Here is a 131,048-nt window from a genome sequence, read left to right as displayed (position 1 = left end):
CGGAATCCCTCGCCATTTACCTAACATTATCTCTCAATTGGGTCAGGACTTAGGCTAGAAAAGAAAAATGTTATTTTCTAGGCCCCTCAGACCCCAGTGTCCTAAATGTACATCAGAAAGTGCATGAGGTCAGGACTTGCAATTTTTACTATATATACACTTCTGTGCTGCTTGAATATTTTCTGTAATGATTCTGTGTATTGCTTTTTTGATTGAAAGAAATAAAAAGAAAACAACACAAAAAATGCAATCTGTACTTTATACCAGAGCCTCATGATCTCTGATGAAAAAGCAAAACAACATTTGTTCTGGACAATTCAATAAATGTCTGGCCTGTAGCAAGACACTCTCCCTTAAATGGGAAGCTCTGCCTCTCAGAGAGTTGAAAAAAGGATTTGAAGAGCTCTGTGAAAGGCCCTTTTACAAGCCGTGAATGCAATTAGTGGCTTTGTAAAACCTGCCTGAGAAAACAGTTTCATAATAGGAGTAGAAGGCCGGCCATATGCTGGGAGTCTGTTAGGAATTTGGGGTGTGCTGTTATATCCAGGACTACATGAGGGCTGGGACCCTGAGCCCTAGGAAAGATAAGTGCTTGCCTCCATCAGCAAGGTGGGGAGTGGATATGAACCCAGGGCTGACCTCAAGCCTGTGCTCTGAAGGAAACCAAATATTGCTCCCAAAATATACTTTGTGACATACTTTGAGATGGCCGTTGAGGGAGCCTGCAAACATAAGTAGCCTTGCAAAGCTGTCTTTTGTGGGAAGATGTGTATTTTAGAGAATCTGCATGATGCAGCCAGGCGTCCTCTGAGGCCTCCTTCGCCCAGATCCAGGAAAGATTAACTGACAGTCTGATACCTGTAAAGATCTGAAAGAAATATTTGCTGTCAGGTCTGCCTGAGGGCTGCATGAACAAATTTCGATTACCCCTATATGTTTTTTTATAATCTTCTCCCTTAACTAACTATTTGACCTTTTGAGTTGTTTCCAAGAAATGGTGGATATTCTGCAAGACAGAGGAGTTGTGGCTCTGAAGATCTCAGGGCAGAATTCCTTATGCCACGCCTCACCATCTCCCTTGGGCCCCAAAGCATGTGGCCCCTCCTTAAAAAGCCTATGATCTCCTCTAGTTGGAGAGAGACAGATTCGAGGCAGCTTCTCCTATTCTCCCTGCAAGACATCTTTTGTGTTACAAATTCCTTTCTTCCTCGGCAATCCTCATTGTCTCAATAATTGAATCTTTGTGCAATGAGTAACTGGACCTAAGCTGAAACCCACTTGCAGTTTCAATAACATGTGTGAGGTTTCTTCTGCATAACAAGATCACCTTTGCTAGCCAGTCCCCTTGTCCCCCTCACTTTTGCCACCATAAACTGTTTCGCCACTGATCCAATCCCCCATTCTTTCTGTAACCTCAATATGGTATAAAAGCATCATCCATTTGGCTATTTCTTTGAGGACTCCCATGCACATTAATAAATTTGTATGCCTTTTCTCCCATTAATCGGCTTTTTGTCAGCTGATTTTCAATGAACCTTCAGAGGGCAAAGAAGAAGTTTTCCCTTGGCCCTTACAGCCCTTTTCACTATATTGGAATTCCTCTCAATCATGAAGATGACTTTCTGGCTTTCCAGCCCTCCAAAGCTCTTTTGCCTACATCTTCTCATTTGACCCTCAAAAAGAGCTCTGTGCAGTAGGTAGGGACCAGCAGTCAGGGGCTTGGCAAGAGAAGGAGAAACCATTGCTCCAATGGTTTAATTGAAAGTCGTTTAATGACAGGACTATGTGAGAGGGTGGTGAGGCTCCAGGAATCAGCAGCATTCAGTCTGGAGTATGAAAAAGACTCTCTTCTTGACCACACTTTAGTCAGGATCCTCTAGCCCTCTTCTCTGCTAAGCTTTGACCTTGGCTCCTGTCCTGACTTCAGTTTCCCTAGCTCAGTCTTAGCAAGAATCCCAGTAAGTTAGTTTAGTGAGAACCCCCAACCTGTACTTGGTATCTGATCACCCTTGATATCTGATTGAGTTCATCATTCTCTACCTTTGATATGTAAGTCCTTGGGTTGCCATCAGTAAGAATCCTATTAAGTAGGTTTAGCAAGAACACCCAGCATTGATATCTCCTCTTAGTAATTTTCTATCCACTGACCCCAACACTGCTCCTTGGCTATAAATCCTCACTAATCCTTGCTGTACTTGAAATTGAGTGTAATCTCTCTTCCTCAACTCCTATTGCAATAGTCTTAAATAAGGTCTCCCTTGCCATTTTAACAAGTGTCAGAATAATTTTTTTTAATTTCAGAATATTATGGGGGTACAATCGTTAAGGTTACATACATTGCCCTTGTCTCCCCTCCCCCTTGAGGCAGAGCTTTAAGAGTGTCCATCCCCCAGAGGGTGTGCTGGGGGATGGACACTCACTATGTGTGTATATACCCATCCCCTCCTCTCCCCTCCCCCTGCCCCACACCCAACAGATGTTTGCTTTTCTTTTTTTCTTAACATTTTGGTTACATTTCATGTCTTTGCCTCTCCCTAGCAAGAGTTAGAGGTATGCCCTTCCCCTCTACAATGCTCACCACATCCCTCAGATGTGGGACTACCCCTCCAATCCCTGAAACCCTGGTGAACACCACCACCCTTTGAGCACCATAACGTTAATCAGTCAGTACCAATTTGATGACAAGTATACATGGAACCCATTAATTATTCTGATTTTACGACACCTCACTTTGGATAATGGGCTTAAGCTCAATCCAGGATAATATAAGCGGTGCTGGCTCACTGTTGTTTCTTAGAATTGAGTAATATTCCATTGTAAACATATACCAAATTTTAATAATCCACTCACGAATTGACGGACACTTGGGTTGTTTCCACGTCCTTGCTTTAGTAAATTGTGCTGCCATAAACATTCAGGTGCAGATGTCTTTGTAATAGAAGGTCTTATATTCTTTTGGGTAGATGCTTAATAATGCTATTGCTGGATCGAATGATATTTCTATTTTAAGCTCTTTGAGGTATCTTCAAATTCTTTTCCACAAAGGTTGCACTAATTTGCAGTCCCACCAGCAGTGTAAGAGTGTTCCTGTCTCTCCACATCCTCGCCAGCATTTGTTGTTTTGGGATTTCTTGATACAGGCCATTCTCACTGGGGTTAGATGATATTTCATTGTGGTTTTCATTTGCATTTCTCTAATGATTAGCAATGTTGAGCATTTTTTAATATGTTTGCTGGCCATTATTCTGTCTTCTTTAGAAAAGTTTCTGTTTGTTTCCATTGCCTATTTCTTAATGGGGTTGTTTGGTTTTTTTCTTGTTAATTCTTTTGAGCTCTAGATAGATTCTTGTTATCAGACCTTTATTGAAAGTGTAGAGATCAAATATTTTCTCCCATTCTGTAGGTTATCTATTTGCTCTAATGATAGTTTCCTTGGCTGTACAAATGCAATATCTTTTACTGTATAGCCGCAAAGAAAATTCAATATCTAGGAATATATTTAACAAAAGATATGAAAGACTTATACAAGGAGAACTATGAAACACTAAAAAAAGAAATTGTAGAAGATGTAAACAGATGGAAAAATCTACCTTGTTCATGGATTGGTAGAATCAATATCGTTAAAATGTCAATATTACCTAAAGTCATCTACAGAATTAATGCAATCCCCATCAAAGTACCACGATCATTCTTTACAGATCTAGAAAAAATAATTCTACACTTTGTATGGAACCAGAAAAAACCTCGTATAGCCAAAGCAATCTTAAGCAAAAAGAACAAACCGGGAAGCATTAGTCTTCCTGACTTCAAGCTGTACTTGATAAAGCACTAATAATTAAATTAGCCTCGTACTGGCACAAAAACAGAAACATCAATATTTGGAATAGGACTGAGATTCCAGAGATGAAACCATCTGCATATGGTGACCTAATCTTTGATAAAGCAGACAAAAATATACCGTAGGGAAAAGAATCTCTCTTCAATAAATGGTGCTGGGAAAACTGGATAGCTACATGCAGAAGAATGAATCTGGATCCCTACCTCTCACCTCTCACAAAAATCCACTCAAGATGGATAACCTAAGGCATGAAACCTTAAGAATCCTAGAAGAAGAGGTTGGGAAAACCCTCTCAGACATTGGCCTAGGCAAAGAATTCTTGAAGAAGACCCCCAAAGCAATCACCACAGCAACAAAAATAAACAAATGGGACCTGATCAAATTAGAATAATTTTTTCTTTAACAAGAGGCAAGGAGAGAAAGCCGTGTTCCCAGAAGCTGGCAAGGGCTGTCCCTGGGAGAGTGGCCACATACATTTAAGGGCTGTTGAGGTTCAGAAACTGACATCCCCAAATATGGCATTTTGACATGTTGAACTTAAGAAGCCTCAGCATCCCTCTGACCTTCCCCCCACCAACAACACTCTCTCTTCCAAAGTATAGGATGAAGTTGTTCTCTGATGTTCCTTTATCTGCCTAAAATCCAGATGCACCAAGGAGAATAGGTGTTATTTTCTTCCCTTCCCTGTTATCTCATTATTTATTGCAGAGAAGAGGAATAAGAATGAACACACCTGAACAGACCCTTTCACAAAGTAATGTCTGTCTCTCAGACTCATCTGAATTCCAAAGAGAACTATTTACAAGTTAATGTCTGTTCCCCAATCCATTCATTGTCCCTAGTAATCATTTATTGCCCCTCGACAAAATTCCTCTTCTCCTCCCATTCTTTCTATAATGTCAAGATGGTATATAAACTTCTGTACCCCATTGAGGGGTTGGGTCTTCATTCTGAAGACTCTAGTGTACATAAAATAAATCTGTGTGCTTTCTCTCCAATTAATCTGCCTGTTGTGAGTTGATTTTTTAGTGAAACTTTAGAGGGAAAAAGGACAGCTTTCACTTGGCACCTACACTTTTGGTGCAGTGAGCAGGGTCACCAAACCCACTCTGCTCTTCTGGAAGTGGCAGTGAAGGAAACCTGTAACAGGAGGAATGGCCTAGAAAAGGGAAAAAAATGTTTCCTGTCTCTCTAATACCTCCCCCACTTCTTTTGGGAATTAAAAAACTTGGCTCCCTGCCCCAGGCCAGTGGTCAGGAGGGGCAGGGGAGTGTCCTTTGTTCTTTTACCACACCAGCTGGCTCAAGGGCATTGTCCAGTCAGAGGTCACGAGATTATCTTAGCAGAAGATATCATCAACTACAGTTGAACAGCAATAGCCTGAAGCTGAAAACTTCTGCTTCAAAAGCTCTGTGTTCCCGCTCAGAGGCAGGACATTGGTATTTTAAGATGGGAATCTGCCAACCTCCTCTTTTGTGACAAATTAATAAACTTCTCTTTCCTTCTCCTCAAACCACTTGTCCTTGTTCTTCTGATGCAGCCCTGGGGACAAGCGCCGAGCTCTCAGTAACAAACCCAGGCCATCAGCAGCTGCATAAGGACAAGCATTTCTTCCAGCCGGGCTCCCAGCCTCTCTCTCTGTGCAATCAATCTGGTCAAGAGAAAAATCACTGTCTCTTTTTCCTCTGCAAGGTTTTCATTCATGGGAGAAAAGAATTTGTGTGACTAGTCTTGGTGTAGTGATTCTGGAGTGCTTTTTGGTACTTTGTGGTATGAACGTTCATGTTGTTTGATCTCTTTCCCCCCCAGAAATAATCTTTGCCTTGTATTTGTTTTTCTGTGTTGTCCTGTCTTATTTTATGTCCTTAAGAGCTTGACTTGTGACAAAGTGGAAGCCCTCTCTTCTGGTCTCCGCCATCGGTGGAAGGGGAGTGTGACTTTCAGGTCACATCAGGTGACCAGTCTGAAAATGACTGGAAACACAAGACTTTTTGTTCTGAGTATTTCAAGCTCTTGGGAGAGTTTGTCTTAATGAGAAGTCCCATCCATCAGGGGCTTTTGCCTTCTTAGCCCTTGTAGCCTGGCTAGTGCTGGGAAAGTCTAATCCCAAGCAGGCCTATCCCCTGTAACAGATTACCAGGTCTGTGACTGGAGGCCCCGCACGGATTCGTTAACCATCTGCGGCCACAGAGTCTTTTGCTACCTTACCTTATTCCTGGAGTGATTTTTTGGGGGAGGGGGGAGATTTTGGGAATTGTTTCTTCTGTGCATCTCCAGGAAACACCTCTTTTTGTAAACCTGGAAAATTACAAACTGGGCTTTCCATGAAGAGGCCATTGGATTGAGTCACTATTGGATTAAGTACACCATCGGAAATTCAACCACCAGAAAGAAGATGGAGCCTTTAAACTCCTAAATTAAAAAAATATATATATTTTGGAGCTCTCTCATTCTAAACAATTGATGAGGAGACCAAACTAAAAGAAAGACACACGATAGTGTCGTGGATAGCCATAAAAATTCTCTTAACTAAATTATTAAAGAGCAAGAATCTGACCTAAAACAAAGTTAAAATCTTTTATAACCTATGGTTTAAGGTCAACTTAATTAAAAACTGATAGTCAAGATATATATATGTTTTTTTTTTAAGGCCTTTCTACTTTTTCTCTTTTGTATCCTATTTTTAAATTTTTCTTTAGTTGACTGAAATCCTTTTGTCAATTATGTGCTTGGTCCCTCTGATTTTTTGCAAATTGTTCTCCCAGTTACGTCTACTCTTCCCTATTCTTTCCTCCTCTTTGCCGTTTTTGGCACCGCATGAAAGGATCTAGGGGGGCAGCTAATGACTCAGACCCATTAAGGAACACAGACATAGGCACCGCCCACCCCTTTTTAGGGTCTTCTGTCTTCCTGTGGAGTCTAGAGAGTCACGGACAGATTTTTCTCAGGTCTGGAACTCTGTTCTCTTTTGTATTGCATCACCAGATCTCTTTGGTGCTGGGGGTACCAGAGATCACTTCCTATCGTAAGGGAACACTTGAACTTTGCATCTGTGATGGCTGCTGAATTGCTGGTGAGAGATACAGATTTAGTGGTGGCTGACAAAATTTGTTTACAGTAAATTGGCATGCTACGGGGCACCATTCATTTCCTTTCACATTTAGCTAAGAAAGGCACAGTTTAAACACTTAAAGAAACATCTTTATAGCAAAGTGCGCTGTGGAAGCATTGCATGGCCCAGGCCCATGGCATTTTCCCTTTTCTGGGGCCTGGGATTCAGTGTAAAGGTAAAAATCCATGATGTTTGAAGGTCCACAGGCTCTGCCTTCCAACTGCACCTGCTTTTCAAATATTTTAATTATTAGATCCTAAAAACTACAAATGGTTTGCTATCCCTGTTTCTTAATGGATTCTGCCTGGAGCTCAGTTAGAAAACAGAGCTACCTATCTAAGTGAGATTGGTCTCCTTATAAAATCCTACGGTAAATTCCTATGATTTTGTGTCACCCTAACCATCCATTTTAGATCATTTTCTAACATCTAAACTCCTTCTTGAAAAAAGCTTAAATTCTCTCTCTCTCTCCATGTGTTGAGATGTAAATTTCCTACCCTATTTTCTCTAAAACTCAATAAGGGATTTGGCCATGTGAAACAGATAAACTTTAATCTTTTCCATTTATAAAGGCATACTTTGAATCCAACTGTTCTTTTAAAGTAGTGAGTTTTATCAGTCTCCTGGCTAAAGTGAAAACTTCCATTTTGCCCTCTGAAGCTTTGCTGAATATTCAACTCACAAAAGGCAGATTAATTGGAGAAAAGACATACAAAATTATAAAATGTATTAACACGTACATGAGAGAACCACACCCCCCCCCCCCCAGTGGGATACAGACACTTGCTTACCTACCATCTTGAGGTTACAGAGAGAATGGGCTCAGAGCATGCCTAAAAACAGGTTATGGTGGTAAATGAGGTTATAGTGGCAAGACAGGTTATGGGAGAAAGAGAATATAACCAGCTCTATGATCCTTATATATATTTTTATAATCTTCTCCCTTAACTAAATCCCTTTGTGATTCTAACAGCAAGAGTAGGGTGGCTAGCAAAGGTAGTTCTGTAATGTAAATAAAACCCCTTACAGGTAGGTAGCAGCCACCAGAGAGAATGATGCTAAATGTTTCTTTCAGGCCTTTAAAAGTGTCATCAGTTAATCTGTTCTGTATCCAGATAAGGGAAGGCCTGGCTGCATCATGCAGATTCTCTACAGATGCAAATTTCTCCCACAAAACACAGTTTCTGTTTTCTGGCTCTCTGACAGCTATCAAAAAATATGTCAAAGAAATATACGACAGCTTTTGGAGTAATACGCTTTGATTTCCTTCACACCCATAGTTGCTCAAACACAGAGGAGTGTATCTACCATCAAAACTGTGGCCCAGCAAGGGGATCAGCAATGAAAGAAATACTCTGACCTCTGCCTTCACCTGGGCAGGATTTTGTGATTGTCTTGACGATGGGAAGCAGCAGAGTAGCAGCGTGTGACTTCTGACAAAGATTCTTTGCTTGGCCAACCTTTAGTCAGGCTTCTGAATCTTCCCCTTAGTTCATGTGTGCACTTCATTGTAAACCCAGTTTTAGCAAAAGAACGCTGTTAAGTCCATTTAGCCAGGATCCACCTCCCTCCTTGATGTGTGATCATCCTCGGCAACTGATCAGGTGTCTCATCCTCCATCATCCCCTCGGTGATGTCTGATCACCCTGGCCTGTCATTAGCAAGAATCCTGTTAGGTTGGTTCAGCCAGAGTTGCCCTTACTCTTGATGCTTCCTGTTGGTAATTTTCCATCCACTGACCCTCAGCCTGCTCCTGGGCTATAAATTCCCACGTTCCTATGCTGTATTTAGAATTGAGCCTGATCTCTCCCCTACTGCAAGACCTCCATGCAACGGTCCCTATACTTATCGCAGTGGTCCTGAATAAAGTCTTCCTTACCGTGCTTTAACAAGTATCACTGAATAATTTTTTTCCTTAACACTTCTGAGGCTAGTTCATAAATCGCAATTCTGCTCTTGGCCAAATCCGACCAGAAGCCAGAGCTAAGGCAGATGGGGAGAAACTATGTATAAATTTTCATCTTCTGGGTAGAGAAGGTAGAAAATTGATGTGGGAGGGATGAGGCAAAATGAAAATAATCCCTCTAGGAAATATCATTATACTCATTTAACCAATGAGGAATCTGAGATTAGCTGAGACTACAACTCAAAATCATACAGCTGGGTTATGGGATTGCTCATGCTTGAACCTTTGTCTTTTGATTCCTAGCCCTGAGCTGTTCCATCACACTCATACTCATCACATTCAAATCCAGGGATTTGGTATAAATCAACAGAAATTATTTATTTTCTAGGGGTTGACTGGGTTCAGTCAGGCAGTTCTCATTTGGGGTCTCTCACATGGTTGTAGCAGACAGTGGCTGGCACTGAGTCACCTGAAGACGTGCCACTCACAGGTCTGGGGCTGGGCAGGAAGACTCAGATGGCTGGGGGCTACATCTGGGGCTCCCCATGCATCTCTGATTATCTCTATCTCTTCATGCTCTCTCCATGTGTCTCAGCTTCCGTACGCTTCGGGATGGGTGGACTTCTTATGTAGTGGCTCATGATTCCGAAGGCACATATTCCAAGACAGAGCACACCTGGCAGAATCATGATTTACAGCCTTCAAAGTGTAGGGATCCAGGGAAAGCTTCCCATTTGTCCTCTGAAGGTTTGTTGAAAGGTCAACTCAAAAAAGGCAAATTAATTGGAGAAAAGGCACACAAACTTATTTTACTTGTACATGGGAGCCTTCACAATGAAGACCCAACCCCTCAGTGGGGAAAGGAAGCTTATAAACCATCTTGATGTTACAGAAAGAATGGGGGCTTAGATCCTGGCAAAATGGGTTATGGGAAGGGAGAGAAGAAGAATTCTGTAATAAATGATAATGAGGGAAAATGAGTAGATTGGGGAACAGACATTAACTCATAAATAGTTCTCTTTGAAATTTCGATGAGTCTAAGAGACAAAGATGACCTTATGAAAGAGTCTGTTCAGGTGTAGTTACATTCTTGGTCTTTTAAGGAAGGAAAGAAAAAACAATTATTCTTCTTGGTGGCTCTGGATCTTAGGTAGAAAAGATCTGTGCTCTGGGAGAGACAAAGGTGTGGGGTGTGGGGGAGGGGAAGGTCAGAGAGACCTTGAGGCTTTCTCTTCAGTTCAGCTTGTCAACTTGCCATATTTTGGGGTTTCAGTTTTGCATCCCAATATTCCCCTGTCTGAAACATCCCTAGAAGTTTCACACACTAAAAGCTGAGTTGGGGGCTATGGAGAAAACAATTGAGTTAAAAGCTGAGTGCCAAAGAATCTCATTATACCAGTTTCCCATTTCTGGAAATAGGCCATTACCATTAAACAGAAGAAAAACAAAGGCTAATGTTTGGAACTATAAACCAGTCTATAAGCCAGTTTCCCTAGAGTCTAAAGGGCAGTCAGTTGAGGCATCTAGATGTTAGGCTTGTCATCATAGTTAGCACTGTTACTGAAAGTTTAGGACTTGTCCCTGAGGTCTCATCAAAAGAGAAAGGACAAGTGGTTTGAGGAAAAGGAAAGAAAAGTTTATTAATTTGCTGGCAAATGAAAAGAATGATAGACTCTCATCTCGAAGGGCCAGTGTCCTATCTATAAACAGAAATATGGAGTTTTAAAAGCGCGTTTTCAGCTTTGGGCTATTGCTATTTAACTATAGCATCTCCTGTGAAGACAATTCGTGGTGATCTCTGCCCAGACAATTCTGCCGAGCCATCTCCTATGGTACAAAAAAAAGAACATTTCCCTGCCCCTCAGATTACTGGCCTCGTCAGGAATGCAGGTTTTAATTCCCAAAAAGGGCGAGGGGGCTTTAAAGAGACAGCTCATAAAACATTTTGCCCTTTCTCAGGCTCTGCTCTAGCATCATCTGTTAAAGTGGAAGTAGGCAGTGGCAACCGAATAAGTTTCTCTTGCCTGTAGTTTGCATGTCACAAGATATGAGCTTCAGCTTGCAGGGCCTCAGAAAAAAAGATAGTGGTAATTTTATTGAGTCCCAGTTAGAAAAATGGAAGAAAAGTTAGAAAATGTTAGTTTGGAGACTTGTAGTCAGAAAAGAACTGATTCAGGATTCAGCCTAAATTTTAGGCAAATAACAAAGACTCAAAAACAATGTTCAAGACTAGAATCTAATAACAGTGTACTATAATTTTATTCCAAAACATATTTAATAATTTTTCTCTCTCCCATTTCCCATCTCTACAAAGGATAGATCATCATACAACCAATTTATTTGCAAAGTGAATTTTAGTCTTACTATACTTGGCCTGATTATTTGCATACAATGCAGTAAGAACGGTGATTGGCCATATAGGCTCTTTTTAAAATTGGCCTTGCTGGAACTTTTTTCTAAGGAATCTCAGATTAGGGTTTTAAAAGCCATGAGACTAGAAAGCCAAGCCAAACTTTGATATAACCGAATAAATTGGGTGAGCTCCTCTTTTCTCAAGGTCCCAAAATAACTTGAGGTTCTTGAGCCTGTCAAAAAGTGACATTTTTTTTTACTTACCATAGGTCAGGAACCCTGTGAATAAACCACATAGACATAGTACCAAGCCAGTCCTTTCAAGGGGCTTTTCATAGGCTCTATAAAGTTAATCTTAATTCCGCAAAGCAGTCTGGGCATATATGAAAATATGCCATTCCAGTCAAAGCCTTAGTAAAATAACTAATGTCTCCAATTGTGTCCTGTTTTAAAAGAAAACAAATTCTTATTGAACCTATGCAAATAAAAATATTGCCATTAATTAAGAATTCTCACCAATAATTTCCAAATTCTGGAGAAATCTGGTAGAAAGAAAGATAAATGTTTCAATTGTTTACAAAAGTATACTTTACTCAATAATTAAAAGCTATAAGTAGCCTCAAAAGAAAAACGTTTTCTCCACTCCAGAAAACAACACAAAAAGAATCAGCAATGTCATAAAAATTATCTTAGTCCTCTATTCAGTCTCATGTAATTAATTCTTGTTCTACTTAATGTTGGGTTAGCAATCCTGAAGAATGTATCAGCTTTTGAAATTAGAGACCTGGAGATTTTTACCTAGTCCAATGGTACAGTCTCCAAAGCTATCAGAAACTTGTATTCAGAAGTACTTATCAGAGTACTATCCATGAATTTCTTTGAAGAAGCAAATTTTGAAATGTAGCTAATTATAAACCACTTTTTGAGAAGAATAAAAGTAAGATAGTAATTGTCCGTAGATAACAAAATGCTTAGAATAACCATGGTTAAAGACACTATTGACAGAGGCCGGGCGTGGTGGCTCACACCTGTAATCCTAGCACTCTGGGAGGCTGAGGTGGGTGGATTGCTCGAGCTCGAAACCAGCCTCAGCAAGAGCGAGACCCCTGTCTCTACTAAAAATAGAAAGAAATTAATTGGCCAAGTAATATATATAGAAAATATTAGCTGGGCATGGTGGCACATGCCTGTAATCCCAGCTACTTGGGAAGCTGAAGCAGTAGGATTGCATGAGCCCAGGAGTTTGAGGTTGCTGTGAGCTAGGCGAAAATTTGGTTGTTTTGTGGCATACAACAATTTACATAATCAAAATTATTACTGATAACATATGCTAGGGCATATCAGAATTTTAGGAATCTCATACAATTTTAGAACATATATTAATAACATACTTATACAAATATAACCCAAAGAAAATTAAACACAATTTTATATTGACAATACTTCCTGTATGATTTTAACACACCAAATAAACCTAATATGTATCTCTCAGATTTCTAGGGGCCCTAATATTCAAAAGTTAATTTGAGGTCAAAAAGACTGAATTTAGAATTTGAAATTTTGGTTTTGGAAAGTTTGTCAAATATCAAAGGTTTAAAATACTTGCTCAAATAGGATCATAAGTCACTGTAAAATAGTAGTCATTCATCTAGCCAAAGTAATAATTCAAAGATTTCAAAAACCAAAAACTTTGACTCTTTGATAGAGAGGAAACTCAGTTTCCCAAACAATCAAAAGACCTAATAAAGACACTGTGAGACAAACTGAATCAGTCTCTTTTCTTTCCTTTCTTGTTTTTTTAAAATTTCCTCAAGTATAAACAAAAATCTTTTACTATCTCATTAACACTACATGTAAATCTTGTTTAAAAGAGAAAAATCAAATTGTACATTTGCATCAGTATATTATTAATGCTAAAACTAATTTTAATAAAACTTTTAAAGAAATCCATCCAATCTTAATCAGTTTTGACCTCAGGGAAAGATTTTTATAAACCTTTTATAACATCTTACAGTTTCCCCATTTTCCAACTTCTTATATCCTTTTAGCTTTATTATTTCTTTATTCTTTTAATGTAAAACAACTTTTAAAAACTTCTAAACAAGGCAAAGTTACTTTCCCTTTAACAAAAACCACATTCCCCTTCTTATAACCTTTTTTTTTAACCAAAAACATATCCCACTTTCCTTATACATATTGCATATAGAATTGTTTCTCTGATATAGTTTTAATTACATATATTAATTATAATGTAAACTTTTAGTAACCCTAATTTTCAGTGAAAAACCTAGGAAGTAAGCAATTTTAATTATGTACCAGATGCAATGTTCAGGACAAAGGACAGAGCTCTGAAGACTATGCCTGGAGGATCTAACCCCTCCCAGCATGGTCAAGAGGCACAGCTGTGTGCCTGCGCCTGTTCCTACGAGGAACGAGCCTGGGTGCATCCCCAGGCCTCACCATGGGCATTTGTCTAGCCTTCAGAAGCTAACGGCTAAATCTAAAACCAGTTGCACAGACAAATTAAGCAAGCATCAAAAATATAACAGAAGCAACACTCTTATGACTTGAAATATTTAGTAGAGACTGTATAAACCTGTCTGACCAACAGACCCAGGCAAAAATGTCTAAATAAAATTCTGAAGATGTTCCTATTTTATTTTAAAACTATCTTGGCCAGGCGCAGTGGTTCACACCTGTAATCCTAGCACTCTGGGAGGCCGAGGCGGGTGGATGGCTCCAGGTCAGGAGTTCGAAACCAGCCTGAGCAACAAAGAGACCCCGTCTCTATTAAAAACACAAAGAAATTATCTGGGCAAGTAAAAATATATAGAAAAAATTAGCTGGGCATGGTGGCATGTGCCTGTAGTTCCAGCTACTCAGGAGGCTGAGGCAGAATGATCACTTGAGCCCAGGAGTTTGAGGTTGGTGTGAGTTAGGCTGATGCCACGGCACTCTAGCCCAGGCAACAGAGCAAGACTCTGCCTCAAAAAAAAAAACAAAAACTATCTTTATTTACCAAAGATTACTAAAATCACGTGAGCTTGACAAGCATTTGGGCTAGATATTTACTTTATGATTATTCATTTGTTTATAAGTCAATTTGATACCCATATAGACAGTGTACAGACAGACATACACATATGTACACATAAAAATACAGACAGGCTGGGTATGGCGGCTCATACATGTAATTGCAGCATTCTGGGAGGCCAAGACAGGAGGATCGCTTGAGGACGGGAGTTTAAGACCAGCCTGGGCAACATAGCATGACCCCATCTGTACAAAAGGAATAAAAATTTTAGCTGGGCATTGTGGTGCACAGTTAAGGCAGGAAGATCGGTTGCTCCAACCTAGGCAACAGAGCAGGACTCTGTCTCTAAAAAAACAAAAAAACACAGTTACAGACACAAAAAATTTATAGTTTTGATTTTCAAATTTTAGCTATGAGACCAATAAAACTCACTCGTTTAAAAGGACCATTTGGATTCAAACTGTGCCTTTGTAAATGGAAACGCCCTGGTGAAGCCCTTACCAAGTTTTAGAGAAAACAAGAGTAGCAATTTGACATCTCAAACCACAAAAAGAGAGAGCATTTAAGCTTCTTTAAGAAGGGGTTTGGCGCATTAGAGGAAGGTGAAAAATGGATGTAAAAGTAACACAAAACCATAGGAATTTACCATAGGATTTTATAAGGAGACCAATGTCATTTAGATAGGGAGCTTTTAATTTAGTCTCTGTTTTCCAACTGGACCATTCCGCTCAGGACAGAGCTCATTAAGAAATAGGGACAACAAAGCATTTGTAGTTTTGAGGGTCTAATAATTTAAATATTTGAAAAGTAGGTGCAGTTAAAAGACAGAGCATTTAGACCTTTAAAAATCACGGATTTCACTCTTATACTGCATCCCAGGTCCCCAAAAAGAGAGAAACATCATGCGACGGGGCTGTGTGATGCTTCCACAGCGCACTTGGCTATAAAGACATTTCTCTAGGTGTTTGGAGCATGCCTTTCTTATCTAAACATGCAAAGAAATGAGTAGCCTCCGGAGCACTAACCATTCATTGTAAGCAACTGCTGTCAGCCACCGTCGCAACTGCAGCTCCTGCCGTGCTCACCAGGTATCACACGCACCAAGGTCAGGTTCCCTCTGAGTATACAGTAACCTCTGGCACCCCGCAAACCCAAAGAGATCAGGTAATGCCATACAAAAGAGAGCAGACCTTTAGACCTGAGAGGAATCTATCCATTTACAACTCTTGAGGTTCCATGAGGAAAAACAGAGAAACAGAGGTCCCTCCCAAAAAGGAGCATCTGTGGCACCTTTTATGTTTTCCTTAAGAGATCCCAGGCTGTTCAAAGTATTTTTTGGTCTCATCAAGTGGCATCGGGGGTGGAAAGAGGAAGGGAGGAGAAAGAGAAGTAAGTGGAGAAACAGGGGGAGCACATATGGTTAGTTCGGAAGAGAAGAGAGTTCAGTTGACTGAGAAATTTTTACAGAGAACAGAGGCCTTAAAACTATATATATATATATATGTATACACACACACACACATATGTATATACACACACACTATGTATATATGTATATGTGGCTTAAATATCAGTTTTAATTAAGTCAACTTTTGACTATAGAACTATTAAGAAAATCCTTTTAAATCTCTTATTATCAGATTGTAGCCAGGATAAACACCTGATATTTCTGACTTTTAAATCTTTATGGCTTTTTGTGTTTTATTTTGTTTTGTTTTGCTTTACCTTACCAAAGTTACCCTCCCAAGTGAAATCAGTACACCTTAGCCAAGATTATGACTTTACCAAGGATGCATGAGGCATCTCCAAAGAGGTTAACGGGTATTCCAGAAAGTCAAAAGTCAAACCAAAAGGGGCTGGTTCTCAGACTTGGAATCAAACCCAAGTTGCGGTGGTGAAAGTGCAGAACTTTATTGGACTACGAGGTGGAGCAGCCTTCATCATTGAACCCACAGGGATCCAGAGCAGGCAGTTTGACCATACAAAGGACTGTAACTTTGCTTTAGGTCAGATTCTTGTGCTTTAATTTAGTTAAGAGAGTTAGTTAAGGCTAGCCATGACACTAGTATGTGTCTGTCTTTTAATTTGATTCTCCCATTAATTGTTTAGAATAAGAGATCTCTAGAATCATTTTGGTTGTTTTAAATTTAGGAGTCTAATTTAAAGGATCTTTTTCTGGTCCTGGAATATGCAATGGTGTACTTATTCCAATAGTGACTCAATCCAATAGATTCTTCATGGAAAGCCCAGTTTGTAATTTTTCAGGTTGAGAAACAGAGGTGTTTCCTGGAGACGCAAGGGAGAAACAATCCCAAAGCTCTCCCCACCAAAAAGAAATTCACTTTCATGAATAGGCTAATATAGCCAAAGACTCTGGTGGCCACAGGAGGTTAAGGATGGTGTTTGCCTCCAGCAACCCACAAATTGGAGGCAGTAGGGGAGCTGCCACAGACCCATTAATCTGGGACACCAGTTAGGCCCTCCTGGGGTGAAACTTTCCCAGCACTAACCCCAGGCAACAAGGGCTGAGATGACAAAAGCTGCTTATGGATGGAACATTTTATTAAGACAAACTCTCTCCAGAGCTTCACACACTCAAAACAAAGTCTTGGGTTCCCAGCCATTTTCAGTCTGGCCACCCCACGTAACCTGAGAATCATGTCCCCAGGATGATAGAGACCTAGAGTGAGGCCTTCTACTTCATCACAAGTCAAGCTCTCAAGGACACAAAACAAGAAAGAACAACACAGAAAGACAAAGACAAAGGCAAAGATTATTTCTGGAAGGAGATAGATCAAACAATATAAATATTCATACCACAAAGTACCAAAAAGCACACCAGAAGAAGCTACTCCAAGACTAGTCACACAAATCAGTTTTTCCCATGAATGAAAACCTTGCAGAGGAAAAGGGGACAGTGATTTTTCTCTTGGCCACATTGCACAGAGAGAGAGGCCAGGAGCCAGGCTGGAAGAAATTCTTATCCTTATGTGGCTGCTGATGGTCTGGGTTCCCTTCACTGCCACTTCCAGACGAGCAACATGGCTTTGGTGACCCTGTTCACTGCTCCAAAACCGCAGGTGCCAAAGGAAAGCTTTCCCTTTGCTCTCTGAAGTTTTGCTGAAATATCAACTCACAAAAGGCAGATTAATTGGAGAAAAAACATACAAATGTATTTAGCATGTACATAGGAGTCTTCCTAATGAAGATCCAAAGACACAGGGGAATTGTCCATTTTTGTGTTTAGGTTAAACAAAGTATGGGCAGTTGTGTAGAAGTATTATTGGACAAAAAGCGAATGCTCTAATGTTAACACACTGAGGAATGGAAGTGCCCATCAAGGCCTGTGCGTCTAGATGCCTTCCGTTAGGTGTGGGGCAGGACACAGTCTGGAACTGGGAGCCTCATGACTTACAGTCAAACAAGGCAGGGCAGATCATTTCTGTGTGGCCCGTTGTTACCCAGAAAGGTGAAGGGAAAGTTAGGGTGATATTTGTATGTTTTATGGCTGGTTTGGGGGAAAAGGAGTTCTGGTGTCTATGACCTGCCTTGGGGAAGAGGGAGCCTAGTTTCTATGGCTAGCCTTGGGGGGAATGGGACTGAGAGACAAGAGGGCAGCAGAAGGTCACAGAAGAACTTTTCCTTTTGATGCTGCTTCTGAGGCCTTCATTGGGGGTACTGTTTTCTGAGTGCCTACGTATATGTTTAGATAGCTAGAAGACAGGTCTTGAAATGTTCCCATCACATAGAAATGATAAATACTGCAGGTATTTATCAAGTGATGGACACCCTAAATACCCTGACTTGATCATTACACAGTCTGTATATATAACAAAATATCACATGCAACTCCATAAATATGTACAAATAAAATTGTATCAATAAAACATTTTTAAAACAAAACAAAATTACACAGCAATGATAACTAATACAATGAAAAAGTATAAAAAAAGAAGTATAAAAATATGAATAAAAATAAAAAATTAAAAATAAAAAAAACAAAGCAAAAGAAATTCTCTGTGTATTTCAGATGTATGCAAATCTTTGAATTAACATATGTGCAAAGGATTTTATCTGCCTGGCCATATAAAAGGGTGAGATTTCTATTTGTCTTTGCAAACTGTTTTATGGATTGCCAGTGATGTACATCACAGTCTGGTTCAATGCTTCTTCAATAATAAAACAGTTTCGTTGTTTTCCTAGGTTTGTGGAGAGGATTCACCGGGTTGGCAGGAGATCTTATTTTTAATTACTTCTCCAATCATGTCTTCTGTTTCTTTGCATTTTTCCAACAGCAATAAACACTAGGAGAACTAACCTTCATTCGATGAATATTTACTGAGCTCCTACTCTGTTCTAGGTGTTGTGCTAAAATGACAGAGGCCTGAGGACATTGGCACCCCAGCCTAGTGAATAAAGCCATAGTGCTATGACTGCATCCCCCTTCCAGGAGGCTTAGAAAGACTCCTGAGGCTGTATTCAGGATTTAAGAGACTGGCCAGGCCGGATGGCTCACACCTGTAATCCTAGCACTCTGGGAGGCCAAGGCGGGCGGATCGCTCGAGGCCAGGAGTTTGAAACCAGCCTGAGCAAGAGCGAGACCCCATCTCTACTAAAAACACAAATAAATCAATTGGCCAACTAAAAATATATAGAAAATTTAGCCGGGCATGGTGGCACATGCCTGTAGTCCCAGATAATCAGGAGGCTGAGGCAGAAGGATCACTTGAGCCCAGGAGTTTGAGGTTGCTGTGAGCTAGGCTGACGCCACGGCACTCTAGCCTGGGCAACACAGTGAGACTCTGTCTCAAAAAAAAAAAAATTTAAGAGACTTGCACAACCACATATTTAGCAAACCTACTGGTTGGCTGACATAAGCAACTGCAGAGTGTAGTGGCTAGTCTTGCAAATGATGATAAATTCTATGACAGTAAAGATACAAGACCAAGCCTGGCAGATTAATGCATTAGCTTGAGTCATATCAGTCACCACTTTTGCAGGTCAAATACATTTGAATATCAACAATATTATAAGGTCAAGCTAAAAGACATCTGTTGGTTTTGCTTTCCAGCCTTAGTTCACCCTTCTTATTCACCCTTTTTCTGGTCCAAGAACCTACTTTTCCCCACTCTCAGACCATGTAGCTTGAGTGGGGCTCTCACTAGAAGCAGCCCTAGGAGTCAGCACATGACTTTGGTCTGGGCAAAGAGGGCCACCACCACACTCAACCAACTAACCACAGTGATTTGTTCAAGGATGAGTACATGACTCAGCCTGGGCCAACAGAAGTGGCACCAACAAAACCTATGTGTTGGCATTATGGTCAAGCTCAAAGTAAAATGGCAGTCTTTCCCATGGCATGGGAAGATCCTGGCTGAGAATGAGGCCAGTTTGGATTGGAGAGAACCAAGAGATGGAGAGAGACAAACCCTGACACCAGCATCCAGCACCTAGATGCATCTGTGACTGAAATCCCCCCATCTCTCTCTCCGCTCTCTCTCTCTCACATATATGTACATCTGTACATACATACATATATATGTACACACACATACATTTTTAAAAAACGGTTTGAATCAATTTCCAGTACTTGTAACTGAAAGAGCTCTAATTTATACTTAAGGAAGGTTTCCCTGGAGAAGTGATCTTTGAGCTGAAGGGACTGGTTTGGGGCCAGGAGAGGGGGTGTGGGTGGGGGCAAAGAGAGCCCTGGGGAGGGAGGGAGAAATTGGCTACCCATGCGTGCTGGGCCTAAAGTCTTCACCAAATGACTACACAAGTGCAATGAAGTTGCTCTGCCCCTCCGGCTGTTGAATGAACCAAACAAAAAGACCTGTCCTCTCTTGAATGTCAGCTTTACTGGGAACTGAGCTAATGTATTATTGATGAGCCATAAATAATGGGGCAAGCGTGATTTCCTATTCAGTCCTGAAGTACAAAAGTATAATGCTGACATTTTAATGAGGTTTTTATGGTCCAGGCTCACTGTGTACACTCTTGAAATGTGGGCTGGCTTTCTCAGGAAAGCAATTTTTTCTTTACTTTTCTTATTTTCCTCCTCCATTTGTCAGTATCCTTTTGAATATTTATATGAATTATTACAGTTAAAACAGATCAAATAAAAGAGAGCAAATAAAACCCTATCTGAAAGGCAATGTTGCTAATGCTCCCATGGCCTTATCTTCACTGGATGGAGAAAAGGAGGGTCAGGTGCACCCCAACCTCCCAGAGACTCCTCACATTTCTGGCATTTGGTATACAGAAGAATGTTGCCAACAGACAACCCTGGATTCAAGCCCTAATTCAACCTGGCTTAAACGGCAATGAAGGTATGCACTGGCTCACGTAAGGAGAGTCCAGAGCTCATGCATGCTTCGGGCTGGATTCATTCATGGCTCAGACTCTGTCTGTCCACAGATCCCATGGTTCTGCCCTCCCTGGAGCTGGAAAACCTCAGGCCAGTGGCAAGGTGGCTACCATAGTTCTGTGGCCTCACATCCATAACTGACGCCAAAAGAACAGAGAATGTGGCACTCGCTTCAAATGTTGACACTCCCCCATCAAAAGGTAGAGTCTAAGTCCCTCTTTTTGGACATGGGTGGACATTAGTAACTGCATCAACTAATAGGATCGGTTGAAGTGATGCTGCCTGGCTTCCAAGGCTAGGTCACAAAAGGAAATACAGCTTAAGCCCGGCTCTCTTCTGGACACCTGCCCTTGGAACTCAGGAATCGTGTTGTGAGGAAGTCCAGGCCACATACTATTATATTGGCCAAGAGTTGTTCAGGTCCCCAGTTGACATCATCAACCTCAAGATGATGCTGTGGGAGGCCAGAATATGTCACCCAAAATATAACTGCAGAGAGAAATAGCTCTGAAAATCTATCCTTTTGTAAAAGAAACTTACATCTAACTACTTTGGTAAGGTAAACAGCAGATGCAAACAGAGGTTTTTCTCTGAGACCTCTTTATCTGCCTACAGATGGGTAAAGTTCTGATACCTCCCCAGACAGAGATGACCACACACAGTCACCTATTCTTTTGATTGCCGCTACCTGAGAGACCTTATCTGCATAGCAAGACAAACTTTGCTTGCAGTGCAGTTTTCCCCACATCATCCCATAGTTGGTAACCACCACCCTCTAGAAGCCTTTAATTCACTATTTCTTTATGTAACTAAAAATGCTATTTTGCCTCCTCAACCTCATTGAGTTATTGGGGACTCACTTTCCTGTGCATGAAAATAAATTGGTATGTTTTTCTCCTGTTAATCTGTCTATTGCCCATTAATTTCTGCAGACTTAAAGACTCAAACCTTCCGAGGATGAAGGGAAAAATTCCCTTCGACCTCTACAATGTCTTCAGATGATTCCAACTCCCAGCTGTCAGGTCTTCCAACAGAGCCCCCAGACATTATGGAGCAGAAACAAGCTATCTCTTCTATAGTGTCTGAATTCCTATCCCAGAGAAACCATAGGACACAGTGAATGATTGTAGTCATTTCAAGTCACTACATTCTGGGATAATTTGTTATGGAGCAATAGATAATAAGCACAACATAATTTTTAAAAATTCTACAAGATAAAAGCCAATCTAAATTATATACAGTCAAATGACAAGCTTGGGGGAAAAAATTGCAATAGTCGTCACAGAACAAAAGACAAATTTCCCTAATATATAAAGAGTTCCAACAACTCAGTGAGAAAAAGACCAAGAACCAAATGGAAAAAATGAGTCAGGGGACAGCTTCACAGAAAAGGAAACATGAACGTCTCCTAAACAAATGAAAACATGCTCACCTTCGCTCATCATTAGAGAAATACATAGTAATACCACACTGAAATACTATTTTTTTACCTATTGGATTAGCAAAACTATAAAAGTTTTATAATGTGCTCTGTTAATGAGGCTATAAGGATACAAGCATTGTCATGCTTTACAGATAGGAGTAGAAATTAATGCAACACTCATGGAAACAATTTGGCAATAGTTATCAATATTACAAAGGCAGAGATTTGGGGACTTAGCAATTCAACTCTGGAAACTTTTTCTACAGATATATTCATGTGTGTATGAATGGATGTATGTGTAATTTTGCAGAAATGATGTATAAATTTATATAAATAATTACAACATTGTTTATAATAGCAAAAGATCAGGAACAACCTGAATATCCAATATGGGACTGGTTAAATAAATTATGGAATATTATGCAGCAATAAAAAAGAATGAAGAGGTACTTCATGTACAGATATGGTATGATCATCCAGATATATTTTTAAGTAAGGAGAAAAGTGTCAGAAGAGTAAGCAATTTGGGCTTTTAAACAAGAAGTAAACTTACAAATACAAGCATAAACCTAATTACTTGGATATCTATAATGTATCCCTAGAAAAACAGATAAGAAGCTGGCAACATGAGTTACCTCTGTGAAAGGGAAGCTAGTGGCTAAAGGTAAAGGCAGGAGGGGGAGATGTTTGGCTTCTTTAATTTTGGTGGGGTGTTTTTTGTTTTGTTTTTTAGAGAGAGGGTCTTACTCTGTCACCCATACTGGAGTGCAGTGGCACAATCAAAGCTCACTGCAGCCTCAAGCTCCTGGGCTCAAGCAATCCTTTTGCCTAAGCCTCACAAGTAACTGGGACTGCAGGCATGCCCTACCATGCCTGGCTGCTTTTTTTTTGGAGATGGAGTCTTGCTATGTTGCCCAAGCTGGCCTCAAACTCCTGGCCTCAAGTAATCCTCCTGCCTCAGCCTCCCAAAGTGCTAGGATTACAGGTGTGAGCCACTATACCTGGTCTACTTCTTGAATGTTGAACTCTATGAATATATTACCCATATTCTAAGAATATGTACAAATTAAAATTTGGAAATCACTTAGCACAACTCATTAATGACTTAATTCTACAAATATTTCTGAAGTCCCAGAATGTACTAGGCAGTGTGCAAGGTGATGTGTATATAGTGGTGAACTAGCCAGCTTTTACTGAACTTACATAGTTCAGGGAGACAGATGTCAAAGAGGTAAACCCAGCAGCTATGGTCTTAATATGTCCCTCTATAATTCATATGTTGAAATCAAAGCCCCAACATGATGGTATTTGGAAGAGGCACCTTTTTGGATATGATTAGATCATGAAGACAGAGCCCTCCTGAATGGAATTAGTGCCCCTGTAAAAGAAGCCCAAGGGAGCTCATGCACCCCTTCCACCATGTGAAAGTACAGCAAGAGGGCACCATCCATGAACCAGAAGGCGAGCCCTCGCCAGACACCAAATGTGCTGGTGCCTTGACTTGGGACGTCCCAGCCTCCTGATCAATGAGAAATAAATTTATGTTGTTTGTAAGCCACCCAGTCTAAGACGTTTTGCTATAGCAGCCCGGATGGACTAAGACAGCCAGGAAGAGAAGGATGGAAGAGAACTCGGCACTGAGAAACAGCATAATGGGCTGGGACCTGATTGAGAAGAAAGCCAGGAGAAACCCCTCTGAGGAAGGGATCCTTTGGCTGAGTGGGAATTAGGCAAGTTTGTGGCTATTTATTGCTGCAGCAGAACCTGCAGTCTCAAAACTTAAAGGCTTAGAACAACACCATTTAGTTATGTCTCACAAATTTGGTGTCAGAAATTCAGATGAAACTCAACTGGGCAGTTGAAGCAGTCATAAACCCAACTAGATTCCACGGGAGGGGACAAAGACCCCATGTCTCCATGGGAGCAGTGTCACAGGATTTGCACCCACCACACCAGGCTAAAGGGAGGTGAGGGAGCACAGTGAAGTGGGGTGAGCAGGAGAGTAGTGAGGGGCCAGCAGTCAGGTCCCGCAGGAGCCTAAAAGCATGTTAAGGATTTTGAGTTTTATTTTCTGTTTAATGTGAAGCCACCAAGAAGTATTAAGCAAGGAAATTAATAGTTCTCCCTGTATTACCAAAGCTTATAGCTTATAGCTTCCATGCCTGTTATCACATTCATCTCATTGCATTCATTTGGTGGAGGCTAGGACACCTTTGTGTTCTGCCTCTTGTAAACTCTAAGTGAAATAAATGTGGAACACATAATTAAATTGACTAGATAACTGATTATCTAAAACAGCTATAATTGTAGGGCTGTGTCAGTTCATCCATCAGATACTCAAACTTTAATGTGCCTATGAATCTCCTGAAAGGTCTTATTAAAATGCTGATTCTGATGCAATAGGTCTGGGATAGTCTGAAACTCTGTATTCCTAACAAGCTCCTGGCCATGGTTTACACTTTGAGTAGTGAGTGTTTAGAAATCACTATATGTGACTTGCAGCATGTTTTCAGCTGCAAGGAAGAGGTAACAGATTGCAGTCACCAAACAACCAGAGGTGAAATGACGTAATGTAGACCAGGGTCTTCTTCCTGTCTCCCTCTTCTCCTGTCCTCGGCATCATCTTAACATGAGGGCCCCTCATGTTAAGGCAGGAGGTCAGGGGCCCAGGCTGGGTGTCATGTTTACAACCCCTAAACATCAGGGTCAAGGACAGAAAGTTTCCTCAATGAATAAATTCCAACAACAACAAAAAGAGATGGAGGGGGAATCTATTCATTAAAAGAGACCTAAAAGACATATCAATCTATCCCAATGTGTGAATTTTATTTGGATTCTGATTCAAATTGGCAAACTCTTAAAATACTTTACGTATTTATGAGATAATCGAGTACTGGATATTTGAAGATTTAAGAAAGTATTGTAATTGTAAAGGTACTGGTATTGTGGTTATTTTTTTAAACAAAGAATCCTTATCTTGTGGAAGTACATTCTGAAATATTTATGGATGAAATGATGTCTGGGATTTTCTTCAAAATAATACAGGGAGTGAGGAAAAGGTGCCGACGAAATGAGATTGGCAATGACCGGATCATGGCTGCAGCTGAGCGTTGAAGGTCCATGTACCCTTCTTTCTACCTTAGTTTGAAACTTACAGTAATAGAAAATGCAAACCAAACTACAAACCAGCGGGGCTCGGGCGAGCGAACGCGGAGGAGGCTCCAGCCTCCACGCTGGGAGCCCCGCCCCCGTCCTCCGCTCCCGCGGGTGTCCCGCGGCTGTCGTCTCCCTCTTTCTCGTTGCCCCTCGGGAGTCCACCAGCCTCGCATGTCGTAAGTTGCTCCCTCTATTCCTCTCTCAGCCCCGCAGACTGCTCCGAGCCCCAGAGAAGTCTCCCGCGGTTCCCGGCCCAGCCGCGGCCGCCCGGCTCCCCCCACGTCCCGCGGGACTTCGGTGGCCTCCGCAGCCCGGCCCGGGAGCGCGTCCGCGTCGTCATGGCGACGCTCGGAGCCTGTGCGGCGCTGGCGGAATCCCGCCCGGGAACCATCCCCACAGTGAGCGGCCTCGGTCCGGGCGCGGGGGGTGGCCCGGGGCCCGCGAGGGGCGTCCCCCGAGCTTCCGAGGCAGCCTGAGCCCCGGGCGGGGGTCCGGCCGCAAGTCAGCCTTGGGCCGGCGTCGGAGAGGTGGGGCCCGAAGGGTTGAGGGAGGATGGGGCGATGCGTGGGTCTGGGGGCGACCCCTACCCCTAGCAGGGGGCGGAGTGCAAGGCTGCCGAGGCGAGGTGTCTGGGGGGGGGGAGCGGGCCTGCCCGGAGAGCGCAGGGCGGGCGAGGGGCCCCCAGGGCCCCTGGCCTGCCCGGAGAGCGCAGGGCGGGCGAGGGGCCCCCAGGGCCTGGCCGGGGAGACGAGGTCACGTGGCGGCGGTCGGCGGGCTGGGGCGGCGTGGAAATGGCTTAGCTCGGGTACCTGCCTGAGTGCCGGCAGGGGGTTGAGGAATTTGAGTGACCGGAAGAAGAGGCTGGAGGTGAGCCGGCAGTGTCGAGGGGCTGGAGGCGACACGGAAGCAGGTGGCCCGGAGGCGGTGCTGGGGGGTGGGGGGCATTCTTCAGCGTGCTCGTGAGCAGGGATGTGAAGGACAGGAGAACGTTCTTTCAGAAAGTCAGTATTAAGCGCCCCCTTCGCTGTATTCACTGTGTGTTGCTTGAGGCTGTAGACTCTCGGGAGTCTAAAGCTATGGGCCTCCTCCACAAAAAAACAAAAACACAAGCACATAAAGATCCCCGCATTTTACATTCCGCGTCAGGGGCTTGACAGAGCAACCCTCCTGTCTGTGTGAGGGACCCAGCTTAAGAAATTTAGTTGTGGAAGATATAAGGAAATGTTACAGGGCAATAAATTATCAGTGTCAAATACGTAGTAAAAACAGTGATTGCTAAAGGATGTTAAAGGGTGTTGGATCAGAGTAGACTTCATGAAGAAAGTGGAACTTAAAACAAGTGTGTTAAGGGAAAGTCAGACACGGGGTTCGAGGAGCATTGAGAACTTCAGAGCCCCTAGGAATGCCCCCAGGGCTATGCACCTGGCTGACTAGGCTTTCCCTCCTCATCACCCACTGTTAGCAGAGGGCCTAGGAAGGTGACCCATAAATGCCAGGGCCCTATAAACAGTGTCTCTGAATGTTAAAGGGTTCCATGGTCACATGCTCTAAGAAACTGACTTAGAGAAATCTCAGAAAGAAGAGTCCTATTTAATGTTTACTTCAATATTTTCCACATTTATTTGATGGTGAGAGCCTTTATTACCCCCTTCACATGGCCCTACAGTGAGCTCAAGAAGCATCTCAGGAGTACATTTTGAGGAAAGCTCTTGAGGAAAATGAGGGACCACAGGAGGGTTTGGAGCAATGGCACAATATTGGGTTGTGATGTGTGTTGTAAGAAGATTAATGGGACAGCCACGTGTGTGGGAATGGAGTGGCTGGCAGAGATGGGGGGCAGGGGGTGCCTGAGCCACAGTAAACCAGTGACAAGGTACATTTGTCAGGGAATGAGAAACAAATGTACATGGTTTCTCATGGATGATTATCCTGCTACTCTTTTCTCCCCAGGAAATGACCTTTGGCTTTAAAAAGAAGACTCCATTTTTCATGATAAAATGGCAGTGGTGAAAGCCCCCAGCAGAGAACTAAATAGTGCCAAAGAATCCTTTAATAGTCCAGCGCCCCTCATTTCAAAAAGCCTGGTGGAGGAGCCTAAGAAAAGAACAGAAGTACCTAATCACCTCCTAGAATCGAGTAAGTGGCTAGAAGACAGATTTGCTTTATAACTCATATCTTCCCAGGGGAGCCAAAGTCCAGAAAGCATAATGGAATTTTTGGTGCTGATTTATCTGTATCATTTTATAGGCTTATCATAGTTTTTATGACTAAGAACAATGGTTCTATTTAGATCCATCCGCTTACCTGATAGATTTTTGTGGTGTAAATTAGTCAACAAGTTCTGTTGCTTCTACTTCCTCAAATATCTCTCCTATCTGTCCCTACTGCCTTGTTTCTCATCTTCAGTGGGTTACTGGAACTCTTACAGTGTTCTCCTCCCTGGCCCACACTCTTGTCCTGTCAATTTTCTTTCTAGAATCCAGGTTGGCACTTGTCCCTACTCTGCTTGAATACTACCAACCATTCCCCTTACATACAGAATAAAGTCACAGTTCCTTTGCTTGGCATTGGCCCCCCTCACTGTTCCATTTTAACCTGCCCACCCAGCGCCATCCCCATGCTGTGCCCCAGTCATCCCCGGTCCAGCCACACCAGGTTACTCCCTGCTCCATCAGACCACTGCCTGGCACAAAGCACTTCTCCTCGTGTCCCTGCTCCTGCCTAAGTAAAGAGCTGCAGAAAGTTTTATAGAACTGGACGCTTTTGTGAGCTCAGGTGTTCTAATTTTGTTCTCAAAACTGAAAAATAAATTCATATTACACACATTACTTACTGTCCAGAGTGATAATTATTCAGGGCTTTAACATTACTCTATATCACATTGTAATTCTATTCAGAGGAAATCAAACAATAAAAGCTAAGTACACAGTAATAAAATTAAACATTTGGTGTTTGATTACTTTGACCTGGGTATTCATCACATAATGAGTAAGCTCAGTGCTAGAGCAGAGGCAGGCCGTGTACGCTTCATGAGTTGGTATTTTATAACAAAGATGTGTTCAAAATGTGTGAAGAGCAATTTCTTTTACTAGGTAATAGACAATATATATGAATTTGTATTGTGATGGTAGTATCTCGCAAGCGATATTTAAAAATAGGGAGAAGGAGTACAGTTTATTTGGAACAGATAATTAATCTTGTTGACAGCTGTATCCAGTGTCTGCAACCTTCATATGCTTAAAATGCCCCAAATTAAAGAGAACCTATGTTAATTGGATCTTCTTTAATTTAATATTTTCTTTGATGTCTCATGATACACTTATCTACATTATTTTTATAGGGGTTTATGCAAAACTACTGAATAATAAGGTGATACAGGCAAGACCTGGCATATTACATTTTGGAGGCTATCAAGTAGAAAAACAACACCAACAGATTCTGGTAGGTACTTTTTAAGTGGGGTAATTAATCATAATAACAAAATGACATGAATGTTCTCCATTTCTATTACTCATTCATCTAAAGACAGCATAATCGGCCAAACTGCCGGTGTAATTGGACCAGAAAAATAGTTCTATGATGAGAAACTTTAAAGTTGCATCAGTGTCCTTGGACAAATTGCTTCCAAAGGCTCCTCACTGCACTCTTTCCAAACAGGTGTCATTGCTGAGCAACTCTTAGGGGCCAGGTCCTGTGTTTTGTGTTTTACGTGATTTAATTTAGTCCTTATACTAGCTCTGGATGTTGCATTATTGCTCTTGTTACATAGATGAAGAAACCGAGATTCCAAAAGGTTAATAATTTGTTCAGGGACACAGAGATGCTAAGTGATGGAGACAGAAAGTGGCTGTTAGGTTGCCGGCCTCCAGACCACTCTTGCTGCACGCTCACAGCACCAGGGAGTGGGGCGTCTCTCTCCTAGGAGGGTCTAGCTGGGGCTTCATTTTACCTGCTTGAGTCAGACACCCAGGCCTAATCAGTGGCTCTGGCCAGAGAGAACTTGTGTAGGTCTGAGTAGACAGGGGCCAGCTCCACTGGGCCTCAGTGAAGCTCTGTGGTAAACTGAAGTTGCTGTAGGCTTTGGCCACTTGGCCAGAAGAGACAGATGAAGGGCTGAACTGCCAAGTGGCCAAAGCCTATAGCGCCTGCAGTTTGCCACATAGCTACACTGAGGCCCTGTCCCCGCCACCACAGACTCTCTCCTTATAGATGTACCGCATTCTTAGAAGCCATGTCTTAAAGTGAATCATTTTAAGAAAGATTTCCAATTATCGCGTTAGATTGTTCAGCATGAGAAGAAACACTGGAGGAAACTGACAAATGGTAAAGCTATTGGGAAGTAAAATGAGGTTTCTATCAGGCAGTCCCTAACAAACAGAGGAGACCACAGTTTCCAAGGGTCCTTATACATTGACGTGGGGACAGAGAATAGACCAGGAGGGGAACCTGCTATATGCCGAGCATTTCCTCTTAGGGTAAGAGTTAGGATTTAAAACTGTGATTAGGAACTTCACCCATCAACCTCCGGGATCACATTTCTTAGGACACAGCATCAAAGACCAAAGTTAATGATTAATTTTGAAGCCTGCTTTTCCTGGTTGTAAGGTTTGCTATCTAGGTTATGGTAGGCTATATGTAAAATATTAATAATTATGATTTATAATTACTCATTGTGTATAAACTAAATATATATCAAACACTAAAATAGAATTTTATTACTTGCTGCTTATGATTCTCTTTTTTTACATCTTTATTGAGATATATTAATAACTCACATAACAAATTGACCCATTTATAGCATACATAAAACTAGATAATTTTTAGTATATTCTCAGAGTTATGCAACCATTGCCACAATCAAAATTTAGAAGATTTTTATCACCCCAAAGAGAAACCCCACACTTGTTGTAAGTCACTACTCATTTTCCAATCCCCCAATTTCCCCACCCCCACCTTAGGCAAACACTCATCTTTTTTCTGTCTCTATAGATTTACCTCTTCTGGACATTTCATATAAATGGAATCGTGCAATATGTGCTCTTTGTGACTGACTTCTTTCACTTAGCACAATGTTTTCTAGGCTCATCAAAGTTATAGCATGTATTGGTACTTCATCCCTTTTAATGGCTGAATAATATTCCATTGTATGGATTGTGTGAACATACTTTCAGTTCTCTTGGATATATACCAAGGAGTAGAATTGTTGTGTTATATTAGTTTTCTCTGGCAGCTGTAACAAATTACCATAAATTTAGGGTATTGAAAAACCGGAAATGCATTCTTTCCCAGTTCTGGAGGTTGGAGTCCTAAATCAAGGTACCAGCAGAGCTGCACTTCCTCCAAGGCTCTTGGGGAGAATCTTCCAGTTTCTGATTGCTCCAGGTTATTCCTGGGCTTGTGGCTGCATAACTCCAGTCTCTACCTCTCACGTCACTTGGCCTTCTCCTCTGTTTCCTTGGGTCTTTTCCTCTTTTGTTTTTAAAAGGACACTTACTAGATTTAGGCCCCAATTGGGTAATCCAGGATGATCTCATCTCAAGATCCTTAAATTAATAACATTTGCAAAGACCTCTTTTCCATTAAGGTCACATTCCCAGGATTCAGGGATTAGAATGTATACATATATTTTTGAGGCCACTATTCAATGCGCTAGTTTTATTTGCTTTTATTTATGAGCTTACTGGCCTTTTGCATGTCTTCTTTAGAGAAATGTCTATTCAAATCCCTTTTCCATTTTATAATTCAGAAATTTGTCTTTTTATTGCTGAGTTTTAAGAGTTCCTTATGTGTTTTGGATACAGATAACCTATAAGTATTTTTTCCTTTCTGTCACTTCTAACTCTCTTTATAGTGTCTTTTGCAGCACGAGAGTTTTTTAAAAATTTTAATCATGTTCAGTTTATCTATTTTTTCTCTTATTGCTTATGCTTTTGGTGTCACATCTAGGAAACCACTGACAAATCCAAAGTCATAAAGATTTCCTATGTTTTCTTCTAGGAGTTTTATAGTTTTAGCTCTTATATTTATAAGGTCTATAGTTATATTAGGTCTATAGTTCATTTTGAATTAATTTTTGTGAATTGTGTGAGGTAGGGATTCAACTTGAATTCTTTGGATGTTCCAGTATTATTTGTTGAAAAGACTGTTCGTTCACCCATTGAATGGTCTGGGCTCTCTTGTTGAAAATCTATAGACTGTAAATGTAAGCGTTTATTTATGGACTCTCAATTCTATTTCACTGATCTACGTATATGTTTAAACTTAAGGCAGTACCCATACTTGATTACTGTAGCTTGTGTTACGTTTTGAAATCAGAAAGTGTTGAGTCTTCCAGTTTTGTTCCTTTTTAAGGTTGTTTTGACTATTCTGGGTTCCTTGCAATTCCATTTGAGTTTTAGGATCAGCTTGTAGAATTTTGACAGGAAATGCATTGAATATGCATAGATAAATTTGGTGAATATTGCAATCTTAACAATGTTAAGTCACAATTCTTTTTTATAATAGACGTTTTATAACTGTTGTCACAGGTAGCATTTTCTACCTGTGTGCCTTCAAGAGAGGAGGTCTCACCTTTCTTAACATAGACTTTCCTCAGAATTACATAAGTCTTTTTCTTTCTTTCTTTCTTTTTTTTTTTTTTTTTAGTCTATGGTATTTTGTTACACATAAGTCTCAATTAGCTTGCCAAGATTCCCTTAGTTTCAAGAAACATTGGCGTTCTTTACAGGATGGCAGTTAGTAGAGTTCATAATTATCTGGTAATTTTAAAAGTTACTATGCTAAAAAATTAACAACAACATAACTCTTTTGGGTTACACATAGCTTTTTTAAACTAGCATTTTTTGTGTGCTTTTTTTGCTTAGTATAATGTCACTGGTTTCAGTAATGTTACTAAATTTAAAATTATTTTGCCCTCTTCAAATAATTGTAATCATATTGACTATACATTTTTATGTCTATTGCTCCAATATCATTTTTGCATATTATTTTATTATCACCAATGAAGTTGTACTGTCTGGTGTATGCTGTCACGTTTTTAATAGCATTAAGGATTTTCTTCTGTTTAACTCCATTCACAGTTAGTGAGAGTATCTGTTATGTGCCAAACAAACATTACGTCAAAGCATTATGGGAAATGCTAAGGTGAACAAAATCAAGAAGTTTTCCAAGAAGTAGAAGATATTAAAAAATCACCACCTAGCATGCTGGGAGGCCAAGGGGGGAGGATCATTTGAGCTCAGGAGTTCGAGACCAGCTTGAGCAAAAGTGAGACTCTGTATCTATTAAAACAATACAAAGAAATTAGCAGACAACAAAAAATATCTAAAAAAAAAATAAGCCGGGCATGGTGGTGCATGCCTGTAGTCCCAGCTACTCGGGAGGCTGAGGCAGGAAGATCGCTTGAGCGCAGGAGTTTGAGGTTGCTGTGAGCTAGGTTGACACCACAGCACTCTCAGCACGCCCAGGCAACAGAGTGAGACTCTGTCTCAAAAAAAAAAAAAAGTCACCAAATAACTCAAACATGATACCAGGCAAGCAAGGTGGCATGAAGTAAAAAGAAAATGCTCTATGGAGAGGCAGCATCTCACCCTTGGAGGAGGGTATAACAAGGGCTTTTGGAGAGGAAGCCATGTGGGATCACTCAACAGCAAAACGGAAGTGAGGGGGAGACGTTCAGAGCACAGAGAAAGATGTGAGAGAAGTTCAGGCTGAGCGAGCATGTGGCATATTTGGAGGCCCATGAACAATCTGGTTTACCTGGGCCATTAGGGCTTTGGAGGGAGGGCGTGGTGGAGAAGGTGGACATGTGGGTTGGGAAGAAAATACCGACATAAGGAGCATATGTATAAGTCAGAAAGCAGCAGGAAGTTAATGAAGTGTTTTTGAGCAGGGGAATGATGTGCTTGAGGAAGACCAGTTTAGTGGAATTTTAGAGGATAGATGTGGTTCTCAACCTTTCTTTAATTATTGTTCCCTGTGGAGGCATTAATGAGAGAAACTAAATACTAAAGAATAAGATTTTGTCAGATAGGGTTGAGCTCCAGAAGGTTGCAAGACATTGTAATATCTGAGATTATTTTGCCCTCCCTAGAATCAATTTGCACTTCCCTTGTGTGCGATATTACCCCCACTGAGAATGCAGGGTGGCAAGGGAGTATGGTTTCATTATTGAAAAAGATAGGAAGCCTCCACTCTGCACCATTCTGTTGGAGAACAGAGGCTGTGTGTCTTTTGTAGTGCTGCCCCCAGCACTCGGGGACATGGGAGTGAATGGTGCTGAACTCACTTTATTAGAAGAAATTGACTTGGCAGAGACGCACTAATTCCAAGTAAATACAGTTTAAAGCCTAAATAATCATCTCACTCCTATCAGACATTAAAACAAACAGAAATAGATAAAAGTACAAAATGATTTCATCTCAATAACATTCTGGGCGATCTTGGGAGCGCCAGCCTCCTGTTTCTACCAGTGAAGTTAAGCGGAAGCCGGAGGCAATTACCTTGATATTCTTGCCAAACTAGGGGGGAAATCCAACGATTACTTTTATCTTGGTTTTGTTACAGGAAACTATGAAAATTGCCAAAGAATGGAATGATTGAATGTGTGTTTAAAACTGCAATAAATTGTTCATTAACATTTGAAATCGATCCAGATCTGGTTAAAGGATATGAAACATTTTATTTGCATTCATACTGAAATCAGTGCAACAATTTACTTTAAAATTTGAAATAATGGTCCCCAGTTTTCTCAAAACCAAGACCCCCTTAAATTCTTTTTTCCATTTGTGCAACGTGATTTTTTCTGGGAAATTACATTTATTAAGTAAATAATCCATCAGTTTTTTCACGAGACAACTGGTGTTGCTGTTGCCAGCCCAAAACAAAATTGTTAGCCTTTGAAGTATCAACTTAAATAAATGAACAGTTCCTTCCAGCTTTCGAAGATAATAACATTTTGCAATTCTCTATTACAGCCTTTGGAGACACCCCCGCCCCTCTGCCCAGGATCTTGCTTCTCAAAATTAGGGCCGTGAATCCCAACAGCTTCTCCTGGGTGTGTGGGTAGGGGAAATTGCAGCCACAGTAGAAATATAGCACATCTTTTCTAGTGCATCAATTTTACTCTCATATTTTGGAGAAATGCTAGCATGGGGCAACATTTCAGAGTAAAATACATGACCAAAATGCATTTTAAGGTAAAACACTTCAAAAAACTTGTAAGCCTGCTTGAATTTTGTCTCCAGATCCCTTGTGTTAAGTATTAACCTTCTTTGAGAAGCTGTGCTCCGATCTCGGAGGCTGAAATGTTGTGTTTGACGGCCAACTCCCCTTCTCCAAGCCAAGAATTCACTGGAGGGCAGGTTCTGCTCTTCTCTCTAAGGGAGAAGATAGACTCTCCCGAGGGGACACAGAAGGAGCTCCAAGCAGACACGGGAGAGTAGCGAAGAGAACTGCAAGATCTATGTGGGAAACCCCTTTAAGTCCTGAGTGATGGCTATTAAACCCATATAGCTACTTGATGTGTGACTGGTGGCCTTTTTTGGGGGGAGGGGAGATTTGGAGTGGGGAGAGCTTCTGAAAAACCACAGAAGGGGCTGAATTGCACGTTAGAGTCAAGATGGCGCCCTGTGGAGGCAGCACCAGGGGAACGGGTCCCCTGGCCTCCGGGCCAGGAGAAGGTGAGCTCCCATGAGAACAGAGGTCCTGGAGGGCCTGGGATATCTACTGACCCCAAAACTGGGACACGGTGTAGGATTTTAGGCAATTTTAGCTTGCCTCAAGGGCAACACTAGGTCACACATGCTTTGTTATGTTTTCAAATAAACTTTTAATATTAATTTAACATACACTTTCTAAGCACTTAATTCATTTTCTCAAGGTTTTTTATTCTTTGAATGATGATTAGTTTTCCCGGTTTTAGTTATAAATGGAAAGGCAGGAATGTCATTTTATCCATGAAAGGATATTATTTTTAACATTCTAAAAATAAAGCTGATCTGCTGATAAAGCACTTTAAAAAGATAGGAATGTGGCTTGGGCACTGAGGAACGCTGAGCTGTGAGACAGTGGGATGTAGTGGGAAGAGCCCTCGACTGGAGCAGGAAACCAGGTTCTAGGCCCAGCTCCGCCACTCAACCCCGTGCGCTGTGGGCAGAACCAAGTTCCTGTGTCTTCGTAAATAAGGGATGGTACCACATGGCCTCTTCAGTCCTCCTGGGGCTCAGATAGCACAGTCTTTGGTAGGACAAAGTGTATTTACTCTAAATGCTACTTTTTCTCTCCCAGCACCTGGTCAACATTTCTGATGAAGACACGCACGTTCATATTTTACCCCCACAAACCAAATACTTCCAGATCAATTATGAGAAAAAGGTAAGCACCTTTTGGTTACTTGTCCTCCCCACAGTGTTCTTTGCTAGGTTTTGGTTTTCTCTGCCTCAGGCCTGCATGGGCCAGGCGTGCAGTGTGTTGTCACCCACAGTGACAGGAGCCTGCTTGTCTTCTAGGAGCACCGCCTTGTCCCTGGCTTGTCCCTAATGGTCACCATTACATTTTCTCCAGACGAGTGGCGATACTATTATGACTGCATCCGCGTTCACTGTAAGGCAAGTTTCTCAAAATTGCTTTTTATTTTTTGGAGGATAGGTTGAACCTTATGTCCTCAAGGCAGGACCAGTTAGAGCTTTCTCAGCCCAGCACCTGGGTGTCCCCGGTAGCCAGTCTGACTGGCATACTGGCTCGCTGCCCAGTGACATGGGCTCCCTCTGGGAAAGTGTCAGGCTCTGAGGACCTGGACAGAGTCAAGAGACACTGTTTGCTGCAGATTTTTCACTGCTCTGCACTTTAAACTTCATTTATCATGTGGCACTGGTAGTTGATGAAGGCTTTTTCAAATCACTTTAACATACTCTTTAAGTGCTAGGTTGAAAAATTAACAACTGCTCGAGTTGTGATTATAAACACCAGCTACAGGAATGTCCACAGAGGTAGCCCTAAGGGCCCACAGGGAAGTGGGAGCCCTTTGAGTTCTTTATTTTATTTTTTTATTTCAGAATATTATTGGGTACAGACGTTTGGTTACATAAATCGCTCTTGTACTATTTGAGTCAAAGTTATAAGTGTGCTCATCCCCCAGATAGTGTGCATGGTACCCATTGGGTGTGAATTTACGTATCCCCTCCTCCCCCCACATGCTTAATTTCCAGTGAATGTTACTTCCGCATGTGCACACAAGTGTTGTTCAATTAATTCCAATTTAATGGTGAGTACATGTGATGTTTGTTTTTCCATTCTTTTGCTACTTCACTTAGAAGAATGGTCTCCAGTTCCATCTAGGTTAATACAAGAAGAACTCAAGCAAATCAGCAAGAAAAAAACATTAAAAAGTAGGCAAAAGACATGAACAGAAACCTTTGCGTTTTCCTGAGCCTTCGTTAGGCTAATTCACCCTTATGGCTAATTCACCTAATTCACCCTTTGGCCTTCAGCCAGAGTGGTCAATCCTTCTCTTAAAACTGTCACTTTCACCCCTCCTTTTGCTTTATAGTCCAAGCCTAATCTTGCAACTTGAGAAGCCCCTAGTTTAACTAAATTCTGGATGATTCAAAACTAAAATGGAAGAGTATGCTTTAGTAACAAATGTTTCCATTTTTTTTTTCCTTTTCAAGCAATGCTTTTGTTACTTACAATCTTACAATAAGGTGATTTAAAGGCATTTCACTTTGACTTTCCTTTTTTTAAAAAATAAAGTTATAAAAATTTGCAAACTTAGTTTTTATAAAGCAATAGGATAGTCTCATTGACTCACATCATCATGTTAGAGATGCGTTTCCACAGGGAGAGGGAAAGAACCTTAGACCCAAGGCACCTAAATGGTACTTTAGATCAAAAAACACATTTCCTTAAGAATGTGGCAAACCCTTATAATTTTTGGAGTTTCTATTTTAAAAACAAATCCTAAAAATGAAACCAGAATATTGCTTTCAGAAGGAAGATGTGCACTGAGCGGAAGAAAAATCCCTGGAACAGGCATTGTGTCAAGTGTCAGGGCATATTTCCTGCTACTTAATAGTAATGCTAATCAATAATAATACCTCACAGTTATGCAGAACTTGTAACTTTTTAAGGCCATCGTCTGCTTTAATTTTTAAAAACACCTATAAGGAAAGGCATAATTGTCTCCATCTTGCAAAAGGTTGAGAGGTTAAAGGTCTTGTTCAAGGTAAAAGTTATGTGAGACAAGAAGCAGGTTTCTGTACCCTCTTGCCAGTAAATTGTTTTCTATTCTGCACTGTTTGGTCAGGTGATTCTTCACTGGCTTCTGTTTTTCTTAGATCACTAAAGGTTGGGTTTCCTTATAAGTTTCTGAAATAGAAGCAGATTGATTACTGTCTTCATATCTATATGAGACATCATATTTTTTAACTTTCTTGGATAGTAGTGACCGTCATTTCAATAAAGGGTACTTAAAATTTTCTGCACTTTGTTTATGGCTAAGAAAACTCAGCATTTCTAATGTACTTAAGCACTGAAGTTTCTTAAGGAAATATTTTTAAACAATAGAAAACAAGATAAAAAATAAAGCATCTACAAGTTCATCTTTAAAAATTATAGTCTTCAGAATGTTAAACTTGACTTTTCCTCATTAATTTTAGGGAGATGACACTTTGCTTGTTCCTATCCATGCCTATCCTGTCATGAACAAACTGGACTTTCCCTCATTTATAAATCTGTCAAATGTTCTACTTGGTGAAAGGTGAGTTACCAAAATGAACCAGCAAAATGTTACAAGGTGTGACAAGTTAAGAGATACTCATGTAAAAACTTAGATTTGCGTTTGTCCTAATGGAAGCTCATCCCTCTGCTTGAAATAGACTGGACTTGTAGTTGCAAAAGGCAAAAAACCAAAAACACATAAAAAAATATCATAAGCAAGAAAGGGAATTTACTGGGTCATTGAACTGAAAGGTACAGGCCGAGTGGATCTTCAGGCACAGCTAAGCGTAGGGTTTAAGTCAGGTTGCAGGAGCCTGACTCTCTCCATATCTTGGTTCTTCTGCCCTGTGCTTCCCCTGCACGGGCAGAAGAACCAGAAGCTCTTCACCTGGCGGAAGAACCAGGTGCCAGAAGCTCCAGATGTGAGGCTGGCAAGAGGGGTGGTTGAGGGGCTGAAGAGATTGGGGTATTCAAGCAAAATCCCCAACATTGGGTCTTATCTGACCAACTTGGACCATGTGCCCATCCATTAACCATCTGTTTTCAGATGAAAGCAAGCAGAGACAACAGATATTCACTATAGATGCCAAATCTCAAATGCTCCTCTTCTTGTTTGGAAAATGGTTAATGATTCCATTTATAATTTGATATGTCTGATTCTTTCAGTAAATACTTATTAAATGCCTCCTCTCAGGCATAGTGCTGTATGTCCCTAGATGGATACTGAGCTGTCAGATATGGTATCCATGGGGAGTTGATTGGTTCCAGCACCCTTTGTGGATACCCAAATCCATAGACACTCATCACTTATATAAAATGGTATAGTATTTACATATAATCTGCGTACATCCTCCCATGTAACGTCTCTAGATTAACCTAGATCTTTAAAACATCTCTTGATTAAGCTAATACAATGTAACTGCTATGTAAATAGTTTTTGTACTGTATGATTTAGGGAATAATGACAAGGAAAAAAATCTGTACATGTTCAGTACAGTCACAGATATTTCCAAATATTTTCGATCCAAGGTTGGTTGAATTCATGGACATGGAACCTGTGAATACAGAGGGCTAACTGTATAATGGCCATGCCAGTTGTTAAAATATTCAAATACTGCTATACTAGTTGGAAAATACATACTTTCCTGAATCCCCCATCACTGCAGCCCCTCTGCCTGGCCCCTCCCCCCTTCCCAATCATTCAGCAACTAAGGAGTTAATTGGGGGTGGCAATTTGGGGGTGGAGGGAGACACCTGCAGGACCTAGCTCAGCCTTGTACAGTATCCACTCTGACTCACTGCTGCCTGTGGATTGGTTGACATTCTGAATAGCACCATGGTAAAAAGATGACTAGACAAATGCTCTGGTTCTGAAGGTCTCAGAAACTAATGGGGATAGGACCATATCATCAATTAATTATACCAGTTGCTGAGTGCAACTCATATAGGAGGTGACATCTGGGTTATCCTAAGAGGGCACCACGGGCTAGAGACATCAGGATAGCACTCTAGGTCAGGAAAGAGTTTCCAGAAAGGCATGGTGGCAGCAGTGTAGACTACATCGTGCAGGTGACAAAGGGCCACTGAAGGGCCTTAATCCAGCTGGTAACTGGAAAATGCTAAATGCTGGTGACACAGGACCAGAGGGAGGCAAAGGCAGGCCTGGAGGGTGAAAGCGAGGGCTGGTGAGCCTTCAGGAGCAGGCCGTGTGAGTTGCTAATGAGCAGGTGTGTTGAGTTAGAAAGAAGAGCAAGTGAACGATTTTGATGGTGGTGGAGGCTTATGGATAGTGTGCATGAGCTTCAGGGCCCTTCTGTCTTTGGGTGGAACTCAAAAATTTAGATCTGGAACAATCTCATTGGTCCAGCTGATGTGTGGCTCTCCTCACCACGCTGCCACCCCCACATCTTCCCAGTGAGCTCTCACTCGCCATCTGTTTACTTTTGCTTTAAGACAACTCTTGGCCAGGCCCGGTGGCTCACGCCTGTAATCCTAGCTCTCTGGGAGGCCGAGCCGGGAGGATCATTTGAGCTCAGGAGTTCAAGACCAGCCTGAGTGAGACCCCATCTCTACCAAAAATAGAAAAAATTAGCCGGACATGGTGGCACATGCCTGTAGTCCCAGCTACTTGGGAGGCTGAGGCAGAAGGATCACTTGAGCCCAGGAGTTTGAGGTTGCTGTGAGCTAGGCTGATGCCACAGCACTCTAGCCCAGGCAACAGAGTGAGACTCTGTCTCAAATAAATAAATAAATAAATAAATAAATAACTCTTGAAAAATTTAAAACAAATAATACTTATAAAAGAGTATATAATCATTTGTACAGTTTAACAAATAATAATAATGAATTCTTGTTTTAAGGTATAAAATATGACCAGTACCTTTACAGCCACTATTCTGAATCTTGTGATAATCATTCCCTAGACTTACTGGACATATACGTATCACCCCTAAATCATACATTGCTACCTTTGCCAGTTTTTGATCTTTACATAAATGGAATCATACTGTGTCTAAGTTCTTTGGTAATTGCCTTTTCCCCTCAGCATTATTTTTTGTGGTTGAGCCACGTTAGTGTATATTGCTGTAGTTCACTGTTGTATGGTATCCACTGCATGAATTTACCACAGGTTTTATCCACTCTACTGCTGGTGGACCTATGGGTTGTTTCCACTATTTTATTTTTTTTTTTTTGCTATGATAAACACTGCTTTTTTATATCCTGTGCAGTGTGGGTGGCTGCAGGGGCACATATTCTAGAGCTTTTCCAGGGTATATGCCTACAAGTGGAACTGCAGGTCACAACACAGGTTCAGTATTACTATGTACTGACAAGCTGTTTTCCAAAATGGTCATAGGCACGTACACACCCACCTGCAATGCAGGAGAATTTCCATTTCTCCTACAAAGGCATTATCAGACTTTTGCCTTTTTGGTGACTTATATGTTCTTGACCCCATGCTCTTCCATTCTCTATTTATTTTCCCCAAAGAATTCTGCCAGAACTTCACAGGGCTTCACAGGGCTTCCTCTTCCCTCTCACCAACCCTTCCTGTCGTTGCTCACTCCTTCTCATATTACAGGGACCCCAAGAATTGAAAAAGGAGAGTCCCTCCTTGCAGATCACAGCGACTCTATGCATCTGGAGGCCCAGCAGATATCTCCTTTAAGTGGGCAGATGTAGCAAATATTGTATCAAAAGCTAAGTGGCAGGAAACAACTAACTTCCTAGTTCATGAATTCTTTTTTATTTCCTTCTTTTTTCCCCTCCACAAATTACTTTTTATTTGGCTCATAGGATAGGTTTATGAGTTGAGAACAATGGTTTATGAAAAACTGTTGAATATAATATGCCTAATAATGCAGACATCTGTCTTGGATTCTTAAAACAAAAATCTACCAACCTCCCTGTAGACTTTCCCCAAGCTATGTTATGCATAGTGCTCTTCATTTGTAATCAGGATGAAAATTTCATCTAAACAGTTTATTTAACTGAGTCATTGTGTATAATGATGTGATATTTTAAAGAAACCTTTCAAAAGACAAGCACGCTACTTTTTTCTTCCCAACATTGTGGCAGCAGGCATTGCCTTCCCAATACTTTATACCCATTACATAATGGCTTTTGAGCAGCTTTTAACTACTCAAACTATCCTAGGCTACATCTAATCCAAAATGTGTGGTAACAGGACAGGGGCTGAGTGTTGGAAAAGGCTGCCACCTAAAATGTTTCCTATTAATCCTGGGTTACCTTGGGGGTTGGAGGTGTCATCTGGGTAGTTCTTTTTTTCACAGCATTCATTCATTCATTCAGCCAACTTTTACTGAATGCCTGCCATGTGCCTCACGCTGTGAGGTCCCGAACATGCAGAGATGGTCAAGACCTATGATTACACGGATAGTTCTCATTCCTGATCCAGTGTATGCCGAGGAAGAATGCCCAGTTGGGTTGAAATGAGTTGGGGGCAGGGGAGCTAAGACAAGACTTCCAGGAGGAGAACATGTCTGAACTGTTTGGAAATTTGGCCAGAAATTAGCCAGCAAAAGGAGGGCACAGAGTGGAAGAGAAGAGGGGCTGTCCCAGGCCGTGCAGTAGCATAGACAAAGGTAGAGGTGGGAAACAGTGCAGCTTGTTTGGGCCTGTCTAGAACATTCCTGTGAATGGACATGGGTGCACAGGCTGTGGCAGGGTAGTAGGGAGGGGGCTGAGCAAGAAGGTCCTCATAGACTTTGCTAGGAAGTATAGCTTTTACCCTGAAAGAGTGAAGTGGGGAAATGGAACAGCATAGCTCCAGTTTAGAAACCTCACTTAGGCTGCCATGTGCAGAGAATAGGAGGGGCCATGGCCAGGACTGCTGTGGTGAGCCAGGCACAAGACAGAAGAGGGCCCAGGACACTTGGAAAATAGGCAATGATAGCAAACACCCAAATATATTGTAGGGTCTTAGGTCACGTTCCTTAGAAGCCCAAGCAGAATTCATGGTACATGATTTATTAAGGAATAACTCGTAAAGCAATGAAGGCTAGGGATGGGGGTGCCCAGTGCCCCAGCTCAGGGCACTTCTCTGGAGAAGATCAAGGTGACAGGTAGCTGGTGAAGGAGAATGCCAACAGTACCCCTGCAAATCTACGACAAGCCGACTGGTCCTTGACTTACACGACCGGTCTGTCTGCGTCCATTGGGCTTCATCCACCTCTGGAATTGTGCTTTCCTGGAGTGATGGCAGATTCCATGAGCCCCTGTGCTTTCCTGGACTGATGGCAGATTCCATGAGCCCTTGAGTGGATGCCAGCTGTCACCTGGCAGAGGTGATAACCTCCTGGTGGCTGTGTCATTACTGGATAATGCAGGGCTAGCGTACACCAGTGAACCATCTCCGGGCTGCTTTCCCTCCCTAGGACAGACCAGGGCCCAGGAAGGAGACACGGGCAGCCTCCAGGGACTCCTAATCAGTGGCACACTAGGAGGTGGGTGGTCTGCTCCACATGCAGGCAATTGGGGGGAGGGGTCACCATCTGTAAAAAATGTTTAAACAATAAACTTCACCAAAAGTCAGTCTGCTTTTGTGTATCACCATGCACCAACAATTCTAAATATTACCAGTGATAAAATATTCCTCACTGGAAGGGTGGGCTTGCTCCCTGCCACTGCTCTGTTGCATGAGAAGCAATCGCCTTCAATTTCGAACTCGCCTGTGGTTTCCAAGCTTGCCACTCTCATTCTGTTCATATCATAGCCCATCCTCCCGTCCTTGTCTGCAGGGCCCATTGAGCCATCTGCCTTGCTCCTTCTCTGCCTTAGCTTGAGCCCCAACAGTACAGACAGGAGCACCCCCAACATGGCTTCCTTCATTTCTGCAGGGGCTGCCTGTCCCATCAGACCATGGGACCAGAAATGACGCACCTCTGCGTGCTGCCTCTCTGCATTTGTCCCAGCTACTTGGTGGCTTCTGAGCCCAACCTCCCAACCTCACGGATCTTTTCTCCCCACCCACCCCAATCGAGGGGCAGCTCCTAGGTCAGTGCCTCTCTCGGCTCAACCACTCACTTGTCACTGTGTCTTTAGGAGATGGGACGCCTGACCCTACTTGCAGGGCTCTTTTTCCTTCTAAGTTTTAGGTTTTATTTTTATTGTGGTAAAATACACAAAGCATAAAATTTATCATCCTGCCCATTTTTGTAACTATTTATCTTACCATAATAGGGCCTGGATTTTTTTTAAGACTGTATATTTTTAGAGCAGTTTTAAGTTCATAGCAAAATTGGGAGGAAGGTACAGAGATTGCCCAAATCCCCCTGCCCCCCTGCCCCCACACATGCAGAGCCTCCCCCCATTATCAACACCCCATACCAGACTGGTATATTTGTTACAATCATTGACCCCACATTGACAGAATTCTCACCCAAAGTGTATAGGTTAGAGTTCACTCTTGGCGCTGTATATCTTATGGGTTTGGACAAACGCATGACATGTACCCACCGTTATGGTATCTTACAGAGTATTTTCACTGCTCTAAAAATCCTGGGGGCTGTCAATTCATCCCCCTCCCCAACCCCCCACAACTCCTGGCAACCATGGATCTTTTTACTGTCTTCCTAGTTTTCCTATTTTCAGAATATCATATAGTTGGGATCATATAGTATTCAGTTTTTTTCAGACTGGGTTCTTTCACTTAGTAATACTCATTTAGATTTCCTCCATGTCTTTTTATGGCTTGATAGTTCATTTGTTTTCAGTGCTGAATAATATCTCATTATGTGATGTACCACAGTTTATTTATCCATCCTCCTACCAAAGGACATCTTGTTGGCTTACAAGTTTTGACAATTATGAATGAAGCTACATTAAATGTCCATGTGCAGGGTTTTGTATAGATATAAATTTTACAGGGTCTTGCTCTTGGTCAGGCTGGTCTTGAACTCCTGACCTCAAGCAATCTTCCCACGTCAGTCTTCCAGAGTGGTAGGATTTCAGGCGTGAGCCACTGCACCCAGCCAATTTCTGTCTTTTAATTGGTGCATTTAGACCACTGATGTTCCAAGTGATTATTGATATGGTTGGATTAATATCTACCATATTTGTTACTATTTTCTATTTGTTACCTTTATTCGTATTTTTTAGTTTTGTCTTACACTTTTTCTGCCTTTTGTGATTTTAATTGAGCATTTTATATGATTTCTTTTTCTCTTTTTCCTTAGCTTATCAGTTATAGTTCTTTGTTTGCTTTTTTTAAGTGGCTGCCTTAGAGTTTGCAATATACTTTTATAACTAATGCAAGCCACTGCCAAACAACATTATACTGCTTCATGGATAGTATGAGAACCTTATAATTGCAAAATAGTTCTAATTCCTCCCTCACATCTCATGTATAATTGCTGTTGTTCATTTCACTTATATCTAAAGCTACATAAGCATATATATACACACACACATGTACATATATGCACATATAAGATATATACATAAGAATACATAATTGAAATCATTGTTGCTATTATTTTGAACAAACTATTAGTTATTAGATCAATTAAAAAGAAAAATTAAAGATTATTTATTTTTCTTTCTTTTTTTTTGAAGCTATCAATCTTACTGGGAAAAGTTTTAATTTTACCTTCACTTAATCTTTCTTCATTGCTCTTCCTTTTTATGTGTAGATCTGAATTTCTGACCCATATTATTTTCCTTCTCTCTAAAGAACTTCTTTTAACATTTCTTGCAAGACAAGTCTAATTGCAACAAAATCCCTCAATTTTTGTTTGAGAAAGTTCTTATTTCTCCTTCTATTTTTTTTTTTTTTTTGAAACAGAGTCTTGCTTTGTTGTCCAGGCTACAGTGAGTGCCGTGGCATCAGCCTAGCTCACAGCAACCTCAAACTCCTGGGCTCAAGCAATCCTGCTGCCTCAACCTCCTGAGTAGCTGGGACTACAGGCATGTGCCACCATGCTCGGCTAATTTTTTCTATATATTAGTTGGCCAATTTCTTTCTATTTATAGTAGAGACAGGGTCTTGCTCTTGCTCAGGTTGTTTTCGAACTCCTGACCTTGAGCAATCCACCCGCCTCGGCCTCCCAGAGTGCTAGATTACAGGCATGAGCCACCGTGTCCGGCCTCTCCTTCACTTTTGAGGAATAATTTCTTAGGCCACAGAATTCTAAGTTGGTGTTTTCTGTTTCTAAATACATTAAATATTTCATTCCACTCTCTTCTTGCTTGCCTGGTTTCTAAGAAGTCAGATGCAGTTCTTATCTTTGTTCCTCTATAGATAAGGTGTTCTTTAACTCTGACTTCTTCCAGAAATTTTTTTCTTTGCCTTTGATTTTTTTTTTTTTTTTTTTTTTGAGACAGAGTTTTGTTCTGCTACCCTGGGTAGAGTGCAGAAGCATCGTCATAGCTCACTGCAACCTCAAACTCCTGGGCTCAAGCCATCTTCCTTTCTTGGCCTCTCAAGTAGCTGGAACTATATTTATAGGTGCATACCACAACACTCGGCTAACTTTTCTAATTTTGGAAGAGACGGGGTCCTGCTGTTGCTCAGGCTGGTCTCAAACTCCTGAGCTCAAGCAATCCTCCCATCTTCGCCTTCTAAAGTGCTAGGATTACAGGCATGAGCCACCGCATCCAGCTTCTTTGATTCTCTGTAGTTTGAAAATTATATGCCTAGGTGTAGGGTTTATGTTTGTTTGCTTTTTGCATTTATTATCCTGCATGGTGTTCTCTGAGCTTCCCAGATCTGTGGTTTGGTGTCTGACATGAATTTGAGGAAATTCTCAGTCATTGTTTCAAATGTTTCTTCTGTTCCTTTCTCTCTTTCTTCTTCATCTGATATTCCCATTGCACATACATTACACCTTTTATAATTTCCCCACAGTTATTGAATATTCTGTTCTGTTTTTGTTTTTCTGTCTTTTTCCTCTTTGCTTTTCAGTTTTAGAAGTTTCTATTGATATATCCTCAAGCTCAGAGATTTTTTTGTCCTCAGCCATGTCCAATGTATTAATAAGTCAATCTAATGCATTCTTCATTTCTGTTACAGTGCCTTTGATTGCTAGAAGTTCTTTTTGGTTCCTTTTTAGGACTTCCATCTCTCTGCTTATATTTCCCATCTGCTATTACATACTGTCTAACTTTATCCATACAACCCTTAGCATAATTTAGTTGTTTCAAATTCCCTGTCTCACAATTCCAACATCCCTGGCATGCCTGGTTCTGATGCTTGTTTTGTCTCTTTAAACTGTTTTTTTGTTTGTTTTTGTCTTTTAGTATGCCTTGTAATTTTGCCTTGATAGCCAGACATCACATACTGGGTAAAAGGAACTGCTATAAATAGAATTTTAGTAATGGTTGGTAAAGTGTTGGGGGGAGGCAGTCTATAGTCATATGATTAAGTCCCAGTCTTTTAGTAAGTTGAGTCTGTGCCTCTGGACTCTTAACTTCACAAGTACTTCTCAGTTGTTCCCCATCACCTTAGGTGAGACAGGGTGGCTATGGGGCTGGAGCTGGGTATCTCTCTTCTTCCACATGGAAGACTAGAGCTGCCTATAGCTGGTATTTCCCTTCCTGATTTTTTAATTAATGAGCTGTGATGAAAAAACACATAAAATAAAATTTCCCATCTTAGCCATTTTTAAGTGTATAGCTCAGTAGTGTTAAGTATATATACATTGTTGTTCAACCAATCTCCAGAATTTTTTTTATCTTATAAAACTAAAACTCTGTACCTATTAAACAAACTTCAACTTTCCCCTCCTCTCAGCCCCTGGCAATCACCATTTTACTTTCTGTTTCCTATGAATTCGACTACTCTAGAAACTGCATGTAAGTGGAATCATACAGCATTTGTCTTTTTCCGACTGGCTTATTTCACCTAGCATAATGTCCTCAAGGTTCGTCCATGTTATAGAATGCATCAGAATTTCCTTCCTTTTTTAGGCCGAATAATATTCTATTATATGTATATGCCATATTTGTTTATCCATCCATCTGTCAATAGATTTGACTTGCTTCTGCCTTTGGCTATTGTGAATAATTTTGCTATGAACATGGGTGTGCAAATATCTCTTCAGGACCCTGCTTTCAGTTCTTTTGGGTATATGCCAGAGTATAATTGCTGGATCATATGGTAATTCTATTTTCAATTTTGTGAGGAACTGCTATACTGTTTTCTATAGTGGCTGTACCATTTTACATTCCCATCAACAGTACACAAAAGTTCCAATTTCTCCACATCCTTGCCAATACTTGTTATTTTATGTCTGTTGTTTTTATTTTTATTTTTTTATTATTTTAGTTTAGTTTAGTTTTTGAGACAGAGTCTCACTCTGTTGCCCCAGCTAGAGTGCCGTGGCATCAGCCTAGCTCACAGCAACCTCAAACTCCTTGGCTCAAGCAATTCTCCTGCCTCAGTCTCCCGAGTAGCTGGGACTACAGGCATATGCCACTATGCCTGGCTAATTTTTTTCTATATTTTTAGCTGGCCAATTAATTTCTTTCTATTTTTAGTAGAGAGATGCTGTCTCGCTCTTGCTCAGGCTGGTTTTGAACTCCTGACTTTGAGCGATCCTCCCACTTTGGCCTCCCAGAATGCTAGGATTACAGGCATTAGCCACCACACCCGGCCTGTTGTTTTTATTTTTTGATAGTAGCCGTTCTGATTGGCTTGAGGTTAACTTGCAGTTTTGCTACTGGTTCGTTCTACTTTCATCATTAGTACTTCAGCCACAGTCTTTCCATTTGTATCTTATGAAAAGCCTAAAGCCTAAGATGGTCTCTAAGAAATTTTTAGATTGCCAGAAGGAAATAAAGAGAAGTGGTTCATCCATCCTCAAATCCAGTCCATTGCAGTCTTTTTTTAAATCCTCAACTTGTCACTGCTTCAGTATTAATTTATTCATTTATTTATCTAATCTGAATTTGACCTGCTGGCTCCCTGTGTATAGCCTCTGATTTAATTAAGCTGTGGTTAATTAAATTAATTAATTAATTAATTATGTGTGGTTTGGCCCACATAGTGGTGGTTCACACAGTTTTGGGTTTTTTGAAAACACTTGAATTAGCTGCCAACATTGGAAGATTAAGAGATTTCACATAAAAATTTGGATTTCCACTTCTCTTAAAAAAGAAAGAAGAAGAAGATCCAGCAGCACCGGGCCCATGTTCCTGCATGATAAGCTCAGCTGGGGCTGGGTAGAAGCTGCCTCTTTAGAAGTCAGTGCCCTTCCCAGCTTGCCACAGTCCCCACTGCTTCCTATTATTGCCTCACATTCATTTTGGTTACCCTCCTGGCCCAGGAGGACTTTTAATAAAGAAACTGAAAAGGAGATGAGGCAATACAGTGTCATGTTTAATGGCACGGACCCATAAAGCTCTGAAGACATTCTGCCTGGATTCCAGTCCAATATGTGTTTCATGATGGCTGTGTGACTCTGGAAAACGACAACCTCTCTGTGCCTCCCACAATTTTCATCTGTTCTGAGGCTTAAATGAGTTAAAATAGAACTTATTAACAGTAAGAGTTAAAAGTGTTTAATACTTAATAGTAGTAAGAACATTTCTTACCATATGTAGTGATTTGTCTTAGCTATTAGGGTTACAGGAATTTTTACTTACAGAGTGCACAAATGAGACCTGGCCAGTTTGGCTCCCACGTTAACAGAGGCAGGCAGCATACAGAGAAATCGCAGTGAGAGGCTCGAAGTGGGAGGGTTGGCCAGCCGACTCGAAGGGGGCTTCCAACACTGAGGGACTGGGCGATGGCAGAGGGGCCTGTGTGAAGCCCCCAAATAGACTGTCAGAGACTGTGCCCAAGCTGGAGAGAGTGGTCAGTGACCATTCCACAGAGGGGCCGGGCAGGACCTGAGGTGAGGGTGTGCCTGTGGGACCGGAGATGAGGACTTTCCTTCTTCTCTTGGCATTTTGCTGTGGTTTGAATGTGTTCCCCCAAAAGCATGTGTTGGAAACTTAATCCCCAATACAACAGTGTTGGAGGTGGGGCCTACTGAGAAGTGATTAGGCTATGAAGGCTTGGCTCTTATGAATGGATTAATACCCTTATCACGGGAGTGAGTTCTTTATAAAGGAAGTGGATTTCTTATAAGAGAACAAATTCAGCCCCCTTTCGTCTCTCTCACTCTCTCTTTGTCCTTCTCCCATGAGATAACACAAAAATAGGGCCCCTGCCTGATGCTGGCCCCTTGATCTTGGATTTCTCAGTCTCCAGAATTGTGAGAAATAAGTCTCTTTTCATTATAAATTACCCAGTTTGTCACGTTCCATTATAGCCGCATGAAACCAACTGTCATAATCCGTTTTGTGTTACTGTAACCAAATAGCTAAGGCCAGGTAAAATGTAAAAGAGGTTTATTTGTTCATGATTTTGGTAGCTGGATAGTCCGAGACTGGACGGCCCATCTGCTGAGGGTCTGGTGCTGCTTCAGCTTCTGATGGATGCAGAGGGGCGCAGGTGTGTGCACAGAGATCGAGCACAGGAAGGAACAACCTGCTCTCCTGGTAACTAAGCCAGTCCCGCGACGGCAAGAACTCCCTCATTAATCTATTCTTGAAGGATCCACTTCCATGAACCAAACGTCTCCCACTCAGCCCTGCTTCTCAACACTGCCACATTGGAGATCAAATTTCGATGAATTTTGGTGGGGACAAACCACATTCAATTCATAGCATGGACTAAGACACACACACAACTTTTTTTTAAGTTTTACTGGGATATAATTCACATATCATAAAATTTGCTAATTTAAAGTGTACAATTCAATGATTTTTAGTATATGCAACATCACCACAGTCAATTTTAGAGCATTTTTATAACCCCAAAAAGAAATGTCATACCTACTGCCCATCCCCACCCCCAAAATTTCCAGCCTCAAGCAAACTAATTTACTTTTTGTCTCTACAAATTTTCCTGTTCTGGACATTTGCTATACAATATGAGGTCTTGTGTGACTGATTTCTTTCACTTAGTATAATGTTTTAAAGGGTCATCCAACTTGTAGTTTATCCAATTTGTATTATTACTTCATTCCTTTTCACTGATGAATAATATTTCATGGTGTAGATTTATCACATTTTTTCATCCACTCATTAATTGGTGGATATATGGGTTGTTTCCACTTTGGGGCTGTTATGAATGATGCTCTGTGAACATTTGTGTATATGTTTTTATGTAGATGTATATTTTCATTTCTCTTGGGTATATATCCAGGAGAGGAATTTGTAGGTCACGTGGTAACTCTTTGACATTTTGAAGAACTGCCAGACTGTTTTCCAAAGTGGCTGTACCATTTACATTCCCACAAGCAATGTATGAGGGTTCCAATGGCATTTACACTTTTAAATGAATATAGTAGCCATTTTTATAGCAAAAGAAGAAGTACTATGCATTATAAGGAAGCACAAAGCTGATGGAAGTCCTGAGATCAAGCTTTTGGCTAAAAAAAAAAAAAAGAAAAAAAAAAAAAAACAAAGCTGATGGAAGAGCACAAATTGATGTTTTCCCTTTGTGCATGGAATCAATTTAGACAGAATTGTCAGAAGTTGTAGGTTTGTGTTTCATGCCACTAATTTTGCTTTCTTACTTTGGGGTTGCTTCTGGGGAGAAGCACTTGTAATCTGGGGACTGGATAGCACCTCAGCATACCTTCTACAAAGTCATGAAGTGGACTTGTGTATATTCATCAACTACATATTCAGTGGCTGGATTTGGTGGTTGTAGGTTTTCCTTACTGAGATAAAATTCCATGTGGATGCTTGCTAACTACCTATGAACAACTTTGGTGGCTTAAGATCTGGTGAAAAATATTTTGACAGCTTCTCTAAATAAAGATTTGCATCCTAGGTTCTGTCTAGCCTCTCAGCATCGTGAGGTGCAAAGGATTTTGGTTCTCTTTCTTTTCTATTGAAAAGAAACTGTATTTCTTTTCTTTCAATTGGTTGAAACTGTGCTGTATGACTAGATAAACCTCACCATCATGGCTTGTTAAATTTTGTCATCATTCAGTATCTTAGAGAGTATTATAGGTAAAACACACTCTCATCTTTATACATACAAGTAAATATTAACAAACTTACATTAGATGTGGAAATTTTATATCTTTCCATTCACATGGTTCTAAAAAGATTAATTTTTTTTTTTTTGAGGCAGAGTCTCACTCTGTTGCCCTGGCTAGAGTGCCATGGCATCAGCCTAGTTCACAGCAACCTCATACTCTTGGGCTCGAGCGATCCTTCTGCCTCAGCCTCCTGAGTAGCTGGGACTACAGGCATGCGCCACCATGCCCGACTAATTTTTTCTATATATTTTTTTAGTTGGCCAATTAATTTATTTCTATTTTTAGTAGAGATGGGATCTCGCTCTTGCTCAGGCTGGTTTTGAACTCCTGACCTCCAGCGATCCACCTGCCTCAGCCTAAAGATTAATGTTAATTCATCATGCCCTGTGGTTCCTGCAACAATGTCTTCCTGGCACCAAATATTAGTAACTAGTTGAAATTTGGAGCAAATCCAGTCAGTTGAACAGTTGTTCTTTTACCAACTGATCTTCCTTGCACCAAACTGACTCTATTGACCAGTTGGTTAGTGTGCTATACACAAACTTACCTAAAAGTCACCTGGGGAAGTGGTGGGAAATCCAGGAGAGGATCCATTCTGGATCTTGTCCCATGGGACAAGGCAGCCATGGGCTCCCAAAGCAGGTGGACCACATACTCATCTCAGGGCTGCAGAGGCTCTGTAGACCACCGGGCCACATCAACAACACTAACAGAAAAGGTCCCTGGCTACTGCATTCCAATGCCAGGGTATTTTAGTTTCTTGAAATTTTAAGTCTTAAGTTTAGAAATTTACCAAAGGATGCAGGATGCTTTTCCTTAGGCAGTGAACCTCATGGTTCCCTTTAGAAAGTGTGGGACCAACCAAGGTCCAAATGTGAAGAAATTCTCTCACTGCCCCTGGAGTTTAATTCCTCTGGGACACATGGGAATGTGCTTTCTTAAACAAGCACTAAGAAGGAAGATTGATGGTGAGAATTTGCCCCAGCATAGACTACAACCAAAACCAGTCTTGAATTGTGCCGAGAGAGTGCCTCTATGAGAGGGAGCTGAGAACCAGCTGTAACTGGGTTAGAATGAAGGCGTCAGGGGAGACTATCAAACCAATGCTCAGAAGGTTTTTTTTGAAGTCCTCTCTACTTGAGAAAAAAAGTTTACATTTTCAGCTTATCAAGGGAAACATGCTGCTTACTCATTTTATGTGTCCCAAACTCACAGTTGATATGAAGGAGCAGCAGCACTTCATGAAGGCATTCTGACAAGGGTGACTTGAGCTCATTGGCACTCCTGTGTTTTACTTCAGCCCATACCTGGGTATAGGGAACAATAGTGAGCTTAAAATAATATTTCAAATTGACATTTGGACAGAACTATTGCTTGTCACTTAACAACAGCCTGAATTTTTACTATGTGAAAAAATTTCTCAGACTTTGTGGTTAAATTATTTGATTCAGTATCCTTTCGCTGATCTAGGATCAATCTAGTTACCTGTCTTGACCCTTTTGTGAATTTTAGCAGGAAAAGAAAATCATCTAACCCCTAAACTATGGGGATCTGTATGATAATAATGAAAGGGCATAAATACTTCTCCTTTCATTTAGCAGAAATAGGTGCTGACTTGAGATAGTCAACAAAGGAAACTTTCAATAGAAGACTGGAGCTAATTTTTTAAGTTTTTTTTTTAACCAAATATTAAATTCTAGACTTTTGGCTCCTGGAGAAAGCAATGGAAAGACTGAAAAATCAAAAACAGAAAAATATTGACTTTATGAAAGCCTAGTTTGGCAATTCTAATACTCTGTTTTCCTCCCTTAGACTTTACGCACATTGTTCAACTGGTTTGCATGGGGCCAAATAAGGGAGTGGTACACACTTATGATCAGCATCTGGAGCAAATTAATGCACATACCAGGGGCAGGAATTAAAAGGTGGAGCATTTTTCTTGTTTAGAGTCTTCTAGTCTCTATAAACTCTTGGAATGATGCATACATTGAACAGCATATACATATTGTGGCTTAACATGAAACTACCAAGCTAGTATCATGTACTAAGCAGTAAGAAACTTTGAACTACTGTTGGAGAAAGTATTCACGGATGAATTCCCAATCCTAATATTGAAGAATATAACATAATGAGTTTTAGTGTCTACCCAAAGCACGTTCCTAGAAGGAGCAAAGGCAAAAATTGTGGATGGTTTTTGGCCCTGGAGAGACACTCTTAAATTGAGAGTGATTTCTGGGTGCCCCCACCTCCTTGCTTAGTTTATATAGCTGTCAAATCCCACACTCAGCACTGCACAGGCAGCCACATCTGGTCACCACTGCTACTGCAGCATCATAGATTTGTGGTAGCTACACACACACGTGCACACATAGGCACACATCCACTTTCAGTGTGGCATCTAGAATGTGATTATTTAATACCTGCCAAAATACTTAGAATAGAGTAACTACCAGCCAGTCAACTGAATTGTGACTATAATTTCTTTTTTAAAAAAAAACCAAGAAGTTTATTTAAACAACAAGACACTTGACTTGAAGGGAAAACTATCTAGGATTCATTTTTTTTTTTAGAGTAATTTATTCCTACTTAAAGACAGATTGCCCTACATATAACAGCTATGTACAAAAAGGTTATAAAATTGTCCTTGGTTTTATAATGATAAATGAAAAACATTAAAATTCTCCCATTTGAACAAGGTATGCAAGGATTTTTATGTTGTTGTTTTTTTAAAAACAATGAGAGCAAAATAACTTACTGGAATATAAAGATAAGAGCTGAATGAGCATGCCACTAATGGAGAAAGGGAGTATTTTCACAGAACCAGTATTTTTCTCCCATCCCATCTCTACTTGATGTCAATCAAAACATACCATTGGCCATTGAGTTTAAAAAAATGCAATATGCTTGTGCACATACACCAGTTACTTTATGTACAATAAAAGAATGGGAAAGGGGAAAATGAAAGAATAGAGAAAACTATACTGTAGTACTTAGGATGTGGTGGAACCAAATTGCAGTTTTCTAATTGATAATGTAATCTTGGTCTGTAACAACAGAGTTCTGGAGTATAGTAGAAGGTTCCCTTTTTAGTAGACACCTCCTGTCTGCTGTTGGAACACATCAATTGTATCTTCATCCTCCATTTCCAACTGTGCAGGTGTGTCTGTTTCATTGATTGGCTGCCCAGCAAATCAGAATATGATCTGCCTCATTGACAAACCCTGTGGTTCACAATAGGCTTTCATTAGTTTACTAAGTGGTGTGTGCCTCTTAATCTTAAACTGCACCACAGAGCCATCCTGTCCCGCCACCTTCAAATTAATATGATCGTTGTTCTCAGTCTTGACTCCTTCCTTAGGCTTTTCTCGGCCGAGGCAAGCGCCAGAGTCTCCTCAGCTGCCGCTTCACAAAAGAGGTACCAGGTCTGCACTGAACAAGCACGCAAGCACCACCAGGAGCAGCCTAATTTCTTAAATAGTTGTTTTCTATTAAATATGCCCCAAATTTTTCACCCCAATTTCTTATATACTGCAATTTCAAAATCACAAATATTTGAATTTAAGTTGCTTTGTTTTAAGAAAAAAAAAAGTCCTTCGTTACTCTGCCACCAAGTGAGCTTTTTGTTTTAATCATTGCTGCTGGCTAAGCCACAAGGACTGGTAAACTGGCTGCTGGTGTCCTGTTGGTGTCCTATTGGCTGTGCAGGCCACATTTCTATGGATTATTGAGTTCTGAGGAAGTGTAGTTTGAATATAGTCAGCATGTGGTTTCTTCTACCCCCCCCCCCAAACAAAGAGGCTATCAGTAGTTTTTAAGGTATTCTCTTATCTTTTCCCAATAAATACTGTATTTTTCTCAACAAAAAAGGAAATTAATCTGCAGGAGGCTTTTCATCTCCCATCATGCCCACGTGGCGTCTTCCCTTCCCTTGGATGTGGCTCTTGTTCCTGCTGCCAGCTTGCCCTGTCCCTGGTCTCCAGCCACAGGCCCTGGTCCCACCCCCAGGTGCCACCCTGAATTGCTTTCCTTACTCCACGTTACCCCACGTTATCTGCCACTCTGGTGAGTTGTAAAGTGCTATTTCCTGTCAAATTTATTAGTTATATTAATTCTTTAGGTGAAGTTAATATTTATTTGGGGTTCTGTTTCGTTTCATTTTGAGACAGGGTTTCTCTCTGTCACCCAAGCTAAAGGGCAGTGGCATCATCGTAGCTCACTACAACTTCAAACTCCTGGCCTCAAGCGATCCTTCTGCTTCCAGAGCAGCTGGGGCTACAGGCGCGCACACCACCATGCCTGGATACTTTTTCTGTTTTTGGTAGATATGAGATCTCGCTCTTGCTCAGGCTGGTCTCGAACTCCTGAGCTCAAGCGATCCTCCCACCTCAGCCTCCCAGAGTGCTAGGATCACAGCCATGAGCCATAGCACCCAGCCAATATTTAGTTTTTGAAAAGCATTTCATACTGTACAGTTTCACCCACATGAAGTACCTAGAGTTGTCGAATTCATAGAGACAGAAAGTAGAATGGCAGTTGCTAGGGGGTGCAGGGAGATGGGATAAGGAGTTCATGTTAAATGGATGCAGAGTTTCAGTTTGGCAAGGGAAAAAAGTTCCATGGATGGATGGTGATGGTTGCACAAAAATGTGCCTGTACTTACTGCCACTGAACTGTGCACCTGGAATGGTTAAAGTGGTAAATTTTTTGTCATTTATATTTTACCAATATTTTTTTAAATAGTGTTTTTGAAATATGAATAGGGTACATGTTATCTTTACAGATGACAGATATGTCACCGGGTCACCACTAACTTTTTCTGAAGTCAGTTCCTTTTGAGCCCCTAGAGGAATCTTTAAGTTCTTTTACCAAGTTTGGAGAGGTGATCTCATTTAGTTCAGTTTGTTCCCGAGTGTTTTCACCAGAATTCCTCCTTTTCCTAAAGTGCTAGGGTGGGGGCGGGGGGGGAAGGGTTAGGGGCAGTTTTACCAATAGGAAGGACTAAGGTTGAAGAAGGAATTGAACTAAGGACGGGGAAGGGTCAGGCCACCAAGAGAAAAACCGTGAAGCCTCGCTGACTCTTTGGTTCCTTTTGCCTCTAATATTGGTCTAAGCTTAGTCTAAAGTGAGGGTGCTATTTAATTCTCTAGGTGTAAAACAATAATTAAATGCCTGTACTTAAACATTTCTTTATGTAAATTTCTATTTATCTTTATTTAACTTTATCATTAAGGGTTATGGGTCTACTGTACTTCTGGTTTGAGACCCCAATCCCAGTGAGATTAGTTGTGTCTTTGAAAATAATATAAGCAACAGATGAAAATTCAAAAGTCCATAAGTTATCTTAGATAAAAGAGCATTCTTTGAAATTGAACCATATTTTACCCTCAGCTCTTGATAGCTTTTCAAATTGTTGCCCATTTGTTTGGGAGTTGAGAGTCTAATTGGGCAACTAATATTGTGTCTTATTTCCTTCTGTTTTTGTTGGTCACATTCTGAATTTATATTTAAAGCTTAAATGGAAATAATTGGTCAGTCCCCAGATTTCCTTCTCCCTCTCTACATGCATGCCAGTGTCTGAGAGGAGCTTGGTATCATTTGAGAAAAGATCTTGGGACTTGTCTCAGCTCAGACTGTGATGACAAATTACCGTAGACTGGGTGGCTTAAACAGCAAATGTTCCTCCTGGTTCTGGGGGCTGGGAAGTCCAAGTTCAGGATGCCCATGGTCAGGTTATGGTGAGGGCCTTCTTTCCGGTTTCCTCGCATGCATGGCAGGGAGAGGGCCCTGATTCCTTCCTCTTAAAAGGGTGCTAAATCCCATCAGGGAGGCTCCATCCTCTTGACCTCATCACAACCGAATTACTTCCCAAAGGCCCCACCTCCCTCACAGGAATTGAGGCTTCAACATGTAAATTTTAAGGGGACACAAACAGTCCATGGCAGGATTTTATAAGCTTTCCTTGATGACTATTAATCAGAGGAGCTGAAAGATCTGCTTCCACTCACATGCTGGCTATTATTTGGGAGCTCACCTGGCGTCAGGGCCAGGTGCCTTGGTTCTCTCCTTGGAGGTCTTTCTGTGACCTACTTGAGCTTCCTTACAACATGGTGACTAGGTTCCAGAGTGGGTATCCCAAGAGAAGTAGAAGATACCAGTTTCTTAGGCCTTGGTCTCAGGAAACAAGTACAACATTATATCCATTGTATTCTATTAACTGAGTAATTAACTGAGAGCCCAGAATCAAGGGAAGGAGACACAGACTTCACCTATCAATGGAAAGAATGCTGAAGAGTTTATAGACTTGTTTGAAAACTGCCACAATGTATAACCCCAAAGCTTACCCATACTCTAGATTGTTTCATGAGTCTTCTGTACATTTGGAATGGAAAGAATGATCCACAGATACATCATTGTTGTCTACATCTTGTGAACTGTGATTGATTGCCTTATCAATGAGCAGTTGACAAAGGAAAAGTCCCACTAGATTTACTTAACCCTAATATGAGATCAATGGGCCTATTAACTCCAGGCTTCACTTGGCATTGAAACCACCACATTATTGTCTACTATAGTTTATTTTATCCATACATCTCTGTGGGAAGTCATCCCTTTATCTTGGTGGTGTTTCACTCAAACTTTATATAAGTGTAATAATTAATGGCTAATTTACTGTGCCTTCTGAATCCAGCCATCTTGGAATTAGCATTCATTACACTTGTCATCAGTTAACCTTCATTCTCCACAAAAGGAAACAAATCCTATTATGGCAAAATGGCCTATTCATTCCACTCTCTAGATACTGAGATTTTTAAATTAAATAGTACACTTGATTTTTTGTTATCTACAATAAGTTTACAGATCATTCCTTTTCTCAAAAATCCTAAAGAAGGGACAAGAAAGAAATTGGGTTTATATTAATATATGCTATTATATTTATTTTCTGTAAGGCAAATTTCTGTCTTCTAATAGGCATACAATTTCTACATGATCATAATACATATGTCTAGTGTTTAAAAGGTTTGAGTTGGATTTTATTCAAAATATGGAATAATTCTTTAAAAGTACTTAATATATTTTTATACATAGCCTTAGCATAATTGATAAAATGTTTAAATAATAAAGTAACAGGGATAAAAGTTATGGTTACTTCCAAAAGTACTCACTTTTAGTTGCTTTAATATTTTAATTGCCTGATTCTTGTAAGTTATAGCAGAACTCTAATTCAGGTTCCTATTTGCCTCTGAGGCAAATAGGCATAAAATATGTGTATTTATTTTTCTTCATTGTAGATCAGTTTTAGTGGTATTTATCAGGGGTAATTTAGTTTAGGATTTTTAATTCCACCCCAAATCTAATAGGATTCTGTTTCTTGAAATATGAAAAGCTTCTAAAAAACTAAACTTTATGTTAGCTAAAATTTCTTTTGACCAAAATTCATCTAGACTGCCTTTGATCTAGGGTTATGGTGGCCATGCATACTAATTTGACGTTCATAACATAAACAGCAGCAGTGAGAGCAAAGTTCAGCAATACCATTGACATTTGTGTGACTTGCACTGCTCTAACTCCTTCCATACTTGCAATTTTGTGCCCTTAAGGAATTGTTTATTTTTCCAGACTGGTTAATGTGTCAGGAACTTGGCTTCATGTAATTATTATTAACAAATACCCTGATGCCTTTTCTATGGGAATTATCAGACCTGTGAAATTAGTTGAAAATTGGATATATATGACCAATGGAAAAAGCCCCAAGAGTTTTTGTTTGTTTGTTTCAATTCAGGAGAATGCAAACATGCAGCTTTTAGTGGAAGAGCCCTGAACGTCAGATTGCGCCTTGCTGAGATAGCTCTGAACAGATCCCCGGGTTACACAACACAACACAGCCCACACAGCCCACGCGGCGACGTGAGTCGCCAGCCTCATCTTCAAAGACCGTGTTTAGAATGTTTAACACTTCACTTCACACATGACCCAGGCTTGCTTACGTAATCCTGAGAGCCATGCGTAACTTGCATGCATGTGTAACTTGTCATGTTAGTTTTATCTACCCACTGATGCTCAGTGGGGCCTGAGTGTCTATTAGGCTGAGATGCCTGGAAAATGTAATGACCTTCATATACTCTATTTTTCAGAATTAGGAAGCATCTCAGAAAGGTAAATTGAGTGGATACTTCTAGCAGAGCCTGTTTAGAACAGGATTTATGAGTTTGGTAGATGAAACACTGATGAAACATTCATATCCTTGTTGGCTAAAGATATTACTCTGTATGGTAACCCTTACCCAGACTTATAGCAGAAACCTAGTGCCCTTGGACTTGGTTATATAAGTCTGGGCAGGCCTCTACCCTATTGTGGATCTCATGTACTCAGAGTATAGCTACCTTCCTCTCCCAGACAATCACAGCTAGTGAACAATATTTTAAAAACAAATATGGTAAAAATTAATTAGAAACTGGGCATTGCTGGACACGCATTCAGAATATTGGTTTCTCCAGAGTACATTTAGAGATATCTGATCAAGGTAAAGCAGTGAGCTTATACTGCAATGAACCTTTTCTATGCCAAATACCAATTAGTGACCAATAAAATATAAAAAAGAGACCTCCAAAAAGATATATATGTGTGTGTGTGTGTGTGTGTGTGTGTGTGTGTATATGTGTGTGTATATATATAATCTCAGAAACAAGATAAACAACTCTATAGAGCAGGGACAGAATAGAAATGCTAAGTGGGGAGTAGAGTGAAGCCACAGGCTTGCAGGCTCCAGGTTCTAGAGTGGGCAGTAGGGGTTTAGAGGTCACTGGCACAGGGTAAAGGAGACCACACGTGCCCCACTGTTTCAAGCCATTGACACCTGGCCTGCTGTTTAAAGCCAGGGGAAGAGGTGAGCTGTTCAACCTTTGCACTCTTCATGAAAGAAAGCTGGGAACCCTCTGCTGACCTGTCACCTGGCTTTGCACCCAGTTGTGGCCAGAGGAAAGTGGAGGATAACAATAGCCAGCTTGTGATGCAGAGGCGAGCCAAGTTACCTGCTGGCCCTGGGACTGAGTACACTGTAGCCCTGAAATAGCTGCCTGGCAGGAGCCCCAATGAGCAATTATAAAATTCAATATAGATTAAATATTTTTAATCAAAATGAGCCTTCAAATCCAAATTCCAAAACACAAGAATAAATTTCATGATAAGAAAGACAGCCAAAACCCTACAATCAGAATATAATTGGATAAATGAATTTTTCAGAAAAGTCTAATAAGACTTAAAAACAGTACACTTAGGACCCTCAATGAGACAGATGAAGCAAACTTCCATTTAAAAAATAAAGAAATTATGAAACAAAAATAGGTAGAAATTTTTAAAAGGGCAGGTAGATAAGAAGAACCAATTAGAAATCTTAGGAATTCAAAATGTAGAGATTTAAATTTAAAATCTCAATAGATCAAATAAACTCCACACTGGGCACAGTTGAATAAAAGATAAATACATTAGAAGATAATACTTAGGAATTCATCCAGAACATAGCATAGAGAGATTAAATGAAAGGGAAATGAGGAGGTGTGGAAGCTAAACTGAGAAGCTCCAACATGTATCTAGTAAGAGTTTTGTCAGAGGAGAGTGGAGAGGACAGCAGACAAGCAACATCTGAAGAGTTAATAGCTGAGAGTTTTGCAGAATTAAAGATAATTATAAAGCATAGATCAGTGTATTCAGACATCAAGCAGGACAAAGATAAATGCCTACCTAGACACACAGGAGTCAAGCTGCAGAGGGCATCAAGGATGAAGAGAAACCCTTAAAAGCTACTGGAGTGAAAATAGTGATTACCTACAAAGGAATGATCACAGCAGTTCTTCATCAGCAGCAAACAATTAGGGAAAGATAAAGAGTAAATACTGTCAAAATGCCAAAGGAAAATGAACAGTCAATCTAAAATTTTTCCCGGCTAACTTATTGTCCAAGGAAGAAAATAAAAAATAAGCTTATATACGTAAGAATTCCGTACCCCCCACACAACCCTCACTGAAAGAAATGTTAAAAGATACATACCAGCAGGAAGAAAAGAATGCCGGAGAGCAGCCGTGGGAACCCAGGAACAATGGTGAACACCAAAATTGATGACATGTGTTGCTAAATTTAATTAATGATTAACTATTTTTAAAATCAGTATTTTTGTTGTTTGTCTAAAAGTAAGTTAAAACCAAAACTCAACATATACAAGATGGAGGGGGTAAGAAAAAGTGTTAAGTGGGCAGGTAAGGCTTGCCACGCTATGTTTGGAAGGAAGGTAGAAATACTAGATACATTTAGACTTTGTTAGGAACTTTGTTGCTAGTATATTTTTAAAAATTAAGAGTAACAATTGAAATAATAGAAATACAGTCTATCGCTGCCAAATCATAAGAGAAAAAAAAGAAGAAATGTAAAAGCAATCAGTCCAGCAAGAGGTAAAAGGACAAAAACGAAGCAAAGAAATCACAAAACAAAGTGTTAGAAATAAATTCAAATGTATCTATCACTAATTGTTACAAACGAAAACAGAGTAACCTCACCTATTTTTTTTAAAAAAGATTATCAAACTGTGTTTTTTAAAAATCCATCTATATGCTGCTTCCTAGAGATGCACCTAAAATAAAAGTTTTCTAAAAGTTTGAAAATAAAATGATGGAAAAGTTAAGTATACCAGACAAATTTTAACAAAAAGAAAACTAATTTGTGATTAAATGGGAGAAAAAAAGCTTTGAAATAGAAGGAAATTTTCTTGACTTCATAAAGACTATCACAAACTCTCCAGAAACATCATTCTTAGTGTTATAACATTAAAATAGTTCCAATAAAGTAAAAATAAGAAAAGGATGCCCTCTATTATCACTTCCATTTAGTATTGTGCTAGCAGTCATCATCAATGCAATGATCTGGGAAAAAAATATGAGTTATATGAATTGAAAAAAAAATTAAAAAGCATCCTTTAGGTTTTTGTTTGGGGGTTTTAAGATTATCTGATTTTCTACGTAGAAAAATCTAAGGAAATCTACAGATAAACTTTTACAACCATTAAGAGACTTTAGCGTGGTTTTAGATCAATATCCAAAAATAGATAACATTGCAATACACTAGTAATAATGAATTATGAAAAACCATTCACAATAACAACAGCAACTATAAGATACCTGGTGCTATGGTCTGTTTGTTTCCTCCCAAAACTCATATGTTGCTATCTAACCCGCACGGTGATGTTATTAGGAGATGGGGCCTTTGGAAGGTGATTAGGCCATGAGGACAAAGCCCTTATAATGGGATTGGTCGGTCTTCTTATAAAAGAGACCCAGGAGAGCTCCCTTAGTCTTTTCCACCGTGTGGAGACACAGTGAGAAGATGGCCATTTATGAATCAGGAAATGGGTCGTCACCAGACAACAAATATTCCAGCACCTTGATCCTGGACTTTCCAGCCTCCAAAACTGTTAGAAATAAATTTCTGATGTTTATAAGCCACCCAGTCTATGGTTCTGTTATAGCAGCCCAAACAAACCAAGACACCTAGGGGTAAAAAATCTAACCAAAATGTATGAGCTCACTATGGAGAAATTTGTAAAATTTGTTTGAAGGACATAAAATTAAACTTGAATAAATTAGAGACATACCATATTCATAGTTTGGAACAGATTTCAATTCTCTCCAAAATGAAGATTGATAAAGCCATCTTAAAATTAAAAACTTCTGTTCAACGAGACATCATAAATAAATCATAAAATAAACTATGGCTTGAAAAAGATATTTGCAATGCATATAATTAATGAAATTAATATTACAATTCATAAATGAATAAAAGAACAAAACAACCCAGTAGAAAAGTGGACAAAGGATAAGCACAGGCAATTTATAGAAGAGGAAACCCAAATGGGTACACAGGAATAGAAGCTCAACCTCAAATGAGACGCCATCTCACCTCCATCAGGCTGACAGAAGTTAAAATATCTGAAAATCCTAAATGTTGGTAAACAACAGAAACTCTCCTATGCTGCTAGTGGAAGTGTCCATTAGTAAAGGGCTTTGAAAAACATCTTGGCCATATCTTAAAAAGTTGATATTTTTACTTGCTATAATACTAACCAGCAATTCCATTTTTCTGTTCTACCTAGAGTAGCTCTGCTACAGGTGCACATGGAGTAGTGCACAAGGATCTTCATTGCCACATTGCAATAGTGAAAAAGTGCAAACAACCTGCCATCAGCAGGAGAATAGACAACAAGTATGGTATAGTCATATAATGGAATGCACTTCACTAGTTATAGTGAATGAACAGAACTTCATGGATAAATATGAAAATTATAGCATTGAGCAACAATAGCAAGTTTCAGAAAAATATTATAAAAGACAGACAATACAACATTATAATTTTATGAGTACATACAAATGCAGTGATACCATTAGAATTCACGGAAATGATAGCAAATACGGAGTAGGTCACCACTAGAGAGAGAGGAAGGGGAGAACTTGGGGAAAGGTGAACAGGGAGCTTCAATTCTTCTGTGATGCTTTATATCTTTAAAAATATAACAGTGATATAGCCAAAGCAAAAGATTTGATAACATTTGGTGGTGGATAAAGGAGTCTTTATATTATTATAATTTATATTTTTCTTTATATTTGGAATATTTCACAGATTTTTTTAAAAGACAATGAATTTTAAAACCAACTAAAAACGCTTTGGTCATAGTTTTAACAGCTGCATTTGAGCTATACCATATCCCCAGAATTGCTGCTGTAAAAAGGGGTTATTTCACTTTGCTCCAACAAATATTTGTTGAGCGTTTAGTCTGTGCGGGACTCTGGGATACGCTGGAACCCAGGGGAATTCGGACTCTGCCTTCATAGCACGCAGTCTCCAGGGAAGACAGGCACTGGGCCCCTGGGGAGGCCTGTTGTGATAGGAAAAGTCCACAACAGATGGGTTGGCGTGGGTTGGTGGGTACCAACCCAGAAGGCAGATCCCGGCTGGCACAAACCAGACTACAGTCGCATTCTCCCAGGAATTGCACTGGGCAGTGGGAGGGGATGGGCCGTTGGTAGGGAGGCCAGCACCCAAAAGGATAGGATGTAGGGCCAGCCCTGAGGCAGGTGGGCCATGATGGGCCGTGGTGGGCGTGAGGGCTCAGGAGTTACGGGGAAGGGGCACTGCACAGAGATGAGATGAAGGAGCGGCTGGTGACCAGACAAGAAAGGAGGTGCAAAGACAGGCAGGGAGTGCCTGGGTCGCTTGAATGGAGGAGCTCAACTTCCTGCTGATGGGTAGAATGCCAGGTGACCCTGGAGGGCTCTGCTTGCCCAGTCTTGCTCACACTGCCAACTTGGACTGCGCTGAAAGTAGGAGGGAGCATCTGAGACGCGCCACCTCTGCCACAGCTCCTGTGGTGCTGTGACAGCCTCAAGCTTGCTTAGAAGTCTGCCTTGTGTCGAGGTGACAGAGCATTTCTGAATACATAGACCCCCTCCAGGTTCTCTAATGGTTGCTGGACTTCCGACCAAACAGAGTCTCTAGCCTGTTCCAGCCAAACATAGCCCGGATGTGCTGTCTTCGAGTCCAGGTCTGTGAGAGCCAGGGGTCGCCCAGGCTTTCTATAAGACCTGTCTGTTTGGCGTTTCCTTGGTTGTCTGAGGCCTCGTGTGGGGTAGAGATTGCCTTTCCCCTGTTACTCTGAGTCTCTGGAGCATAAACCTAACGGTGCTGAGGAGAGCAGGACAGAGGCGGTGGTCGTGTAGACACCAAGCTCAGTCTACCTCTGTTGAATCCCAGTTCTGCCACTAACCAGCCACGTGTCACCTTGTGCAGAGCATTTCCCTCACTCCTGCCTCGGTTTCCTCTTCTGTAAGTGGGGATAATCATAGCACCACCTACTAGGATTGAAATAGTTAATATGTAGGAATGCGTAGGACAGCTCCTGGCACACAGGAAAACTAACTCAGTGTTGACTGTCGTCATCGTTGCTGTTTATTATTATATATAACTTGAGCCTCTATTCCTTGCTACCAAAAGAGCTAGTTGTAAAGAAAAATAATATTTTAATTTTCTTTTTGTTTGTTTTGCAGCAAAAGTTATGTTATTCCTTTGCAGTGCAGCTGCCCTGTAGATTTCGAGTTCCATGTCACTTTGCTTCAGTCTCATCAAGCCTTTGCTATTGAGCCAACATCAGGTAAGGAGAGTCCACATTTCAGGTTTCCAATTTCCTCAACGTTCTCAAACCAAAGAGAGTTTGGAAGGTAAATCTCAGGTTCTAAAAAACAGGAATAAATCACATTTGAATGCATTATTATATTTTCAAATGTGTAACAGTAATGAATTTTACACATTTGACATAATGTAAATTGGAACTGGGGATGTGGGAATAAGGACACTTTTGGATAATTTGTATCATGCAGATAATTTATAATAATATCTGGGTAAGTTTCCTCCAAAGTCAAAACTTGAAATCAGAAATTGATCCATTCTAATTCTAATTTTGGCTCTTGGTACATCCTTGGCTTTATATTCACCTTTTAGTTCAATTTCATATAAAATAGGAATATTATTTCTTTCAGAGCTTTCAGAATCTTAGTGAAGGGTCTAAGCGTTCGTGTCACTTGTGTGTGGACAGCCTGTCTTTAAGTGCCCTGAAGGACATGGACTCTGTGCTGCTAAGGACATTTGAATGTGAAATTTTACACCTGAAGTGATTTCTGCTTCCCAGTTTCTGTCTCAGTTTCTAGGTTTGTGATATCAGTATCTGTCCACAGTGGTTTGCTGTGAATGCTAAAACAGTTTCTTTTGTTTTGTTTTAAGTCTGGGTATTCATTTCCTTATAACTCTTTTATCACTGCAAGTACATATTTTGTCCAACAAATGAGTGTTGAAAGCAGAAACTTTGAATTAATTCTGAATTATTAGAGATATATAGATTGTTTTCTAGAGAACCAGGAGCCATTCTGGGATTTTAAAAATATAACTATATATATTGCAAAAAAAAGAAAAGAAGGTACTTGATTCTCTTTCCAAAGAGAAGAGGTTTTTTATTTTCAGCTGTTTGGGCCTTAAAAAGAAGGGAAAATAGATAGTTACCGAAACTATAGTGCGCAAGATAATATTTCACATTTTAAGTATAGCTGATATTCTTACAATAGGCCTTCCCTCAGCCCTGCCCTGGCTGATGGTACATAGTCCTATTAAGTTCTGCGGGCAGAAGGGAACCGCTGAGATTGCCGAGTGGTCGTGATGGGAGCTGTTTGCAGACAGGTCAGTGCGTCTGCGGTGGTGCGGGTGTGAGTGAGGTGGGCAAGAGAGGCAGCCGAGGGCTCCTGGTGCTGGAATGAACTAACATGGGCCTTGAGCGCCTGACCTGAGCTGGTGTTGGCAGCCAGGGAGGGGAGGAGAAGGTAGGGCACTAATGGTCTTGCCAAACTTCTCTAAAAATCTGTGACCTAAGACCCAGAATTTACCAAAGGAGTTTTGAAACACAACCTATTCAAAACCGAGGGACTATGTAGATGAGAAAATACAGCATTGAGCAGAGTTCACTGGCAACTATGTGTGAAACACTTAAAAAAAATTATTCAGGCCTTTCCCTGAGCACTAAGATTATAAAATGCACAGCCTTGTAATCCAGACAGATGCGTGATGCGTGAGATACTTTGTCTGATCCATCCGATATGCCTTTGTGATTGTTCTGGCACTTTGTTACATGTATTTTAAATTCCTCCTTTAAGTGAAATTAAATTGAATATACCAATGTGGAGGCCAGAGAGAGGTGAAAGCCAAAGACAGAAATTTGGGTGTGTCCCCAGGTGTTAACAGATGGTAGAGCCGTGGGACGGGACATGAGGTCACCCAGGGAGTGAGTGTGGATAGGGAAGTGGACCTAGGGACAAGCCCTGAGCGCCCAGCACTCATGGGGCAGCCAGGGACTGTGGATTCAGGAGCAGAGAACAGGAGGAGAATCAGGATGGCGTGGTGCAAGAGAAGAGAATGAATCAATGAAGATAGGAAGGCAAGCCAGGGCTCTTCAACGTTTGGGATCCCCGTTTGCTGTTTTAAGCGATCTGCCCTGTGTGGAGTGTGTTGCTGGCTTTCCAAACTGCTCTCACAGGCCCGACCCTTTGGCCTCCTCAGGAGCTATTTTATGAGGCTCAGGGCATCCACTGGGCCACTGGTCTCTCGGGAATTTTCTTGATTTGGTTTCCCACTTAGTTGATGTATCGGTGCATCTTTGATTGTTACACTTCCGAGGTTACAGAATTTAATGATGAGTCTTTAAGCATTGACCAGCTGTACGGAGAGTGACTGCAGGCAGGCCGGCAGCTTACCCAGGCACGCTTGTCCTCAGAGGCTTTCTTAACCAGCCAGGTGTCTGGTGTGTCTTAGAAGCTGGACAGCTGGGCAGTAATGGGCCACTTTTTGGCTATACGGCATTCTTGCCTCTATGATACAAACTGCATCCAGATAGGCTAAGAACCATGGGCTCATCTGACGCAGTTAGCATCTATTTGTAGACACTGTTTGAAACTCGCCTTTGGTAACCAGTTTCTAAAAGACTGGTGAGGACATCCCTAGTCTGTTAGGTAATAAGCCACATCTGCTGTAGGAACTAGAAGCATCGTCTACGCACACCTTCCAGGCATTTTGTGCTCGGGCTTGCCAAATGAAAGAAGTGTGAAGAAAGCTAATTCCATTTATGAGATATTCCCTCAACTTTAACTCGGCGGGCCATTTTCCCACTGGGTATCCTGAAGATGCAGGTGTGCACTGTAGCTGTCAGAAGCTGCATCTGCTATTGGTGCAAGGGCTTCCCGAGATTGGGGAAGATGAGTAAAGGATTTTATGATCTTTCTTGTGCTGCTGACAAAAGGCAAATGCAATTAAACATCAAGAACACTCTATTGATAATTTTGGAAGAGCAAGCAATACACAACTTTGGCCAAGACCCTATTAGTGTTGAAGACCAGCCAAATGCCACAAAAATTTTTTGAACTTGTCTGCTTATGACTATTTTGTGATTCTGGAAATTCCCTTGTTGTCCTATTAAGTAAGGAAGAATGCATCCAGTTCATATCAATGGCAAATTGATTACAGCAATTGAATTACAGCCTTAAATGGCTAGCTAAGCAAAGAGTTCCTTGGGAGCTATTGTCCAGAATTCTTATATAAACTTTCTGTAATTTCACTCTCTTTTTTCAGTTATGATGAACATATAAGCCACTTACAAATAATTGTATATTTGGCATTTTCTTCTGAGATGCTAGTTTCTTACAACTTTATATTGATTTGGGAGTAATCCCAGAGCTTCTGCCCTTGCTTTGCCCTCAAACCACTTTTTGGTTACAGGCATCACCTGAAGGCCACCAACCCAGCAGGCAGCATAGCCCAGCAAAGAGAAAATCTCCCTCCCCCTAGGGTGAGCACCTGGACACCCAGAACACTGCACCCTGCCTGTCGAGGTCCACAATACCTCCATGCACCTCCTGCAGATGGCAGGTCTGGACTCCTAGTCCAATCACACTATCTCAGGTGGACTCATTCATATTCCTGGCAATACCTGCCACTGTGCTGCCCACACGCCAGCATTTATCCATTTAGGTTTCAAACGGGAGCAAATGTTAACTCCTTTTTGCCTCTTTTAGCTCCAAAGACCCCTTGGTTCCTGGTTGAGGTATTTTATCACGTAACAAGCCTCATCTGCAAGATCCAGCAGTCTTTGGGAGTCCCTGCACAGAGGAATTCCATCCAGATAAGAATATAAACAGGGAAGCTTGCCCCAGTTTCTTCTCCCACCTCACCATACACCAGCAGACTGGTGACACAGAAGACCCCCAAATCCTAGCACAAACTGTGCAGGGGACAGATCAGGTTTGTCAGGGGGATGTTAAGGCACACAAAACAGGCCCACATAAAATACATTTTATAGGTAGTTAGGATCATAAGGAACAACCTCATCCCAGAAAATACACTGGTTATATGACTGTTTGGGAAAATGGTGACATACAGATCTTTGGCAAGGTTCACCGCAAACAAATGGTGGACATGAGTGAGATACACCAGGAAAGGGCTTCTGATAATGTTCCAGTTCAGCAAATGGAGGAATAGCCAGGGGCCATGTGCAGGGTTGGAAAAGAATGCTCAGGATAAGGAAAGTCAAGAGATCAGACTTTTAAAAGATTTTCTAAAGCATCAAACCTAATGAAGAGGAAGGGATAACAATTAGGGATAGTTAATATATTAGATGCACATGAGTCCCCTAGCTTTTAAAGGACATAGGTAATTAATTAATAAATACACATTGAAGAAAGCAGAAAAGCCAGACAGGTAGGTGGCAATTCTCTGTCACATCGGTAGCAATGGTCCATTTTACTCAGGACTCAATATGTTCTTGATGGGTGGCAGTGGTTGTACACTGTGTGACTGGCATGGTGTTAATAATTGCTTCCTTTTACTAATGTTGGCCATATGCCAGGCACCGTGCAGCACGTCACATGCACTATTTCATTTAAACCTACAGCCCTGGGAGGAGGAAACTATTACTATCACCTTTTTGTAGCTGAGGACAATTAAGGCTCAGGGAGACTTGCCCAGGGCAACAGGGTCTGCCTGACTCCAGACTCAAAGTCTCAACCACTGTGCTAAGCTGGAAGAGTAATGATACAGGATGTCTTGGTATAGGACAGAGGGACATACGTACTTGTAGCATAGACTAAGAGTTTAGGAAAATTCTGTTTTGTGAGACAGAAGTTGAAGAAATTAGTAATAGCTCTCAACCAAGGCTTGCATATTTTTTTTATTTTAGCATATTATGGGGGTAAAAGTGTTAAGGTTATGTATATTGCCCATGCCCCCTCCCCCCTCGAGTCAGAGCCTCACGTGTGACCATCCCCCAAACGTTGCACATCTCACTCATTGTGTGGTGCTTGTTTTTCCATTATTGAGATACTTCACTTAGTGGAATGGGTTCCAGCTCTATCCAGGAAAATACAAGAGGTGCTATATCACCATTGTTTCTTAAAGCTGAATAGTACTCCATGGTATACATATACCGCATTTTATTAATCCACTCATGAATTGATGGGCACTTGGGTTGTTTCCACAACTTTGCAATTGTGAATTGTGCTGCTATAAACATTTGAGTGCAGGTGTCTTTTTCATAAGTGACTTTTGATCTTTTGGGTAGATACCCAGTAGTGGAATTGCTGGATCAAATGGCAGATCTACTAGTTTCGCTTTAAGGTATTTCCATACTGCTTTCCATAGAGGTTGAACTAGTTTGCAGTCCCACTAGCAGTGTAGGAGTGTTCCTATCTCTCCACATCCATGCCAACATTTATTGTTTGGGGACTTTTTGATAAAGGCCATTCTCACTGGAGTTAAGTGATATCTCATTGTGGTTTTGATTTGCATTTCCATGATGATTAGAGATGTTGAGCATTTTTTCATATGTTTGTTGGCCATTCTTCTGTATTCTTTTGAGAAGTTTCTTTTCATGTCCTTTGCCCATTTTTTGATAGGGTTGTTTGATAGGTTGTTTTTTTCTTGCTGATTTTCCTAAGTTCTAAATAAATTCTAGTTATCAGCCCTTTATTGGATGTATAGCTTGCAAAAATCTTCTCCCAGTCTATAGGTTGTCTGTTTGCTCTCTTGACAGTTTCTTTGGCTGTGCAGAAGCTTTTTAATTTGATCAGGTACCATTTGTTTATTTTTGTTGCTGTTGTGATTGCCTTTGGGGTCTTCTTCATAAACTCTTTGCCTAGGCCAATGTCTAGAAGAGTATTTCCAACATTTTCCTCTAGAATTCTAATAGTTTCACACCTAATGTTCAAGTCTGTTACCCAGCGTGAGTTGATTTTTGTGAGAGGTGAAAGGTATGGTTCTTGTTTCAGTCTTCTACATGTGGCTATCCAGTTTTCCCAGCACCATTTATTGAATAAGGATTCTTTTCCCCAATGTATGTTTTTGTGTGCTTTGTCAAAGATTAGTTGGCTATATGTGGAAGGTTTTATATCTTGGTTCTCTGTTCTGTTCCACTGGTCAATGTCCCTGTTCTTGTGCCAGTCCCAAGCTCTTTTAATGACTATAGCCTTGTAGTATAGTTTGAAGTCTGATAAATTGATGTCTCCTATTTTGTTTTTATTGCCTAGGATTGATTTTGCTATACGGGGTCTTCTCTGGTTCCATACGAAGTATAAAACTATTTTTTCTATATCTGTGAAAAATGATGATGGTATTTTAATAGGGATTGCATTGACTCTGTAGGTCACTTTGGGAATATAGACATTTTAACAATGTTGATTCTGCCGACCCATGAGCATGGTATATTCTTCCACCTGTTTATATCCTCTGCTATTTCTTTCTTCAGTGTTTCATAGTTCTCCTTCTAAAGGTCTTTCACCTCTAGGAATATATTCCTAGGTACTTTATTTTCTTTGTTGCTATTTTGAAGGGAATTGAGTCTTTGATTTGGTTCTCACTTGTACTGTTGTTGGCATATATGAATGACTCTAATTTCTGTGTGTTGATTTTGTATCCTGAGACTTTACCAAATTCATTTATCAGTTCAAGGACTCTCTTGGTTGAATCCTTGGGGTTTTCTAGGTATAATATCATGTCATCAGCAAAGAGTGAAAGTTTGATCTCTTTGATCTCCCATTTGGACGGCCTTAATTCCGCTCTCTTGTCTGATTGCTGTAGCCAGGACTTCCAGCACTATGTTGAATGGAAATGGAGATAGTGGGCAACCTTGTCTTGTTCCGGTTCTAAGTGGGAATGCTTTCAATTTTTCCCCATTCAGCATGATATTGGATGTGAGTTTGTCATATATGGCTTGTATCATTTTCAGGTAAGTCCTGTCTATGCCTATTTTGTTGAGTGTTCTTATCATAAAAGGGTGTTGAATTTTGTCAAATGCTTTTTGTGCATCTATTGAGAGGATCATATGGTCTTTGTTTTTGCTTCTGTTTATATGGTGAATTACATTTATAGATTTGCGTATGTTGAACCATCCCTGAATCCCTGGGATGAAGCCCACTTGGTTGTGATGCATTATTTTCTTGACAAGCACCTGGATTTGATTGGGTAGGATTTTGTTAAGAATTTTTGCATCTATATTCATAAGGGATATTGGTCTGTAGTTTTCTTTTTTTGTTGCATCCTTTCCTGGTTTTGGCATCAGGGTTATGTTTGCTTCATAAAATTTGTTGGGGAGGATTCCATCCTTCTCAATGTTGTGGAATAATTTCTGCAGGATAGGCACCAGTTCTTCCTTGTAGGTGTGGTAAAATTCGGGTGTGAAACCATCTGGTCCAGGACCTTGCTTTTTAGGAAGGTTTTTTATTGCTGTTTCAATTTTAGTACTTGATATTGGTCTGTTCGAGAATTCTATTTCTTCCTAGTTGAGCCTACAGAGCCTGTGTGTTTCTAAGAAATTGTCCATTTGCTCCATATTGTCAAGTTTGTGTGCATAGAGGTTTTTGTACTATTCATAAATTATATCTTGTATCTCCGGGGCATCAGTTGTGATTTCTCCTTTATTGTTCCTGATGGAGCTTATTAGAGATTTTTCTTTTCTGCTTTTCGTTAGTCTAGCCAATGGTGTGTCAATTTTGTTTATTTTTTCAAAGAACCAACTTTTTGTTTTATTAATCTTCTGTATAGTTTCCCTGTTGTCAATTTCGTTTAGTTCTGATTTGATCTTAATGATTTCACTTCTTCTGCTGGGTTTGGGGTCAGTCTGTTCTTCTTTTTCCAGCTCTTTGTGGCGATTCATTAGGTTGTCTATTTGTGATCTTTTCAACTTTTGGATATAGGAATTTATGGAAATAAACTTTCCTCTCAGGACTGCTTTAGCTGTGTCCCACAGGTTTTGGTAACTTGTGTCTCATTTTCATTTAGTTCAAAAAATCTTTTGATTTCCATTTTGGTTTCCTCATTTATGAAGTGATCATTCAGCAGAAGGTTGTTTAGTTTCCATGACTTTGTGTAGAAATGAGGACTCCTGTTAGGATTGATTTCTTCATTTATTCCATTGTGGTCTGAAAAGATACATGGTGTAATTTCTATTTTTTTAAATTGTTTGAGACGTGCTTTGTGTCCTAGGATATGGTCAATCTTAGAGAATGACCCATGAACTGATGAGAAGAACATATATTCAGTGGTTTGGGGGTAGAATATCCTGTAGATGTCAGTCAGGCCCGTTTGTTCTAGGGTTTTGTTTAAGTCCATTATTTTTTTGTTGATTTTCTGTTTGGAGGATCTGTCCTGTGCTTTCAGTGGGATGTTAAAGTCTCTGACTATTATGGTGTTGTTGTTTATCCATTTGTTTATATCAAGTAAAGTTTACTTTATGAATCTGGGTGCACCAAGGTTGGGTGCATATATATTTAGAATTCTCTTCTTGTTGAACTGTACCCTTCACCATTATATAGTGACCTTCTTTGTCTTTTATTACTTTTGTTGATTTAAAAACTAAGTTATCTGTAATCAAGCTCCACCACGCCAGCTTTCTTTTGGCTTCTGTTTGCTTAAAATATTGTTCTCCACCCCTTTACCTTTAGTCTAACTGCATCATTCCAGGTTAGATGTGTTTCCTGAAGGCAGTGGATACTTGGCTTGTGTTTTTCTATCCATTCGGCCAGCCTATGTCTCTTCAGTGGGGAGTTCAGGCCATTCACATTTATTGAGATACTGATAGGTGGGGCAGATTTCTGTTCATTATGTTGGGTTGAACTGTGTTGCTTTGTTTTCTCTCTTGAGCCATTGTAGTGTGTGGGCTTTGATCTTTAGCTTTGAGTAGATTTACATTCATGAGTGTTTATTGTGCTTATCCTCGGGTAACACTGTTTTGATTACTTCTTGAAGGGCTGGTCTTGTCTTGGTGAATTCCCTCAGTCTTTGCTTATCTGAGAATGTCTTGATTTCTCCTTCATATACAAAACTTAGGTTTTCAGGGAATAAGATTCTAGGCTGGACATTGTTCTGTTTCAGAAGAGTGAGAATGGGGTCCCAGTCTCTCCTTGTTTGTAAAGTCTCAGTAGAGAAGTCTGATGTTATTCGAATTGGCTTTCCCTTGTATGTTACTTGCTTCTTTCGTCTTACAGCTCTTAGAAGGGCCTCTTTAGTTGATATTTTGGTCAGTCTGATGACTGCATGTCGTGACGTCTTCCTGTTTGCATTGAATCTCCCAGGGGTCCTCTGAGCTTCTTGAACTTGTATATCGAGATTTTTAGCAAGTCCAACCCTTGAGTGTTTTCTTCTTCCCCTTCTGGTAACCCTATGACCCTCACATTAGGTTTCTTCACATAATCTCATATCTCTTGTAGGCTTTGCTCTTTTCTCTTGTTTCTCTGCTCTATCTCTGTGACTGATTTATTTAATTGGAAGGCGTTATCTTCAATCTCTGAGATTCTTTCTTCTGTTTGATCTACCCTGTTCTGGAGATTTTCCACTCTGTTCCCTGAATTGATTCTTCATTTCCAGGAGTTCGTTCAAACTTTTCTTCATTGTTTCAATTTCTTTAGTGAATTTTTGTTCCAGGTCCTGGAGTCTTTTTGTGTTTTCTTTGTGTTGGTTATGGAGTTGTTCTTGCAAGTAGTTGAATTTTCTTACAATCCACATTCAAAATTCCTCTTCTGTCATTTTGGTGCCCTGATTTTGGTTGGTGTCCATTTCTACGGGGCTGGTGCTCCTCTTTGGGGGTGTGCTTTCCATTTGATTCTTCATATTTCCAGACTTCCTTCGCTGATATCTTCCCATCTAGATCAGTTGTTGCTTCTTGCCTTTAGGTTTTCGTTTGGGTATTGACACGCCCTGTTTACTGAGCCAGTAGGTGGTGTTTGTGGGTGAGATTCTTCTTGTCTTCAGCAGCCCTGAGTATCTCCTGTCCAAGAGGACCATTTGGTGGGGTACCAGTCTGGACTGGTTGAGCTCACTTGACCACAGCAGCAGTCAGCAAAGTTGACTCAGAGAACAATGCCTGTACCTTGACCAAACTATTACCTCCACTGTCCATCCAGAAGTTCTGGTCCCAGTGAGGCCCACAGAGAAGCCAGGGATGGGAAAGCCTGTCTTCCAGGAGGTGGAGGAGAGTGCCAGCTTCCACATGGAGAGCAGGGCCTTCTGCAGGTCCTATTGTGCCCGTCTGGGGCAGGTTCTGTGCCAAAAACCTTGCAACAGAAACAACAGAGGAAAACAAGAATCACTCTGGGGGTAAGAAAGTACAGGAGAAATGAGGTTAAACAAATGTAAATGTTTGCATGTATGAGCTTTATAAAATGACATGTTTATTATAAAAAATTAAAACATGTATAAAGTACAAAACCTATGCTGAAAAACCACTACTGAGAATCTCAGTAATAAGCATCATGAACGTTTGTTGAACACCACTGCAGACACCTCTCCATGCTCATGTACAAAGAGGAGAAAAAGGAAAGCTGGACTCATACAATGATACAGGACAGAAAAAACTAGAAGAAAAATGGGATCATATGATATAAAAAAATCTGTCTTGTCCCTTGATATTGACTTAAGAAAAACAAATAAAGCTGAAGGAATTAAGGAACTTCCTTGATGCATGTGATATTTATTCCTAAAATTTACTGCTGAATTGCAGAAAAGAGATTATGAGAACATGAAGAGGTCAGGGCCACTGTCGACTGCAACTGCGTGCTCCACCTTCAGCCAAATTTTTGGCTGCGGAAGGTGGGGACACACCACAGGGATACTTTCCCTCCCTGCTTACAGCTCCAGCTCTGTTACTCTGTTCTGCGTTGTATAGAAGACAGCATTCGCGTTCCGTTTTGTTCTGTTTTGTGGCCATAAATTCCACAGTTACTTAGATTCTGTTGAAATGCAGCCAGGTGTTTACTTCTATTCTTTATCCCACATTCTTTCCATTTCCAAATTCTTTATTTAGTTCTTTTTGTGGTTGTCTGGATGTTGTCACCCAGTGGTTTGTCAACTAGAGGTACCTGGCCACATGGCAAGAGCGCTTGCACATTAGAGTGTCTCTCTGCTGCCTGTGATCTTAAAGGACAACTTGGCGAGGTATGACAGTTGGGGGTTTACAACTTCGTTCACCTAGAACTTTGTAGACATTGCTGATTGTCCTCTGGTGTTGAATTTGCCAGGAATTCAGAGGCTGGACTGAATCTTTCCCCATCCAAGGTAAATTCTGGAGGCCCTAGGGATTTTTTTCAGTCTTTTTTTTTTTTTTTTTTTGAGACAGAGTCTGGCTTTGTTGCCCAGGCTAGAGTGCCATGGTGTCAGCCTAGCTCACAGCAACCTCAAACTCCTGGGCTCAAGGAACCCTTCTGCCTCACCCTCCCAAGTAGGTGGGACTACAGGCATGCGCCATCACGCCCAAGCTAATTTTTTATATATTTTTTTTAGTTGTCCAGATAATTTGTTTCTATTGTTAGTAGAGATGGGTTCTCACTCTTGCTCATGCTGGTCTTGAATTCCTGACCTTGAGCAATCCTTCCGCTTTGGCCTCCCAGAGTGCTAGGATTACAGGCATGAGCCACCACGCCTGGCCTTTTTCTTTCAGTCTTGAGGGTAGGTCCCAGGATACATATTGATATCATTTTTCCCCCCTGGAACATGGCATGTCCTTTTGATCTAGAGAAAAAAAATGAATTACTTTAGGAAATGTTTCAACTGTTAAAACCTTGAATATTTTAACGTTCTATTTGCTTTATTCTCTTCCTCGGGAGTATCAGTTGCGTGTGTAATGTTGCTTCTCTTTTGCCTTCAGTATGTACAAGCAGTCCAGAAAGTATCCAGTCATGCAATATGAAAAATTATGAAAATTATGGCTGGATACTTTCCAGACAGTCCTCATTATCTTCTTTAAAATAACTTCATTTTCTGTGGATTTCCCATTCCTACCTGCCATGTCGTTACCTGTGTTTTCAGCAGGTGTGTGTATACCTATGTGTTCATGTGCTCATGTGTGCAGTGTGTGCATGTGGTGTGTGTGCATGTGTGTGTGGGATGTGGGTATGTGGTGTGTGTATACGTGTGTGTATGCAGTATGTTTATATGTGTATGCACGTGTGTGCACGTTTTTGTTGTTCCTTCTGTTGGAGTTTTGGCCTCAGTGACGGTTCCTTTTCCTTTTCCATTTGTTTCCTGGGCTCCACCGACTTTCTTTTCATCTCCTCCTAGTGTGTTCTAATACTGCTTCCTTGGATTCTGGGGACTGCTTCTGTGACAAGGCCGTGCTGTTTCCTGTAAGACTCCAGCGAAGCACCCGCGTTGTTGGAAGGCTGTCCTCCTGCGATATGTTCTTTCTCTGATTTTGCTTCTGTTCCTTTCGTCCTCCGGAAAGTACTAGTTTTCATTTTGCAGGTTACATGCATAGTGCCTGTGCTGTTTCTATTCGGCATTGGACTCAACTTTGAGTAGGGCCTGCTCCCAGCAGAAGAACAATGTGGAGGAATGGATAACAATAATAACAATAGCTAATGCTTACATGGTGTTTGGCACACGCCAGACACCTCTCTGAATGCATAACTCATTTAATACCCCCAGCAATGCTTATAAAGTTGATTTTGTTATTATGTCCACTTTGCAGATGAGGAAACTGAGGTACAGAGTGTTTAGGCAAGTGCCCAAGGGCATTCAGTTGGGCGGTGGCAGGGCTAGAGTTGGGGTGTAGGGAACCTGCCTGCACCCCCCACCCCTGTCTGCATGTTCATGTATCCCCGGAAAACATCTCCCATCACTGCCCTGTGCTCACAAGGGCCAAGTGCTCACAGGAGAATCACTAAGTCACCTGTGCTGTGTGCCACCATACAGCTGTCACCACTCCCCTCCTTCCTCACCAGGTCACCTCCAGCTCCCCTATAATTGGGTCACAGACAATGGACAAGGCTGTGGCAGTGTAGTTGCTTCTTCAGCCCCCTGCCCTGCTAGTCTATGATGCCATGGTCCAGTCTCTTTTCTCATTGTCCCCACTTCTCCAGGGCCCACCACATGCCTACATTTTGTCACTTTAACCAGAGGGTAGTAGGAGCTGTTTTTCAGGACTGTGACTCTTACTTTGGGAGAAAACTGTACACTCTTGGCTCTAAGCATGCACCTGTGCCTCAGGTCACAGCATTTGGTAGTCACACCTCTTGTCTGTGCCCTGAGGCTGTGGCCACTTCCTCTGTTCAGTAGATTTTTTCCTCTCCCTTTTTACCCATTTTCCCTTATTGTTCTGGTGAGTTTTGGTGGAGGGTAGTCTAGTTAAAACAGCTTTACTTCAGATCTTTCACCAGAAATGCAAGGGGCTTGGTTTCTGCAGGGCTCACCTCCTCCCTGTAGTTCCACATTCTTCCATAAGTTACCGCGGAGTGCCTGCTGGGCCTCAGACTCTGCACCGGCCCTGCGGCCCTGCATACCCAGAGATCAAGACAGACACGGTCCCTGCTGTGCTGGAGCATAGATTCCAGTGGGGGTTGAGGGAAAAGGAAGGCCCACAAGCAAAAGACATTGCCCGGAGTCAAAATGGTTGTGAAGAAAAATAAGGCATCGCGATGTGCCCAGGCGACTGCCATCCACTGGTCAGGAAGAGCCTCTTAGGGGAAGAGTCATGTCAGCTTAGACCTGTTTGACAAAGAGATGGCAGACTTGGGAAGAGCTGAGGAAGAGGATGTCACACAGAGGAAGCCACTCACACAGGGCCATCAGGGTGAACAGTCTTAGCAAGGTCACACTCAAGGGAGCCCAGGGTGTCCAGGGGGTGTGAGCAAGGGAAGGAGAGTGTGCGGCCCCGTTGCCGAGGCTGGCAGGGCCTTGAGTCGGTGGAGTTAGGATTCGGCTCTGAGTGGGGTGGGAGTCCACTGGAGAGTGTGAAGCAGGGTGTGGCCTGGCCTCATATGTGTTTAAAAGACCTCTTTGGCTCCTGAGGGGAGGGTGGGTTGCAGTGACACAAGGTGGGTGCAGGCAGCCCCGCAGAAAGGAAGCTGAGGCTGGCGAGGATGGGTGGAGGCCTTGGGGATGGTGAGGGGTGATGGTGGAGTGGATGGGCCTTACTGAAGGGTCCCCGAAGCTCCAGCTCAGGCCCTGGATGGGTGGGGTGCCTGCCGTGCGTCCTGTAGCTCGAGTGCAATCTGACATCCAGACTTCCTGGCAGCCACTTTGTCCCCTACAGGTGCCGACTGTTGTGCTGGCCCCAGCACCAGGCATGGTGGCACCAATGTGTGTGTGCTGTACAAATTGTCCCTGGCCAGCAGCTTTTATGCTTGGCAGAAAGGGGATCCCTGAGTGGCTTAGTTTCCACAGCATCCTCTACTCAGATTTTATCTCCTCAACTTCCTGTCAGCACAGGCAGAGCCCTCATCGGCTCTGATCTTGCCCCTGACATCCGCATTTTGGATATTTGATGCATGCGGATGAAAAGGAAAGTCAGTAGATTCTGAAAGACTTAATTTTACAGCTTGTTTCTGGTTCCAGTCAAGAAAGCTTGCTGGAGGGGGAAGGGAATACACGACTGAAGTAAGTCCTGGGGTCACTAGCAGTCCAGGGAGCTGTGCCCGCCCGTGTCATCCGCGAGGCTGGGCAGGAGCTGGTTCTTCCCAGGAGAGTCAGGACACATATCTAGCTGAGGACTTATGTTCACCTCTTCATGGTGAGTCTCCAGGCCTAAGCTGTAAACGAGACCCTTCCAGAGGCAGCCCAGCCCTTGCCTTCTGACCTAGATTCGCCTGGATTTGGCACTTTCATGGAGCAACAGGAAAGACCCAGTGCTTTGGGAAGCTAATCCCGGTGGCTGGGTGTCCGACAGCAATTGCCTCTTCCTGTTTAAGAACTCAGATGGGTCAAATGTAAGTTTTTCAAAGAAATATTTCCTCTTCCTGACATTTTAATGATACTTTAATGCACAATAAATTATTGCTTGTTTTATTTAGCACAAGCATTGGGAAGGCCACATTTATTGGACACACACCATATACCAAGCATTATCCCAGACCCCATACATTCTTTTCCCTTTGAGCCTTGTCCCATTTTACAGATGAGGAAACTGAGCCTCAGATAGGGTAACCAAGCTAAGTCACAAAGCTCACATGGAACCAAACAAGTGTATGAATCAGAGTCTGGTCGTCTCTGGGCCCTTCTCTTGCACACACACCCTGGGCAGCAGCAGTGACTTTGAGTGTCACCACTGTGAGTCAGATGGTTGCCCTCCCTTCTGTAACCCAGGAAACCAAAAGAAAAGCATTGTTAGAATTTGTCAACAGCTTGCTCATGGATGATTTTAAAACTATGTAGCTATTAATTTCCCAACCAAAGCTTAGAGAGAATAAGTAGTTTACCCAGTCACACCGTTAGTGGAACCATAAATCTTAGAAGATTAAAAGCAATACTTACTAACATGCTAAGTAGGTGGATTAAATGGCTCTATGACAATTTAGGGAGAGCAATCAGTACTTTCTGAGATCTCTGAAGAAAAACTTATTTTAAAATGATAACAATATTGTAGTAACACTCTACAGACATGTTGGAAAAAGGAACTTTTTAAAAATTATCCCCATTTGTTAGGGCCTTAGGCCCTATTTGTTAGGGCCTTACTCCCTAACAAATATGTGCTTTTATTTTTCCATTTCCTTTTAATAACATCCCATATTTATGCACATGGTTTATATAACTGTAATCTAGGCAAAGACACAGTGATGTTCCTGGTGACTTCATTTATCATATAACGTTTTTTCCAATGCTGTTACATTTTCTTCGTAATACCCATTTTATTGATAAACTAGGGTGTTCTTAGCCTTTAGTTTATTTTTAGTTTTGCTCTTTCCTCTCTGTCTCTGCTCACCACCCTCTCTGCCCTGAGTGATTTAACATTTTCTCTGGTTATCTAAGGGTAGCAATCTGAAATTGACCAAAGATGGAATTGGGCTGAAACCATAAAATAGGGCTTTTAAAAATGAAGTAGTCCTTTTGGCGGTGCCCTTCTCACTTTTAAAACGTGAAACATACTCTCCTTTGAACCGCTGTTAGTTTTTACCAAGCAGTAAGTTACATGCCTTTTACAGCTGTGCACATTTGGCAATCCACTGCCCCAGCTCTGTTAGCATAGCTGTATTAACTGGTATCCCTGTTTAGCGGAAAAAGCAGTGTACTCTGGTTGCCGGGACTACACCATCACAGTGTGCTTTATGTATTAACTCTAGGCTGGGAGCACTTAAAAATAAATCAGCCAGGTCAAGGCAAACATTAATCCTTGCTCCAGAGCTTGTTCTTATTCTTTTTAAGTTAATGAGCTAGAGCAGAAGCAATAGAATGTTCTTATCCAAAGCCTCCAATGAATTATGGGTCAAATGGGTGTTTTTCCTGACCAAGTGAGTGGTCAGGGTATTGAAGTCGCACATGTCGTGGAGAATCAGGATTTCCAGGCATCTGATAGACTCCAGCTCTTCTGCCAATCCTGTCCTGCAGTGGGCCCTAGGGTCACTAGTGGGTGTCATTTAAGATTTTGGCTTCTGTGCTCAGGAAATTGACAAAGATTTATTTCTGAAGCCATGTGACAGGGTTCCAGGAAGATAATAGAGGTACGGAGCTGGTGTCTGCCTTTGGGGCTTATAGTCTAGCTGGGAGATGCGGAAACTTTGAAAGGTTACAATTCAGGTGGCACATGAGTCTGGTAGGGATGACAGAAGTTTAGGGCAGTGAGTTTCCTGTAGAGGGAGAGGCAGGAGGAGTTTTGGGTAATACATGGTTGACAAGCTTTCAAGTTTGGATTAATTCACTCATTCAACAAGAATTTATTGATCTGGGAAGGCCGTGTATCACACCTGCTTTCCTAAAATGTACATTCTAATCTAGGGGAAGGCAGATGGTAGACGAGATAATTTTAGGGAGTAGGATAAAGAAGCTAAGAGAAGATCTGGAGAGAGAGCTCTGCAGGCAAGTGAGAGAGAGCAGCAAGTGTGAGACCGAGGCAGCAGTGTCAGGGATTGGAGCCAAGACCCTCTTCTCCCCAGACCTCTTCATCGGCTCGCCACGGGGCTTTCCTTCCCACCCGCTTGCTTCTCCAGGCCCTGCATGACTTGACTTTGTATTTTCTTTCTTCTTTCTTTCTTTCTTTCTTTCTTTCTTTCTTTCTTTCTTTCTTTCTTTCTTTCTTTCTTTCTTTCTTTCTTTCTTTTCTTTCTTTCCTTTTCCCTCCCTCCCTCCCTCCCTCCCTCCCTCCCTCCCTCCCTCCCTCTCTCCCTTCCTTCCTTCCTTCCTTCCTTCCTTCCTTCCTTCCTTCCTTCCTTCCTTCCTTCCTTCCTTCCTTCCTTCCTTCCTTCCTTCCTTCCTTCCTTCTCTTTCTTTCGTTTTTTTGCTGCCCCCAACTAGACCGTAAATTCCATGAGATTTGGAACTTTGGTTTGTTTATCGATGTATCTCTAGTTCCTAAAACACATAGTGAATGCTCAGTCAGTACTTGAATGGCTGAATAGATGGTCCATGTGATCGAGCATAGAGAGAAAGGAGAGTAATGCAAGATTCAGAGGAGGGGATGGACAGCAAGGAGGGAATTCCAGGCACTTCTGAGGGACTGTGCAAGGCCCCTGTGGGCACAGCGGAAGGATCAAGGGTCTCATCCAGAAAGCAAACCAAAGAGCCTTCAGTGGAAGTCAGAGAGAATGTTAGCTGTCATCGCACCTAGTACATCCATCCTCCCTGCCTTCTATTTTTCTTTACATGTTCGTTGAGCACTTACTATGTACCAAGCCATGTTGGCACCAGATACAAAGGAGGAAGAAGGCACAGTATGATATTTGGCTTTGAAGAGAACAGCAGTCTATCATAAAGATTTGAAAGGGGAGAATCAAATTACACAAAAATATAAGGAACTGAATTACTGTGACGCAAACTCGTCTGTGTGTTCCTAGCTTTTCCTTGTTGCTTACAGCATTAACACTGACATCTGGTAATTTGTTTAAAGCTGATAGTTCTGGGAATTCATGCCTGAATCACTAATGCAGGTTGATATGTATATAATTATATAACTGACACAGTCAAATAATGATTATAAAGGATAAATATAGTAATTGATAAATAAGATCACTGTAAACATGCAGAAGTTGATTCATGTGTATTTAATGAAAAGGCTATATAAAGATAATGGAAATACTATACTTGTGCTTAGCAAGGGAAGAATGTACAGTTGACCCTGGAACAACACACGTTTGAACAGTGCAGGCTCACTTACACACAGATTTGTTTTCAGTAAAAGTTACACTGAGTGTGCCTGCCTGTCCTTGCTCTCCTACGTCTTCCACCTCTTCCTCCCCTGCCACCCCTGAGACAGCAAGACCCACACCTCCTCTTCCTCCTCCTCCTAAGCTGACTTAACTTGAAGACAATGAGGATAAAGGCCTTTATAATGATCCACTCCCATTTAATGAATATTAAATATGTTCTCTCTTCTTTATTATTTTCTTAATAACATTTTAGTTTTCTGGCTTACTGTGAGAACACAGTATATAATACATATAACATACAAAATATGTATTAATTGATGATTTATGTTTTCGGTAAGGCTTCTGGGCAACGTTAGGCTATTAGTAGTTAAGTTCTGGGGGAGTCAAAAGTTTTATGTAGATTTTCAACTGTGGGGGTTCAGCACCCCTAACCGCTGAGTTATTCAAAGGTCAACTATAGTTGTGTGTGTGTGTGTGTGTGTGTGTGTGTGTCAGCCTTTTTGATTGGACTTGCAAGAAGAGAGAGTATCACGTTTTCTCGTTTCATTCCCCTCAGGAATAATTCCGGCTAATGGGAAGATGAATGTGACTATTAAGTTTACACCCTTTCAGTACGGGACTGCACAAATCAAAATGCAGCTGTGGATTTCACAGTTCAACTCTCAACCACATGAATGTGTCTTCACCGGAACGTGCTATCCCAACATGGGCTTACCGTATGGCTTCTTTGCAATGGTTTTATTTATTCTTAACACTTTTTCAAAAATCCAAGTCTTACTTTCTTCCATGCTATCTCTCTTGTAACAGAATGCCATCAAAACCTTATTTAAAATGATGAGCCTACATAAAGTACACTTTGTAATGGTAATACATAAAATATGCTAGTGGCAGTAGTTGCTTCTGCCATGAAGGGAAGAAATGGTTTCAAAAAGGGATTTGGGGGCCGTAATCTTTCACTGATTACTACTGGTACGCTATTTGAGTTTTTTTTACCATATGCATGCCTTACTGCGTATTCAAAAATTTAAGCCATAGGACCAAAATAACATAACTATTTTTAAAGTTTCTCTATAACATTATAATTAATTGAGTGCCTGCTGTGTGCAGCATTCATTGCAAGACCTCATGAGAAATGGCCACATCCTCAAGATACTAAAATAAGACATGCACAACAGGTGACTTCACATGAGGCAGAGAGGGAAATGTACCACACTGCGGGGTTTTTTCCATCAGAGTTCAAGTCAGAGTGAAGAGATGAAATGGGATTAAGTTTTATTTCATAACAAATCCTTTCTGAACTTCCATTTCCATTTGAATATGAGCTTGTATGTTTATATTCCAGTGTGTCTGGTTAGTGTCATAAGTCTTTTTTCCTTATGCTCATGATTGTTATAAAAGTTGAAAGGAAAAGTTGTCACAATATAAGTACTAATCTTGAAAAATCCTGAGAATTATCTCAAAAATGATAAAGAAATGTTTTTATTTTCCTCCTCTTTCCTTCATGCATGGATACACATCACATGTTAACATCATTAAGCATTTTTAAAGTGGAGTAGCAACCTTATACCGAAGTATGAACCAACTCCATAATTTCTTAAATATTTATGTCAGTATTTCCCTCCTAAAAATTCAAAGCAACTTAAGCCAACTGTGGGATATTGGTATGGCCTGCTGACCCCAAATCCTGCAGTTAACCATGGTAGAAAGAAAATCACTCAGGCAATAAACACAAGTAGAATTGAATACAAAGAAAACACAGTGCTAACTTTTCTGGTGTCAAGGAACCAGGCAAGCAAAATGCTGTTTGCCCTCTGATGTCATGTGCTGCGATAATCAAGTGACTTTCTCAAAGACATCACTGAGTGGGACTTTTACTCGTGCATCCTTCCATAGATGTGTTCTTAAATACATGAGAGCACTGTGTGCAGAAGCACACTGAAATGCAGGTGTACACTATTTCTAAACTATTATGTTAATATCTTATTTAGTGCACTCGACATCTCAAGGACTGTGTCTCGAGGCCCGCATGCCTCCCTGAACTGCAGATATATAACATATACATTTCACCATGAAGGGGAAAAAATTATACTGGCTCTAGTGTTCTCTGAAATTTTCTTAGATTGCTTTCTTTGTTTCAGTAACAGACTTACTCATGTCCTGAATCTGGCACTGCCAAATTCCACGTGTAACTCTTCAGTTTATCATTTTCTTTAGACTCCTTCATTTCCATCATCAACACTGGCAGTTAGAGTTGTTTAGGAGACTGTTTTTTGACCCCAAGAAGGTTCTGTTGTCTCCCAATATTTACAGCAGAGGGCATGTCAAAGCCTCACTGAGATGTGCTGAGCCGCAGCTCACTCACTGCCGAGCTAAGCACCTCGTCCCTGCATATCAGAGCACGGCAGTCAACGTGTGTCTCACCACGGGACAGGTTCTGCCATGCCATGGATCTTTAAGGATGCTCTTACACAGGCAGATTTGAAATCTGGGATTGCGAGCATATGTTCCAAATAATGCAACAGGGCTGAGTCAGTAGGTGCTCAGCAAATGTGAATTGATTGTCAGAATGAGTGAATGTTAGCATGTTCTTGTCTTATTTCTGTACTGTCGTGGAAAAAAGATACTCATCCTGTAAAACAAGTGTTCACACATTCTTTCTTAAAGAAATGCTTCAAAGGTAGCATTTCTGAATATAACATAATTCTCCTACATCTCATAATAAATAACCGGAATAGCTTCTTTGGGCTATTAGCTTCACCATCTCTACCTGCCTACATCCAAAGACAGTTTTCTGTTACAGCAAAGATCCCAAACATTAGTCTGAATGTCTTTCTGAAAGATCTTCCTACAAACAATGGGCATAGTCACTTTTTTACCAGGAAGATAAATCAAGGTAGGATTTTTTAAATGTAATAAATTTAGCTATTGAAAACCAACAGCCTAGACGTGCAAGCATCTTTTAACATGTCATGTTTTCACTTGTTATGTTCTTTAAGAATGTAAGGAAAAACAATCATTGATTGGTGAGCTATTTTGATATATATGATTACAGTCTAATATACTTACCTTGTATTTATTTAGTAGACCACTGTTTTGGTACACAGATTTATTTTCAGTTTAGAGATGATAATGGGCTGCAAGTCATATTATCAGAAGGAACATAAAAATAGGAACTTTGAGTTATGAGCATCTACTAATTTAATATCTCTTTTCAACTATAGATTAGGAGAGTTTGAAAGGTTAAACACTCTTTCTAAGAAAGTGAACATTCCTCCAGAAAAAGCAGTGACACATATAAGTTTTCACCGACCGCCAGTGAAGCCAAAACCTTCAAAGAGTAAGGTAAAGTAGGCATCATCCTCAGAGTGATGGGAGGTGTGATGGTGCAGTGGAATAACATGTCGTCCCTTCTGTCTGGTCTCTCAGGAAATCGAGTACCAGAACTTGAGATTTCCAGTAGATTTATCAAATCCGTACGCTGTGGCAACTGTTTTAAACCAAGAACCAGGAAAATTGAAGATTAAAGAATTAAGAGAAGGTAACTGGCTGCTCCCCATAAATCAGCCCCTGGGCAGAATATGAAAGAATTGTTGCTTGTCACATTTATTACTCAGGAACAGCAAAACTCGGTTAGATTGCTATTATGCTTTGCCATTAGAAATGTATTTTTCTGACTGCAAACGATTCTGATTTGATTACTGGTATAATCACTGTTTGCTCCTGCCTTCAGTTTTGGACCAAGGCACTGAAATTTCAAAAACAAAACAGATGAAGGAGGCGCTCTTTGAACAGAAAGTCAGACAGGACATTTATGAAGAGATCGAAAATCATCTTAAGTGGTAAATAATGAGCACATATTTCTATCAAGTGATAGTACAGTTGTGTTTAGGTGATGGTCTTTTATGCAGGAGACACACGAAATGTAATAACATTTTATGCCCTTTGGGGAATTTGGTCATTCAGTCTCCACCACTGGTCCTTCTATTTCAGAATGGAGTTTCTATTAGGAATAAATTCATGTGACCAACCATGCTCTTTCCTCAGCAGAACTCGTCAGTGGCAGAACTAGAGTGAACTGTGGGAGACATTGGGCCCCTGCTCCCTGCTGGCCACTGCTGCCAGCACCCCGTAGCTTTAGGGTAACTCTGGGTGGCTTGGATACCCCAAACCTCACCCCATCACCTTTCACCCCACCATGAGCCCTGGTGCCCTGGGCTGTGTGCCCAGAGGCCTTCTGGGGAGCCCCATGAGGTGGAGGTGTTCAGGGGGGCTCCTGGTAGAGGTTTTAAAACTCAGATGTGAGAATTCTTATGCTTCTGTGACCAAAATGGAACCTTTTCACAAAAAAAAGTTTTTCTCAGCCGTATCCTTGTGTACAGATTGAGCTAAAGTAAGCTTTAGAAGCTCTCAAATTGAGCTTAAAAAGAGGCTTCTGGAAAGTGTCACTGAGAGGCTGCCTGCTGCACACCTCTGCCTCCACGCTTGCTGGCAGGTGAGACTGTGCCTCACCTCAAAGGTGCCCCCTCCCTGCTCCCGTCTCCGGGAGGAATGGCCTTTGTATCAGACAGAAATCCCTTCTGCTTCAGCTTAAGTTTGTTTCACAGTCCTGTCTCAGGTGGGAAGGAATTGAAGGTTTTATTTTTTAAAATACTTTTTCCCTATTGTGAAAAACAGATACACGTTTCAGAAACAAAGGCCATTCATTGCAGGAAACCTGGAAAAAATATCTTTTTAAAGTATGGAGAAGGAAAAAAAAAAATCACTGTGATGCCAACACTGAGCAATGACCACTGTTAGTTACTATGGTGTTTTTTCTTTTATTTTTATGCTTCTTTGCAACAGACTTGAAATCACATCCTAAATTCCATTCTGAATACTGTGTTGTTCGCTTAATATTTTTTCCCAATTTTTTATGTCAAAAGATTTTAATCCTGCAAGTAACACCCATCTACACTTGACCTAGGTTCACTAATTGTTCACATTATGCACATATACCTCCCTCACTCCACACACGTGCACGCACACACACGTTCCTGAGCCATTTGAAAGTAAATTGCAGACATCAATAAGCTTCACCCCAAATACTTTGGCATATGGCTCCTAAGAACGAGGACATTCTCCAACATTACTGTAATCACATCTACGAAATTGAACTTTGATACATTTGTCCCAATAATGGGACACCTGAGGTGTTATACCTGAGGTTTTTGGGTCCTTTTTGTTTTTGGAGAGGGGAATGCAGGGTCCAATCAAAGATGATACAATTTGTATTTAGTCTCCATGTCTCTTTAGTCTCATTTAGTCTAAAATAGTTCTCCAGACACCCATCCCCACTATTAAAGTCATATTTATTTTGGATATGTGCCAGGTTTCATGATGGATATATTACATACTGAATACCAAAATATTGTCATCACTCCGAAAAGAAACCCTGTACCCATTAACAGTCTCTCCCCAACTCCCTCAGCCCCTGACAACCACTAACCTACTTTCTGTCTCCATGGATTTCCCTATTCTGGACATTTCATGTAAATCGAATCACATATTACATGGTCTTTTGTGACTATCTTCTTCCACTTAACATGTTTTTAAGGTTCAGCCACATCATGGTATATATTAGTACCTCATTCCATTGCATGGATAAACAACACTTTGTTTATTTATTCACCAGTTAATGGACATTTTAGTGGTTTCTACTTTTTGGCTACTATGAGTAATGCTGCTATGAACATTTACATATAAGTTTTTATGTGACCATATCTTTTCAGTTCTCTTGGGCACATATGTAGGAGTAGAATTGCTGAGTCGTATGGTAACTCCATGTTTAACTTTTTGAGGAGCCATCAAACTGTTTTCCATGGTGGCTGCACCATTTTGCATTCCCACTAGCAGCATATGAGGGTTACAATTTCTCCACTTCCTTGATAATACCTTTTATTTTCCATTATTGTTTTTATGACCATTTCAGTGGTATAAAGTGGTATATTGTTGTGGTTTTGATTTGCATTTCCCCAATGACTAATGATGCCAAGCATCCAGATGTTATTGTTCATAAATACTTTGGCATGTGTTGCTAGAAGATAAGCTTCATTCTGTAGAACACTTTATTCATCTTAGTTATGTTGCTGGAATCTCGGTAACTTCTTCCCACTCCCTCCTCCCCCCACCCACAGTATCTCCTCCAATATCGCAGCACCCTCTTCAGTTGTGGAATATAGTGAAGACAGTCCGTGCTAAAGCTCACTATGGTATTCTGATATTCTGGTGGGTTCTGGAAGCTTATTTTTTTCTCTCCAGGCAGGTGCACCTTGGTAAAGAGCCTATGTCTTTAAAACATAGAAAAGAGCTCACTGAGGAGTGGCAAAGAGCATGCAACAAATATAAGGTCAGAATCACTGCTAATTTTATATCATTTGCCTCACTAAACATTTTGAATTCCTACTATATGCAAGATGCCAGGTGAAAGAAAACTTAGTTAAGTTGGAAGTGAAGGAGGCTAATAACAAGAAAATTGTTAACCATAAATCAAGGCTGCCTAATTGGAAAGCTTCCTGGAAGACATGGCATAATTTTGAAAAGTTGTACGGTGGACAGAGTCATTCAGATGGAAGGAATGGCTCGATGCAGGCTAGAATTCTGGGCGTGGGGTGCCCCTGTCCCATGATCTGCAGAGCATGAAGACTAAAGAAACCGAAAGATGGTGACCAGGAGCCATGCCAGAGACAGATGAAAATGACAGTCCCAAGTCAGAGATACTCAAAGGGGCTGAGCAGAAAGAGGGAAACTGGGCTGAGAGGAGTCAGGCTGCACCTACAACACCAAGGTAGCACCTAAAGATTCAGAGACATGACCTGTGGGCTGTGTGATAGCCATGGCCTCACTGTGGCTTGGGAGACAGCTGTTACCTGCAGAGCAGGTGCAGTGAGCACTGGTGACATATCCATAGTGTCTGAAGCACAGGACACATCTGGGCCAGAGGTGAGAGGACTTAGCTGAAGCTCTGTGTCTGTGGGGTTTGAATTTTTGGTAGGACTTGCAGAATCATACATCACATATTCTATTAGTCTGCTTGGGCTGCCGCAACAAAGTACCACAGACTGGGTGGCTTGAAACTACAGAAATTTATTTTCTCCCAATTCTGAAGGCTAGGAGTCCAAGATCAAGTTCTTAGCTGAGTTGTTTCCTTCCTTTTTTTTTTTTTGTTTCAGAATATTACAGGGGTACAAATGTTTAAGTTACATATATTCCTTTTACCCCGCCCAAGTCAGAACTTCAAGCGTATCCATCCCCCAAACGGTGTGCACTGCACCCATTAGGTATGAATATACCCATCCCTTCCTCCCCTCTCCAACCTTCCCAGCACCTGATGACTGTTACTACTGTATGTGCACTTAAGTGTTGATCAGTTAATATCAATTTGCTAGTGAGTACGGGTGGAGCTTGTTTTTCCATTATTGTGATACTTCACTTAGATACTTCACTTGGGCTCCAGCTTTATCCAGGATAATACAAGAGGTGCTTGATCACCATTATTTTTCATGGCCGAGTAGAACTCCATGGTACACATATACCACATTTTATTAATCCACTCATGTATTGATGGGCACGTGGGTTGTTTCCACATCTTTGCATTTGTGAATTGTGCTGCTAATAACATTCTAGAGAAGATGTCTTTTTTATAGAATGTTTTTTTTTCCTTTGGGTAGATGCCCAATAATGGGCATTTACCCCTTTGCTAGATCCATTTGCTGGATCAAATGGTGGTTCTACTTTTATCTCTTTGAGGTATCTCCATATTGCTTTCCACAGAGGTTGTACTAGTTTAAGTCTCACCAAAGTGTTCCCATCTCTCCACATCCATGCCAACATTTATTGTTTTGGCACTTTTTGATAAAGGCCATTCTCACTGGGATAAATGATACCTCATTTTGGTTTTGATTTGCATTTCCCTGATGATTAGAGATGTTGAGCATTTTTTCATATGTTTGTTGGCCATTTGTCTTCATTTGAAAAGTTTCTGTTCATGTCCTTTGCCCACTTTTTGATAGGGTTGTTTGATTTTTTTCTTGCTGATTTTCCTAAGTTCTATATAGATTCTAGTTATCAGCCCTTTATTGGATTTGTAGCATGTAAATATTTTCTCCCAGTCTGTAAGTTGTCTGTTTGCTCTCATTATAGTTTCCTTGGCAGTGCAGAAGCTTTTTAATTTAATCAGGTCCCATTTAATTTTTTTTGTTGGTGCTGTGATTGCCTTTGGGGTCTTCTTCATAAATTCTTTCCCTTGGCCGATGTCTATAAGAGTTTGCCAACATTTTCTTTTAGAATTATTATAGTTTCATACCTTAGGTTTAAGTCCACCTTGAGTTGATTTTTGAGAGAGGTGAGAGGTGTGGATTCTGTTTCAGTCTTCTATGTTGGCTATCCAATTTTCCCAGCACCATTTATTGGATAAGGATTCTTTTCCCAAGTGTATGTTTTTGTCTGCTCCTTCTGAGAGTCATGAGTGAAGGATCTGTCCCAGGCTTCTTTCTTTGGCTTATGGATGGATGCCTTCTATTTGTGTCTTCACATGGTCCTCCCTCTGTATGTGTCTGTGTCCTAATCTCCTCTTCTTATAAGGACACCAATCATACTGGATTAAGACCTACTCTAATGACCTCATTTTAACTTGCTCACCTCTTTTAAAGACCCCATTTCCAAATACAGTCACATGCTAAGATACTGGAGGTTAGAGCTTCACCATATGAATTTGGGGGGGACACAATTCGGCCCTTAACACAGATATTTAAGCTTGGGAGTGTGAGCTTCAGGTAAACTAACTAGGCTGCAGTGGGTAGGTGGGATTGGGGGAAAACATGTATCCTGTCAGCTATGAATGTTTCTCATATTCATATATTTCTCTTTCTAGAGGATGTATTTGTCTTTCTAGATGTGGAGTATAAACCAGATATTTAAGTACATTTGTCTTATTTGTCCTTATTTTTAATGAGATAAACAAAAGAATGTAAAATCATTACATTGGTAAATCTTTGCATTTAGAAAAGGCACATGTTATGTTGGCATTTAAATTTAGTTCGGTGAGTTCAGATTTTCTGCATGCTATTTTAAAAACAAACTATCAAGTATTTTCTGTCAACTCCACAATGGAACACTATTTTTTAACTTTTTCAAAGATGAAGTTGATAGACATGCCAGGATCGGGCATTTATAGGAATGGTGAAGTTACGTCCTTAGCATCGCTCAGGGGACAAAAAGTATGAGCAGGCCTCCCTGGGCCCCAGTGTATTGGAGACGCTATAAGTGTAGCAGGAACCCTATTCTTTGTGTCCCAGGGATTTCATCTGGCAGCTGAGTCCTGGCAGGTGACCAGTGGCAAGGAACACCTGGCAGCCCAAGGCATATGGCAGAAAGCTGAGAAAAAGAGAAATGGGGTGGGGGGAGTTGGCATCACAGCTGGGTGGCACAAACCATCAATAATGATGTGCTTTTACTCAGGGGAAAGGATAAATAATGTTCAATAATATTAAATTCTGAAATGTTTGTCATAAATAAGTAGTCTTAATAAAGATACTATTATTCTATCTTTATTCTCGCTGACGCTCTGTTTGCCAGTCTCTTCTTTCAATGGCCTGTTTTACTTTACTCTTAGGGTGGTGGGGTCTGGGTCTCTCCCCATGAAATCTGTACTTTGCACTTATGGTGTAATTTCAGACTCAACCTCCTGATATGTGCATATCAGAGCTAGACAGCTCACCACGCTGGTGACAATAACACACCTCTCTTATTTCTGGATAGGGTGTTAATGTGATGATCAGAATAGGTTTCTTCCAACTAAACCTTTAGAAATGATTATGAATGGTGTGCCTAAGAGCCAAGCTATTAATAGTTTCACAAACAATAGAACCCACAGGTAGGCAAAGACTAACATGACCTGCAGAGCTGCAGTCCTCTGCCCACAGGGGTGGGCTGTATGGACCCTCGTCCAAGCCCAGCCAGCCTAGCCCAGGAGGCTAGGGAATAGGTGGCCAGTGTATTGGAGACTCTATAAGTGTAGCAGGAACCCACCAGAGCCATCTCTGGTGGCTCCTGGGAATAGGAAAGAGAGGCCAGGAGCCATTAAGCAGGCAGCTGGCGGCGGAAGGAGAGCAACCTGGGACCACTCACTTCAGAGAAGGGGCAGGTCACCTTCCAGCCCAGAAAGACCTGTCAACCTCCAGCACCCAGGAAAGGGGAGGAGTCACCACATGCCTTCCTTAAAACCTGACACTTGGATAATCAACTCAGAGGAGCTTAAAACTTCATTAGGACATTAAATTTCTTTTCATTGAAATCTATACACTGCCATAATTTCACAGTTTCCTAAAATCCTTTCTGTGAATTTTAAGTGTCTTGGAAATAATTTCCGAAATTGTCCTTTACTTATGAAAAGAAGGTGTCGCGTCTGTACTTCTGTCAAGGCTCCCTATGTTTATAAGTGTAATTGTGATGATCACATTAGCTTGCCTGTGTCTCCGGCATTCCCAGCGGAAGCTCTCTGGGTAGATTTGGCCAATTTCTTAATGGGTTTCTACCAGTTTTAAAGAGAAATAAAGTTTGCATTTGTATCCAACTTTAACTATTTTGATGATTAAAAATCCAGCTGGATAGAGGGGATCCTATTTTGGATGAAGAATTTCAGCGACTCAAGACAGAAGTTAACCACAAACGGGTCGTTCGTGATCTAGCAGAGGTGGGTAACTTTTCTTTATTTGGAATCTAATTATTGGCAGTTCTTTAAATGCTTATTTTTAAAAATGCTAAAAATTTTATGGAAATCCTTTTACCAAGAGATTTTTAATATGCTTACATTTTCAGAGTATTTTTTTACCATGTTTTAACAAGTAAAGTGTCAAAACTTGTAAATAATATTTCTCTTGACATTAACAGCATGACATACTGTGGCTCCCCCTTTCTACCCTTCTGCTTTCTCTTTTTTGGTCTCCTTTTTTGTTTCTCCTCGCTCTCTGAGCCCCTGCCTGAAGGTCCTCAAGGTGTCTGTCCACTCCCCCTTCCCTTGGTAGAAAGGGTACAAAAACAGAAGTCAGAAGCCAGAGTGCTGGTCCCCGCTCTATGAAAGGCATGGGACCCTGGTCAGGCCTCTTAGCTGTGGTGCCTTAGTGTCCTCAAATGTAAGATGGAGACCGTAGCCCCTCCACCTGAATCTCCTTCATCATGTAATAGTTTTGGGCTCAAACTCCAATTTTTAATTCTAACAATGAAAAAAAAATTCTTCCTAATCTCCTCATCTCTATCATTCTTACTTTTCCTTGCTGAGTTTGCCGTATCTGAATTATCTGCTCCTACATTTAATCTGGCCACAGTCTTGCCAATAGCTCTTCTGCAAGGCCATCCTGGAGTCCAACCTTCATGTTGCACCCACGCCTAATCCAATAGATGTTTTGTTTATATACCTGCTCCTCCTCCCTCCTCCCTGCTGCTCTCCCTCTTCCCTGCGCTCTGCATACGCCACTGTAAGACCGAGGCACTTCTGATGCCTTGTCTTCATGTTCTTGCCCTATCAAGAGCCTTCAGTGCCTGAGGCTCTGGCTGACCTCACTACACCCCCAGGCACCCTGTCCTCCTCGGCATTTACTGACCATGCACGCTGGCGCACACGGTGTGCCGAGCTGAGCTAAGCTGTCCTCCTTCCAGCTGGGGATCTCACAGCCTATCACATGGGATTGATTTCTCTGGGACTTTCTTCCTCTTTGGGGTCACAGTTTGCTTGAGCTTATCTAACCAGACTGTAAGTTTCTTAAAACCCAATTCTTGTCTTTCACTTTTGGCCCCCAACTCAAGAAGTATTTATTCTCTATAATGCTGTATACACCAAAAGTGCTAAATAAATGCTAACTAAATGGCAGAACAAATAAATAATAACTTGATTTGGGATAAAATTCTAAAACATTTTTATTAAATGCCAGGAGTTAAATTGTATTAAATTCCAGGAGTTAAAAATTTAAATGTAAGATGTGCCTATCTATATTTTATATTCACAGAAAATCCAGGAATTTCATCCTAATTTTGATCCACTCATTAATAATACCTGGGTCAACAAGTTCAGGGCACAGAGACGGTTTCAACAAGTAGCACGCAAGGTAAGTCTCAGCTCCAGATTGAAATTCTGATTTGCCTGGTCGTCAGCACAGAAAATCAAGCAATGGGTTTTTTATAACATCTTTATTGAGATACAATTCACAGGCCATAAAATTCGCTCTTGTAAAGTGCACAGTTTACTAGTATATTCGGAGTTGGGCAGCCATCACCACTATCTAATTTTAGAACATTTTTATCACATCAAAAAGAAATTCAGTACCCATTAGCAGTCACTCCCCGCCCCCTCCTTCTCCCGGCCCTGGCAACAACTAATCTACTTCTGTCTCTATGGATTTGCCTGCTCTGGACATTTTATATAACTGGAATCATATAATAAGTGGCCTTTTAAAAAAAATGCCAATTTTTTTTCAATTGAAAACTTAAAAAAACATGTTTAATTTATAATACACACATAATAGTTGTACATACTGGGCATAGTGTGATGTTTCAGTGCATGTGACATTGTATAATGACCAAAGCAGGGTAATTACCATATTCGTCATTTTAAACATTTGGTTGAGTGGGGTGGCAGGTGCCTACAGTCCCAGCCTCTCTAGCGGGTGAGGATCGCTTCAGTCCAGGAATTCTGCGCTATAGTGTGCTATACCGATCAGGTGTCCACACTATGTTTGACACCAGTATGGTGACCTTCCAGGAGCAGGGACCACCAGGTTGCCTAAGCAGGGGTGAATTGACCCATGTCAGGCCCGGAGCAGGTCAGAACCCCCGTGCTGATCAGTAGTAGACTGCGCCTGTGAGTAGCCACCGCACTCCAGCCCGGTCAACGTAGCCAGACCTCGTCTCTGGAAAAATTAAAAATTAAAAAAAAAAAAATCAACACATGGCCTTTTGTAACTGGCTTCTTTCGCTTAACATATTTTCAAGGTTTGTCCATGTTTTAGCATGTATCAGTACTTCATTCCTTTTTACGGCTGAATAATAGTCTGTTGTTTGGATTGACTACATGTTCTTTATGCGTTCATCAGTTGATGGATGTTTCGGTTGTTTTCACCTTTTGGCTACTGCAAGTAATGCCGCTATGAACATTTGTGAGCAAGTCTGTGGACATATGTTTTCAATTCTCTTGGGTATATGTACCTAGGAGTGGAATTGTTCTCCAGAACAATGTGATATTGATCACTTACTTCTAGAGAGAACAATTGAGAATTCCTGGGAGTTATTTTCCTTAATATCCAAGCTCATGGCTTGCCCTTCAAAGGTGTCATCTCCCTACCCTGGCTTCCTCACCCTCACACTGCTCTTCTGCTGAGCACATTTCTAGCCTCCGGTGGCTTCCTGTTACTGGGATAAAATGAAGACGTGTGAGCCTCTCTCATGCCGGTAGGAGTGTATGGAGCCCCCAAATCTGGCTGTAGCCATCCCTCTCCAGCTTCCCACTGTCTACATCAGGGGTTCCCAACCTTTTTGGCACCAGAAACCAGATCCATGGAAGACAATTTTTCTACTGCGGGTGGGGGAGGAGGGAAGGCAGAGCTTAGGCGGTGATGTGAGCAACAAGGAGTGGCTGTAAATATGGCTGAAGCTTTGTTGGCTCACCCACTACTCACTTCCTGCTGTGCAGCCCAGCTGCTAATGGGTCACGGACCTATACCAGTCCTGTGCCCAGGGGTTGGGCACTACAGCTCTACATTGTCCCAGGCCTGATCGTTTTCCAAACACATCATTCTTGTTCCCTACCACCAAACCTGTGTTTCTGCTCTTCACCCTTCAACTAAAATGCCTCTCCATCTCTGCTTCATGGGCCCATGTGTATCCTTTGGCCCAGCCCATGTCTACTTTTCCTATAAGAAACAGTCCTTCTAAGCGTTAGCACTCAGGGATCTCCTTGGTGCCTTTTGCGTCTTATGTTGCCTGTAGATCTCTCCTCCATGCCACTCGAGTGTGGCTTCCCTGGTTGGCAGGGCCACACCTCGAGCAGTGGCTAAGACCTGGGCTCTGGAGCCAGACTGCCTGCGCTAATTTCTGCTGCTGCTTCCTAGGAGCTTTCTGATTTGAATGAGTTACACAACCTCTGTGCCTTAGTTTCCTCCTGTGAACACTGAAGATGATAGTAATAAGACCTGTCTCATAGTGTTGTCAGGATTAAATGAGTGAATATGTGTAAGGGACTCCAAAAGATGATGTTACAGCTTGTCTTTCAGGCGGTCCTCTCAGCGTAGACTGGTGACCGTCTAGGTGGAGGGAGGCAGAGTTCACTGCATCGGGCCACATACTTACCAGCCTCCAAGGCCAGTGTCCCTGGGCAGTCTCTGCATATGTACCGAACAAGAGCAGCCACAAGATGCTTGTCGAGAAAGAAAGCAGTAGAAAGGCAGCACACAGCTGTGCTCTGAGAGAGGAAAGCATGGCCGTTGACAATAGGCAGGTGACAGCAAGAGACCGGCCAGGCTGGCGTGCCACTAGTGAGGCCGCCTTAGCCCTTCTGCAGCAAGCCCTCAGCTTGGAAAGAGGGAAGTCAGTAGTGACTTGCTTTGTTCTGAGTGATGGCTCAGGTCTTCCTCACACTCCACAGCAAGTACTGTCAGTTTTGTGTGTCATTACGCCCCCAGCCTAGTGACTTCTTGCCATCTCCCCAGCTGCAGCCACAGCCTCTTGCCTGGACCACTGCCACAGGTGTCCCTGCTTCCAGTCCCTTCACAGCAGCCAGAGTAGTATCTGGAAAGCTTACAGATGACAGTTCCCCTCCCCTGCCAAAACCTCCAAAGACTTCCCATCACAATTAGAATTAAATGCACAATTTTTATGAAGGCTACCAGGCCACATTGGGTTTCTCTCTGTCCCCCTAGGCATGTCTCCTTTGTTTCTGAATCAGGCTCTTTGTACTGGCTGGCTCCTCTGCTCAGAACTCTCTTGCCAAGGTCTTTATATCATTGTCCCCTCGTCATTTAAGTCTTACTCCGAACCTCACCTCCCAGTGGCCTTCCCTCATTATCCTTGCATGAGTGGACAGACTACCCCCCTTCCAGCCCTTTAGTCGTGCCCTCATGCATTTGCTCCATTTTATTTTCTTCCTGGTGTTTATTTTGTTTGTTCATGTAGGTTTTTATTGTCCTCGAACTCCAGCTCTCCACAAACACACTTGGAGTGTGAGCTCTGTGCAGGCAGATGTTTATTTGCTCCTCACTGTATCCTTGCTGTCTCAGATGGAGCTGAGCACAGAGTAACTACTTCATAATACTTGTTAAGTGAAAGAGCCCTTTACAGAAGTGAACTGGAGAGAAGTGCTGTGGAGACAGGAGCACTCCTGCGCAGTAGCTTCCCCTCTGACTACAAAGCCCGGTGATATGCAGTTGGCATTGCCCATAATCCACTGCCCTATTGCTACGGAATCGCCCATGTAGTTTGTCCTTCAACTCTGAAAATAGCACAGCAGTTGCATTACTATTCAGCTATATCTAGAAGAAAGGATGTGGAACTAGTCATTCTTTCCACTCTGAAATTATGAAATTTCCACTCTCAACCCAGCCTCATAAATTGGGTGGGACAAGGCCAGATGACATCCTGGTCTTTTTTGTATTCAGGCAAGTCAACATTGCCCAGACCTTGACGTGCCCGTGGCCTCAGTCTAGGGCAGTGTGCCATTCTCCCTGTGAATTATAACTCACAGTGGTCATATCGGCCTTTAGTTTTGGTCAAGGAAAGTGAATTAGCTTGATACCAAAATGACCATGTATCAATTAATAATTTGAAATCATTATACTTTCCAATTCCAGGTCATAGTTCTGCGACGATTACACAGGATGCTGACTGCTATTCGTAAAATAGACAGAGAGAGTATAATGAAAAGGCTCAGACAAGCAAAACAATCCTCAGAACAAGGTAAAGTGTGGCTGCAACGTACGGTGATGCTGAGACTGGTCATTCCTCTGAGTGTGAGGTTTCCTTATAGTGAACATAGCTATATAGAAATAAAGTGTTTTCATAGATCGCATGTAGTGGTTTACTACTGCGACTATAACAAATCAACACAAACTTCATGGCTTAAAACAACACAAAATTATTATCTTGCAGTTCTGAAGGTCAGAGGGCTGCATTCCTTCTGGAATCCCAGGGAAAGCCCATTCCTTGCCCATTCCTGCTTCCAGAGTCCACCTGCACTCCTTGGCCCCAGGCCCCTTGGCCACATCACATCTCCTTTTCTGACACTCCTGTCTCCCTCTTATGTAGCCGCTATGACTACACAGGGCCCACCTGAAGAATCCAGAATAATCTCCCCATCTCAAGATCCTTAACTTAATCATATCTGCAAGTCTCTTTTACTGTGGAAGATAACATACTTGTGGGTCTCAGGGCACGGGATGTAGACACCTTTGGGTGCCATCACTCAGCCTATCACATGACACGAAGCAGATCGTCATGCCAGGTGTAGCCAGAATACCTGGCCAGCCCCAGACCACGCTGTGATGTCTGTGAAGTTTGGCCATAGCGAAATCTCCTGTTTTGTGCCCTCTGCTTCCTCTTGTCACCAGACAGACTAGGGTAGTCGTTATTTATCCTGATTGATTGGCTGAATCAGGTGTTTTCCCAGCCTAGTATTTGCATGTTAAGCTTTATACTCTCTGTCTTTGCTGTTTAAAGAAATTCCAGTCCTCTGGTGCCCAGGTTGGCTGGGGCAGTTGGCGGCTCACTCTCAGTAGCTTCTGGGAGCCCCAAAGCCATACATGTCACCATCTTCCCTGGCCCGAGCCCTGGAGCCTGGCTCAGGCCTTGTCCCCGAGCAGCAGCCACACTCCCCTCTGCCTTCCCACCAAGATCCAAATGTGCATTTTGTTTTTCAAAACATTATACAGCATTTTAATGATTTTTTCCTCCTATATTATTTTTATTTCTGGTATTGAAGTTTCTAATAAAGAAACTCTTCTTTACAAAAAAAACTGTAAAATTTACCTATGAATTATGTGTGCATATCTGTAAAATGTCTTCATATACTTCTTTAATATACTTCTTCATATACTTCTTTTTCTTTGCTGAATTCATCCAAGTTATTATATTTTAATTAGGAAATAGAGTTTTTTGGAAGTAAAAATAAAGCAAAATTTTTAAAAATTGGAGAAGAGGTTGAGGTAAATAGCAATGAGAACAGTAAACATAGAAATATATACATATCTATATAAACATAAATATTCTGTTTGAAAGGGCATGCTCAAACCCCCACTAGTTGGTGTATAGCAAATATGTAACTAACTATAGATGGTGGTTTCCCATAAAAATACCTTAAGAACCCCCTAAAATTCCTGTTTTGTCTGTTACCCGCAGGCAAGAATTCCTCTAAATTCCAGCTGTGGTGGGTCAGTCAGGATGCTTACTGCAGGCAGTTCTCCGTGTCGCCCAAGGAGGTGCTGCCCTTCGAGTTCCCGTCCCACACTACTTCTCAGGCCTCCAACGAGCTGGTAGGTGTCACCTGGCTATGAGGCAGGAGGCGGGCAGGGGCAGATGGTGGCTGGGCAGATACCAAGGCAAACCCTACCTCAGCCTCATCCCTTCACCTCCTCCAAGAGGCACCCGAAGGAGGCCTGTGCCCAGGGAATCGTGACCAGCGCTAACCCAGGCAGCATCTCTGACCATCTCCTGGCACCTAACCTGCACAGAGCTCGCTGGCAACCTGGGCTGGGTCCTTCCCAGCTTGGAACCCAGCATGGACACTGAGCCCCGCCCGGCTGCCCTGGGACCCCGCCTGAGAGCACAAGGGCAGAGAGAGGACCCAAGAGGGGCCAGCCTGGTCTGGGGAGGCAGGCTCTACTCAGCTGAGCCCTTCTGCTTCCTGGGCAAATAGGGGGCCAGAGAAGGGCAGCCCCCACGTCTGTGCCTGACCTAGGAAGGAGGGAATATGGCCCCAGAATCTGATAATCTAGCCCATCAGACTCATGAGCCACCTCTGTTTCTTTCTTTCTCTCACTCCTGGGCACAATGATGCATTATAATGAAAATGACAGTTAACTCCCATATTGCATTCCCACAGTTCATGCAGCATCTTAAGTGCTTCAGTTGTATCACCTCATTTAATCTTCAACAAATTTATGTGATAGGGTTATTATTTTACAGATGAGGAAACTGAGGCACAAAGTCACATAGCCAGTAATAAAACGTTGCTCAAGTTCACACCATTAGTAATAAAAAGTATACTTAAGTCAATATTGTAAGTCCACATGTAAGTTACTTTTCTTCTTTCTTTATTCTCTCTCTTTTTTAATGGATTTAGGGAATACAAGTTGAATTCCATTACATGTATATATTATTCACTGGTAGAGTCTGGGCTTTTGATGTACCTATCACGCTAGTAATGTACATTGTACCGCATAGGTAGGTTTTCATCCCTCCCCCAGCCCTTCCCCCTTGTGAGTCTCCAGTGCCAATTATACCACTCTAGGTGCCCTTGTGTGGCCAGAGTTTAGCTCCCACTTATAAAGGAAAACGTGAGGCAGTTATTTTTCTGTTCCTGAGTTACTTCATTGAGGAGAATGGCCTCCAGTTCTATCCAAGTTCCTGGATAAAAACGATGTTATTTCATTCTTTCTTGTCGCTGACTAGTACTCCATGGCACCACTATGTAGTACTACATGTGTACCACATTCTCTTTATCCACTCTTCAGTTGATGGGCACTTAGGTTGATTCCATATCTTTGCGATTGTGAGTTGTGCTATGATAAACATACAAGTGTATCGAAATAACCTTTTAATTTCCAAGAATTAACTTACCACTCATATCCTAAAATATTTGTTAAGTATTGTAGGTTAATACACTTAAGAATTACAGGACTGAATTTAGAAATTCTGTGTTTTCCACATTCAATAAATGACTTAAAAGATCAGAACAGGCCGAAGGCTCCCTGCCTTCCCGTCCCTGGCGGCCGCAGGGCTTGCAGCGGCTTCGCTACAGCGTGGTTCCTCTTCCCGCCCCATTTTCCCTTCCCTCTCATCTCCTCCCAGACAGAGGCGCCTCGCTTGGGGGTGGGGGGCTTTCCTCGTCTAGGGCCATTTCATAGTTCTGAATCATGTCTGATAACGGAGAACTGGAAGACAAGCCTCCGGCACCTCCCGTGCAAATAAGCAGTACCATTTTTAGCACTGGAGGCAAAGACCCTTTGTCAGCCAATCACAGTTTGAAACCTTTGCCATCTGTTCCAGAGGAAAAAAAGTCTAGACAGAAAATCATCTCCATATTCTCAGGCACAGAGAAAGGAAGTAAAAAGAAAAGGGACAGCCAGAAATTTCTCCTCCATCTGATTTTGAGCACACCATCCGTGTTGGTTTGATGCTGTTACTGGAGAATTCACTGGCATGCCAGAACAGTGGGCTCAAGTATTACAGACTTCCAATATCACCAAACTAGAGCAAGAGAAGAATCCTCAAGCTGTACCGGCTGTCTATGATTCCAACACAGTGAAGCAGAAATATCTGAGCTTTACTCCTCCTGAGAAAGATGGCTTCCCTTCTGGAACACCAGCACTGAATGCCAAGGGCTCGGAAACATCAGCAGTAGTAACAGAAGAAGATGACGATGAAGAGACTGCTCCTCCCGTTATTGCCCCACGACCAGATCATACAAAATCAATTTACACACAGTCTGTAATTGACCCTATTCCAGCACCAGTTGGTGATTCTGCTGTTGATGGTGGTGCTAAGTCTTCAGACAAACAGAAAAAGAAGACCAAGATGACAGATGAAGAAATTATGGAGAAATTAAGAACTAATGTGAGCATAGGTGACCTTAAGAAAAAATATACAAGATACGAAAAAATTGGACAGGGGGATTCTGGTTTAGTTTTCACTGCTACTGATGTGGCGTTGGGACAAGAGGTTGCAATCAAACAGATTAACTTACAGAAACAGCCAAAGAAGGAATTGATTATTAATGAAATTCTAGTGATGAAAGAATTAAAGAATCCCAACATAGTTAACTTCTTAGACAGTTACCTGGTGGGAGATGAATTGTTTGTGGTAATGGAGTACCTTGCTGGTGGGTCACTTACTGATGTTGTGACGGAAACCTGCGTGGATGAAGCACAAATTGCTGCTGTATGCAGAGTGTTTACAGGCATTGGAGTTTTTACATGCTAATCAAGTAATCCACAGAGACATCAAAAGTGACAATGTGCTTTTGGGGGATGGAAGGATCAGTTAAACTTACTGACTTTGGTTTCTGTGCCCAGATCACCCCTAAGCAGAGCAGATGCAGTACCATGGTGGGAACGCCATATTGGATGGCACCAGAGGTGGTTACATGGAAAGCTTATGGCCCTAAAGTTGACATATGGTCCCTGGGTATCATGGCTATTGAGATGGTAGAAGGAGAGCCTCCATACCTCAATGAAAATCTCTTGAGGGCCTTATACCTGATAGCAACGAAGGGAACCCCAGAACTTCAGAATCCAGAGAAACTTTCTCCAATATTTCGGGATTTCTAAAATCGATGTTTGGAAATGGATGTGGAAAAAAGGTGTTCAGCCAAAGAATTGTTACAGCATCCCTTCTTGAAACTGGCCAAACCATTATCTAGCTTGACACCACTGATCATGGCAGCTAAAGAAGCAATGAAGAGTAACCGTTAACATCATTGCTGTGGCCTCATATTCTTTTTTCCATTTTCTAAAAGAAGTCTTTTAATATATGAAAATTATTATACTCTTTTGGGAGCTTAAAGAAATGGTCTGTATAACATGGAGGAAAAAAAGCAAGCTACTATTCTCTGAGGACAAGGAGAAAATTGCAAAAAGGAAATTATGACTTTCAAATGAACCCCTTCTTTTTTTTTATTTCGGCATATTATGGGGGTACAGATTTTAAGGTTTCAATAAATGCCCACTTCTTCCCTCCCCCCACAAGTCTTGAGTCTCCAGCATGACCATCTCCCAGATGGTGCACATCTCACTCATTATATATGTATATACCTGCCCCCCTCCCCCTGCCCAATACCCTATTACTGCAGTACCTATGTGACCACTTAGGTGCGGTTCAGTTAATGCCAATTTGCTGGTGAGTATATGTGGTGCTTGTTTTTCCATTCTTGGGAAATTTCACTTAATAGTATGGGTTCCAGCTCTAACCAGGAAAATATAAGATGTGCTATATCACCATTGTTTCTTAGAGCTGAATAGTACTCCATGGTATACATATACCACATTTTAATAATCCATTCTTGGATTGATGGGCACTTGGGCAGTTTCCAGAATGAACCCCTTCTTTAGGGTCCAAAAGGAATTGTGGACTGAATCACTAGCCTTATGTCTTTCAGCAGACAGCCTATCAGGGCCATTTATCATGCTTGAGATTTGCATTTTATTTTGCTGACTTTGTTGTTACAGATACCATTCATTGTCCCCTTTTGGGATATGTTCAATACTTGAATGGCGGATTCGAGTTTTTCAGAGTATTTGTTCCATCTGCTAGTCTTCTTTTTCTCTCCTTCATTAGCTTTCCTTTTCCTTGACTTGCTCCTTTTGAGTTGCTCTGAGAAGTTTTTCTCATGCCTAAATTCAAGACAGGTGTGATAGAAATTATGTAGCTCCTCATATTGGCAAAGGAGTTCAGTATGGTTTAACTTTGTATAGAAGTTAGGAGCAGCTATTGTTACATGTTATATTTTAGTTTAGAACTTGACCTGAAGGAAGGGAAGAAAAAGTATGTGATTTTTACCTTTTTTTTAACAAATGTGAAAAAGTCAATTTTAGAAATTTCATGGTAGTGAGTTTGGCATTTGTTACATGTATAGAGAGAAGACTAATAATCTATGTTTATAACTAACTAAATCATTGAGGTAGAAAAAGAATCCCATTGATTATATACATTGTTACAGTTTTATCTTCCTTTCTATTTCCTCTTCAGATTTGGCTTCAGGAACCAAAGTGATTTGTTCTTGTTCCAACTTGGGCTTTATAAGACTTTGGTTAGTGCCTCGACTTTTCCCTTCCCTCTTTCCCCACCCAACCCCTTCATTTCGGAAATAAATTTTTGTATATGTTGCAATTTTAGGTTTAGGGTTTTTTTGTTTGTTTGTTTGTTTTTTTTTTTTATTAAATTTTTTTTTTTTTTGAGACAGAGTCTCGCTTTGTTGCCCAGGCTAGAGTGAGTGCCGTGGTGTCAGCCTAGCTCACAGCAACCTCAAACTCCTGGGCTCGAGTGATCCTTCTGCCTCAGCCTCCGGGTAGCTGGGACTACAGGCATGCGCCACCATGCCCGGCTAATTTTTTATATATATATCAGTTGGCCAATTAATTTCTTCCTATTTGTAGTAGAGACGGGGTCTCGCTCTTGCTCAGGCTGGTTTTGAACTCCTGACCTTGAGCAAACCGCCCGCCTCGGCCTCCCAAGAGCTAGGATTACAGGCGTGAGCCACAGCGCCCGGCCTTGTTTGTTTGTTTTTAATTAACCCTCTCTCATTTCACACATCGCCCCCATCCCCACCCCCTGTGGCAACTAATACAATAACTATTGAATTTTCTAAATTTAAAAGTTAACTTTTTTTTATCCCATTTAAAAGAGAAAAATATTTGGGGCTAATGGCAACAAAGTGAGAGACTTAAACCTTGGTGAGCTCCAAAATGAGATTATATTCATGAAAGAGAAATGTCAGTATTACAGAGAAACAGCTTATGACTAGTAAACCATAGAGATATGTCTTAAGTTACGTTGCTCCCAAACCATTACCAATGTTTTACTGTCTGTGAGAACTTAAATGACTAAGTACTTCTTGAAGAATTCATGGGTCATTAGAGATGTTGAGTTACTTTAGTTTTCTGGGGTTTTTTTCTCAAATAAGTAAAGAATATTCATGTAAAAACTGGAGAAAAGAAGAAAGATGAAATGTATTTGTTGAAAGAAATACTTTTTTTATTTTAAAGATTAAAAAAAGGTCTGTGACCTGTAGCATTAATTATTCGAGTGCCCTTTTTTCTCCCCTCCACTTCTTTCCTCTACTTCTGTCCTTATTTTGGGTTTTTTTTGCTTTCTGAGTAGGTATTGTTCTTTCTGACATACCTGGAACCACATAAAAGAGAAATATCTGTGGTTTGGTTCTGGCATTTTGTTCCCACCATGCCCTCCCAATTAATTTCACTCCTGCTTGCCATGTTGCAATAGTACAAATCATGAATAAAAATAATTTTGTCGTTTTGGAGTACATTGAGGAAACTAGTAGGGTTTTATTTCCTATTATTCCCATTATATCTGTGTTAAGATACAAGATAAGGAGAGAAGTGGCTGTTTCTTTATGGATAAGACAGGAAAATTTTCCAAAAAATGAGTAAAATAATTAATGAAACTTATAATTAGAGCACTTAATGGTCTCCTTTCAGTACAATACTTGACTTCCTTTTTCTCTGGACTCTATTGGCCTTCTACAGCTATTACTAAGTTACAGGAACAAGCTGGTTTATTTCTGGCGGAAAGCTACAGTGCCTCTTGAGTTCCAGATTTCAACGTTCTTTCTAAACAGTTGTCTGGATGGATTATGATAAAGAAGATGCTACCAATGAAATAGAAACCCAGCTAGATGATAAGACTGATCATCAGGACCACTTGAGAAGGCACTTTCATCCTAAGTCATATAAACACCATATCCATTAAATATGTGCCAGTGCCCCATTTTATGTTTGTAACTCAACAAAGGGCTTTTCAGTTTAATAGAAGCAGTTTGGGATTTGTATTTACAACTTCTTTGATGGTTACCTGCACATCCATTGCTGGCAAGGACTTTGTCATTAAAACCCGACTCCTAGGTTAAGGGAGCTACACTGTGGTTTATTCTTTCCTTACTTGGACAGACTAACCTGTAATAGAAATATACTTTGGTTAATTCTGAAATGTGTCCTTTTTAAACAAAATAATCTTACAAGCAATACAGATTTGTGATTTATTAGTTAATTTTAAATTAAAATGTCTAGATCTTGTTGAAAGAACAATTATATCTGAAATCAAGATTCATTTTTAAAAAATGATTGCCTTTTGTATTCCCCCTTTTTATCTTCATCTTAGGATGAAAATTCCCATTTAAATCTAAAAGTTATCTTAGTGGTCCTCTTGTTATTAGAACAATATTACTATAGTACTTATTTATTGTATTTTAGACTCTCTGGTGGTCTTAAAGTTACCTTTTTTTCCCTTTTGCTGCTTTTAGGGACAGTAAAAACTGGGAAACCATGAAAACATTGAGCATTTTATCATACCTGAATAGTAAATAAGTAAAATGATTATGTAGCATGAGATACCAAAGCTAACACAACTCTATCTTCATGTGTTGAGTGCCTGGCCATAGTATGAATTCTCTTCCCTTCAACATACAAATAAATATTAAGCTGCTTAAATGTATCTAGTAACCACCAATCCTAAATGAGCCTGTGCCTTTAACAAGTAATTTTAAACTACCTATTAGTATTTCTTTGTAGGGGTCACTTAATGTTTGTTTGTGTATACTGTATTCTAGCCAGAATAATTTTAGATCTGATTAGGTAACAAGGTAATAGCTATAATTAGAAAAATAGGTGTTTAAAGAATTTGCATCAGTTTTTTTTGTTTTGTTTTGTTTTGTTTTTTGAGACAGAGTTTCACTTTGTTGCCCAGGCTAGAGTGAGTGCTGTGGCGTCAGCCTAGCTCACAGCAACCTCAAACTCCTGGGCTCAAGCAATCCTTCTGCCTCAGCCTCCCGAGTAGCTGGGACTACAGGCATGCGCCACCACGCCCGGCTAATTTTTATATATATATATTAGTTGGCCAATTAATTTCTTTCTATTTATAGTAGAGACGGGGTCTTGCTCTTGCTCAGGCTGGTTTCGAACTCCTGACCTCGAGCAATCCGCCCGCCTCGGCCTCTCAGAGTGCTAGGATTACAGGCGTGAGCCACCACGCCCGGCCTGCATCAGTTTTTAAATCTAAAATTATTAAAATATACTGAGATCCATATCGAGTGAAATGTCAAAATATTATAGATTATAGGTAAAATCCAGATTAATACTCTCTTTGGTTTTTTTATAAGTGGAATTTCATAGTAATATAAAAAGCAAATTATCTCCACTGCTCCCACAGTAGATAATAATATTTAAGCAGTTACATCAGTTTTTCCATAGTGTGTGTATGTGTGTGTGTGTAAGAAAAATATACACACACATTTTTTTTCTTCACTCAACACATTTATTGAACACTCTGGCAAAGATGCTGTGGTAGATGATGGAGTTACAAAGAAGAATCAAGCACTGGCCTGGCCTTGAAAGAACTGAAGTCTTTCTCCACCATTCTAGAATGTTGCCAAGACAAGAGGCAGAAAGAAATATATGATAATTCTGTCAAATTATCATTTTATATTAAGAAAAACAATTACAATTGGAATTCAACATCTTTGGTTGGAATGTGTTGGCTTCTTTTTCTTGTTTTGATAGATAGAGATGGAATCAAGTGAAGGTAGCTTGTCTTTTCTGTTCTGTCTTCAAATTGTATGCCTTTTATTTTTAATTTAATCCCATCCAACTATTTAATTGTTACATTGACATTAACTGTTGTATTTGATGACTTTGTTCAATACTTTTGTTCTTTCAGGGCTAGAAATAAACTTTTTTTTAATGTTTAAAAAAAAGATCAGAACAATTAGTTCCTAGGAGATAACGAATCTGTGATTTCTGCGCAATAGTCAGTATCTGACACTCAGTAATTAATGGGGTGAAGAGGGTGAGGGGTGGGAAGAGATCATCGCTGTGCTGTGGAGCCCACCTCATTATTTTTGAATAGTCCAAAGCTTGTACATTTCATTTAATATTTTAGTTAGTGCTACAAAAACTAAGGCTACTACTTAGGGCTGTTGAAAAATGGAGCACTCAGGATTCCTGTCTATTAAAAAAGAATGTATTAATTTATTCCATAAATACTGTATTTCATAACTTCTGAGATGCACTTTTTTTACATTTAGCATCCTTGTAATTAGGAAATGTCTTATAATCGATGGCATATTAACATTTCATCATATTAATTTAATGATGTTGTATTAGATTAGGTGAAGTATAGTATTTATTGAGTGCCTATCAGATGCCAGGCACCGTTCCAGGCTCTCTGAATGTCTGAGGCAGATTCGCACACGGGCCGTATATTCGGTAGTGCTTTGGGGATTGGCACCTATGGAAGGCAAGCAGAGGGGACAATTGGACAGAGTGAGAAGTAGGACTTCAATCCATCTCAACAAAGGCCTCCTCTGGGCGGATGAGGAGCTCTGAAGCTGGCATAGGGTGATAGGACCCAGCATTTGTACCTTGGCTTCAACTTGTCATTGGAGGTAGCTGCCTGGGAGGGGCACATGACCTTGACTGAGGCAGCTCCCTTTGGCCAAGGCAATCCCTGAAGAGGGCCAACCCAAGAGTCAAAGAACTCCTAACAGCTGGAGGACTAAGTCCCTCAAACCTGAAAGGGAGTCTGGGTGACACATTGTAGCTTCCACAACAGTAGGGGAAAAAAGACCCCAAAAAACATCTGCTAAGAGATGTAGAAAAGGGGATGCCCAGGGGGGTTGCCTTCATACCTCACAGATCAAGTTGCAACGGTGGCCGTGGGAAGGGTGGCTGCTTTGAGAGCAGAACTGGTCGTTATAATGTTTCAAAAGATAGTGGAACTAGAAACATAACCACTTTTGCTCAGTGCTGATTATCTGTCCTTTTTTTTATTTTTCACATTTTAGGCTCCTGATGGCCTTGGACCAGTCCCCATTAAACCTTCAGAAGTTCAAATCAAGCAGAGTTATTCTTTCTTCAATTTGCAGGTCAGCTCCATTACATAGTATTAATCAATTGAGTTTCTTATGAAGTGAAAACAAATTCTTGAAGTAGAATTGCATTATTTTATTAATTTTGTTCAATTATGGAATATACTATGTAGCATACTGTGTGGACTTGTCGGCTATTATTTTATAGCATGTGGAAGGTACAACAGATTCTTTTTTCCTAATGTAGCTTATGGAAACTAGGGTCTTTACTCTGTGGACATACCATACATTACACATACAGGAGCAAAGCTATCTAAACTACCTATATTAGAAGCTTCGAGAAGAAACACAAGATGAAGTGCATAAAAATTAGTCAGCCTTTCTTGAGGTATATGACCATTGCTGTTTTTGAAAATAACAATATTTTGTTATATTTTTACAGTTAAGCCATATGGTATGATCGAGTAATTAGGAATGCTTACATGTGCTGAAAACCAGAGCAGGGCTCAGAACTTGCACTAAAGTTTGTCTGGGGCTGGTCCAAACGAGCACTCGCTACAGTCTGATGACTACAACCTAGTGCTTGTTTTGCTTTTACCATCAAGCAGTTCAGAATGCTGTTGTTGAGAATGGTAATGGTTTTTAAGGATATTCAATCTTCTTTCACTTCAGGTTCCTCAACAATATAAAATTAAGAGGTATCAGCCATTCTCCATCCACAGATCTGCAAGAAGTTACAGACCTCAAAAGCTTGTTCGAGCTCTGAAGCAAGGAGCTGAGGTAACACATCCCCACTTTCAAGAATTGCTCTCGCTTTTCCCCTTATCCCAGCATCAAGACTTAACACCCTGCTCTTGATCCTTGTATAGGATGAAGTCACCACCATCATAGCCCTTCCAAAACAGGACTCCGCATCTGAGCTCTCTGGCAAGACCTCAGTCTTGACCATGAAACCGCCTGAGGCCTTAGCCATGTCTCCAGATTATGATCCGCATTATATTTTTGTAAGTTACAGTTGGGAAAAGTCTTGTGTCCTATGTTCCTTCCAGTAATTACTCCATAAGAAAACAGAAGCATTAGTTTGGAATGTTTTTTTCTTTTTGGAATTTCAAGTGTTAAACAATACCTCACCTTTGAAATTATTTGCCAGCATTTATTTTTGGGAGAATATTACTGTTTCTGTCTTTTAACAATTTCTGCATTTTTTAAATAAAAATAACTTTATGATCTTTTCTAATTATATATAATATATACATGTAAGCCAAAGAAGAAATCAAAAGAGAAATTAGAAAGTATGTTTAAGTGAATGAAAATGAACACAAAAAATTTGTGGGAAATGTATAGCACTATACTTCTACATTAGAAAAGAAGAAAAGTCTCATGTTAATATCCTAAGTGACCCCTTTAAGAAACTATAAAAAGAAGAGCAGGTGAAACAAACTAAGAGGAGAGAAGAAACAATAAAGATCAGATTGAAAATCAATGAAATGGGAAATATAAAAACAGTAGGTTCTTTGAGAAGAGCAATAAAATGAATAAACCTCTATCCTAACTGATCAGGAAAAAAGGTAAAAGATACAAATTACCAATGTGAGGAATGAGAAAGGTGACATCACTGAGATTCTACATATATTTAAAGATAATAAGTTAATATTATGAAAAACTTTTGCCAGTAAATTTGACAACTTAAGTTAAATTGCAAATTCCTTAAAAGACACAAATGTTGAAATCATATTAAAGAGGAGATAAATAACCCAAATAGCTCTATATTTATTAAATAAATTGAATTCTGGTTAAAAACCTTCCCATGAAGAAACCTCCAGATTCAGATGCCTTCACTGGGGAATTCTGCCAAACATTTAAAGAAGAAATAATACGAATTTACACACTCTTCCAGAAAATGCAAGAGAGGGGACTACTTCCCAACTCATTCTAGAAGTTAATGTTACTCTGACATCAAAGTCAGACAGAGACATTGCAGGAAGAGAAAAGAACAGACCAATATCCTTCATAAACATAGATGTAAAAATTTGTAACAAAATTTTAACGAATCAAACCTATCATTATCTAAAAAGAATAATGTATCATAAGCAAGTAGGAGCTTGTGCTAGGAATACAAGATTAGTTTAACATTCAAAGCTCAATATAATGTGCATATTAACAGACTAAAAGAAAAAATCTCAATAGGTACAGAAAAATTATCTGATTTACATTATTGATAAACACTCTCAGCAAGTGAGGGATAGAAAGGAACTTTCTCAATCTGATAAAGGGCATCTATTTAAAACCTAGAGCTGATACCAAACTGAATGATAAATGAATGCCTTTCTCCCTACAATCAGAAATAGGCAAGGATGTCTGCTCTTACAAATTCCATTCAAGATTGTAACTATAGTCAATGCAATAAGGCAAGAAAAATATTAATAAACAAAAGGCACCCAGATTCTAAAAGAAGACATAGAACTGTCTTTATTCACAAAATTATTGTCTATATAGAAAATACAAAAAAATCTAACCTACTAAAAACTAAGTGAATTTAGCAAGGTTACAGGACACATAATCATCATACAAAAATCAATTCTATTTCTATATACTAACAAACATGCTGAAATTAAAATTTTAAAAGCAGCCGGGCGCCGTGGCTCATGCCTGTAATCCTAACACTCTGAGGGCCGAGACGGGCAGATTGCTCGAGGTCAGGAGTTCAAAACCAGCCTGACCAAGAGCGAGACCCCGTCTCTACTATAAATAGAAAGAAGTTAATTGGCCAACTAATATATATAGAAAAAATTAGCCGGGCATGGTGGCACATTCCTGTAGTCCCAGCTACTCAGAAGGCTGAGGCAGAAGGATTGCTTGAGCCCAAGAGTTTGAGGTTGCTGTGAGCTAGGCTGATGCCATGGCACTCACTCTAGCCTGGGCAACAAAGCGAGACTGTCTCAAAAAAAAAAATTTCAAAAGCCATATGACTTAATAATAGCATCAAAAATATGAAACATTAAGGATAAATATGACAAAAATATATAAGACTAATACATTGAAAATCATAAAACATTGCTAAGAGAAATCAAAGAAGACCTAAATAAATGGAGAAATATACCATGTTGGTAGATTGAGATATGTAATATTGTTAAGGGATCAATTCTCTCCAAATTAATCTAAAAACTTAACACTATTCCAATAAAAAACCCAGCAGGTTTTTTTCTTTCTGTAGATATTGACAAGCTTATTCTGAAATTTTTATGAAACTCAGATATATCCAAAACAACTCTGAAGAACATAGTTGAAGGACTTACACTACCTGACTTTAAAGTTCATTGTGAAGCTACAGTAATCATTGGTGTACATAAGCAAAATCCTTATCTTGCGTTGTAATGAGCCTGTGGATAGTGTCTGCGGTTGAGAATCAAGGAATGGAAGAATAAGCATACTATGTAGAGTTAGGGTAGTGGCCACCAGAGTCACAGAGTCCAGAAATACTGGAAAGAAACAGCTCTGGGGTGTGCGCCTGGGGACAGGAAGGCCCGCGGGAGCCCACTGCCCATTGCTTTTCATTGCAAATCCTTGCAGCACGGGTGAGCCGTTACCACTGCATACATTAATATGAGGACAATTAAAATCGCCATGGGGTGATCACTCAGAGCACTTAGTCTGGTAGCCATGGGATCTGAAGTAGGACAACTACTGGAGACAGTGCTGTTGCCTTTTCCAAAAAGACTGCATTCATTGCACTTGGCCCAAGGCAGACCAAGGGAGCTGGCCACATAGGGACCTTACGTGTCCTCAGTCAGTAGGAGAGGAGACACTTTTGAAGGCCACACAGGTAATTTCCCACTCCCCTGGTGGTGTGCACCTTTGTTCCCATCACTGCTCATATATGTACCCCAGATCTTGCCTCTACTGCAGTGTGCCGGCGGGGTGTCTGCTTGTTTCTACATTACTGCTGGCTTTGTTGCCTCTCCCCCAGGCCTCATCCCGACCCTCACTGCAGGTCACCTCTGCACTAACAGCTTCCAGGCTTTCCAGCCTTCTTGACTGGGGGTCAAGAATCATATAGACAAACAAAAAAAAACAAAATCTCAGGTTAGTGGTTTTTAAACATCTGAGATTAAATAACAGCGAGGGAAAAAAATCTATGTTGCTGCTTGGGACAAGAGTAGGGTTTTGTTAGGCAAGCCCTGGAAAGAACATTAAAAGGCTTTATATTTTAGTATTTTAATATAATTGCTCTGTGTCTCCATGAATTCTGCTGGACAATTAGTAAAAAACAAAATCTTCCTTAAAACCAGATACTACATCCAAATGGAGCCTTCCTGAATTAAACACATTACCAAAACAAAGTTAAATGTTGACATTTCCTGATACATCAAATGTCATCCTCTTTTTTTTACCTTCGCTTTAAAGTAGTTTTTAAGGGGCTATTTTTGTTTTCCAAACCAGAAGCTTATTGGATTTTTAAAACCAGTTGCTTATTTTGTAATTCCACCTAATTCATCAAAGTTAGAAATAAATACTTGAAGCCATTTTAAGCTATGATTTCAGTTAAACTTGTTTTCATGAGAGCTTAGTAAATCCATATGGTATGTAATGAAGCTCTTAAACCAGAAAAGAGACATTTATGAATGACTGTGATATTTTAAAATGCTACCAACTTGAAGACACCTCTGCTGTCCTGCTCTCTTTTCCAGACGAGCTGACATGGAATTGCAGAATGTTAGTGCTAGCGGGAGCCAGAGAGAACAGTAGCTGACGCGTGTCCTATGCCTGGCTTAGAAACTGCTAAACAAAAAAGAATCTTCTCTCTCCTCTCTTCTACAGAATCCCAGCCCAGGATTATTTGCTGTAATGCACCCTCTGACCTATGTGGAGACTTTGATAGATTACCATCTGTGCTCTCACCCCAAGTACAAGTTCACCAAAGAGTCCCACAGTGGGTCCAGCATTTCTATCACCCAAAAGCAGTTTCTCCATCACATGGTAATGTCATCACCAGCCTCACTGGCAGAGCTGGCCCTGGGCTGCAGGGAGGGGCAGGGGACGAAGACAGAGGGTCACGGCTGGATGAAGGTTTTCAGCCATAGCTGCAGAACAAGAGTGGGAACAACAGCCTTCATACTACCAGCCCTAAAGGGGTGTGGTGGAGACTCGACCCAGCCTTGTCCTATCCACAGCCCCTCTCAGACTGCCTGCTGCCCCGTTCCCAGCATTCTCCCTCTCGTTTCCCCTTGAAGGCCATGCCTAACGTTTGTATTTCAACCATGTAAAAATGGTCACATGGTGTGCGTAACCTCTTGGTCTGACCTCCCCTTTCTTTGGCCCCAGCAACTGTAGAAACATCAGAATGGGCAACACGACACATTCACAGTAAAGAAGGGGCTCCAGAGAATTCCTTCTCCCCTCAGACAACCAGCCTGACCTGAATATCTCACAGCACCTCTGCAGGATTAACCTCAGGCCCTTCCAACACAGTACTTCCAAACTCAGCTCATTGTCTCTCCCCACTTCTGCCAACCACACCCCAAACTGTCTTCTCTTCCTGTGCCATCAACTCGCCTTTTTGTTCTGTGGACTGGTTCAGTTCCCTGTGAGATCCTGGATCATACCTCTCCCTCATTCCCCACCTGTGACCACCACTGGTTGCCCTGTCTGCCTCTTAAGCAGCACGCACGTCTCCCTCCAGTCTACCCCACGGCCCACCGCGGCTGCAGCCAGCCCTCCATAGAAACCTTCCTTAGACACAAACCTGATCCTGTCTTTCCCTGCTCCAAAGCCCTAGTGTGTCCTACTGCCTGCGGGAGCAGCTCCGGCTCATCAGGTTGGCCCGCAAGGCCCTGTCACCTGCCTCTCCTGCCGCAGTCCTGCCAGCCCCATCACACCCTGCACTCAGCAGAGCTGGTGGCCTCCTGGCAGACTCTCCTTCCGCACAGTGCACACGCAGCTACAGCGCCATTCACAAACTGCCAACCCCTCTGAGTGTCGCACTAGTGTCCCATTCACAATAATCAAAGCAGACTGTGCATGTGCACATCTGCCCTCCGTCCCGAGGACGGGCTGCTTGTGTTCCTAAAGAAGCCCAGGAAATAACCTCTCCCTAGTCTCTAGTTCTCAGTTGTGTTGTTGTTTAATGCCCTTTGCTGGAGCAGTTGCATTTTTGCCTCAGAAAAATCCAGTCAATCTTAATGAAACTATGAATATCGGAGCTAACCTTTTAAGACTGAAAAAGAGTCAGTTGAACAAAACAGAAGTCCTTTCTAGACTTTACCTCACCAAACAGTTCCTTTCTGCATAGTAGCCCTGTGCCGGCTTTCATTACAGGACATCATTCCTGGCGTGATGCACTGGAAGAAGTTCCAGTCCCTGGTGTTCTCCGTGCCCGACACCTCCAAGACGGAGGCCACACAGAGGTAAGCACAGCTCACCTGTTTGTCCCACCAGGTGTGTTTCCCCCATGGATTACGGAGGCAATGATCCCCAAAAGTCAAATGCCAATAATATGTCAAATCATACTTTTTTTTGAGACAGGGTCTCACTCTGTCGCCCAAGCTTGAGGGCAGTGGTATCGTCATAGCTCACAGCAACCTCAAACTCCTGGGCTCAAGGGATCCTCCTTCCTCAGACTTCCCAGTAGCTGAGACTACAGGCACAAGCCACCATGCCCGGCTAATTTTTCTATTTTTTGTAGAGACGGGGTCTTACTCTTGCTCAGGCTGATGTCGAACTCCCACCTCAGCCTCCAAAGTGCTAGGAATAAGGGCTGAGCCACCACACCGGGCCAAACCATCATTTTTTTTTTTTCAAACCATACTTTTAAAGCATGAGGGAAATTTGCTAGTCAGAGAAATGCAGTAATTTACAAGCAATTTTCATATTTTGAAATTATCGGAATTGAGATAAACTTTTTTAAAAAAGTAATGTCATAGGTGGATAATTGGCAACACTTAAGTAAAAGCAGACAATCAATACATGTAATTCAGTTGAAATATTCATGGCCAATCTTTAAAACATTTTAATTGCCAAAGTTACCTTCTGCAGCCTCTATATCCAATTCCAAAGGATCCACCTCTGTCTCATGTCACAGCTTTTCACCATGTGCCCATGGCGCCCTTACACAGACATCCAGGCAGGGCCTGTAGCTCCAGACTCAGAACTGTAGAAGAGAATATTGCCAGACGACAAAAGAAGAAATGTAGAGTAACTACATTCTTGCTAATTTGCTTATTTAATACTCTTCAGAGCCCTAAGATATAAAACAAGTAGCCTGGTGCCTTTTCTTTAGACTCTTCCTGGTCAGTAGCCCACTCCTGAGCCCTTGACTTTGAATTTGCTTCTTCAGTCCATTGCCCATATATAGCTAAACAAGCTATTGCTGAGAAAACGTGACTAGTGTCTCAAAGTGATTGTCCTTGGCTGTCACCTTTTATTCAAATCCTCTGATCCAGAATGAGGCCCACTCCCAGGTGGCAGAGCACTGTCATGGCCCCCAGAGTGACCAGGACACCTGAACTCTGCCACCAACCAAGATTAGCAGGTGATCTTTCCACACCCCTCAGCTCCCACTCGTAGGTCCTGGGTCCTCTGATCCAGAAACTCAGCAGGAATGCCACGTGACTTCCAGGAGCTACATGGCCTCAGCCACTCTCACAGCTCTGTCCTCTTGTCAGTAAGACAAGGGGGTTGACTTGTTGTGAAGGTCCTTCTCAGCCTTGATGTTTTAACTTTGACAGGAGCACAAGAGCTCACCTGGTGTACTGCATGTACACTACCCATCTACCTGCCCTCCCCAGGTAGTTGAGGGAACAGTTGGAATCCAGTTTGTGACGCTAGAACACTTAATGTGGCTTCCTCCTCCATTGCTTTCATTGAGGAACTTCCCTGAGAAGTGTTTCTTGAGTTAAGCTGAGTGCAGCTGTCGGCCCAGGGGCCTTACCGTGAGCCGTCCCTGTGGGTTATGTCCTTAGTGCTCCACTGCTGCTCTCCTCTGCCTGGAGACTAGCATGACATAAACACAAAGTACACAGCATGGGATGTGGGACATGACAGGGGCTCAAAAATGTTAGTTCCTTTCCTATTAGTTCATCCGTATCTCATCCACCACGTTGCCATCTCAAAATAAAGTCAGCATCTTTGTTCTTCATTTTTAGCGTACTTCTAAAATCTCCACTATCGGGGAAAGGGGCATTGCAGAGAGAAGGGAAAGTCCTGCCTCCATTGCTTGCCGGCTGTGTTGCCACTCTCTTCTGCCCTTGGGCGCGCGTTACTTACTACTGAAGCCGTTTGAGCAATAATTTCCTCATGTGTGAAACAGAGGCAATCATGGTGTCCTCACAAGGTCGTTGTGAAGATTAAAGCAAAATAATTATGTGAAGCATCTAGCATCAAGCCTGGTGCATGCTTAATAACGCTTCCTTCTCTTCCACCCTCCACGCCTGTCCACTGAACCTTGCAGTCACTCTGTTGCCACCAGATGGCAATGCTCCGTGACCATTTCAATAAACTGCCTTGTTTTGCTGGGGGGCGAGCACACCTCAAAATTGACCCGTGTGATCAGTAAACTGGCTTTTGAGATGGGTTTGGGGTGCTGCCTGGAGACTGAATAAGCAAAATAAGGAAGAGCAGGAAGTGGCGACCTGCTGCCTGCGTGCACCACTGTCAGCATGTACAAGTCTCAAGAAGTAAGAAAAAGCATCCTATTTTTTATTTCAAAGTAATGTCCTTGGGAAAATCTCCCAAGGCTGTTCTTTCAACAAGCAGTCAGAGTGCAGTTACCTCGGGCTTATTCCACCATGAATTAAACATGAATTCTACATGAATTACAGAAAACTTCCCAACCATGAGTTGTTACTTCAGCTTCTATGCCTGAGTGCTCTGTTGGGCTAGTGTGTTTCAAAATAAACTGCAGCTGCTTAACAGCTCATAAAATCAAGAAAGGATTCTGTATTTCCTGATTGTGGATTTCCACTGGATATAAGATTCTAGGTCATGTTTTTATTTCTAAAAACAGAGAAGAAGGATAATTCTTTTTTTAAGGTCTGTCTTGGCTTGTTCAGGCTGCTATAAATAAACAACAGAAATTTATTTCTCACCGTTCTGGAGGCTGGGAAGTTCAAGATCAAGGCATCAGCAGATGGGGTGTCTGGTGAGGCCCCGCTTCCTGGTTCATATACCATTGTCTGCTCACTGTGTCCTCACATGGCAGCGGGGGAACGCAGCTCTCTTGGGCTTCTTTTACAGGGCACTAATCCCATTCATGAGGGCCTCACACTCATGACCTGATCACCTCCCACAGGCTTCATCTCCAAATACCATAACATTGAGGGTTAGGTTCCAGCATATGAATTTTGGGAGAGACAAAAAATTCAGTCTGTAGCAAGTTCCTACAACTTCATTAATTATATTTCAATTTTGCAGCTATTTCGCTTGAGTAAATCACATCCTATTGCTTACGAAGTTTCCCTTATATCTTTTCCCCCTGAGAGTTATCTGCTTATTGTTAAACCATGCAACATAGTTATTCGCTGCTTATTTATTTCGAGTCATTTTTGTATTCATAATCATTGAAGCAGCTCATTAATTTCTTTACTCTTTGGTAAATTCAGCAAGAATTTAAGTCACTATGTACTTCCCTAAAATCTGAGTGTCAACAGTAGCTGAAGAAATTACCTAATCCAGTAGTTCCTAGACTTTCAGATTTTATAAATGAATGAAATGTTCAGAAGAGTTTTGGGAACTGATTTGGGATTGTCAGAGTTTTACTTTTTCAAGTAAGGACATTAAAACAAAACAAAACAAATAAAATGCTCAATCGCCATCTACTGTCATCACAATTTCAATTTTAAAAGAACAAATTACCACAAAATGTTAGAGGAAGATGATCTCAGAATTTAAACATTGGGTTAGTTTTGTTTCATGAAAAACTCTTGGTTATTGCCGTTTCATCTTCCCAGACCAGTCTGATCTAGGGAGAGGGGTCCAGCCTCTGAACTTCTCAGTCCCTCCTCTTAGCAGGAATCCCCTGACTACACATCTTAAGCTTCAGTAGAATTTTCAAATAGAACCTGGATTCTTTGTCGTGAAGTCAGTAAATAGGGCTAACTCTGGGTGTGGGGGCCCAGGTTCCTTTTAGTAGGAAATGGGATTAAAGACTAAAATCTGGGTGCTAGGTGTGCACATTGTTAATGGGGTGCTTTTGTTTCTTTGCCTATTCAGCAAAGTCAGGGATATACACACACACATATATAACGTGCATGTAAATATGCGTGCACACATACATATACATATGTATATGTGTGTGTATCAACAAATACACATACATATTTTAGAAATAAAAAATTCACACCAATATCCACAATTTCAGTCCATATCTATTGAGCTATTGATTGCTTTCCACCATTCTGTATTTGTTTCTCCTTCTTCCACTATGAGAACCCTGGTTTATAATACATTTTATAATACATCTAAAATTGTTTCGAAATCGCTTCACCCATACCCACTTTAATAAATATGCAAGGTGAAAAGAGTTCAGATTTATTTGTCGTTCTCCCCCTACCCCTGTCCCACCCAAGACTGTGGTTATATATTCAAATGCTATATTTATAAATTACTTGAATTATTTCTTTCTCTTTCTTCTCTTTCTTTTCTCATTTCTTCTTTCCTGTCTTCCTTCCTTTCACTCTCTGTCTCTCTCTCACCCCACCATCCCAGTGTGGTTATGGAATTTGTGTGAAATATTATTTGTTTCAGTTTGCTTTCAGTCTTTTTATTTCCCTTTTTATTGACTTAATTTTATTTTTCAATATGTAGAACAGTAATTTGTTTTCCAAACTCAAACTATACAAAAAGCGGGTCCTGGTAGGATGGGGCCACAGGCAGGATGGAAGGAAAACCACACACACACACACACACACACACACACACACACACACACACACACATACGGGCATGCTCAGGAAAGAGTCATTCCTCCCATTTCCTACCCCTGATAACCAGCTTGGTCTTCTAACTTATCCTTCCTGTGTTTCTCTTTGTAATGCTAACCATAATGTATATATTTTCTCATTTCTCCTTCTTTCCAACACGAAAAGTGGCATTCTAGATATGCTTTTCTGCATTTGCTTTTTTCATTTACTGTCTCCTGAAAATCACACTATATCGGTTCACAGATACCACTGTCATCCTTTTTTCCATCTGTAAAAACCATGGTGCCATCGTTTTCTGGGTTTCTGTCCAGCCCGCCTCCACACTTGGCAAGCAGGTGCATTTTTGCGCAATAACTAAACAGAGACGAGAGTCTTACCTCAAAGACATATGTGCACACACGCAGAGCCTTCAGTTGATCCCAGCTCCCCGTGCCTGCCGCCTGCCTCGCCTGCAGCCCGCGGCCTTCCCAGCATCTGCTGGGGGGTCTGTCTCCTCCCCCATGCTCCAGGCTCTGTCATTCTTTGCTCCTGTTCATGAGACAGCACTCTCCGAGCTTCTAGACATTTATTCCAGAAAAGTGTTGAAGGCTTTTATTCCCTGATGTCCTGTTCTCTTTGCTGTTGTGTGTTCAGTTTTTATTCCTTCAACATCATTTGAAAGGTATATAGTAAGGAATGCGTTGGGACCAAAATAAGTGAGTGCTCGTTCTCCCTTCTCGAAAGGAAATTCTGCTGCCAACTTTTAAAATAACAATATATTTTTCTCCTCTCTCAATTCTTTAATATCGTCAATATCCAGGAACTTTTGTATAGAGCTCTGAAGTTATAATACCAAACTATATGTAAGAGGATAGGAAGAAGGTTTAAAATTGAATAGAATGATTAAGGAAGAGTATAAATGTGGGGAAAAAGTACCAAGCACAAAAGTAAACTATCTATGCCCACACCAGGAAATAATATGATTTAGACACTACCAACTGAAAAATCTATGATTCTGTTTTTAAACTCCAGAAAATGTCTTATTTGGCAATGTTCTCCTGGGTTGGGCCGGGGCCTATTGCACCCCCAGCCTTTGCCTCCCAGGAACCATGAGCATGTTTTCAGGAAGGACTGACAACAAAGTAGCAGAGGCCTCATCAGTGGTGAGACAAAAGTGCCTTAGAAAATTATATGAAGACCCCAAGACTTCTAATGTGATCACTAATTCTTGACTGCCTATGTGATTTGTCCACAGCTGCAATTCCCTCAATTCGGTTATGCTTCCCACAGAAGTCCCTGCCATTCTCGCTGCCTTACCAGAAGAAGACAGACTAGAAACACTTGAACGGTATTTTTTTTTTGCCTTCGGTTTCTAATGTGGTCTGTTGTCCAAAAATATGTGCAGTGCTGTGAGGGGTTTCAAAAGAGCACACAGTGCTTGAGCTTGCAACTCAGCTGAGCAGATAACCCAACCACATCATCACCACAGTTAGATTTCAGGTTCATGGTGGAGAATTGCAGTCTCCAAGTTCCACAATCTACTGATCCTTAGTTGCTGCAGGAGCTCAAGGGTGGGGAGGTCAGAGGTGCTGCCAGATAGGCTTGGACAGCTTTAGTGGTCACGTGGACTTGGGTTAGTACAGGAAAGACGGGTAGGATTTAGATAGGCAAAAAGAAATATAAACCCCAAAACAAGGCACTTACATTTGATTTTACCAATCAGCATCCAACAACCAGTGAAAATGTGCCCTAATCTCTTTTCCCTATGCCCATTTAAACCCGATGGCTGGAGAACCAGCAGCAGACCCGAGAATGGGGAATCTGAGTCGCCAAGAGCATGTGCCCTTCTCCCAGGGCTGCTGCTCCAAGGTGGGCTCCTCAGCATGTGACATCCAAACGCAGCGCACATGTGAAACCAGCTGCATCACCTGGCCTTGCCCCACGTGCAGATGCCTCTAGATCACAGTCGTTACTTTCTCCTTTGTAAAAACGTACTTAGCTATTTATTATATCACCACATAATTTCAGGGAATTAGAAGTTCCATATGTTTTAGTGCAGGGGTCCTCAAACTTTTTAAACAGGGGGCCAGTCCACTGTCCCTCAGACCGTTGGAGGGCCGTTGGAGAGTGCGGGGCACATTTCACACATGCGCACTGTGGGCCCAGGACGAGTCGGCTAAGCAGGACAGGCAGCCGTGGCAAAAACACCCAGCAGGCCAGAAAAATGTCCTCGGCGGGCTGCATGTGGCCCGCGGGCTGCAGTGTGAGGACCCCTGTAGCGGATACTTTTCTACCAGGCAAAAGTAAAATCCATTTCTGCTTTCTAGTTTAATTATCCAACATAGCATAAAGTTTCATATATAATCATCTTTCCTCAAAATTAGATTCCATCAGAATGCTTGTAGAGCACTCGAGATGTTTAATAGCATAGTGATAAAGGGTGCAGGCTGCGGACTCAAACCCTCCACCCTGCCACCCACTTTCAATACACCTTGGGCAAGTGACTTCACCTCCATGTCCTCACCTTTAAAATGGGGTAACCCAGGACCCTCTCATGGGTGGCTGCAAAAAGCAAATGAGTAAATACATGTCAAGTGTTGAGTCAGGTGCCTGGCACATAGTAAAGTCTTGATCATTGGAGCCATTATTATTTTTTATAGATTACTTTTGTTTAGTATTTTTCCCCATCTTTAGTTGTTATTATTAATGACCTTGATATTCCAAACCCCTAGCCCACTATCTGACACTTGGTAGGCAAACAACAACTCACTTTTGAATAAAATGTATCACCCAACAGTAACAAAGTGAGAAAATGAAAATGAAAGAAGAAACATGGTTAGATTTCCAAAATATCAAATGTAGAGATAGTCATGACCCAAGAGGTTTCATTTCATCCAGTGTTATACTGAAAGAATAAAAGATGAATAAATATTTCTGATATTTTAAAATTTTGATTGTTAATATCCTTGTGGGTGTCAGGAACACTCGGATGTATTGCTGTGTCTGTGACAACAGAGTTGGGGGACAGCACAAAGAGGGCCACCAGCCTTACATGGCAAGATCATAGGCACTTCAGGAAGACCCTTAGCCCCAGAGTTACTCCTCCTCCCTCACTCAATTTCCTGAGCTTCTGTTACCGAAGATCCATTACTTTAGCTTTGGGCTTTGTCCCTATAAAGCCCAAATAGCTCTGGGAGGGAATATTTTGAGTCTTACTTATAACTCAGTATACGACCCTCAGGGCCTTCTTAGACTTGAGGTTTGGGAGGCAAGAGAGATGGTGTAAATGGGGAATTCCTAGTCCAGCCAAGGGAAATAGGAAGACGGGTGAATGAGAAGCCAGAAACACACATGCCCAGCCTGGCTGTGTACCAAAAGCCAAATGCTCCTGCATGCGTCTGTTTGACATAAAGTGTAGGCATGAGGAGCCTGGTTCAGGCCAAGTGCCCAGTCCTGTGCCTGGCTGATTGTGCCTGCATTTGAGGAGTAAAAGAAAGTGTTCTGAACCATAACTGTACCTCTGTGGCAAGGTGCATGTCTTCGTTTTCATTTGAGATAGGACTCTTGAGTGGATTGTGCCTATACACAGTCTTTGCTCAATTCACAAATGAAGCTCTCGTTATTTAACTCCTGTCACTAATCAAATATTATAGAAACTACAGATGGATGGTCCCTGATTTACGATGGTTCGACTTAGGATTTTTCAACTTTATGATGGTGTGAAAATGATACTCATTCAGTATACTCCTTGACTTATAACAGGGTTACATCTGGATAAATCGATTATGAATTGGAAACTTCACAAATCAAAAATGCATTTTCAGCTTACAATATTTTCACCTCAAAATGAGTTTTCAGGATGTTATCCCATTATAAGTCGAGAAGCATCTGTATTTGTCAATATATTTTTCTGACTTTTTCTTTGGCATCTGCAAATGTTCCTAGGTCTATTCTGGTGAGACAGAGCACAGGCACAGTAAGTCAGGCACAGCAGATTTATTAATCGAAGCCAGGCAGCAAAGATAAGCAGAAGCCTAGGATTCGGGGTGAGCCAGTCCTCCAAGGCTCAGGAAAGCGGCCCAGAACAGCTGTAGTCTCATCTGCATATGCCACACATTGCACCACAGCTCAGGGACCCCAAGGCTCCACTAGGGGTTTTATACCCTGAGTGTCACAGGGATCACTGAGCTCAAGCATTGCAGAACATGCTATCCCAGGAGGAGCAAGGACACAGCCCAGCTGTTCTGGACATCCCCTCCTTATCTCAGGATGTTGTGTGCTCAGTATATTCTGCCTGAGAATTGCAAGCAAGAGGGGGAAGTACCAGGTCAGCCAAGGTGATGATGGTTCTGTCCTCCTGCAGCATCCTTGCTGATTTGCACTTCTTAGCTCCATTGTTCAAAGATGGTTTTTTCATTCTTAATAACCCAAACTTTTATATTCGAAATTACGCCATCAGCTGCAGTGGTATATCAAGCACTGATAATAATTCATCACTGTCATGCTGAGAGTAGGATCACTGCCAGCCCACTCTGTGAACACAGGAAACAGTCTATTACTTACCAGGCTACAGCATCTTTTACACCTTATATACTCAAAATTATGTATTTGTTGTTTACTGTTTCTATTTCTTTCTTTCTTTTGTAAACACATACTATATTGATACGTTCAGTGCATTTTTACACATAAGTAATTAATTAGTGAAATCCTGAATATCTGAGGCAAATATCCAGTCCTTCTAAAGGCCCATGACATGCAGTGATACTTGGCAATACTTGGACATCTAAAGCTTGCAATCCAGATCTGAAAAGGAAGGGTGAAGCGCTTTCCACTCAGACCACTGTATGAGGCCATTTCTTGTGAGTGCTGCGGCCAGGGTGGAATGACACACATTTGCTCCGTGTCCTGGCTGGCTGGGCCCACTGGGGAGATGGGCCCAAACCAAAACAGCCCACCGCTCCTCCATTCAGCACTCATGTGCACACTATTGTGACTAATTCTCCGCATCTTTGAAATGGGAATAATAGTACCTACTTCATAGGGGATCGTCAGAATTAAAGGAGATGAGGATGCTAATGAGGATGGCAATTACAATAACAAACACTCACTGAGCTCTAAATGTGTTTCGGGCAGTGCTTTGCAAGCAGTCCCATTTAATTTCCATGATGAGGTCTTGTTATTCTGCACACTTTAGAGATGAGGAAACTGCTAATGGGAAGATAATGTTTGCAAAGCACCAGCATATAGCAGGTACTCAGTGAATTTTAGCTTTCAATCTTATGGGGCTAGAACAACTTTTTGCAGATTTCAAGGCTATTTTTCTTAACAATACCTGTTGTGCCCACCTCTGTTTACATATATTGCTGCTGAGTAAAATGTTCATGTTTTTAATTCCAAACTTTGAAGGCTTTGTTGCCTTCATTGATCTTGAAGCATTTCTCTTTAACTGAGTGTGGCAGACCTAGCTACTGTCAAAAAATTTATTGTCCTCTTCTTTTAAAGTCACAATCATTGAAACTAGAGGCTAAATTTCCCAGCTTCCCTTCCGGTTAAGCTGTCAGTGGAATGTAACTAGATGAGATATATTTCACTTCTGAGGTCACGACTCAACAGAGTGAATGTGTCTCCCCACACTCTTCCTTCTAGCTTTACTCCAGCGGAAACCCCAACATGCAACCTGAACCATCAAAGAACAAAGCTGTAAACCAGAGGTTGGCAAACTATGGCCCACAGCCAAATCTGGTCCACCACCTGTGTTTGTAAATAAAGTTTTATTGTAACACAGCCATACCCATTCACTTATATATTTTCTATGATTTCTTTCACGCCACAATAGCAGAGTTGAGTAGTTGTAACAGAGACCATATGACCCACAAAGTCTCTATAGGAAAAGTTTGCTGATCCCAGCTCTAGGGGATAGCAGACCACAAAAAGATAAAAAATAACCTAGATCCCTTTAATTTCTTCTTTCATCAATAGGCTATTTAGAAATATATTGTTTAATTTTAAAGCAATTGTGGACTCTAGTTATCTTTTTTGCTATTGATTTCTATTATAATTTCATTGTGGCCAGAGAACATACTCTGAATAATTTCAACCTTGTGAAATCTTTCCTGCTTTCTTTATAGCCCAAGATATGGTCAGTTTTGGTAAATGTTCCATATGCACCTGAAAGGGATATGAATTCTGTAACCCTATTTTTAAAAATTATTTTTTATTCTCTGATTATAAATAACTACCACTATTCCTACTGGTTTGTTGGTGGAAAGCAATTTATCACCCTTATGTTTCTCTTAACATAAACTCAACAAAAATAGATGGCACTAAAGTTGAATACCACAAGAACTGCGTAACTCCTAAGTGATCACAATATTTCATTCTATTTTTATGTTAGGAAGGAAAAGCAGTGGCCACTAAACATCTTATTACTTTTCAGTGAGCTCTGTGAACCGAATACAGAAGTTACATTGACTCCAGAAATGATCCAAGCAGAATTCCCTATGTTGGACTACAAGGACACCAAGAAGGAGAAGTAAGTGGATGCTTTTATGCCTTATTAGTAGGTAGCCTTGAATAAAATTTGTCCTACATGGAGTACAGAACTGTCACGTTGTCTGAATCTAAATACCTCCATCTTTGAAAAAGTCACATTTCTGATGCTTTATATATTTATATGTATATTTTATTTTATGCACAATTACACTTGAGGTTAGGAGTTCAAGACCAGCCTGAGCAAGAGCGAGACCCCATCTCTACTATAAATAGAAAGAAATTAATTGGCCAACTAAAAATATATAGAAAAAATTAGCCGGGCATGGTGGCACATGCCTGTAGTCCCAGCTACCCAGGAGGCTGAGGCAGCAAGATCGCTTGAGCCCAGGAGTTTGACGTTGAGGTGAGCTAGGCTGACGCCAGGGCACTCACTGTAGCCTGGGCAACAGAGTAAGACTCTGTCTCAAAAAAAAAAAAAAAGAAAGAAACCAGATGCACTTTGTATTTTGTTTCAAGTCTCAAATGTTGACTAAAGGTTTTAAACAAAAAACTTTTTTTTTTCTATTTCAAAAATTACCCCTGGATGTAGAATGGCTAGCCCCACAGGCAGAGTAATATCCATATAACTCTCTACTCACTCTTTCACTTGAGTTTTCACCGTTTATACTATGTAGCTAATGTTGCATGACATTTGAATATCAAACCATTATTAAATGAAATTGAAGTTACTTTATATATTCACCCAAAGTGGTATATCTTTTTTTTCTTTTTTAAATGTATGTTGGCTACATTTTTATGTATTTTTACTAAAAACCCAACAAAGAATAAACTCTAAACATTTTCTTGCACACCAAATTAGCTTCTATTTTAAAAAAATGTATATATATATATATATATATATTTCACACATTTGCAATAAACATTCCTATGGCCTTTGGAATTTACCTCTTTTGCAGTTAAAATTATTTTATATATACTTTTCACAGGTCAAAATTGTCAATATAATGATCATTTTATTGGCTGCATAGTATTCTAACAGGTTAATATCCCATAGATCATTTTCAAAAGTTATTTGATTCTGAAATTCTCTTTAGCTCATGTCAAGCATTACCTGATGCTCAGTTTTTTGCTGTCTGTTCTTAGTTCTTTCTCTCCTCGCCTCCTTCACCCTCAGCTAGAAGGCAACAGAGTCCTCCTGTCAGATGCACATGCAGCCAGAGCTTTGACAGACAGGAAAAGAACAAAAAGAACACATTAATTGGTGTTTAATTTCCCCCAGGACAACTGCTACTTATTTCGTTTCCAGCAAACATTTATTTTTATGGATGCAAAGAACCATCTGCTCTCCCTCAGGGGCTGAAATTACCCGGAGAGATTCTCTGCTGCCCAGACAGTGGTCCCAGCCCTCTCAGGACCTGCTACAGGGAATCATGTTTGACATGTCCCAGAAACTGTGAGAGTGACTTTAGTTACTGACATATCATTCAACACTCCTTAGGTTATCACAGTATTACTCAGTCATTAATGTCTTTAAAGGGGTGCATGATCTATATATTTTTAGACATGATTCCATAAAATGTTTCTAATTAATTGTTTTAGTTATGTGCATTAGTAAACATTTTAATTGTCCATTTTCAGGTATTTCTGGTTTTCCAAGACTCTTAGGCATTTCCTAGAAACTTTACATGTCACTCTCTTTAGAAAATGTCTCAGAAGCACTTAATTTTATGTTGGATTCTCCTATCTCTCGGGCTGCTCAAGCAGCTCAGTTCACAATCTTTAGGTGAGACATCTGTCCTTTCAACCAACACTCATATCTCCTGCCAGATCCATGATCACTGGTCAACACATGACGGCCTCCTGCCAGATCCATGATCACTGGTCAACACATGACGGCCTGAGCCCAGTCTCGCGCTGCACCTAAGCCTTGGCCCCGCCCACCAGCGGGCAAGCTGGGCCCCGAGAAGCCCAGATCCTCTCCATCTCCCACCCCTCGCCCGCCCGCATTGTGCCCCTCAATCGACAGCCTCGTTTCACACCACATCGACTGAAATGGCACCCGGCAAGCGTGGCCATCCTGGCATCAGTCTTGCTTCCACACCAGCCACCACTTGACCAGGTGCATGGCCCTCCCTCTCGGTTCCCACTTGTCTGGAGCCAGCGTGAGAGTCAGAAATAGTGTGTGTCCCCTTCATTCATGAGGACAAAAACCAGCTAACGCCGACTGAGCATGTAGAAGGCATCATGCTGGGATCTCTGTGAATGATTCCATTTCCCCTTCACAATGGTGCTGGCAGGTAGGAATCACAGCCTTTGTGGGTCAGAAAACAGGGCCCCAGGACAGGTAGGTGACTTGTCTGTGCTAAGAAACGGTGCGGCTGAGACTGGAAGCCAGGTTTGAATCACTTACAAGATGAGTATTTGTGCTGGTAACTAAATTATTGCTAAGTATAATTAAAACTTTATGTATCAGAAAAAAAAAAAAAAAACTCCTTCACCCTTCAGCAGCAGTGCAGGGTGTTGGTGGGTGACTTGCATGTTTTATTAAGTGCCCTCATGTGTCCTTGTCGGGTTTTTTGACATTCAGGGAAGTGAAAGACCAGCCACCACCAGCACCAGCGGAGAAGGCGGGAGAAAAGGTGCTCGAGGAGATGAAGAGTCTGCAGGGCAAAGCCCTCAACGCAAACCTGATTCTAGAATAAGGATCACCAGGAGGTCAGACCCTTTCATTTGCCTTCTGCAGGCCACTGTGGTCCTGTGCGTCCATGTACATTCCAAGCATTTTTCACATTAAAGCTTCTAGAAGAAAAACTTGACATGTAGATGATGTATATATTTTTAAATTATGAATTTTATTTTTAAAAATAAAATGTCATTAGTATGATGGCAATGTTGGTGGCTTTTTGGCACAAGATTTATTTCTGGAACACTCGTGAGCAAGGCATGATGAAAGACTGAGAGCCAGGTGCGTAAGCTGGGGCATGACACCCAGGCGCCAGAGGGAGGATGGGCTCGAGGGGGCTGCTCTCCCTCCTCCGCGGAACCAGCCCCTCAGCCCCGAGCATTGCTGCCTTTGGCTTGGCAGCCGCTCCCAGGGAGAACGGGGTTGGCATGGATGCCGGCCTCCCGGCAGCTGTGCAGGTGGCAGGCACTGGGGAGGAGGGGCTGGACCTGGGCA

The 131,048-nt window shown here is 41.3% G+C and overlaps 1 protein-coding gene and 2 pseudogenes across 2 annotated transcripts; 2 read left to right on the top strand and 1 right to left on the bottom strand.

The window, feature by feature from the left end:
• The first annotated feature begins 24,882 nt into the window (after positions 1 to 24,882).
• CFAP221 (cilia and flagella associated protein 221) lies at positions 24,883 to 130,750 on the top strand. Of its 2 annotated transcripts, none has more exons than XM_012749099.3 (24): positions 24,883 to 25,364; positions 27,139 to 27,324; positions 28,529 to 28,629; positions 35,476 to 35,562; positions 35,697 to 35,795; positions 37,845 to 37,945; positions 65,552 to 65,655; positions 84,210 to 84,369; positions 86,875 to 86,995; positions 87,080 to 87,191; positions 87,384 to 87,492; positions 89,951 to 90,038; positions 94,293 to 94,382; positions 95,692 to 95,790; positions 99,523 to 99,628; positions 101,066 to 101,199; positions 110,460 to 110,540; positions 111,156 to 111,263; positions 111,353 to 111,487; positions 115,302 to 115,460; positions 116,799 to 116,887; positions 122,634 to 122,726; positions 127,815 to 127,910; positions 130,458 to 130,750. In XM_012749099.3, the coding sequence occupies exons 2-24, from the start codon at positions 27,186 to 27,188 to the stop codon at positions 130,570 to 130,572; spliced, it is 2,526 nt and encodes an 841-aa protein (XP_012604553.1). In that variant the 5' UTR covers positions 24,883 to 25,364; positions 27,139 to 27,185; the 3' UTR covers positions 130,573 to 130,750. The 2 variants fall into 2 exon arrangements, with proteins under 2 accessions (XP_012604553.1, XP_012604552.1); XM_012749098.2 differs by lacking the exon at positions 24,883 to 25,364 and adding an exon at positions 25,535 to 25,715.
• LOC105862728 (small ubiquitin-related modifier 2-like) lies at positions 54,546 to 57,232 on the bottom strand (annotated as a pseudogene).
• LOC105862661 (serine/threonine-protein kinase PAK 2 pseudogene) lies at positions 102,746 to 104,388 on the top strand (annotated as a pseudogene).
• Positions 130,751 to 131,048: the final 298 nt, after the last annotated feature.

Source organism: Microcebus murinus, chromosome 8, assembly GCF_040939455.1.
Source record: "Microcebus murinus isolate Inina chromosome 8, M.murinus_Inina_mat1.0, whole genome shotgun sequence".
Classification (NCBI taxonomy): Eukaryota; Metazoa; Chordata; class Mammalia; order Primates; family Cheirogaleidae; genus Microcebus; species Microcebus murinus.
Note: the sequence above shows the minus strand (reverse complement) of the source record. Positions and strands in the feature narration are given on the sequence as shown.

Coding starts and splice junctions, on each gene's coding strand:
- CFAP221 (XM_012749099.3), top strand. CDS start 27,186: ATGGCAGTGGTGAAAGCCCCCAGCAGAGAACTAAATAGTGCCAAAGAA. Junction 27,325..28,528: donor TAATCACCTCCTAGAATCGA/GTAAGTGGCTAG, acceptor TTATTTTTATAG/GGGTTTATGCAAAACTACTG. Junction 122,727..127,814: donor AGACTAGAAACACTTGAACG/GTATTTTTTTTT, acceptor ATTACTTTTCAG/TGAGCTCTGTGAACCGAATA.